The sequence below is a fragment of the Pseudorca crassidens genome, chromosome 3 (genome assembly GCF_039906515.1).
Source record: "Pseudorca crassidens isolate mPseCra1 chromosome 3, mPseCra1.hap1, whole genome shotgun sequence".
NCBI classification, from domain to species: Eukaryota; Metazoa; Chordata; class Mammalia; order Artiodactyla; family Delphinidae; genus Pseudorca; species Pseudorca crassidens.
The window spans coordinates 98,413,336-98,520,244 of record NC_090298.1 but is presented as its reverse complement, the minus strand read 5'-3'; the positions used below and the strand labels follow the sequence as shown (position 1 = coordinate 98,520,244).

The following is a 106,909-nucleotide window of genomic DNA, read 5'->3' as shown; positions in this document are numbered from 1 at the left end:
ATTGTATATATGGATTGTATATATATATGTACCACATCTTTATCCATTCGTCTGTCAATGGGCATTTAGGTTGCTTCCATGACCTGGCTATTGTAAATAGAGCTGCAATGAACATTGTGAACATTGTGGTACATGACTCTTTTTGAATTATGGTTTTCTCAGGGTATATGCCCAGTAGTGGGGTTGCTGGGTCACATGGTAATTCTATTTTTAGTTTTTTGAGGAAGCTCCATACTGTTCTCCATAGTGGATGTATCAATTTACATTCCCACCAACAGTGCAAGAGGCTTCCCTTTTCTCCACACCCTCTGCAGCATTTATTGTTTGTAGATTTTCTGATGATGCTCATTCTAACCGGTGTGAGGGGATACCTCATTGTAGTTTTGATTTGCATTTCTCTAATGATTAGTGATGTTGAGCATCTTTTCATGCATTTGTTGGCCATCTGTATGTCTTCATTGGAGAAATGTCTATTTAGGTCTTCTGCCCATTTTTGGATTGGGTTGTTTGTTTTTTTGATATTGAGCTGCATGAGCTGTTTGTATATTTTGGAGATTAATCCCTTGTCGGTCACTTAGTTAGCAAATATTTTCTCCCATTCTGAGGGCTGTCTTTTTGTCTTGTTTATGGTTTCCTTTGCTGTGCAAAAGCTTTTAAGTTTCATCGAGTCGCATTTGTTTATTTTTGTTTTTATTTCCATTACTCTAGGGGGTGGGTCAAAAACATCTTGCTGTGATTTATGTCAAAGAGTGTTCTTCCTGTTTTCCTCTAAGAGTTTTACAGCATCCGGTTTTACATTTAGGTCTTTAATCCATTTTGAGTTTACTTTTGTGTATGGTGTTAGGGAGTGTTCTAATTTCATTCTTTTACATGTAGCTGTCCAGTTTTCCCAGCACCACTTATTGAAGAGCCTGCAGAGACCATATTTTGAAAACCACAGGTCTAAGACATACTGTCTCAGAAGTTTAGAAAACAGAGGCATGTTTGGGAAATGGTTTGGCATTAGGTGAATCCAATCCGAGACACAGAAGATACGGTTGAGACAACTAGCTAGCAATGATAGAAAGCAGATGGGTAATGGGTGAGTCCCAGAAATCTGCCGCATAAGGGCAGGCCCTTCACCATCAGATGAGGAGTAAAGTCTCACCCTAGGAAAAGTGAACAGAGCTGGGTGGGGTCCCATAGCCATGAGCAACCTGCTGAAATCAGATCAGGACCTCAGCCCTCAAGGAAACCAGCCAATACGTTGTAGGAGGTCCCCAGGGGCTGATGGAATGAATCTGGGACAGAGAGCTTCAGGGAAGGGAAGCTGGGAGCATCTCCTACCCGAAAGAAAGATCTGACCCGTCTGCAGGTAGACTGGAACACATGCTCCCTCTCCTGGCATCAGATCTTTGACAACCAGGACCCACCCCACACCCCACACAGACAAACTCTTGCCTGCAAGTGCTCCAGGCCCTGACAACCCCTGTATAAGTAAGCAAAGCGCCTGCATCACTGAACTCTACACTCATCTGACTACATTTAGAGCACTGTCTCTCCCAATTTAATGACTCATAAAGCACAGAACTATAAAGTGGTCTTATTAAAACATTTCACAGTTAGCTAGTGGGAAGCAGCAGCATAGCATAGGGAGATCAGCTCGGTGCTTTGCGATGACCTAGATGGGTGGGATAGGGAGGGTGGGAGGGAGGCTCCAGAGGGAGGGGATATGGGGACATATGTATCCATATGGCTGATTCACTTTGTTGTACAACAGGAACTAACACATTATTGTGAAGCAATTATACTCCAATAAAGATCTATTTTAAAAACACATATTTCATATTCATTTTCATCTAACTCTTAAAACAACCCCAAGAGATGCACCACGAAAACAGCCAGGAGGAGGGATGCTCAGGAATCACAGGACTGGCTCTCAGACCCACCACTGTGTGAAGCTGGGATTGGCCTCCTGACTCCAAGGTTAACATTGTTCCCCTTAGTTCATATTCCCTCCCTTTTGAAAAGGATTTGTTTGTGGGGTTTTTTTTGGGGTGGGGGAGTGGCTTGATTTTGTGTATTTATGTATGTATTTATTTTTATTAGTTCTTGTGAAATTTTTAATTTTTTAATTTTTATACACTTTTTAAAGGTTACTTTCTATTTACAGTTACTACAAAATACTGGCTGTATTCTCTGCGTTGTACAATGTATCTTTTTTTTCAACTGAAATATAGTTAATTTACAATGTCGTATTGGTTTCAGGTGTACAGCACAGTGATTCAGTTATACATACATATATATCTATTTTTTTCAGATTCTTTTTCCCTTATTGGTTATTACAAAATATTGAGTATATTCCCTGTGCTATTCAGTAGGTCCTTGTTGGTTATCTATTTTATATATAGTGGTGTGTATATGTTCATCCCAACCTCCTAATTTATCTCTCTCCCCTACCCCCCTTTCCCATTCAGTAACCATAAGTTTGTTGAAAACAATTTGAACCAACTCTACAGGAGAAATTTAATCTCTCCTGCTTCATTAAGCAAAAACAAAAATCAAGAGATTATACCAGAAAACATATTACATCATTACACTCAATTATGTAACACTTAGCACAGCCTGTTTTCCTAAGGAAGTCCCTCCCTGCCTTAGGAAAAACAGAGTTCTCTATCACTAGAGGTAACCAAGAAAAGGCTGCACAAATACCCACCAGGTACATCAAAAAAGGAATTCAAGCATCCAGTGGGATGGATATTGACAGATGTTTCATTTTATTGATTTTAAATTCTCTTAATTTCTCTATTAAGCTCATTTTTAAAAACAGACTCAACATCTCTATTACCACTTCCATAATTTTTATGTGTAAAATGTTTCTGTGGGCACAGTAACTTTATTTAGACAATGAAAATTCAGTATTTTCACTGCAATGTTTAACATAAATGACAATGCATATTTTCATACTTGCCAGTCCGTTTATTTTTGACAAGTTGAAGTACCCGGCAAAATGTTTCTTACCAGAATCCATGGGTTTGGAATTCCCAAATTAGAACAATACCCATACCTCACAATCCTAAATGTGTGTATTTCTTGCCCAATGGTATTTTTACTATCTGAAAGTGTTTTCTTTAATCTTCTTTGATGCACTTTCTCCTATTCTTTCTATTGCTCACACTGTAAACTTTGAAAATAAATGTCCTTAGGCATCAACTCTGTGATGTTTACTAAAAAACCTGGCAAATTTTTAATGGAATCATTACAAATTCTGCTTGTTAAACCCAAGGAAAAGTATAGGTATATCAATATTTTAAATGGAAAGCCCATCAAGGCAACATGCCACACAGACTTAGGAGATTAGTGATGTGAGCTGGGTTTGATTCCTGGCGCCACTACATCCTAACTCTGTGACTTTGGGAAAGTTTACTCTTTGGAAAAAATGATGAAAATTGCACATAACTCACAGGAATAGAATGCAATCATGTACGTGGGGTGCTGGCAAAATGGATAAGGCAGCAGCATTTCACGGTGATTTACAAAGATTGCCTGTATCCAAATCCCAGATCTGCCACTTAGCTGTATACTGTTGAGCAAGTTATTGAACCTCCCCAAACCTGTCTCCTTGTCTTTATAATAGGGATGATGGTATTATCTACTTCGTAGGCTTGTCGTGATGATTAGCTGGGATAATACTTGTAAAACCCTTGGCACTGGGTCCTGCAGCTGGTGGGCAACTCACGGATGCTAGTTCCCTTTCCCAGCATCCTCTTCCCAAGCTGTCTCCAAGTTTCCCTACTCACTTCTCCCTAACTTGCCATCCTACTTTGCCCCAAAGGAAAAAATACTTGTAAGGGAGAGGCAGAATTCCTTTTAGAGAAAGAATTATCTTTGTTTAGGCATATACACGGAAATCCTCCCTAGCTGTGAAAAGAGCTCCAGTGGACTGGTTGAGAAACAGAGCTAAACTGTTAGGTATATTTGCTTTATTAAGCATGGAGACGTGGGAGGTAAGGAAGGCAGATGTGAGAGGAGTCAGCCTATTTGGGGCTTTTCAACAGTGGGAGTGGCAAAGGCACTACTAAGAACCAGAGAATCTAGTATATTCCACAAGTAGCCTACTGGGCTAAGCTGTGAGGTAAACCCTCTGTGTTAATCCTAATGCTTCAGTCCTGGTCTAGTACACATAACTACCTTGTGTAAATGGTTTGGGATAAAATATGAGCAAAAATGAATGCTGTTCCGCATTTAGATTCAATGCAATGATAAAAGAAGGGAATAACTGAATAAGGAGAGATGAGAGACTGCTAATTCAATGGAGTCAGAAAATTGTATCAAAAGATGAATAGAACAACTATTAACCACTGCTCCCCTCCCCAAGAATACGTGGACATGTTGGTAGGGACATGGGAGTTCGTATTGTAAGCAGGACGGAGACTCTTTGAATTATATATTAAATGAAAGGTGACCAAAGAGACTGAAAAACCTGGGCCCCCCCCCCACCTTCTTTCCACCAAGACTGTTGACATCTTGACTATGCCAGTTCTCTTTTTTCATCACTGGTTTTCATTAGACATCTATATACAGTATTATTCCTACTTGATAAAGTGAAATAATTGGTTTCAAACGAAGATTAGAACTTTAATGTTTATAGACTCCTAAAATCTTGAAACCAGAAGACCTTCTGGTGATGACCTACCTAGTTCAAGCTCTTAACAACTAGGAGACCAGCCTAGAGAATGCTTGCCCGGTTTTCATGCAAGTTACCAGCAGCAAATGGACTTGAGTTTTCAGCCAAGGGCAACTATTCCCTTCCTTATCATTGGCTGTTTCAAGTCAGAAAGGGAATAAAATTAAGCCTAGGTATGTAAGGGGGCTCATAAAACTAGGGAGCTATTACTAGTTGCCTGCATATATTCCTGAGTTGTGATGTTAGTTAACCCATTTTAGCAACAGATAATCTCTTTATTTCAACTACACCAATCAATGCATTATTATATCAGATAACTTTCTAACGTTCTCCTTAGAATAAAATATCATGATGAAACTCAATCTTTGACATATAAAAGTGAAATTGAGTATGAAAGCAGACCCATTTGATTATCATAATTTCTGAAGTTTTTCATAGAGAACAGACTTGTGGTAGCCAAGGGGAAGGTGGGGCAGGGAGGGATAGATTGGGAGTTTGGGATTAGTAGATGCAAGCTAGTATATATGGGATGGATAAACAACAAAGTCCTATTGTGTAGCACGGGGAACGATATTCAGTACCCTGTGATAAACCATAATGGGAAAGAATATGAAAAAGAACGTATATATATGAATAACTGAATCACTTTGCGCTACGGCAGAAATTAACACAACATTGTAAATCAACTATACTTCAATAAAGTAAATTTTTTAAAACTTCTGAAGTTTTCATTCGCTTTCCTATGTCTCGAACTGATTTTCAGGTGAGTTAAAGTGAACACAATTTACAAAATTCAATGCCTTTACAAAGAATATGAAATTTCAATAGTTTCTCTTGCAGTCTAATTATTGAATAAGCAATTAAGCTAATTTTCACTGAATTTATGAAATGAAAATCAACTAAACACTTTAACCTAATTTTGGAGATTTGTAACGGGATTAGTTTTTAAATGGCTGTGTGATAAAGTCATAGTTCTACGGCAATTCAATATGTTTACAATAGTAATAATTTTACTTTTAGGATATAAAAAGAAGATAAAGATGAGCTACTGTATGGAAATTGGAGTTAACAGACCATGTCTTAGGCCTCTAAGTATCATTCTTTTATAATAGTTATAGTTATAAGCCTAATTAATTCAAGAAAGAACTTGATTTTGTCAACTACAAGATTTTATCAGAAAAATACAAAGAATATTGGTTTGGATATTGGAGGAGGGGTGGAGGTCCCAAAGAGATGAGTCCCTAAGGTTTTGTAAAAAGGCACTTAGGGAATGAAACTTTAATACATAAAGAAAGGAGGTATAAGGTATAAGTGAGAAGCGTATTTTCAATTCTGTAAGAATTAGAAATAAAAAATGCCAAAGATTGGCCTCTCTGGTCCAATTAATTATACAATACCCAGACTTCCTTATTTCACCTTTAGTTAGAGAATTTTCTATAATTCCAAAGTTACAGAGCAAAGTACTGCTAGCTTTATAGACACAGCACTTCTCAGAGCCCCAATCTCCTTAATTAAGGAGTCTATTTTAAGACAAATCATATTACCTTAAAAGACAGGGATGGAAAGATATGTTTAGAGATACTGCTTGGAATGCATAGTAGAACAAACACAAACTAGGAGATGGTGAGTATGTTTCTTGGTCTGACTCTTACACCTCTCCCAGTATGACCTGGGACAACTCATCAACTTCTCGGAGTTTCACTGCCATCTGTCAAATTTTTTTTTTTTTTTTCCGATTGTCAACTCTAAATAATAGAAACTGACAATTCACACGTGGAGAAATACACACTCCTTAAACAACTGATGGGAAAACGTTCATTCTCTAATTTTAAAATGCAATTTAAATCAAACCAGAGAAACCACTGAACATCTGCTAAAGAGTAAGAATTCCTTTTAATGATAATCCTTAAGAAGTAATGATAAAATTGGATTCACTCATGCAGTGAGCTGCTTAAGATCAGATATTCTCTCTTCCTCATTCCATCTAAATCTTTAATGCCTGGTGCACATTAGGAGTTCAATAAACAGTCATTAACTGACTATCCATTGGTGGGCTTGAAAATTGTTATTTGGGAATCAGTACGGTTACATGTAGCAAAAACCATGTATCTGGAATAGCTCACACATTAGGCTGAAAGGTGAAGAGTGAGGGGAAATGGTTTATTCCAATCTGTCCTAACTCACCTCCACAGGCCAATAAACTTGAGTACTCTTTACCAGGCAGAGGAAAAAGAGGACACGTCTATTTTTACAGGGGACAGTGGGCCAGAAGGTAGTGGTACCAAAAGCCCCTCTCTCTAATCTCCCAATCTGAAATCTAAGGTGAAATACTCTTACTGCCCAGGTGTCCTCCCTCGGGACATGGGCCAAAGTGATGGCTCACTCTAGACTGAGGTTTGGTTGCCACAGAACCCCAACTTCAGTTGACTATTCAGAAAGGCAAAAGAGTCAGATCGTTGAAACACACAGTACTACCCACCTTCTTGTGATACAGTCTGCGAACAGGACTGTATCTTCGGATGATGACGGGTTCCCAGTCAGACGCGGGGGCCTGCTTCTCCTGGTCCTGCACCTGCACACAGCAGTACGCACTTCCTGCCTACTTTACTTCCAGAGACACCTCATTTGAATCAGAGGTCTAAGTCATATTGCTTCAATTGCTTTCTCTTGCTTGGCGATACAAGATTTAGTCACATTGGGAACTAAGGGACTGTTGCAGTCCGTAGGCATTGACTTGTATAAGGCTTTTTGTATAAGACTTTTGTTTTTTATGACAGAACTCGCCATTCATAAACGTGCTGACATGTTTGCTCTCCTCTCCTCACCTCCCAAAGTGGGATAAGCACAAATGAAACTTCTTGGCTGCATAGGACTGTCACAAGCTGCTCTCACCCTTTGACCCAATAATCCTACCCCTAAAAGCTTTGTCTAAGAAAACAGTTCAGAAGAATTGAAATGTCTAAAACAGTAGTGTTTAAGTAGAGGGTAGTGATTCGTGAATGTTGATGGCGATGAAAAGGGAAGATCAAGGGGATACTGGAGTTGCTGGTTTGGAAAACTGAGTGGATGTTGGTGCCACTCGCCGACACAGGGAATGCATCACGTGGCTGGTAGGGGCACAGCCAGTGTGTGTGCCGTGTGGTTTTACCTGCCTGGGTGTGGGAGTGGGAGAGGGCCTTTCACACTTTCATAATTCATATGAATTCATATTTTCGTAACTGTTCAAAGCAAATAAAGGTGACAGTTCAATATTTTGTTTTCTAAACTGGCACTCTCAGCACCTATGCCTGAAGGCCATATCCACCGCCACCACCCCCTGCAACCCTGGCCTGTTTTGGATGGGTTTTTACATTTTTTTTACAAAGCTGTTTTAAGAAAAAGAAGATGCTACAGAGACCATATGTGGCCTACAAAGCCTAGAATGCTACTCTCTAGCCCTTTACAGAAAATGTTTGCTGACGGCTGATTTAACCCATCATTGTTCTTTACTGACATGCTTCCAACTTCAAAAGAGACTAAGCAAGACAGAGCTGTTCAATCTCCCTTCACATGAAACTCACTTGAAGTGATACTTTTTAGACATCATTTTATGTCTTCTTCCACGCTGCCTTCAAAAACTTCCCTGGCCAACACTGCCCCAACTCGCGGCGCTTTCTACTTCTCTGTTTTCTGACTCTTATCAGCTGTGGACTCAAAAGTTATGCAACCAAACTGTCTACAAGACGGATTCTGGATGAGGCCATCAACAGCTCTCCCATGAGCAAATTTTGAATTTTAGTGCCTCAATATTTTACCTCCTCAGATATCTTTTTATTTTTTAAGCTACGATAACCCTGATAGCTGGATGTCACTTACTAGGCAACTTCAGCCAATATACTGCAGACACATGTAATATAAATCTAGATTTTCAGTCGACACTTGCAGTTTTTCTATTTTGCCTATCTATGGGTTTTTAAGTGGGTTATTGTCTTTCCTCTCCCCACTTAAACAGCTTAGTTCACACCGACCTAAAACCTTCTGCTCTTCAGAAAATCAGTTTCCTTAACTTTCACCTTTTGAGGTTTCTCAACTTCAGAATTTCTCCATGGCATTGGATTATCGTTCAGTTTTGCTGCAATAGTTGTTGACTTAAAGGATAAAGTTAATGTTGGGGTAGTATTCTTATTAAATAGATTATTACTCAAATCTATTTCTCTCCAACATAGAATTCAGCTTTCTCAGATGGTTTGCTTTAAAATACACACACAGAGTCCTGTGAGGAGCAAACAGAGGCTGTTCTACCAGTGTGGGTTACAAAGAGCTTCGCACAGGGAACACGCGGGGGAGGCATAAGGATACGGAGGACTCTGCCAGGTGATGGGGTGAAAAGGCAAAGAAACCTTAGGGTAGACTGTTGCGATTAGGCTCTCCATACTCTAAATTTCCTCTGGTATCATACCTGATTCACCCTCAGGCCTTGTGGTCTGGCTGGGGCTGATCCTATCAGTGCAGAAGAGTTACCATGTCAGGCCTGAGACGGCTGTCCTTAGAAAGGTTCGCCTGCAAGGTTGGCCCTTCGCTGACATGTGGGAACTTAAAAGTTTGAGAAGTTTCCCGATGTTCCCTCACTGAGGAGAGCGGTTCCCTGCGCACAAACTGCCCAATGTGGTTGATGCTAAGTGCCCGCATTCCTTTTAGGAGGCTGGAATTCTGGTGCGCCCTCTGGCGGAGGACGCCTATGTGACCAGCCTCCTGATGGAAACCTCAGACACTGGGTCTTGGTAGACAGTTCACACGCCGTCACGCTAGGAAAATGAAGCATGTCCTGGATGACTCCACAGGGAAAGACTCTTGGAAGCTTTTACCTGATTTCCTCTGGACTTATTCATGCACGCTTTTCCCTTTTCTGATTTTGCTTTGTATATTCTGATATAATAAATCAAAGTCATAAGTATGACTATATGGTGAGTTCTGTGGTCCTCCTGACAAATCACCAAATCTGGGGAAAGCCTTGGGGCTCCCCAACACACTATCCTTTGCTGCATGTACGGACCCTGATAGATGCAGGCCAATCAGCATACCCACCAATCTCTAGCTACAGTGATGAGTTCAGGGATTGGCTTATGATCAATGACAGCTAGTGAGAGCAGGTAAGGTCTTCCCTGGGGCTTTTGGTAGAACCCAGTGGTCTCTCTTCTGCTGGTTGATTTGAGATGCAACCACGAGACTGTACCTCTTGGCTGCCATCTTGTGACCACAATGAGAATAACTTGGAGCTGCCAGGGTTGTTACCACATGGAGCCTGTGGATAAAGCGGGCAGAGAGACGGCCTGGGTAACACTGACTCATTCAATGATCCCCCTTCAAAAATCTACCCATCTAGATTTTTTTCTGTTATGTGAAAAAGTTTTATGCCAATTTGAATTGGTTTTATTACTTGCCACTGAAAGAGTCCCAAATGATGCAAACTTGAACCATGCTAAACAGTCTGACAGTAAGATGACCAAGTAGGAATCATCGCAGGTTTCTAAGTTGGGAAGTCACATGCTCAGATGTGTTAACCTCTGGAGGCTGCAGGGAAGTGGGTGGCAAGACGGTGGTAATGAAAGACTGGAAAGCAGTTGGAAAGCCATTAAAATGAGCTATCAAGTACGAGGTACTAGGGTACAAGTACTTGGGTAGGAGTGGCATAGAGTAAAATCCTTAAATATTCAGGAAATAGAAGTGATAAGAGTTGGTGAAGGACTGGATATGGGGTGTGAGGAAGAGAAAAGTCAAGGATAACTCTGGTTTCTTAGTTTAACTCAGCAAAAGGTGATGTTCTTAACTAAGACAAAATAAGAAAGGATGCACATTTAGGAGTGGAGAGGAAGATCACATGTTTATTTTGAACATGTATCTGCAGTAACTACACTTGACCCTTGAACAATGGGAATAAGGGGGTTAAGGGCACCAACCCTCCATGCATTCGAAAATTCGTATATAACTTTACAGTGGGCCCTCAGCCCACCATATCTGTGGTTCCATATCTGTGGATTCAACCAACTATACAAATGGAATAGTACTGTAGTATGCATTTATTGAAAAAAAACCCGAGTATAGGTAGAGCCATGCAGTTCAAACCCACATTGTTCAAGGGTCAACTATATATGACAACAGTCTAGTAGTCATTTGGCACTGTGGGTGGAACTATGGAATTATGGCAAGATCAGAGTTGAAGATAATAGACTCAGAGTTATGAATACTCAGGTGATGGTTGAAGATAAGGCAGTAAATGAAATCACTCAGGAAGAAAACACCTACCAAAAAGTGGAGAGGGCTGAAACCTCAATCAAAAATTCTGTAAAGACAGGTAGACAGAGGAAATTACCAAAGAGACAAGCAGAAGTCAGGGAGATTAACTCATAGGTTCATTTAAGAAGGTAAAATATTTCCCACCAGAGAATAAAAGGGAAATAAAGAATTAAAAAGGATGGTGCGGGCTTCCCTGGTGGCGCAGTGGTTGAGAGTCCGCCTGCCGATGCAGGGGACACGGGTTCATGCCCTGGTCCGGGAAGATCCCACATGCCGCGAAGCGGCTGGGCCCGTGAGCCATGGCTGCTGAGCCTGCGCGTCCGGAGCCTGTGCTCCGCAACGGGAGAGGCCACAGCAGTGAGAGGCCTGCGTACCGCAAAGAAAAAAAAAAGATGGTGCACTCAACATGATGGTACACAACATGGTATAATATTAAATATTACAAAAAGGTTAAGGAGCATGAGGACTAATAGGAAGCTACTGAATCTGGATACCAGTAGCTCTCTGACCATTAAGATTGACAGAGATGGGTTAGTAAGGTAATTAAAAGATCACTTTCTTAATATGCTTTAAGCATCTAGGGTATATATTCAACAATTTCATTCATTAATATGTAGTGGCATTTGATTAACTTTACTATGCTATTTCTATTTGGAAGGACACTAAGCTGTTCCAAGCGCAACTATAAAAGACAAACATTAAAAGACTGCCATTTGGTTTTTTTAAATACAACTGGCATAACAATGAATCACCCTAAATTAAATTTATGTGATGCAGTAAAAGTAGTTCTTAAAGGGACATTCATAGAAATAAATGCCTATCTTAAGAAACAAGAAAAGTCTCAAACAACATAATTTCACACCTCGAGGAACTAGAAAAAGAAGAACAAATGAAGCCCAAAGTTAGTAGAAGAGAGAAAATAGCAAATGTTAGCACAGAGATAAAGGAAACAGAGACTAAAAAAATCTACAGAAAAGATCAATGAAACTAAGAGCTGGTTCTTTAAAAAGACAAACTAAATTGAGAAACCTTTACCTAGATTGACCAAGAAAACAAAGAGAGAAAACACAAACAAAATCTGAAATGAAAGAGGAAATGTTACAATTGATATCACAGAAATTAAAAGGATCACAAGAGACTACTATGAATACCACCAATAAATAGGATAACCTAGAAGAAATGAATAAATTCCTAGAAATGCACAATGTCCCCAGACTGAATAATGAAGAAATAGAAAACCTGAACAGACCAATTACTGGTAAGGAGACTGAATTAGTAATATCCCAACAAACAAAAGTCTAGGACCAGACAGCTTCACAGGTGAATTCTACCAAACATTCAAAGAAGAATTACTACCAATCCTTCTCAAACTCTTCCAAAATTAGAAGAGGAGAAAACTTTTCCAAACTCATTTTACAAGGCCAGTATTACACTGATACCAAAACTAGACAAGAATGGCACAGGAAAATTACAGGCCAATATCACTGATGAACACAGATGCAAAAATCCTCAACAAAACATTAGCAAACCAAATTCAACAATACATAAAAGGATTATAACCATGACTGAGTGGCATTTATCCCAGGGATTCAAGGATGGTTCAACATCTGCAGATCAGTCAACGTGACTCACCATACATTAACAAAATGTATGGATAAAAATCATATGATCATTTCAATAGATGCAGAAAAGCATTTGACAAAATTCAACATCCATTTATGATAAAAGCTCCATTTATGATAAAAGCAAAAAAAAACAAATGGGACCTAATCAAACTTACAAGCTTTTGCACAGCAAAGGAAACCATAAACAAAATGAAAAGACAACCTACAGACTGTGAGAAAATATTTGCAAATGATGTGACCGACAAGGGCTTAATTTCCAAAATATACAAACAGCTCATACAACTCAACAACAACAACAACAAAAAACCAATCGAAAAATGGGCAGAAGACCTAAAGAGACAGCTCTCCAAAGAAGAAATACAGATGGGCAATAAGCACATGAAAAGATGCTCAACATCACTAGTTATTAGAGAAATGCAAATCAAAACTACAATGAGGTATCACTTCACACCAGTCAGAATGGCCATCATCAAAAAGTCTACAAATAATAAATGCTGGAGAGGATGTGGAGAAAAGGGAACCCTTGTAAACTGTTGGTTGGAATGTAAATTGGTGTAGCCACTATGGAAAACAGTATGGAGGTTCCTTATAAAGCTAAAAACAGAGTTACCATATGATCCAGCAATCCCATTCCTGGGTATATATCTAGAAAAGACAAAAACTCAAACTGGAAAAGATACATGCACCCCAATGTTCATAGCAGCACTATTCACAATAACCAAGACATGGAAACAACCCAAATGTCCGTCGACAGATCAATGGACAAAGAAGATGTGAATATATATATACAATGGAATACTACTCAGCCATAAAAAGGAATAAAATATTGCCATTTGCAGCAACATGGATGGACCTAGCGATTATCGTACCGAGAGAAGTAAGTCAGACAGAGAAAGACAATATTATATAATATCACTTATATGCAGAATCTAAAAAAATAATACAAATCAACTTATTTATAAAACAGAAACAGACTCACAGACATAGAAAATAAACTTATGGTTACCAAAGGGGAAAGGAGAGAGAGAGGGATAAATTAGGAGCACAGGGTTAACATATACATATCACTATATATGAAACAGATAAACAACAAGGATTTACTGTATAGCACAGGGAACTATATTCAATATCTTATAATAACCTGTAAGGGAAAAGAATCTGAAGCTGTATGCCTGAAACTAACATAATATTGTAACTCAACTACAGTTAAATTTTGAAAAACAGAAAGTTATATATTTGGTAGATTTCCAAGCATTATATGAAAGTAAAGAATTTCCAGCAAAAGGGAAGGGAGAAGAAAGAAAACTATTTGAAAACACAAAGACCTTTATCTTGCCTTAAAGCAGAACACTATCTATCATAGCAAAGTATGAAAATGAATAAATATACGAAAATTCATATTAAAATTGGGATATCAATAAAGAGAAGAGAAAACAACAAAACAAACTGTAAAAGGCATCAAAGTGGCCTCTACTCATTTCATTTTCCTTACAACTTATAAATGCCATCACAATTCTGAAGAGACTGGACTTGAGTGAAAGTTTTTTATTATGAAGACATAGGTCTAAGAACAGAAGGATAATCATGTGCCAGCTTACAGTTCCTTGTAAAAGTAATAACATGAAAAATTAGTAGAAAATGAACATCTGAAAAGTTATCTGTAATCTGAAAAGGTTAAGCAATTTCCCCTGTATCTTAATTTTGACCATTTTTGCTGAATCACTTTTGCATATTTAGTTGAAGACAGTATTTAAATTTTCTATTGTAATTAGTAACGTAGTATGTCCTTCAGAGCTTGGCATATTCTTTAAGAATCATCTGAAGCTTCTGGCTCAACATGATGTTCCCTCTGGCCTTCAGTCTGCCACTAAAGAATGCCTGGAAAGGAGAGAGGGAAAGACAGAACCAACCTTTACCATGTCACATTGTATTTCTTTTTTAAAAAGATCATTGCTTAGACTGAATACAATTGAGTTAATAACTCTGGACAACAAAGGCAACTTTTATCTAGCAATGACAGTTCAATGATTATAGATAACACCCATATTTTTAGATATCTAAGAAAAAATAAAGACTCCTTGTGTATTTTAGAAAACCATAGAATAATTTATCTGAATTGACAGATCTGGGAATTCTGCTTCAACCTATGCTTCTGGCTTTAGCCTATATTCTTAAATGTGAATTTAAGACCATATGAATAAAAGGCTTTACTGTATTACTAACAATAAAAACACTGAGTTCAGAACTTTCAAAAGTAGATTTAAAATATTTATTATATCTTCATGAAACAGAAGGCCATATAATGGCAAAATAAGATAGTGTAACAAAGTAGTGAATAGATCCTGGGCTGTAGCATCAGAATGCCTGGGTTAAAATCTAGGCTCTGCCACTAAATGCAAGGTGAGCTTGGACAAATTACTTAACCTCTCTGAGCTCTGGCCTCCTTATCTATAAAGGGCATGACAACAGCACCTAAATAGCAGCTTTGTTGTATGAGTTAAATGAAACAGTGTGAAAAGTGCTTAGCTTAGCATTCGACATGTGGAAGGAGCTATTAAGCTCATTATTACCAAGCAAAAGACTATAATGTCAAAACACTAAGAGCTCCTGTATCACTTTTTTTCTGACCTGACAATAGAAACTTGCGCAAGTTCTCCCCCCGGTGTCAAGTTCCCTATCAGTAAGATTAAAATGATAAAACACAATATAGCTTATTGAGAAAATAACATACGGAATATGAAGTGAAAAAGAAGTCTCTAGATTTTTAGCTAGATGTACATGTACATCTACATGTACATGTAACATTACAAAGCAGCCTCACAAATAAAATATCACTTGAGAAGCACAGCCATCAACCTGAAGTGGGCATATCAGCAAAAGAGAAATTCAAAAGCTTAAAAACCTACTCAAGGCCACAGAGCCAACAAAAAGTGGGCCAGGACTAAACACGGGTGTTCTCTGCTTAATAATATCTCCTGCTTATTAACTAGCAACAATTTAATTTCTGAAGCAAATCCTTACCAACTGGAGGAAAAGCAAAAACTGCTTAAACTTTTTATCCCAAAAATACTGCAGGAGAATTTCATTCAATCAGGTTCAAGTGCTAAGCATTCAAACTAGAGACTGGAATTTTAAAACTAAGACAGCTTTCACTGTGCAGTTACAGAAATGATGGTCTGCAACTCCTGCAGAGTCAGTTCGTAGACGGGCTTGCCAGGTGCTACAGTCTGAGAGGGACTTACAACCTAAAATAAAAACACCAACTTCCGGGCTTCCCTGGTGGCGCAGTGGTTGAGAGTCCGCCTGCCGATGCAGGGGACACGGGTTCGTGCCCCGGTCTGGGAGGATCCCACATGCCGCGGAGTGGCTGGGCCCGTGAGCCATGGCCACTGATCCTGTGCGTCCGGAGCCTATGCTCCGCAACAGGAGAGGCCACAACAGTGAGAGGTCCGCGTACAGCAAAACAAAACAAAACAAAACACCAACTTCCTTGAAGTAAATATACCAATATTTGATGGTTGTTATTTGAGCGGAAGAATTTTGTACATAAATCTTTGTTCCTATCTAACTGCTTTCTTAGGATAGATTCCTAGAAGAATTACTAAATCATGGCATTTCTTAAATAAGTTTCTTGACCATGCTTCCATATCACCACAGTTTTCAAACTGTGCACCTCAGTGCACTGGGGCACCACACCAAACTCCAACAGACACTACAAAATATTTTAAATTTTTGAAGGAAATACAGTGACATTGGTCAAACACAACATGAAAACTACCCTTGTTTGGATCTAACTACTTAATAAACTGAACCATTAGGTATTTCTTTTGGCCTAGGAGTGCCACGCAAAAAGTGCTGAGACAGTAAGTGGCCATAAAGGAAGAAAGTCAGTGAAACTCTGCCATAGTGCTTTCCAGAAAGACTGTTAAATTAATATTCCTTCTAGCTACGTGTGAATCCCCTTATCCCAACCTTAATAATACTGCTTTCTTAATCTTTGAAAATCTGAGGCAAAAATGACATGCTTTAATTTGCATGTTTTAGATACTGGGAAAAATTAATAGTTTTTCTCATGTATGTTAGTCATACCTATTTCTTTCATTAATTACTGGTTCATGTTGTTTGCCCATTTTTTATATTGACGTCTTTGTGTTGTCCAGAATTTTTATAAGTTATTAACACCAATATACTATGTATCATCATTTTATTTTTCCCCAGGTTTATGGCATATCTTATGGAGTCTGACATGCAGAAGTTTTTAATTTCTACATAGCCTAAACTACTGCTATTGAGCTTATGTTCCTTATTTCTATCCTTGCTTTAATCTACTCAAGTATTAATTGAGCATCTACATTACACTAGGCAATATTCTATGCTAGGAAAGAGACATCTCTCCCTGTTCTCATGGAGCCAACATTACAGTAGGGGAGTCAAAAAGTAAAATGCAAACAAGTAATTAAAGCCTGTTATAAATGCTATGAAGGAGGCTACTTAGATAATATAATAGGAGGGAACTACTTTGGATGAAACAAAGCCAGCCATGCAAAAAGATGGGAATAGAAATTCCAGAAAAGGCAAATAAATAGACATTGAAGGGGTAAAAATTGATGGGAAGGAACTAAGAGGAGAGGCAACGTAAATTGAATTAGCATTGTAAGTGATGAGGCAAGCAGTGCAGGATGAAGCTGGGAAGATAAGCAAGGGAAACTTCACATACAATATAATAATATGTAACCTGGATTTTATCCAAGTGCAAAAGTAAATCTTGGAGGTTTTTATCAGGTGGAATGACCCATAATCTGATTCACAGTTTTAAAAGATTACTCCAGCTCCTGTATGGAGAACAGATTGGTGGAAAAGCAAGAATAAAAGCACTAAGACCAGTCAGGAAGCCAAGTGAGAGATGATGGAGGCTTGGATCAGGATGATAACCCTAGTGATGAGGAGAAGAAAATGAACTCAAGATATGTTCTGGAGAAAGAACAAGCAGGATTAAGGATAGAAAGGATACAGAGGTGAAGAAGGAAGCCAAGACAATTCTTACATTACTGAGCATACTAACTTGGGTAGATAGATCATGGTGCCATTTCCTGAAAACAAAAAGAATGGGGGAAAAAACTCAATCACAAGTTCTAAGTTGGACATAGTAAGATGTGCCATCAGAGACACAAGTGAAGAGCTGGTTACACCACTATGGAACTCAGAGAAGATGCTGAGTGAGACATTTTAATCTGCAAGTTGTCAACATGTAGATGGCTCTAAATACCACAGGATGGATGGACTCATTTAAGAAGAGTGTTAGTTAGAGAAGAGCCCTGAAATGAGCCCTGAGAAACACCAAAACTCAACAGTTGGGGGTAAAAGAGGAAGACACCAAAGGAGATTAGGAAGAGCCAAAGGTGCAGAAAGCAAAACAGGAGAATAAGGTATCATGAAAGCCAAGGGATAAGATTATTTCAAGAAGTTGGTGGTTAACTGAGTTGAATGCTACTGAAAGGCTGAGAAAGATGTAGATAGAGAAATATTTACTGGATTTAGCAATATAGGTCATCACAAGAACTTCACAAAAACATTATCAGTGGAGTAACAGATGTAGAAGTCAGATAAGAGAAGGCAGAAGAGCAGTCAAGACAGGATTTTTAAACCTTTGCTGCCCACTAAAGTAGCCACTAGCCCATGCGGCTATTGAGTGCTTGAAATATGATTAGCCCTGGCTGAGATGTATTGTAAGTATAAAATACACACTGGATTTTAAAGATTTTTTTTTAAAGAAGGATATAAAATATCCCATTAATATTTAATATTGATTACACGTTAAAATATTTGAATGTATTGGGTTAAATAAAATATATTAAAATTAATTTTACCTGTTTCTTTTTAAGCTTTTTTAATTTATTTTGATTTTTTTATTAAAGTAAAGTTGATTTACTGTGTTGTGTTAATTTCTGCTGTACAGCAAAGTGATTCAGTTATACATATATATACATTCTTTTTTTTATATATTCTTTTCCATTATGGTTTATCATAGGCTATTGAATAGAGTTCTCTGTGTTATATAGTAGGACCTTGTTGTTTATACATTCTATATATAATGGCTTACATCTGCTCACCCCAACCTCCCACTCCATCCCTCCCCCAACCCCCTCCCCCTTGGCAACCATCAGTCTGTTCTCTATGTCCATGATTCTGTTTCTATTTCATAGGTAGGTTCATTTGTGTCATATTTTAGATTCCATATATAAGTGACATCATATGGTATTTTTCTTTCTCTTTCTGACTTACTTCACTTAGTATGATAATCTCTAGTTGCATCCATGTTGCTGCAAATGCATTATTTCATTCTTTTTTATGGCTGAGTAGTATTGCATTGTATACACCACATCTTCTTTATCCATTCATTTGTCAATGGACATTTAGGTTGTTTCCATGTCTTGGCTATTGTAAACAGTGCTGCTATGAACATAAGGGTGCATGAATCTTTTTGAATTATAGTTTTGTTAGGATATATGCCCAGCAGCACGATTGCTGGATCATATGGTAATTCTATTTTTAGTTTTATAAGGAACTTCCATACTGTTTTCCACGTGGCTGCACCAACTTACATTCCCACCAACAGTGTAGGAGGGTTCCATTTTCTCCACACCCTCTCCAGCATTTGTTATTTATAGACTTTTTAATGATGACCATTCTGACCAGGGTGAGGTGATACCTCACTGTAGTTTTGATTTACATTTCTCTAATAGTTAGCAATGTGGAGCACCTTTTCATGTGCCTGTTGGACATCTGTATTTCTTCTTTGAAGAACTGTCTATTTAGGTCTCTGCTCATTTTTCCATTGGGTTGTTTGTTTTTTTGTTGTTGAGTTGTATGAGCTGTTTGCATATTTTGGAAATTAAGTCCTTGTCGTTTGCACCATTTGCAAATATTTTCTCCCATTCTGTAGGTTGTCTTTTCATTTTGTTTATGGTTTCCTTTGCTGTGCAAAAGTTGTAAGTTTGATTAGGTCCCATTTGTTTTTATTTCTATTGTCTTGGGAGACTGACCTAAGAAAACATTGGAACAATTTATGTCCGAGAATGTTTTGCCCATGATCTCTTCTAGGAGTTTTATGGTGTCACATCTTATGTTCAAGTCTTTAAGCCATTTTGAGTTTATTCTTAACCTTTTTTTTAATGTGGCTACTAGAAAATTTTTAATTACTTATGTGGCTCACATTCTATGTCTATTCAACAGTGCTGGTTTAGACAATTCTTTTGTGAAAAGGAACAGAGAAATGATATGGTATGCTGGATGGGGATCTGATATCAAGACAGAGTGTTTGCTTTAAAATCAAGATGTTAGCTTGCCTCTATGCTGTAGGACAATTATGTAGTAGAATGGGAGAGAATGATGCAGAAAAAAGTGGAAAGGAGAAGAAGCAATGACTTTGAGTAGATACTTGGATGAGAAGTGAAGAAGTCTTTGACAGGAAGAGGGAGACTTCCTTCAGTGTAATGTATAGGAAGAGAAGAAGACAGGTGCAGATGCTGACGAAATAGATCTGGTGATGGGAAAGTGAATATTTTCATTTGAAAGTCTTTTTTTTCTCCCAAAGAACATGAGAAAGATCATCCGCTGAAAATGAAAGAGAGGTAGGCATGGGGGTGTTTTGAGAAGACAGGTATGAAATACTCATCTCAGACAACAGGAATGGAGGCTTAGTGGAAAATCACAGTAAGATTGCTAGACAGTGTGTAGAGACTATTTGAGACTTCTGATCAAAATTTTAAAGGGAAGCCAATTTGTCTAGTTGTATGGCTTTTCTCCTGGCGTCTTCATCTATTCAGGTACAGGTGCAAAGATGGCAGAGAGTAGGGTTAAAATAGAGTGGAGTTTTCCAGGCAAATAAGATGAGAGAGGTACAAGGGAGATGAGGGTATTTTCAAGGGAGATACTCCGATGGACCATGGGATCTAAGCTGAACAAGAAGAGAAGACAGAAGGGAGCTGATGAATAGAAAGTGGTATTGTCAACAAACCGGAGGTCTCTGTGAAGCTCAACAGCAGTAGCAGGAATAACAAAACAAGTTAATGAAACTGTAGGTGATGGTGTTGGAAAATGGTGATGTTTTGTAACAGATACTGGAAGTTGTACATATTATGTTCCCAATAAAGACAAAAGCTGATGTAGAATGGAGTAAAATTAGAAATAATATCAATAAACTAAGAGTCATCTGTTAGAGAAGTCACTTTTACAAATCCTGAAGGAAGCCATCAAGGTTGACAAGAGTTGAGGCAGAGAGAGAGACAGAGAGAGAGACAGAGAGAGACTGTACACTGAGATATAAGGTCTTTGATAACTGAAGAATAGTGATGACAGATAGCACTGAGGTGAGGCAGAACGTAATTGAGCCAAATGAGTTTAGAAAACCCCTAATATTAAATTAGACTCTAAGGACTGTCACCAAGAATAATGAACACCTAGGTTTTCATCAAGTTTTGCTTCTGCTTTAATTTTTTTACATTTAATTCCATCCTGTATGGTACTGACTAAGGTATATGGAATGACATAAAGCACTACCATTTCCTATGCAACTGCCCAGTACCATTCACTGAATAATTCATTCCCCCCAAAGGTCTGATATTCCTAGCAATTATACAAATGTTTCTGTAAATCCTACATTTAATCTTTATGTATAAGCACCTCAAATATATCTTTAAAAAGAACTCTTAATTAGCCACTCAGCAGCCACAATGACCTTTAAAAATCAGATGTCACTCCACAGCTCAATAGCTTCCTATCACACAAGATCTAAACTGTCTTGCCAACATCTACAAGGTCCTGTGTGACCTATGCCATGCCTACCTCTCCCTGTTCGCCTCCTGCCTCTCTCCCCACTGGCCTCCTCACAGTTATAGTATCCAATAAGCTGAGCTACCGGTGCCTCCAGCCTTGGTGCTAGTTGTTTCTTTAGCCTTATGGCTCCTTCCCTCACTTTGTTCAGGTCTCTATCAAGCCTTTTTGGACAATCCGATCTAAAATAGTTCCTCTATCCTGTCACACTCTAATCCAGGGGTTGGCAAACTACAGCCTACGGGCCAAAACCAGTCTGCTGCCTGTTTTTGTAAACAAAGTTTTACTGGAACTCAGCCACATCCATTTGTTTACATATTATCCGTGGCTACTTTAACTCTACAATGGCAGAACTCAGTAGGTGCAACAGAGACCACCTGACCTGCAAAGTTTAGAATACATTTACTAGGGGACCCTGTACAGAAAAAGTCTGCCAACCACTGCTATAACCCATTACTCTTATTTTTCTTCATACCTGAAATTATACTTCTTTTCCATTTCCCTCTAGAACTAAGCTCTACCCAGAAGGGGCACTGTCTTGTTCAGCCACATCTAGCACCTGAATAAAAGGAGGTACTAAATTCATTCCTGGGAAGGAATTAACTGCGGGCTCACTCAGTACCATGCATTATTCTAAGCTCTTCATGTATATTATTGGATTTAGTTATCATAACAATCCTATGATATTATCACAATTCATTTTACAATGAGAAAATTAAGGCTTAGAGAGTAGGTGGCAGAGCTAAGATTCAAACTTAGATTTATCTGATGCCAAAGAACGTATTTTTAACCACTATACTACTTTACAATTCTTTTAAAATTAGTCTTTTTATCCAGGAAAATTGAACATTTTCTCCCTTATTCAAATTGCTCCATTCCTTGTAAAATTGCATAGTTTTCTGCAAATAAGCCCTGTGCTTTCTCTTGTTAGGGTACTCATTGGTACTTTGTAGTCTGGGTAGTGATTACAAACAAATTTTTTAAATTATATCCTCTAGTTGGTTTTGTTGCTATGTGAAAGCTATTTTTAAATAATTATTGTGCATTCAACCACTTGTTTGAACTCTTCTGGTCTAAGAATCAATCAGTTGATTCTTGTGGGATTTCTAGCTACATAATCATTAATATTTTCTACTCCATTCTAATTGCTACATCTAATTTTGTGTGTTTGTGGACTAGCCATAGGTTTCAGAACAATATTACCTCATAATGGCCAGCAAAGGCACTCTTGTTTCAATCATGATTTTCCACTGAAATGTCTCTAAATGTTTTACCTTCAGTAAGACACTGGCTATTATGTTCCATCCTTTTATTTCCAGTTTTCAATGACGATTAAGACAAGTTCTTAATTTTATATATCAGGAAAGAATGTCTAATTTTATGAAATATCATATGGTTTTTCAACTCTGAACTAACAATATATTAAAAGGTCTAGATGTGGGTTTTACATTGTTTATCTGCTAAAGAATTCCATCCAAAAATTTAATTTTAAAAAGTATCAGTTGAAAACTCCATTAGAAAAATATATGAGCTGTCAATTTGAATACCGCTATCACTCTGTCTTTCCTCAGAGTTGCAAGATATCTGTCTTATAAATCAGAATTTTGGAGTCAGCCAAAAAACTGCAATTGTCAAATAGGAAGCAATAATGACAAATAAATGAACATTTTAAGAACTTTACCTTCTGAGGATCAAGCTTGCCCAAGACTACTTTCATGAAATCTTCATCTGAAAGCGTGATGGTTACATCAGCAGAATCTTTTGCAGGGCCTTGATACACTTTTCCAGAACCATTTTTTAGGTCAATAGCTGGGAAAAATAGGAAGAAACAAATGTCTGTCATTTTTTTCTTCACAAACCAAATAAATGCAGACATTTTTATAGTTTCCAAGTTACTGTGGTACTTATTCTATTGGGTTGGCCAAAACCTCGTTTGGGTTTTTCTGTAAGATATGGAAGACCCGAACGAACTTCACATTATATATTACCTATCACTTAGAAAAAAATTTTAAATCCTTGATTTTTTGAGATGTCCTCTTTATAAAGAATATGATCTTCAAAATAGTCAAATCAATAATAGTTTTTCTTCATTGAGGAAGTTTACACAACAGATATTTGAAATGTGAATCAATGTAGAATAATATAAGGAAGTTAAGTGGTTGGAAGTTATATGATTAAGGCCTTTAGATTAAAATAAAGACTCTGTAGTCAACAAAGGAAGAAAACTGAATTTTAAAACAATGGCATATTGGTTGGGGTGGGGGAAGGGAACGCACACTCTAATTACCTTTCAAAAACCTGAATTCATCAAAGGTTCTGTCATATGAATTAAACGACAAATTAAATTTTTAAAAGTATTCTAATTAGTTTGCTATAATTTATTTATAAAATGTTTATTGCCCTAATTGTTGTGAAGAAACGTTAAAATTAAAATCTTTTCCCTTAAATGTTTTTGACAGAAGGATTAAGTCTCCCAGAAACAGGCTGGGTAACTGGAAAAACTATTAGATTTGCCTTCATTGCTCTCTATACAACATTTACAGAGCTTTATGTTAAAGTTACATTTTAGAAAGTTTTAATTGTCTCATATATGACTGAGACCAGTCATCCAGGAAGGTAATTCCACTCATCCAGCTTCAGCCTCTTGAATGTGCTTTCTCTGCTACTGCGAAAGCTATGATTGCATCACTCTCCCTAAGAGTGTCAGGAAACTCCCAATTTAGGATCAAGGAAAAGCTACACACACGTAAGCAAAACCATGCATTCTGCTTAGCCAAGCCCTACTCCAAAGAGAAAATTAAGTCACTCCCATTGTCAACAGAAGAGAATCTTGCCAACTAAACTAAAAAATAATAACATGACTATGACGGTTACCTGGGAAGGAGTAAGAGTGAGAAGGAGACCTTTTTGCTTTTTATGCTTCATTCACTCACTTCATTGTTAAGTTTCTTCTATGGGTGTCAGACAATGTACAAGGTACTAAAAGTAAGGCATGAAGAACAAAGGCTCTGTTCTTATTGGTACACACATATTACAAATGTGTTTTTATGTATTATTTGTATAGTTAAAAAGAAAGGTAGAAAAAGAGAGGGAGGAAGGCAGGCAGGGAGGGAGCAGGGAGAGAATAACGGGCAGGGGTCAGAGGGCAGAAAGGAAAGACTAAAGAAAAGCAAACCTCTGGCATTCAACAGACATGATTTTAATTCTTCACAAGTAAGTGTAAGGACCACTGTATGTACTAGTCTTGCTCAGGAATAAAACTGGACTCACGCATCTTAATACTTCAGTGTGGAATAAGTCTGTTAGCTAATGAAGGCCCTTCTAATGAAGGGCTGTCTACGTGCCCTCTCACTCACTTGGTTTTACGTGCTGCTTCACAGCCATGACTCTTATGAAGCAATAAAATATTTTTTTCTGTGGAAAGCTAATAACTAATGCTGGTAAAAGAAAAGAGGGCTAAAAAGGGGGAAGTTCTTAGCAAGAATACAGAAACTTGGGGTAAAGGAGTGAAACTCCCCATTCCACAGTGGCTCAAGTCATGGTTACAAATGGCTCCTGCGGGAGGATCGTCATCTACCACCAACACCTTAGGTTTACAGATACCTGTCAGGTCATGGGTAATCTAACTGAAATGAAGAACAAGCTATATGTATTTTCTTTTTGTGTCAGAATGTATTTTAAAAGCTTTATGAATTATTTTAGCTCAGTATTTATATAATCATTAATGCACTGAAAAAGTCCAAAAAATTTCAGTTATACTTTACAGAATTTAATGGGGGAGGGAAAGGTGTTAGATGAGAACATATATTTGGACTTAGAGACCTTTGAAGGTTTTAGAATATATACCTTACAAATTACAACACTCTTACCAAAGTGGGTGTACAAGGAACATACCTCAACTTAATAAAAGCTATTTATGACAAACCCACAGCCAACATAATATTCAATGGTGAAAAGCTGAAAACCTTCCTGCTAAAATCTGGAACAAGACAAGGATGACCACTCCTATTCAACATAGTACTGGAAGTCTATTCAGCATTCAGACAAGAAAAAGAAATAAAAGGTATCCACATTAGAAGGAAAGAGGTAAAATTGTCATTATATGTAGATGACATGATACTAAATACAGAAAACCCTAAAAATTCCACACAAAAACTACTAGAACTGATAAACAAATTCAGCAAGGTAGCAGGATACAAGATTAACATACGGTTGCATTTCTTTACACTAACAATGAAATATCAGAAAGGGAAAGTAAAAAAAAAAAAAAACAATCCTTTTTAAAATCATATCAAAAAAATACAAAACTTAGGAATAAACCTGACCAAGGAGGTGAAAGGCTCATATGCTGAGAACTGTAAAACACTGAAAGGAAATGGAAGATGATTTAAAGAAATGGAAAGATATCCCATGCTCTTGGAAGAATTAATATTGTTAAAATGGCCATACTACCCAAAGCAATTTACAGATTTAATACAATCCCTATCAAATTACCCATGACATTTTTCACAGAACTAGAACAAATAATTCTAAAATTTATATGGAACCACGGAAGACCCAGAATTGCCAAAGCAATCCTGAGGAAAAAGAACAAAGCAGGAGGCATAACCCTCCCAGACTTCAGACAATACTAAAAAGCTACAGTAATCAAAATGGCATGGTACTGGTACGAAAACAGATATATGGATCAGTGGAACAGAAGAGAGACCAGAAATAAACCCACACATCTATGGTCAATTAATCTTTGACAAAGGAGGCAAAAATATACAATGGAGAAAAGACAGTCTCTTCAGCAAGTGGTGTTGGGAAAGCTGGACAGCTGCATGTAAATTAATGAAGTTAGAACACACCCTCACACCATACACAAAAATCAACTCAAAATGGCTTAAAGACTTAAGTATATGACATGACACCAGAAAACTCTTAGAAAAGAGCATAGGCAAAACATTTATCTGACATAAATTGTACCAATGTTTTCTTAGGTCAGTTTTCCAAATCAAAAGAAATAAAAGGAAAAATAAATAAATGGAACCTAATCAAACTTATAAGCTTTTGTACAGCAAAGAAAACCATAAACAAAATGAAAAGATAACCTCCACACTGGGAGAAAATATTTGCAAACAATGTGATAGACAGGGCTTAATTTCCAAAATATACAAACAGCTCATACAATTCAATATCAAAAAAAAAATCCAAAAAATGGGCATAAAACCCAAATAGAAATTTCTCCAAAGAAGACATACAGATGGCCAATAAGCACATGAAAAGTTGCTCAACACTGCTAATTATTAGAGAAATGCAAATCAAAACTACAGTGAGGTATCACCTCACACCAGTCAGAATGGCAATCATCAAAAAGTCTACAAATAATAAATGCTGGAAAGGGTGTGGAGAAAAAGGAAGCCTTCTATATTGTTGGTGGGAATGTAAAATGGTGCAGCCACTACGGAGAACAGTATGGAGGCTCCTTAAAAACCAAAAATAGAGTTGCCATATGATCCAGCAATCCCACTCCTGGGCATAATTCCGGAGAAAATTCTAACTGGAAAAGATACATGCACCCCAATATTCATAGCAGCACTATTTACAATAGCCAAGACATGGAAGCAACCTAAATGTCCATCAACAGATGAATGGATAAAGAAGATGTGGTGTGTGTATACACACACACAATAGACTACTACTCAGCCATAAGAATGAAATAATGCCATTTGCAGCAACATAGATGGACCTAGAGAATATCATACTAATTGAAGTAAGTCAAACAGAGAAAGACAAATATCATATGATATCATTTATATGTGGAATCCAAAATATGAACTTATTTACAAAACAAAAACAGACTCACAGACAGAAAACAAACTTACAGTTACCAAAGGAGGAAGAGGGGAGGGGATAAATTAGGAGCTTGGGATTACCAGATACAAACTAATATATAAAAAATATGTAAACAGCAAGTCCTACTCTTTCTCACAGGGAACTGTATTCTGTATCTTGTAATAAGCTATAATGAAAAAGAATATGAAAAGAATATATATATATGTATATACATATGTATATGTGTATATATATATAACTGAATCACTTTGCTGTACACCAGAAACTAACACAACATTGTAAATTAACTGTATGTCAATTAAAAAAAAAAGTATAGATCCAGTAAACAAACTAACCCAGCGATGTCATGTATTAAATAAATAAATAGATAGATAAGCTTTATATCTATTGTATACATTGTACAACACAGGAAATATATTTTATAATAAGTATAAATGAAATATAACCTTTAAAAATTGTGAATCACTATGTGGTATACCTGAAATTTATACAATATTATATATCAACTATACCTCAATAAAAAAATTTTATTTTATAATAAATAATAGATAGTGTTACAGATTTTACTCAACAGGACGACCTTGCTACAATGTTCTGATTTCAGCTCCCAAAACAGCTGAAGAAGTCTACAATGTCTCTCTTTCTGATTCTTTTTTATTTCATTAATATTTTGCACATCAGTATGGATAAGAAGGTGCAAGTGAGCATTCCAAGATCTGGGCCTCCTTCCCAAAAGCACCTCACTGAGGCCCACCCTCTGGTTTCTTATGCATGTCAAGGGGCTACATCTCTCCATTACACACTCTTGTTCCCCAGAAAAGAGGAAGGGTCCTCGCCCAGGCAGCCCTCCTGCTCCTAGATGATCAAGCACGACAGGCCTCAGAGAGGCCTAACCTCAAAAGACACAGCTAAGACTCCTCCTCCACAGCCAAAACCAACACTGACACCAGAACTCTCTCCATTCTCTCTAGACTCACACTAATTTGGTTTTTAAAAATCCCGACACAGACACACATTCTGCCCAGAGATTCATTGTTGGTGTTGTTTGGATGGCAAGATAGGGGAAGGAGCAGGGAAGATGGGCACGGTCCAGGATCTTTGGGTTTGACATGCATCTTCCAGGCCACTGAGCCCAAACCCCTTGGTTCCTAGACTTGCTCAAGGCCTGTCACTTGTGTAACTCCAGTTCCATAGGTGAACTAAGGAGCTGAGCCTGTTCTCTGTAAACAGGTTTGGATCTGCCATAATGCAAACATGACTGGGACAACTAACAGCAATTTAAAATACCAAGAATTTGGTGATTAACTGTTTAGCAAAACATTTTTAAAACTGCTTGTAAAAAAAAAAAAAAATTAGGTATTCCCTAAGTCAGAGCATTCAATCATCTATTTTATGTCATTAAGCACCAAGATGCAAAAGAGAGATACCAACATGGAATCATCTTCTAAAATATCATAAGCCAAAACACCTAGATAATTTCTACTGCTGCCAGCTACTCTGATTTAGCTCAGTGACACAAAGATGGTGAGAAAACAACCAGAACTGAAAAAAGTTACACAGCTGAGAATCAGATCAAATAAAAGACAGGCAGATAACCAAAGATAATGATGAACCCTTTCTGAGAAAGCTTCAAGATCTAATTTGATTGTTAGCTTTGATAAATTTGGACCTGAAGAAGAGATGATAAAACAAACAAAAGCCACAAGCATCAATTACAAGTAGTTATTAACAGGTTTCTAATATTCCCATTTTTCTGGTGAAAATACAAGAAACAACCTTTTGCCTAGGTTAATTGAAGGTAATTATTAAATGTAAGCACATTTTCTAATACTTTCTACAAGGAAAGTGATACTAAGATAAGGAGAAAATCTTAGTTGGTTATTGACACTATATTGAAAGAAATTACGCTATTTGCCAGAGTGAATCACTTGTATACTTTACAAATCTCTACAGAGTTCTTTTCTGCCAACTGTGAGATACATAATTCCAGCACGTTTTCTCTCTTACAGATCGCATTCCTTTCCTTCACCGGTGTCCTCAAAAATCCTGTGTTTTATATTTATAACTCAACTTCTAATATAGTTTCATCTATAGGGGAAAAGGTTTTATTCCATCATGAATAAACAGAAAGAAGGAAGGACAGAAAATAGAAAGAAAGTGATGATACCTACATATCACTGTTATCTATGAAGTTTTTTAGAAAAAAAAAAAGACACTTTGAACTTTGGGTAACTAAATACATATTTCATGTTTTGGCTTCCTTTACCCCCTTCTGAATTAACCTCCTATAAGCAAAAATGTCCTCCAGAAGGACAAACATCAAAATGTTAACTGTAGGTAGTGGGATTATGCATCATTATTTTCTGCTCTATACTTTTATATACCAAATTTTATATAATGAAAATATACTCCCTAAAAGGAATAGCAATTGTTATGTTAAAAAGAAACTTACGTTAAACCAAAATCAATTGAACAAAACTTTAAAATGTTTCCTAGGAATATGTAATAGAAGATGGTCTCAAAAAGTTTTAGTTGATTTAGAAATACATTTTAATTTTTTTGGTCTCAGTGAGCATTTACAGTGATCTTTAATTGTAATGAGAAATAAAACAGTCTGATTTACAAGGTATTTAGGCACTCTAAAATAGTCATCTCAGAATAAAAATAATGAAAATCTACAAAACAGTAGTTTCTACTGTGCAAGTAAAATCCCAAACCTAAAGATTCTTTCCTTTAAAAAAAAGTCTGTATAGACAGATTATCTGCATGATATGTGGTATACAAATAATGAAGGAAGATGGTTCATACCATCAGTTGTGGGACTTGCAGAAGCACAGCCTATAATCCTTGCTTTCAGGTACCACCATAGTATACTACATCTCATACACTAGCCTACAGTCCCCAGAGAAGGATTACAACCAGGTTTGAGATGGGCCTGAAAGTTAACATGGTCCTGGAGTGTAAGCCAATCACAGGTCACTTCCAGGAGTCCCTCAGCATTCCAGGGGCTCTTGGCCAACCTTAACTACACAGGATCCCATTGTACTTCACAGTTATGAAGGATGGGGAAAATCCTTGAGCTAAAAAGTATTCTGGATGCTCCTTGTACCACATCAGTAGACAGATTCAAGGGACCACAGCTGCTTGACTACAAATGAAAGGATCCTGTCCCTTGGGACCTCAAGACAAAAAACACGAGAAATCAAGAAGTTTCAGTGAACATTCACTGATACACCATTTTTCTCCAACAACTCTAGAGATCAGAATACTCTATAACATAACCCTAAGGCTAGAATACTCTATGAAGAAAGAATATTCTACCAATCAAAGTAAGGCTAGAACACTTTATAATATAAAGGTAAAGAAATGATGGTCAGCGTTCATTAATAGCATGCTTCATGATTCAAAATATGAATAGCAGTCAGCTATGGAATAAATGTTTGTGTTTCTCCAAAATCCATATGTTGAAGCCCTAATCTCCAAATAATGATGGTATTTGGAAATGGAGCCTTTGGGAGGTAATTAGGTTTAGGTGAGATCATGAGAGTAGAGCCTCCATAATGGGGTTAGTGTCCTTAGAAGAACAGACATGAGAGAGATGATCTTTCTCTCTGCCTTGTGGGGAAACAGTAAGGAGGCGGCCATCTGCAAACCAGAAAGAGGGTTCTCACTACAGCCCAAACATGTTGACACCCTCACACTGCACCTTCCAGCCTCCACACTATGAGAAAATAAATTTCTGTTGTTGAACCTACCCAGTCTATAGTATATTTGTTATAGCAAACTGAACAAAGACACTCTCATTGTTAGAAGCAGTGGCCTCGCAATCTATAATTGACTGATGCTGAAGAAAGAGAATGGATATATACTCGCTTCCCTTAACCTATATAGAAACAGCACAGTGAAATCGGATAAAGCCACATATTTTTCTGTCATGATATATAGACACTGGATACTTAAAAACTTGCTAACAGATCTGGCTGATTAGCAAAGTGAGCCCACAAAAGTGCTAGTGCTTTTATTATGCAGACAGAAAAAGAAGAAAATTCTCTGATCTAGAAAATTTTTTTTACTCATCTTCAGTAATTTCATCTTACCTTCCCCAATTTCACTTTAAGAATTAAACTAAAACTGGACACTGCAATCTTTTAAGAGACCACAGCACAGAAAAGTTTGTGCCATGATTAAGAATGTAGTTACACAACAGATACAAAAGACATGGTAGAATTTTTTTTACCCCTTTCCCTTTTTATCTTCTCTTTCTTCTTAAAATGGTACCAGAGTCCTTTTGGAGCTCCACAGAAGTGAATGGAAATGTGACTGCTTTCTCTCTGCAGCAACTTGGCTTATATTGGATGCCTTGCCAGGTTGCTAACATGGCACTCTAGTAGATAACTTCCCTAGATTAGATAAAATTAGTACCTTTGATTGCCATCTGTATAGACGAAGAAAATAATTATGATTATATACTGATAGTTAAGGTGATAATCCAAAATGTTAATTTGGGGGGAATGAAGAAAATATTTTTAAAGCTGTTAAAATATAATGAGAATTACTCAAAACTTTAAAATATTTCATTTAACCCGATGTACTTTCTTCACATTTAAGAGGAATTTGAAGATTAGTTAAAGAAGCATACAGCTAAGGTGACTGTTTAAAGTACTAATTTCAGGTGTTACAATGAAATCTTTAAAACAGATATTTTCATTTTAATTGATTCCCTTCATCTCTAAAAAACATGCATGGCTTTGGGTGCCACGAAACCCGTTATTTCCCATAAAAAAACAACTTACCGAAGAAGGTTAAGATTTACCTACCTTCAAAGAGACGGGCTTTAGTTATAACAAGGATACTTTATCTCTATTGACTAAGAGTTATCTTAAAATATAGAGCCAGGGACATGACTTACTCCACTTAGCTGCAGTATTTTCACCTTTAGTGATATGCCACTCAAACACAGCATTTACTTTCTTCACCACCTCTCCCCCCATATGCTGAAGGCGGCGACCTATTTCCTCAAACACAAGGGTACTCTGAAGCTCCCTACCCTAGCAAAAAGAGAAAAGTTAATTTAATTTTAGAAGTTCTGTAAAAATGACTCAAGGGGATAAAACTATTACAAAATAAAAGTGCAACAATGTGATTTTTTTTGAAAAACCTGCACATAAATAAGGGAAACTAGTTTTTTCTCACTAGGTTTCTTTCACACCTTTCCTTATATTAATTTATGTCATCCAGAACCTCACTCCTCTTAATAAAAGAATTTTACTTTTATCAAAATTCAGAAATAATATTTTACAAGTAGACTAGGAACTAACTGGATAACTTATATCCTAACTAACTTCAGCAGGAAGATACTGTGCAAATCAGTCAATTACTGTGGTCTCATTTCTCTGTTTGTAAAATAGGACTAGATTACACGAAGCCTGAATTTCTGTCTAGCTCTAAAATGTCTTAAGTTTTTGATCTTAGATTCTCTTTAAAGAGATTTTAATTTTCATTCAGTTATATGATAATATGGCAAATGAAAGACAAAGATCATGGGTTTGAAAACCTCGACATTACAAAGTTAATATTTTGGAGACAGAAAATATAAATATTTTTATTAAAAGTCTCAGCATGTTAATACAGAATAACACAAATGTTTTAATAAATAATACATGCTACTGTTTTTATATCTGCACTCAAAGCATTATACAAATCTTTAAATCAAGAAAAAGGTACAGGATATTTAAATTTTTAATATATTTTTCTCCCAAATACTATTTAAGATTTCTCATTAAACAACTGATTTACTTACTCTAAAACTAAAAAATTACTTATATTCTCTTGAAAGATACCCTAGTATCCACACAAAAAAGTTTTTTTAAAAATTCATAAGTTGTCAAAATATTCCTTTTTCTCCAAGCAGTTTTAAATTAATGTTCTCCAGTTCGAGTTAAGAATCTTTCATAGCTCTTAATTTACTAAAGTAGACTGAATATTCTTAAAGTGATCTTAATTGAAATTCATAAGTCAGGGTATGACTTGGATGTCAGTGGCTATAACCCACCTCAGATGGTGTCTTAGCTAAAACATCAGCTGTTGGCACAAGATCCACATATGCATTTGAAATGACGATGTCTCCAGTTCCTTGGACCTTATAAAGGTACAAGAGGAAAAAGAAAAACAACCAGTTCACTCCGATGATTCCAAAGAAAATACAATTTCATTGTGAAACAGTATAAAATCTTTTAAGAGAAATTTACATTTTTCTTCATATGAAAAAGAAAATAATCCAAATTAAATAAACAGTTCATAACTTAAATATCAAGAGAAATAACATGAAAGCTTACTGATTTAATACAAGTGTTAATTAACCCTAACTGTAGAATCAACTGGAGCCCTTTCAAAAAATATTTATGACCAGGTCCCATCTCCAAATATTCCAATTTAAATGGTCTGGGGTGGACCCTGAGCATTGGTATTTGGGGGATTTTTTTTTCCCCAATATAAGTATGTCTAATGGGGAGCCAGGGTGAGAACTGCTTAATTCTTATAAATAGTAAAAGGCATGGCACAAAATCCACATGAGGTAGGGGTACGTAAAGTGTATTTGTTCGGTTAACATAGAATGAAATTGGGTAGGAACAGACCACAGTCTTTGTAAAGAAATAATTCTAGCTCTTATTTCAAAAAGGAAGTGTACACAGTATAAAGTAATACTTAAATAGCCTTTTTATAAAATATTAAAGGAATTATAATTCCTAATATATCAGCTAAAATTATTCCAGTGGTATTCTTTCATAAAAGTATGGTATTGCTACAAATGTATAGGACAATGTCTAAAACTTAAGGCAGCATTTATTAAAACTGACTTTTAACAATCAGGAAGATCATTCTCCCTTGACTACTCCCCATTATACTTCAGAAAAAAAGATCTTCCAAACAATCGTACCTCAAGAAACAAGAAAGATCTCATATAAATAGGCTAACATTACACCTGAAGCACTTAGAAGAAGAAGAACAAAAAAAACCCCAAGTTAGCAGAAGGAAAGAAATCATAAAGATCAGATCATAAATAAATGAAAAAGAAATGAAGGAAACAATAGCAAAGATCAATAAAACTAAAAGCCAGTTCTTTGACAAGAGAAACAAAGTTGATAAACCACGAGCCAAGACTCATCAAGAAAAAAAGGGAGAAGACTCAAATCAATAGAATTAGAAATAAAAAAGGAGAAGTAACAACTGACACTGCAGAAATACAAAGGATCATGAGAGATTACTACAAGCAACTATATGCCAATGAAATGGACAACCTGGAAGAAATGGACAAATTCTTAGAAAAGCACAACCTCCTGAGACTGAACCAGGAAGGAATAGAAAATATAAACAGACCATTCACAAGCACTGAAATTGAAACTGTGACTAAAAATCTTCCAACAAACAAAAGTCCAGGACCAGATGGATTCACAGGCGAATTCTATCAAACATTTAGAGAAGAGCTAATACCTATCCTTCACAAACTCTTCCAAACTATAGCAGAGGTAGGGACATTCCCAAACTCATTCTATGAGGCCACCATCACCCTGATACCAAAACCAGACAAAGATGTCACAAAGAAAGAAAACTACAGGCCAATATCACTGATGAACACAGATGCAAAAATCCTCAACAAAATACTAGCAAACAGAACCCAACAGCACATTAAAAGGATAATACACCATGATCAAGTGGTGTTTATCCCAGTAATGCAAGGATTTTTCAATATACACAAATCAATCAATGTGATAAACCATATTAACAAATTGAAGGAGAAAAACCATATGATCATCTAAATAGATGCAGAAAAAGCTTTCGACAAAATTCAACACCGATTTATGAAAAAAGCTCTCCAGAAACAAGGCATAGAGGGAACTTACCTCAACATAATAAAGGCCATATATGACAAACCCACAGCCAACATCATCCTCAATGGTGAAAAACTGAAACCATTTCCACTAAGATCAGGAATAAGACAAGGCTGCCCACTCTCACCACTCTTATTCAACATAGTTTTGGAAGTTTTAGCCACAGCAATCAGAGAAGAAAAAGAAATAAAAAGAATACAAATCGGAAAAAAAGAAGTAAAACTGTCACTGTTTGCAGATGACATGATACTATACACAGAAAAGATGCTACCAGAAAACTACTAGAGCTAATCAATGGATTTCGTAAAATAGCAGGATACAAAATTAATGCACAGAAATCTCTTGCATTCCTATACACGAATGATGAAAAATCTGAAAGAGAAATTAAGGAAACACTCCCATTTACCACTGCATCAAAAAGAATAGAATACCTAGGAATAAACCTACCTAAGGAGACAAAAGACCTGTATGCAGAAAACTACAGGAGACTGATGAAAGAAATTAAAGATAATATAAACAGATGGAGAGATATAACATGTTTTTGGATTGGAAGAATCAATATAGTGAAAATGACTATACTACCCAAAACAATCTACAGATTCAATGCAATCACTATCAAACTGCCAATGGCATTTTTCACATAACTAGAACAAAAAATTTCACAATTTATATGGAAACACAAAAGACCCCGAATAGCCAAAGCAATCTTGAGAAAGAGAAACGGAGCTGGAGGAATCAGGCTCCCTGACTTCAGACTATACTACAAAGCTACAGTAATCAAGACAGTATGGTACTGACACAAAAACAGAAATATAGATCAATGGAACAGGATAAAAAGCCCAGAGACAAGCCCACACACATATGGTCACCTTATCTTTGATAAAGGAGGCAAGAGTATACAATGGAGAAAAGATAGCCTCTTCAGTAAGTGGTGCTGGGAAAACTGGACAGTTACATGTAAAAGAATGAAATTAGAACACTCCCTAACACCATACACAAAAATAAACTCAAAATGGATTAAAGACCTAAAGGTAAGGCCAGACACTATAAAACTCTTAAGAGGAAAACATAGGCAGAACACTCTACGACATAAATCACAGCAAGGTCCTTTTTGACCCACCTCCTAGAGTTATGGAAATAAAAACAAAAATAAATGGGACCTAATGAAACTTAAAAGCTTTTGCACAGCAAAGGAAACCATAAACAAGATGAAAAGACAACCCTCAGAATGGGAGAAAATATTTGCAAATGAAGCAACTGACAAAGGATTAATCTCCAAAATACACAGGCAGCTCATGCAGCTCAATACCAAAAAAACAAACAACCCAATCCAAGAATGGGCAGAAGACCTAAATAGACATTTCTCCAAAGAAGATATACAAATTTCCAACAAACACATGAAAGGATGCTCAACATCACTAATTATTAGAGAGATGCAAATCAAAACTACAATGAGGTATCCCCTCACACTGGTCAGAATGGTTATCATCAAAAAATTTAAAAACAATAAATGCTGGAGAGGGTGTGGAGAAAAGGGACCCCTCTTGCACTGCTGGTGGGAATGTGAATTGGTACAGCCACTATGGAGAACAGTATGGAGGTTCCTTAACAAACTAAAAACAGAACTACCATACAACCCAGCGATTCCACTACTGAGCATATACCCTGAGAAAACCATAATTCGAAAAGAGTCATGTACCACAATGTTCACTGCAGCACTATTTAGAATAGCCAGGACATGGAAGCAACCTAAGTGTCCACCGACAGATAAATGGATAAAGAAGATGTGCCACATATATACAATGAAATATAAACTGTTATTACTGTTGGTGGTGGTATTTAAACTGCTCAACACAAACCATCAATGTAGTACAAATGATCAGGCCAAAAAGTATCACCCTGGTCAATTGTATTAACAAAAATAATCTGTAAAAAACTTATAAAAGGCTGATTGCACGTCCTTTTAGTATTTTACTGGAGCACTGCTAACAGCCTCACCCCAAAATTACTTAACTCTATAGGGAGATATACTGTCTTGTTACTTACTATTAATTAAGCCCAGACTCTGTGACCTAAGACGTTAATTTGTGGGTTTTTGTGTGATCAAAATGCACACTATTTCTGTCCAGTAGGAAATATAACCGTAACAGATATGGTTTTACTGTTTTATAGGACAATTGACTAGTTTTGTCTCTAACTCAGCAAAATTATTTTAGAATGCTTTCCCTGTTGGACCACATAAACCCTGTTGTTCTAGTTCTCCTTTGAACCAGTTTTATCATCTTGCTAGCTCCCTCGTTAAGGAATTAAATAAATTTTCATCACATTTTCATTTTATATCTGTCTGAGAGTCATGCCTTTAATTTTCTGAAGATTATATTCTGACAACAACTTGAATGATGGGTTGAGCCAAAAAGATATGGTTGGTTGGGTTTTCAGAAATGCTATGTAGACAGGCACCAATTTAGCTGAGAATAAAAAACAGAAAATAGCTTCTTTTCGGCCAGAACAGCCATCTTCCAGTAATTCACCAAAATGACCAACACAAAGGGAAAGAGGAGGGGCACCCGCTACATTTAGAAAACATGGAGCTGCTCCTTTGGCTGCATACATGCGAATCTACAAGAAAGGTGATATTGCAGATATCAAGGGAACGGGCACTGTTCAAAACGGAATGCCCCACAAATGTTACCATGGCAAAACTGGGAGAGTCTACAATGTTACCCAGCATGCTGTTGGCATCATTGTAAACAAACAAGTTAAGGGCAAGATTCTTGCCAAGAGAATTAATGTGCGTATCGAGCATGTTAAGCACTCTAAGAGCCAAGATAGCTTCCTGAAACTAGTGAAGGAAAATGATCAGAAAAAGAAGGAAGCCAAAGAGAAAGGTACTTGGGTTCAGCTGAAGTGCCAGCCTGCTCCACCCAGGGAAGCACACTTCATGAGAACCAATGGAAAAGAGCCTGAACTGCTGGAGCCCATTCCCTATGAATTCATGGCATGATGGGGGTAAAGAAAATAAAAAACCTGGACTGTAAAAAAAAAAAAAAAACAGAAAATAAAAAACAAGGTACAGAAGCATCTTATTTTCAATTAAAAGTTACCACTGATTTTTTTTTAAAAACTTTCTAAGTTTTATATCATATCCATAGTAATAACCAAAAGTATGCTAGGATGGAACATAATTATAGGATACAGTGAAGAGGGTAACAAAACAATGTACCTCTAACTACATTATTCATACCTTGGTTTGGAAATGGATTCTACTTCCTTCCTTCCACATCTCAGTTTGTAGAGTTTGTCCTGGATATACTGGTTTTGCAAAACGAACCTTTAAAAAAAATGTGTTTTAGGGTTAAAAATGTTTTAATATGAAACTTTTCCACTTTGCAGGGGGGGTGGAATTTGAGGGGAAGGTTGGAGAGCATAAAAGGAAGAAACAGAGACTGGACTATACTTAAATTCATAAAAATAGTAATATGATACAATTAGTAGAGAAAGGATATAGTTAGTAAAAGTTAATTCTTTGTCTTTCAAAGTATAGAATCAATAAATAGTTTAATCTTGACAAATCAAAACACAGAAGAATAATCATATTAAGTAGAGTTATATAGGTAACCACCAGAACAACTTAACAGAAGCAGTTAAAAGTGGCACTAATTAAGTCTGAGGAATAAGACCTGGGGTTGTTGTATAGGACAGAATAATTACACTTTTTATTTCCTAATTTTCTATACTATTTTATTTGCTCTGTATACATATTATTGGCTGATTTTTTAAATAATTATAATAATAACTATAAAATAGTTATAATAATGAGAATAACCAGTGTTATCAAAGGCAAGACATCAGAAAATAAATTTCCACTGCTGCATGGATCACAAACTGATAAAAGCTTTTGGAGCTATTTGACACTGCCTTAAAATTTTGTTTCTTTTTTTTTTAAGTATATGTCTTTCGATTTATGCAAAATTGTGCAGAGTCAGTTTTCTTTGTAATTTATAATGGATGAAAACTTGAATCCAACTTAAAAGTGCAAAACTAGGGCTTCCCTGGTGGTACAGTGGTTAAGAATCCGCCTGCCAATGCAGGGGACACGGGTTCAAGCCCTGGTCCAGGAAGATCCCACATGCCGCAGAGCAACTAAGCCCGTGTGCCACAACTACTGAGCCTGTGCTCTAGAGCCCGTGAGCCACAACTATTGAGCCCACGTGCTATAACTACTGAAGCCCGCACACCTAGAGCCTGTGCTCCGCAGCAAGAGAAGCCACCGCAATGAGAAGCCCATGCACTGCAACGAAGAGTAGCCCCTGCTCACCGCAACTAGAGAAAGCCCGCACACAGCAAGGAAGACCCAATGCAGTCAAAAATAAATAAACTTAAAGTGACCACAAAAAAAAAAGTGCAAAACTAAAATCAATATGCAGCCAACATACTGATATAGGTGCATGTTTATTACAGTTCAAATGCAGCCACTTAACATTTTCAATTAAATTAAGGCAAATTATAAAACAGTAAAAAATGAATAAATAAATTTTTAAAGGTAAATCTCGAGTTTTTGTTAAGGCATATAAGCTGCTATATGTATGTCCCTAACTATTTATAAAACAATCAAATTAATCTGTTAAAAGTATAACTGTATATAATATCCTTCATGATGCATGTGTAATAGAGGCATTTATAGCTACAAAAAGAAAACTTGCTGATTGCCAAGTCAATGAAATAATAAAAATAATAACTTCAGTATAGTACCTATTTTTAAGTGAAGTCACTAAGACTCCTCTAAAACTAAAAAGGAACAAGTAGTTAAATTATTACTAATTTACACACACCTTAATTGCTTTGAATCTTGACACGTCATTATCTGCAAACTGCTGTAAAACATGCCTGGCAGAAAATCCAAATGTACATAATCCATGTAATATGGGCTTGTCAAAACCTAAAAATGAGAGAGAGAATTTAGTTAGATAAAGGCACATTTCATGTTTAAAAACCAAGAACAGTTCATTCAGGACTTGAAAAATACATTTTTAAACTGCATTAGCCTGAATCATACCATCTATTTTAACACATTATTGACTGGGGGGATTTTTGCAGAAACTAACGCCTATGGCGTTAATACGTCTCTGGTCAATAATGTGTTAAGAAACATGGAAAATATTTTATAAATAATACTTCCTGGGCAAAAAATTATGAAATAAACAAAAAAAGAAAAAAAAAGAAAGGAATGTCAGAAATCTGGGGACACAAATAATTATTTTGTTTAGCTTTGGTTGTAACCATGAAATCATCCACAGTGATTTCAATATCCATGTATGTAGATGATCCTTCTTCAACCTTTCAGTTCTTTGCTCTCCCCTCCAACGGCCTCGACCTTCACGATAACTCAGACACCCATCCCCATGGTCCTATCCTAGACCTTGCACTAGCAGGAGCTACCTTCCACCATAATCTGAATTTCACGTACACCAATTTCTGAACACTACTTCCCACCTTTCCATGTCCTTTGCATAAACATATTAGGAGAGGGCTATTTTTTAAATGTTACTCAAACTTCCAGTCATAAGTAGCGACATCTTTAAGTATTATTTAGATAACTGAGCTAATATTTTCATTGGCTTACATTACTAGCAACTCACCTGCTAAGTTAGCAAAGTCAGGATCAATGTGTAAGGGATTCCAGTCTCCACTGAGGCGGTACAAAGCAGCCTGTGGAGAAAGAATTATAAAATAAACTAGCACCCAGTGCCTTCTTAGAATACATTAAACTAAAAACAGGAAATATGGCTGGTTATTGCATAAGAAATGCATTATAATGTACCTAATAGTAGCTCTGATTAAAAAATAACTATTTCTAACAAAAAAAGATTAAGTGTAAATCAAATGCTTTTTGTAACACCTGCCACTGAAATCAGAAGGGGTGAGGACTGTCAAATAATAGGAAGGGGAACCAAGAACTACATCTGGGAACAACACTGGTTACCACTGCCTAAGGAGAAATTCACAAAAAGGAATCCATCAATCTACTCTCATTAAAACACAATGAAGGGCTTCCCTAGTGGTGCACTGGTTAAGAATCCACCTGCCAATGCAGGGGACACAGATTTGATCCCTTATCTGGGAAGATCCCACATGCCACAGAGCAACTAAGCCCGTGTGCCACAACTACTGAGCCTGCGCTCTAGAGCCTGCGAGCCACAACTACTGAAGCCCAAGCACCCCAACTACTGAAGCCCACATGCCCTAGAGCCCGCGCTCCGCAACAAAGAGAAGCCACCATAATGAGAAGCCCGTGCACCACAACGAAGAGTAGCCCCCACTCGCCGCAACTAGAGAAAGCCCGCGCACAGCAACGAAGACCCAATGCAGCCAAAAATTAATTAATTAATTTTTTAAAAAAGAAAAGAGGGCTTCCTTGGTGGCGCAGTGGTTGAGAGTCCGCCTGACGATGCAGGGGACGCGGGTTCGTGCTCCGATCCGGGAGGATCCCACATGCCACGCAGCGGCTAGGCCCGTGAGCCATGGCCACTGAGCCTGTGTGTCCGGAGCCTGTGCTCCGCCACGGGAGAGGCCACGGCAGTGAGAGGCCCACATACCACAAAAAAAAAAAAAAAAAAAAAAGGCTAAAAAAGAAAAGAAAGAAACATTAAAAAAAAAACACAGTGAAGATAAGGTGTAAATGTTTATGGCCTCTTCTAACCAAGCAAAATTTATGCCAACTTTCTTAATGGGGTGTTTTAAATTGAAGCCTGTAACCCAATACTAGACATATAAACATCACACACTCCTCACAAACTTTCATTCTACTGGGTACACTAAATCCTGAAATCAGCTCATCCTGCAAAACAACAGACTAATAACTTGCCATTAAGATTATATTCCTGCTTACTCCAGATCCTCACATCACTTCTGTACTTAGACAAGGCAGAATTAGCAGAAAGATATAGATAACAATAGGAAAAAAGTCACCACACTTCCCAGCATTTAAATTGTGCATTGGTCAAATGAGAGAGTACTTTTCAGTACTGAAGGGAAGAAATTCATAAAAGAGCTAACAGTAAGTATTTAATGTACCTGTATATTAACTATGGGGCTGCCTCCAGACTTCTCTTTCTTATCAACTGCTAGGTCAAGCTTTCCAAGACTATTAAAATGTTGTGTAGAGACTAGCCATGTCAGCATACCTGACTTTCTTAATGAGTTTTTGTTGTTTTTAATTATTGATTATTCTTTTTTAACAAATTTTATTTACAGAAAATAACATCTCCTCTAATTCATAGGAAAATGTTGTTTACTTTTTAATGTTTTGTACAATTTTAATAAGCTCTTTCTCTTTCCCATCACTCTATATGATAGTTTTCTAAATTATTCACTTTTTTAATGACTCAGTATTTTTTCCCTTTATATGACTTCTAAAAATAATTAAATCAAATCAACAATTATCAAATAGATGTGACTTAAGATTCTGTATAAGATGGTAGAGGATTAAATGATAAATTTTAGAAAGCACTTTAAAAAAAATGAAACACTAGGCAAATATACATCATCACGTTGCATACAAATGGAAAAAAAAAATGACGAATTTCAGGGTCCAAAGGGGAAGGTGTCAAACACATAATAGATCATGGGCTTTGGCACCAGACAGACCTAGGTTCAAATCCAGCTCTGCCATTAGTGGGCAATTTTCTTTATCACCCTAAGCCTCAATCTTCTCATTTAAAAAACTGAGAGGCTAATCAAACTCTTACAGAGCATTATCCTTGATAAATATTAATACCTCAATAAATGTGAACTATTATGATTATTTTAAAAGATTTCAGCAACAGTATAAGACAATCAAGTTTTTAAGATTAGTGCCAGTGTTCTTACCCCACAGATATTATTCCTATAAATGAAAAGAAACAACTCTTCTAAAGAAATCATATTAAAGGAATATGAAAATTTTCATATTATTTCAATGACAGCATTGCTTCCAACAGAAGGCAGAATTAGCAAAGATATAAAAGATCTATCATGAGAAATGACTAAAGTCAACTGATTGGATGTTTAACTAAATTCAATCATAATGCAAAATAACCGTTCTCCAAACAATAAAGAACACTATCAAGGTTTATTTTCTGAATATCTTGAAGGACTTTCATATTTCAGAAGAAAAGCAAAAAGCTTCGTGTTTTGTTCTGTTTCATTTCTGCCTAGATGTAAAAATCACTAAAATTCACACATACAAACTAAGAAAAATAGCTCTATATTGTCTTACTTGAGTATTAAATGTAAGTGGGAGGATCTTCCATATATGAGTAAATTAGTTCTTAGTTTTATTTATTTAAAGTGTACCAGTAGGGACTTCCCTAGTGGTCCAGTGGTTAAGAATCCACCTTCCAGTGCAGGGGACATGGGTTTGATCCCTGGTCAGGGAACTAACACTCCACATGCCAAGGGGCAACTAGGCCCTTGTGCCACAACTACTGAGCGCACGCCCTCTAGAGCCCGCGCACCCCAACTAGAAAGCCCACACGCCACAACTACTGAACCCACACACTCTGGAGCCTGCGCACCACTAGAGAGCCTGCGTGCCACAACTACCGAGCCCACGCGCCACAACTAGAGAGCCCACATGCCACAGTGAAAGATTCCGCATGCCGCAACGAAGACCCTGCGTGCCACAACTAAGACCCAATGCAGCCAAATAAATAAGTAATTTTTTTAAGTGTACCATTAAGTTAAACTAAATGCTAAATTAAAAGGGTCAGGAATTAGTTCTTCCCAAATCCTCACATCCCCTAAAAAAGCAAACAGATCAACAAGAACAAGTAAAACTACACAGATCTCAGGCCTACAGTGTAACTAGAAGAGAAAAACCACAAACTTCAAATTCCTCTAAGTAGAAAAATAAACACCTATATCCAGCAGCATTGTCTTCTGAGCACACTCTCAAAACTACTAGAGAGAGCGGTAGGGGTGGGGCGGGGGAGTATAGCAGAAGCTCATGGAAGAGAAAAAAAGGAAACAAAGAAAAATCACTTCGAGACACAGACAGCCTACCTCGAGGACAAAAATACTGAGAAGAATCCTGGAAGATTAGAATACTGACTACTGAGCAAAGAATTAAAAGTGCATGCACCTCCAAATGGCAGTCCTAGAAAGGCAATACTTCTGAGGGAGAAGAGGATAAAACAAAGATGTCTCCTTTGAAGACTGAATGGTGAAGAAAAAGAATCAAGAGGGGAAATTTATGATCCTGCAGGATAAAGAGAACTAAAAAAAATTTAATAAAACACTTCCCCACTATGCCCTACTCCAAAAAGCCATCCATTAAAGAAAAGGCACTTTGCTATACTGACAGAAGATGACAATCTTGAATTTCTTTAAGAAAGAATCTTGTAAACCATCCCAAACTACTAACTTTACCTACAAAATGCATACAGGTAAGTAATCTCCATCTGTGCAAAGCTACAATAAGACTAAAAAAGAAAATAAGAACCAAAACATTATTATAAATAAAATTTTCCCAGAAAGAACAACTAGCAAACAGAAGAAAACGATAACACAATACTCAAGCATTTGGGGATAGGAAATAAACATCTTGAATCTGAAATTCAAAAACCAAGAATATAAATGGACAAAAAACATGAAGAAATGAAGTAAGAGATGATTAAACTTGGGAAAGAAATAAAAGAAAAATCAAAATCATATTAGAAATTGAAGACTAAATTATAATGTTCTCAAAGGAGAACATATTCAAACAAAATTTTAAAAAGGCGCATAGAAGAAAAAAAAGAAAAAAACCAAGAGGATGGAAATGAAATAAAGAACTAAAAAAGGACAGAGAGAAAATGGTTGGAAGAAAGATAGAAAAAGATCCAATGTACATAAAGAGTACCTGAAGAAATAAAAATAAAACAATGAATAAGAACTAATATTTAAAATTATCACCCTAGAAAACTTTTTGAAAATAAAAGATCTGAACACACATATTAAAAAGGCCCACCAGGTACATGGGAAAACTGACTTGGAATGAGCAACACTGAGATTTATCCTAGTAAAACTATTAGATTTTTAAAGATAAAGGAAAAAAAAATCCTAAAGCCCTCAAGGATAAAGATCAAGTAACTTAGAGGAAGATAATGACTGGCATCAGACTTCTAAACAGCAATATAGAAAGCCAGGCAACAATGGAACACCATTTTAAGAAACTCAAGATTTCATATCCAGCCAAGCTGTCCTTCAAGTATCCAGGGTATAGAAAAATAGTTTTAAATACATAGGAACCAGACTTCCCTGGTGGCGCAGTGGTTAAGAATCCGCCTGCCAATGCAGGGGACATGGGTTCAAGCCCTGGTCCAGGAAGATCCCACATGCCACGGAGCAACTAAGCCCAGGCGCCATAACTACTGAGCTTGTGCTCTAGAGCCCGTGAGCTACAACTACTTAGCCCATGTGCCACAACTACTGAAGCCCACACGCCTAGAGCCCGTGCTCCGAAACAAAGAGAAACCACCACAATGAGAAGCCCACGCACCACAACGAAGAGGAGCCCCCGCTAGCTGCAACTAGAGAAAGTCCGCACATAGCGATGAAGAAGACCCAATGCAGCCAAAAATAAATAAATAAATTTATTTTAAAAATAATAATAAGATAAATAAATACATAGGAACCAAAGGAATACTATACACGAGGCCTTCTTGGGGAACCTACCACAGGAGGAGCTTTATCCAACCAGGAGATATGGGAGAAACTTTGGCAAAAGGATTGATATATATTCAATTGCAAATCTAAGACTAAAACAAAGGTGGGGAAGAGGCAAGAATAATATATAAATGTTAAACTGTTCTGAAAAAGTAAAATTAATGCATTCCCCAAAATGTGAACTATAAGGGAAAGAGAAACAAGAAAATAAAATAGGCTCTTTAATTGTTAGAAACAAGTAGGAAACAAAGCACAGCAATAAAAACTGAAAAAACAAATAGTAATAAATGAGAAAATTGGGCACTATGGGCATATAAAAAGGTATAGAATTTCCACTTCCGGCCTAGATGGAATAAGTGGAATGAACTTACTCTTCCACAGTAAACAATTAGGAAAAAAAATTTTTTTAAGTGGGCGAGGGGGATACTGTTCTTAGATACTGGACAGGAGGCAGAACAGGATTATGATTCTTGATAGAAAAGAAACAAAAAAGATGGACTCTACAATGGCCACAGTGCTCTGCCTGACAGCACTTTCTAGACTGCAGTGCAAAAAGGGAAACAGAAACATAGCAAAACAGTCTCAAAGAGTTAAAGAGATAAAGATCAGAGTTCTGGGGAGAATGGGCAGTTAGAATGTAGATGTACTGAAAAGGAGGAAGCTACACAGGAAACAGTTCCAGAAATTTAAATAGAAGTCCCCTTGAGGGCCACAGAGAAAGGCCCTGGAAGATGAGACACCACGTGAAGAAGCAGCCAGGTGGAGATTAGAGGCACGCCAGCCAACAGGGAGCACTAAGACCCTGCACTTGTGAAAGAGCCATCCTGGACTTTCCTGCCCCACCCAGACGCCATCTCAGAACAGCTACATGAGTGACAGCCAACACCATTTGTAGCACAAGGACCGCCCAGGCAACCCAGAGTCATGCAAAATAATAAATCATTGTTTCAAAACAAAATTTTAAAAGTACTTATAATACACATGGTAATATAATAAAGAATTATATTTTAATGGAGTATAACCAATATTCCAAAGATTAACTTTATTTAACAATGATGGTAGCTAAAATCCTAATTGTTAGAATAAGTAGTATGAGATATGTATCTGGGGAAAATAAAGATACTTGTTTTCATCCTCCTCAAATACAAAGCCTAACACCTGTTACCTATTTATTCTTTGGTCTTTCTAGATTATTGGGGATGAATTTTCTCTTTATTAATTATGAAAAACCATGAAGTATACATGTAATATCATACCAGTTTGAAGATGAAGAAATTCTCCTAAAGACATGAAAAACAAAATATTCCAGAAGTGATATTGGTAGAGCGATGGTTGCTAGTTTCCCTACTGATTGAGAAGTTACTTATTTAATTTAAATAGCTGGCACAAAGTTTATGCTATAACAACATAATCTGTTCCATTTCCACTTCTCCTTAAAGGTCTGTTCATCCACAATCATCTCCCACCACTCTCCGGTGTGAATGCTCTAATTCTTACTCCTTGTACATACATCATGCTCTTTTCTGCTATCATTACTAAGTTCTTATCCCCTTCCAGGCCATACGGCAAGCCTTATATCCCTGGTAAGAGAGAATATCTATACACCATTTTAGTTCAGAAGTCCCATCTTTCCTACCAAACTCTTCTGTATGTCATTCTCTAATAAGTAGCCCATCTCAGAATGTCTACAGCACTTACTCTACAATTCAAAGCCTTGTATTTAATCATTCGTTGCTTAGAATAGGTGCCCCAGAAATTAAGACATCTACACCTTATATCTAAGTATCCTTTCAGTTCCTTGTCAATAGATCACACTTCTTCTACTTGATTTGTATCTCCTATAGCACAGATCCAATTTAAAACAGCCCACAAATCCCCTGAAATTTAAGCTAATTTTTATGCAAAATGTTTCTGAAGAAACAGTCGGTAGTTTTTATCATATTCTCAAGTGACCATATGATACAAATGGTCAGGAACCTCTGTCAAATGATGGGTGTCCATTATTTATACAAAAAATATTTGTTAATTTATAAACTGTCCTTTGTCACACAGCAAAATACTCAAGTCTGTTAAAAGCTAACAAAAAGTTCTATTCATCTGAAAAAAGAAAAAAAAATCTTTCTGCTTACTGTATAAAGCAATTCAAGCCATGGAAACTATTCAGCTTTTCTTATCTACAGCAGATACATTTTATTATTTCAGTAACACAAGAATAATAATGGAGCATTTCTGGGTTTTCTGAACCATGAAACCATGAAGTCTTCTGTTCTTTAGTGTGCTAATAAAATTAATTTCACTATGAAGCTTTAATTAAACATAAATATGAGTGCTCTCTTAAGAAACTGATAAGAAATAGGGATAGGAAGAACATTTAAAGGCAAAAACTAATCTGAGGTAGAAAGTATTGTTCTATCACCCAATTACATAGTGTATAAAAAAATACAATTAATATATTCCAAACTTAATTCTTTCTGGCTCATGAAATTATATTCCTATTTGCCAGCACACATAAATCCTGCAGTTCTCATATCAAGTATATCAAAATTAGTATCAAAAAATAAGTGAATTTTACAAATAATGTGCTGTCATTACCTGCTTATTCACAGCATAACTTCAGAGCTTTACATATTCTGTTCTATGTCTGCATGGTTAGTATTCTGGCCATCATAGGGAAGAATCTTCAGGTCTCTCAAAAACAAAGTTGCTTTTCTCATCTTTATGGTCACCTTTTGTTTCTTAGATAAATCTTTGCATGCTTACAGAATTTGTTAACTGACAGGGCATTTTAACTCCTCCATCAGAAAACATATTATTTATGCCAAACAAAAGAGATTAAATCATCTACTCCTTCTCCGATGCTTTACTGTACCTGTCCACTAAAGTTAGCATAAAATAATCTCTCTCGAAGCAATGTAGCTCAGTTTTCTTTTCCAATAGAAGAAAGGATAAATGAAATTTGCCTTTTATTTTATCCTGCTCTCTAAGGCTTTAATGAAATTCTTCACTACTAAGCTAGGCAGTCTCCTTAAGGCAAGCAATCCACTGCCAACAAAGCATAACGCTTTTTCAATTGACTAATGAAAAGCCATTTTACATTTTTTTTGATACCTAGTGGATAAAAAAACTGCTAAGTAAAAATTCAGAAAGAACGAATGTCAGCTACAGAAATATGCCGTTATTTTTATTACGTAGAACACAGCCACTACTTTTGGACTCACAAAATTACAGGGTATCAGAGTTATAAATCAAAAAGTGTCAGGAGTCAGGTGGCTTTATCACTTTTCAAAAATACATTCTTGAGGCTTCTGGGAAGATGGCGGAAGAGTAAGACGCGGAAATCACCTTCCTCCCCACAGATACACCAAAAATACAGCTACACGTGGAACAACTCCTACAGAACACCTACTGAACGCTGACAGAAGACCTCAGACCTCCCAAAAGGCAAGAAACCCCCCCACGTACCTGGGTAGGGCAAAAGAAAAAATAAACAGAGACAAAAGGATAGGGACGGGACCTGCACCAGTGGGAGGGAGCTGTGAAGGAGGAAAGGTTTCCACACACTAGGAAGCTCCTTCACGGGCGGAGACTGTGGATGGCGGAGGGGGAAGCTTCGGAGCCGCGGAGGAGAGCACAGCAACAGGGGTGCGGGGGGCAAAGCGGAGAGATTCCCACACAGAGGATCAGGGCCGACTGGCACTCACCAGCCCGAGAGGCTTGGATGCTCACCCGCCGGGGCAAGCGGGGCTGGGAGCTGAGGCTCGGGCTTCGGTCGGAGCGCCAGGAAAGGACTGGGGTTGGCGGCGTGAACACAGCCTGCAGGGGGTTAGTGCACCACGGCTGGCCGGGAGGGAGTCCGGGAAAAGTCTGGACCTGCCGAAGAGGCAAGAGACTTTTTCTTCCCTCTTTGTTTCCTGGTGCTCGAGGAGAGGGGATTAAGAACGCTGCTTAAAGGAGCTCCAGAGACGGGCGCGAGCCGCAGCTAAAAGCGCGGACCCCAGAGACGGGCATGAGACGCTAAGGCTGCTGCTACCGCCACCAAGAAGCCTGTGTGCGAGCACAGGTCACTATCCACACCCCGCTTCCGGGGAGCCTGTGCAGCCCGCCAGTGCCAGGATCCCGTGATCCAGGGACAACTTCCCCGGGAGAACGCACGGCGCGCCTCAGGCTAGTACAACGTCAGGCAGGCCTGTGCCACCCGCCGCAGGCTCGCCACGCACTCCGTGCCCCTCCCTCCCCCTGGCCTGAGTGAGCCAGAGCCCCCGAATCAGCGGCTCCTTTAACTCGGTCCTGTCTGAGCGAAGAACAGACGCCCTCCGGCGACCTACATGCAGAGGCAGGGCCAACTCCAAAGCTGAGCCCCTGGGAGCTGTGAGAACAAAGAAGAGAAAGGGAAATCTCTCCCAGCAGCCTCAGAAGCAGCGGATTAAAGCTCCACAATCAACTTGATGTCTGTGGAATACATGAATAGACAAGGAATCATCCCAAATTAAGGAGGTGAACTTTGAGAGCAAGATTTAGTATTTTTTCCCCTTTTCCTCTTTTTGTGTGTATGTGTATGCTTCTGTGTGAGATTTTGTCTTTATAGCTTTGCTTCCACCATTTGTCCGAGGGTTCTATCCGTCCGTTTTTTGTTCTTAATAATTACTTTTTATTTTAATAACTTTCTTTTATTTTACTTTATCTTCGTTCTTTCTTTCCTTCCTTATCTCCTTTAGAAAACGAATCATCCAAATTGAGAAGGTGGACTTTGAGAGCAAGATTTATGATTTTTTTCCCTTTTCCTCTTTTTGTGAGTGTGTATGTGTATGCTTCTGTGTGAGATTTTGTCTGTATAGCTTTGCTTCCACCATTTGTCCTAGCGTTCTATCCGTCCATTTTTTTTTGTTTTTTCTCTTAATAATTATATTTTTATTTTAATAACTTTATTATATTTTATCTTACTTTATTTTATTTACTTTATCTTCTTTCTTTCTTTTTTTCCTTCCTTCCCTCCTTCCTTCCTTCCTCCCTCCCTCCCTCCCTTCTTTCTTTCTTTCTTTCTACCTCTACTAATTCTTTCTTTCTACTTTTTCTCCCTTTTATTCTGAGCCATGTGGATGAAAGGCTCTTGGTGCTGCAGCCAGGAGTCAGTGCTGTGCCTCTGAGGTGGGAGAGCCAACTTCAGGACACTGGTCCACAAGAGACCTCCCGGCTCCACATAATATCAAATGGCGAAAATCTACCAGAGATCTCCATCTCAACACCAGCACCCAGCTTCACTCAACGACCATCAAGCTACAGTGCTGGGCATCCTGTGCCAAACAACTAGCATCACAGGAACACAACCCCACCCATTAGCAGAGAGGCTGACTAAAATCATAATAAGGCCACAGACACCCCAAAACACACCACCAGACATGGACCTACCAACCAGAAAGACAAGATCCAGCCTCATGCACCAGAACACAGGCACTAGTCCCCTCTACCAGGAAGCCTACACAACCCACTGAACCAACCTTAGCCACTGGGGACAGACACCAAAAACAACGGGAACTACGAACATGCAGCCTGCAAAAAGGAGACCCCAAACACAGTAAGATAAGAAAAATGAGAAGACAGAAAATCACACAGCAGATGAAGGAGCAAGATAAAAACCCACCAGACCTAACAAATGAAGAGGAAATAGGCAGTCTACCTGAAAAAGAATTCAGAATAATGATAGTAAAGATGATCCAAAATCTTGGAAATAGAATGGACAAAATGCAAGAAACATTTAACAAGGACCTAGAAGAAATAAAGATGAAACAAACAACAATGAACAACACAATAAATGAAATTAAAAATACTCTAGATGGGATCAATAGCAGAATAACTGAGGCAGAAGAATGGATAAGTGACCTGGAAGATAAAATAGTGGAAATAACTACTGCAGAGCAGAATAAAGAAAAAAGAATGAAAAGAACTGAGGACAGTCTCAGAGACCTCTGGGACAACATTAAACGCACCAACATTCGAATTATAGGGGTTCCAGAAGAAGAAGAGAAAAAGAAAGGGATTGAGAAAATATTTGAAGAGATTATAGTTGAAAACTTCCCTAATATGGGAAAGGAAATAGTAAATCAAGTCCAGGAAGCACAGAGAGTCCCATACAGGATAAATCCAAGGAGAAATGGAAATCCAAAGAGAAATGCAAATCAAAACTACAATGAGATATCATCTCACACCAGTCAGAATGGCCATCATCAAAAAATCTAGAAACAATAAATGCTGGAGAGGGTGTGGAGAAAAGGGAACACTCTTGCACTGCTGGTGAGAATGTGAATGGTACATCCACTATGGAGAACAGTATGGAGGTTCCTTAAAAAACTACAAATAGAACTACCATATGACCCAGCAATCCCACTACTGGGCATATACCCTGAGAAAACCATAATTCAAAAAGAGTCATGTACCAAAATGTTCATTGCAGCTCTATTTACAATAGCCCGGAGATGGAAACAACCTAAGTGCCCATCATCAGATGAATGGATAAAGAAGATGTAGCACATATATACAATGGAATATCAGCCATAAAAAGAAACGAAATTGAGCTATTTGTAATGAGATGGATGGACCTAGAGTCTGTCATATAGAGTGAAGTAAGTGAGAAAGAGAGAGACAAATACCGTATGCTAACACATATATATGGAATTTAAGAAAAAAAAAATGTCATGAAGAACCTAGGGGTAAGACAGTAATAAAGACACAGACCTACTAGAGAATGGACTTGAGGATATGGGGAGGGGGAAAGGTAAGCTGTGACAAAGTGAGAGAGTGGCATGGACATATATACACTACCAAACGTAAGGTAGATAGCTAGTGGGAAGCAGCCGCATACCACAGGGAGATCAGCTCGGTGCTTTGTGACCGCCTGGAGGGGTGGGATAGGGAGGGTGGGAGGGAGGGAGATGCAAGAGGGAAGAGATATGGGAACATATGTATATATATAACTGATTCATTTTGTTGTAAAGCAGAAACTAACACACCATTGTAAAGCAATTATACTCCAATAAAGATGTTAAAAAAAAAAATTCTTACCTGATTAAGTGAGGTGGTATCTGTAAGTACAGCATCAGGAGGTCTATTAGGTATGGCTACAGCTACCTGAGATCAAAAAACATTACACGTTAAATAATAACAAAATAATTGTTATTCTCTTTACCCAAACTGATATTTGATAAACAACCATGTTTCAATATACAGTCATCCCTCAGTTTCCAAGGGTGATTGGTTCCAGGACCCCTTCATGGATACCAAGATCTGCAGATGCTCAAATCCCTTATATAAAAGCGGTGTAGTATTTGCATATAATCTATGCACATCCTCCCATATACTTGGGAGGATGTGCATAGATTACTTATAATACCTAATACAATGTAAATGCTGTGTAAATAGTTTGGGAACTTTCTGGAATTTTTTTTTCTGAATATTTTTGATCCACAGTTGATTCAATCTGCAGATGCCAAACATGTGGATACAGAACCCACAGATATGGAGGGCTGACTGTAACAAAATCTGCAAACTGGATAAAAAGTTTATTTTAATATTTTATTTTCAGCACATAATGACATTTAAAATTTCATAACTGCTAGCTTCATCTACATTAAGATCCCTGAAATGACCTTGTTTAATGAAAGGAATTATATAAGCAGATCCATTCTCTAGGCCACAAAGGAGAAAAAGGTAAAGACTCTTTTCCCAATGCAAAAGATGACAGTAACTGTAAGAATTAGACAAACAATTCACATCTATATTGATTTAATCTTTAAATGCACTTTACCAAGATTGTGGATCTCTTTGCATTTATTTTCTTTTTAATTTTTATTGCAGTATAGTTGATTTACAATATTGTGTTAATTTCAGGTGTACAGCAAAGTGAATCAGTTTTTTATATATATATATACATATACACACATATATCTCCACTCTTTTTTAGATTCTTTTCCCACATAGGTCCTTACAGAGTATTGAGTAGAGTTCCCTGTGCTATATAGTTAAGTCCTTATTAGTTATCTGTTTTATATATAGTAGTATGTATATGTCAATCCCAATCTCCCAAATTATCACTCCCCCACCATTTCCCCCCTGGTAACTATAAGTTTGTTTTCTACATCTGTGGCTCTATTTCTGTTTTGTAAAGAAGTTCATTTGTATCGTTTTTTTTTCAGATTCTGCATATAAGTGATATCATATGATATTTGTCTTCATCTGACTTACTTCACTCAGTATGGCAGTCTCTAGGTCCATCCATGTTCCTGCAAATGGCATTATTTCATTCTTCTTTATGGCTGAGTAATATTCCATTGTATATATGTACCACATCTTCTTTATCCATTCCTCTTTTCTTTTTTAAGTGCATAAATCTTTTTTTTAAATAAATTTATTTATTTTATTTATTTTTTTTGGCTGTGTTGGATCTTTGTTGCTGTGTGCAGGCTTTCTCTAGTTGCAGGGAGCGGGGGCTACTCTTCATTGCAGTGCGCAGGCTTCTCATTGCGGTGTCTTTTCTTGTTGCGGAGCACAGGCTCTAGGCATGCAGGCTTCAGTAGTTGTGGCACGCAGGCTCAGTAGTTGTGGCTCGTGGGTGCTAGAGCACAGACTCAGTAGTTGTGCCGCATGGGCTTAGTTGCTTCACGGCATGTGGGATCTTCCCAGACCAGGACTTGAACCTGTGTCCCCTGAATTGGCAGGCGGATTCTTAACCACTGCACCACCAGGGAAGCCCCCATTCCTCTGCTGATGGACATTTAGGTTGCCTCCATGTCCTGGCTATCGTAAACAGTGCTGCTATGAACATTGGGGTGCATGGTTTTCTCCAGATGTATGCCCAGTAGTGGGACTGCTGGATCATATGCTAACTCTATTTTTAGTTTCTTAAGGAACGTCCATACTGTTCTTCGTAGTGGCTGTATCAATTTACATTCCCACCAACAGTGCAAAAGGGTTCCCTTTTCTCCACACCCTCTCCAGCATTCATTGTTTGTAGATTTTTTGATGATGGCCATTCTAACCAGTGTGAGGTGATACTCATAGTTTTGATTTGCATTTCTCTAATAATTAGTGATGTTGAGCATGTTTTCATGTGCTCTTTGGCCATCTATATGTCTTCTTTGGAGAAATGTCTATTTAGATCTTCCTCTTTGCATTTATATCCTAATTGGAGCAGTTGAGCTTCTTGGATGTGTAGATCAACGTTTTTCATCAATGCCATTGTTCCTTCAATTATTTTTTCTGCTTCTTTCTCTCTCCTCTCTTTCTGGTATGCCCATTACATAAAAGCTGGTGTACTTAATGGTATTTCACATTTCTCTGAGCCTCTTCATTCTTTTTCTTCACCTTTTTTCTTTCTGTTCTTCAGACAGAGATAGATTGATCGATCTTCAAGTTTTTTTATTTTAATTCTGCCACTTCAAATTTACCATTGAGACCCTCTAGTAAATTCTTCATTTCAGTTATTGTACTTTCAGTTCCAGAACTATTTCTATTTGGTTCTTTTTTTATATAATTTCTATTTATTGATTTCTTTCTCTCTTTTTTTTTTTTCTGAGCCACAACACGCAGCTTGCAGAATCTTAGTTCCCCGACCAGGGACTGAACCCGTGCCCCCTGCAGTGGAAGTGCGGAGTGCTAACCACTGGACCACTGGGGAATTCCCCAATTTTTCTCTATTTGATGAGACATTGTCATCATACTTTACTTCTTTATACACTTTACTTCTTTAAGCATGGTTTCCTTTAGTTCTTCGACTATATTTACAATAAATGCTTTGAAGTCTTTTCCTATTAAGTCTTCTCAAAAGCAATCTCTGTTGCCTGTTTTGTTTTGTTTTTTCATATATATGGGTCATACTCTTTTATTTCTTTCAGATCTTGTAATTTTTGTTGGTAACTGGATACTTTAGATAACATATTGCAGCAACTCTGGATACTGAGACCCCTTTCCCCTTCCAGGGCTTGTTGTTATTGTTAACTTGTTTATTTGTTTAGTGACTTGGCTAGACTATTTAAGTACATTTCCCCCACAGTGTGCAGACTCTGATGTTGCTCCTCAGAGGGTACAGCCTTGGGCAAGCACAGTCAGCCTGGGATGGATGACAGTGGTTTTAGCAGGGCTCTGTGTGACTGTCTCTCCCTGATCTCTCTGTTAAACTGTCTGTCCAGCTGTTCAGCTTCACAAATTGACAGATGACTGTTCTATTATTTTCAACAGTGCCCTGGGGCATAAATTGTTCCACAATCTGATCCAATTAAAGTCAGGCCTTTTTGGAGGTGTAGTCTTTGAGGCCAGTCTTTGAGGTTTGTTATGATCCCATGATGACTCTTCTTAGCTGTCTTTCCATGGTTCTCTCTGGCAAATTTCTAGTTGGACTAGTTTAGTTTACTGCTTTCATGGAGCTACCAGCCTCCTCTTGATTATCACTAAAGTAACACTGTTTTTGAAACCATCCTTACTTTTGAGCTTCCAAATACTTGGTACCAAAATGAGTCAGTTTCCGTGGGAAGAGCTTCAGAGCTCTCTAAATTATTACAGCCTGCCTTGCCCCCCAGGCCAAACCTCTGCACCACTGCAACGGACATGAGGGCAAGCATCGTGGCCCACTTCTCTCCAAGTGACATCCTCACTTTACAAGAAGAGTCCTAGGCAAGGGAGGAGCTTCTGGTCTTCTCAGCCTGCCTCTAGTAGCAGGGGACCACCACCCTATGAGCAGGCTGGGCAAGAGTTATCAGGGCCCTAGTGTTCTCAGCCTGCCACGGTGGAACACAGTCTCCACCCTACAAGTAGGGGCGGGGTGGAGGAAGACAGCCCCGTAACTCTCAGCCACTTTTACCTGGAATTGAGCTTCTGCAACACAAGCTGGGGCTGGGGAGTGGTGTGGAGGTAATAGGAAAAATGAGTGGGCTGGTCCTCCTAGGAAGACAGTGCGGCCCTATTCTGGGAACTGAGGGCAGAGGTAAAAGCTAGGTTAAATTGATGTAAAATCCAATTTACAAAATATTTTTAGGAAAAAAAATATGTTTTTGGATAGAATTTGAGAACTAAAGAGTAACTAGAATTGTTTTATACAAGAGAAATGCTCAAGTCATTTAATGAATGATGATTTGCATTTATACAAGGATCACTTGTATGTGTTAGGTTTTTCTAAAGAGGTTTGGATGCAGGCAAAGTTTGCATAAGAAAGCAAAGATATTCCCATAGTTACCTCAGCTACATGACACTTACGTCAGCCAGAGTTTTCTATATATAACATATGTTATATATTAAAATATACAAATATAAACAGCATTTCAAATCCAAGGAACACATTCTGATTCAAAGAAGTGTGGACTACTGAAGCCCTACTGTATGAAATTACACATATGGTAAGTTCAAAATACAGATAAGGATCCTTAACGACACATGTATCTCGCTTATGAAGTCATAGCCTACCTTAGCTTTGTCTGACATCCGTTTGCCACCAAAGCCTCCAGAGCCAACAACAAAGATGGAGAACTGATTATAACATATAAGTTCCTCCCCAGAATAAGAGTAGACTGAAAAGTAAATGAAAGAAAAAAAGAAAAGAGGTTATTACCAAAAGACACAACTAGTTACCCAATATATGATCAACAATCCTTTGAAAAGTTTCAGAAACAAAATCCAATTACTAAAAGGCTTTGCAATTTAAAGACACCCAAGTTTGGAATACAGAGCACTCATTTTAATCACTCACTACCAGTCTCTAGAAGGCAAAGAGAAGAGGATCTTGACAAATCCTTTCTTGACTATGAAACAGCAGTTCATCTCACCTCTTCTTAAAGTTCCCCAACTGCCTTTCGTATTTCAATTCTCTCCTTCTCAAACCTTTCAAACAATTCCTCTATAAAATGCAGACTAACGCACATGAAAAGATGCTCATCATCGCTAATTATTACAGGAATGCAAATCAAAACTACAATGAAGTACCACCTCATACTGGTCAGAATGACCAACATTAAAAAGTCTACAAATAACAAATGCTGGAGAGGGTGTGGAGAAAAGGGAACTCTCCTACACTGTTGGTAGGAATGTAAATCGGTACAGCCACTATGGAGGTTCCTCAAAAAACTAAAAATAGAATTGCCATATGATCCAGCAATCCCACTCCTAGGCATATATCCAGACAAAACTATAATTCAAAAAGATGCATGCACCCCTATGTTCATAGCAACACTATTTACAATAGCCAAGACATGGAAACAACCTAAAAGTCCATCAACAGATGAACGGATAAAGAAGATGTGATATACACACACACACACACACACACACACACACACACACACATACACACACACACACTGGAATATTACTCAGCCATAAAAAAGACTGAAATAATGCCATTTGCAGCAACACGGATGCACCTAGAGATTATCATACCAAGAGAAGTCAGAAAGAGAAAAATACCATATATCAGTTATATGTGGAATCTAAAATATGACACAAATGAACATATCTACAAAACAGGAATAGACTCAGAGATATAGAGAACAGACTTGTGGTTGCCTAGGGGAAAGGAAGGTGGTGGAGGGATGGATTGGGAGTTTGGGATTAGCAGATGGAAACTATTATATATAGGATGGATAAACAACAAGGTCCTACTGTATTGCACATGGAACTATATTCAATATCCTGTGATAAGCCATAATGGAAAAGAATATGAAAAAGAATGTATATATGTATAACTAAATCACTTTGCTGTACAGCAGAATTTAACACAACATTGTAAATCCACTAAAATTCAATAAAATTTAAAAATTAAAATAAAATACAGATAACCACACTCCCAAATTTTCAAACATTCTGCTGAATTCCTCAATAGAGCCTGGAATGTAAAAGAAGAAATAAGTGAGAATGAAGGTATAAGCTTCAGGAGGGCAGGATCATGGCTTTTTTGCTCACCATCATATTCCCAGCAATTAGAACAGTAACTGGGACAGAAAAGGCACCTAATAAATAGGTATTAAATTAATTAGTAAATCAATGAACAAACGATGTGACTGAGCAAGTTAGTGAATAAGTAAGCAAGTAATGAATGAAAGACAGCTGTCCCTCTTTCTACTGACTACTTTCCTGGTGACAGTTTGAGCATCACCTAAATCACCAGCACTATAAAACTAGGAATATGATTTTGAATTGTATTATAAGGAAAACTATAATTATAACAAAAAATAATGGAAGTCATGGTGATTTGTATTTAAAATAAGACTTTTACCCTTATTACACAGAAAATTGGATATCTAATTCCATCTATATTCTATCTACAAATTCTAATACATTATTATCCATTACCAAGCTATAGCTAAATAAATGGAGTAGATCAAGAAAGAAGAGTAAAAATTAAAGCTAAGGTTACTGCAGAACTTTTTTGTGGTAGACATTTGGTAGAATGGTGAGAAGACTAAAAGAAAACTGGGTGAGTTGCAGCCAAATGTTAGCCAATATTTGAAATGGTTAGAAAATACAAAAATCTTAAAAAGAAAGAAGAGGGAAAGAGAGAGAACAGACACATGTTCTACGTGTCTATGATGAAATACATAGTTTACTTTGTAAACTATGAGTTAACAAAAACAATGTAGTAGAAAAATATTTAAGAGCATTAAAAATGTTCTCGATATATTATTAAGTAAAAACAAGGCAAGTTCCAAAACAACATATTCAGTATAACCTCCTGTATATTTAGAACAAAAATGATAAAGCCTATATTCCAAATACCAGACAATATTAAACTTTCCACTGCTATTTCCAAAATTTTTTATAATGCTTATCTATTTCTATTGTTCTTAAACTTTAAAACAAATAAATTCTAAGCAATGTATCTTTAGCTTATGTTTAAATACTAGTATTTCAACATTCATTAAACTACTATAATCTTTTTTTCCACTGCAAATAAAATGTGGCTATGGTGTTTAAACCACATTATAAGTTCAACAGGTTTGAATGTGCAAGGTTAAGAACCTAACTACAATTTATAAGAATGATTCAGGGGTCAAATATGTTCCAAGTTCCAAAGAGCTAACATAGAAAAGAGTATCTACAACATAGCCTAATTATCAACTGAGGGCAGTCTATGTATTCATTCCTGCCAAAAACATAATCTAGGAAGCATAATTCTCCTCTATGCTTGCTATACCAGCCACATTTCTCACCTCTGTGCTTTGGTTATGTTGTTACAAATCCCCTGAAATGTCCCACACTCTCTGGACCACCCCCTCCTCCCTTATTTTCTAAAAAAGCTTGTGAATTTTTAGAACACTAATCTTGCTTTCTCACAATTGGAAGATAAATAAAAACTTATTCATCAACTTCTGTGATAAAGTATTGTATTACATACAAAGTCTATGAATCTAACAATATTATTATAAGAACTAGAAATGAGTTACCATCCATAAGAATTATTAAACCGGATCCTTTATCCAGGACATCAGCAACAACTGCTTCACATTTTACTTTTCCTAAAATGTAAAGTAAAATAATAAATAAATAGTAAATAAATAAATAAGGAGACTGTTTTAAAGACCGTAAGTTATATGAGGACATGAGAGAAATTAACATAACTTCCACTGTAAGTTCAGCAAAACTAAAAAATCATGATTTAGAATAATTTTCAATATAATGTTGAATCATAAACATTAAAAGCAATCAGAATACCTGAATCACCAAATTTGAAACATCAATAATTCTGATAAATTAGGTTGTAAAAAGTAACAATTTTCAATCATTCAATGAACACTTGTTAAGCATACAGCCAACACCATCTACCCCATTCCTTCTCAAATCTCTACTCTACGGGCTTCAATTAGACAGTGTTTCTTTCTAACTACCCTGTTCTTTTAGGGACTGTTCCATTATTTAACTGGTAATGTTAAATCTTGATGGATTAACAATTGTTTGGGAGTGAACTCATAATCTTTTTCTCCAAGCTGTTTTTCTCTTTTGTTCCCTATACGAATGAATGGTACTATCCACCCAATTGCCAAGCCAGAAACTTCAGCATGACCCCTGCCTCATAAAATAGTGTCTAAGTATGTGGCAAGACTTGAGTATGCAGAGACTGGGAGAAGCTAGATTATATGAAAAGTTTCTGATTTCATCCTGAAGTCTATGAACAGCCATCTGGGGTTTTTAATAGAGAAGTGACAAATACACTTGCATTTTGGAAATAATATTCTGGCTACAGTGAGAAGAGCAGACCTGAAGGGAGCAAGAATGGAGGCAGAGAGAACACTTAGAAAGTGAGAGATGACGGTGGTTGAAGTGAGGTGGACAGAAATAGGATTCTAAATGTATTGAAGGGAGAGAATCAAAGAATTTGGTACCTGCCTGGGTGTGAAAGATGGTAAAAGAAACGCTAAGGATAACTAGATTGCTGTCACTTTCACCTCCTAAATCTCTCTCTGCTTCTCCCACTTCTCTCCATCTCTCCACCACCACCTTAGCCTAAGCTACCATCATTTCATTTGAACTACCACAACAGACTTCTAACGAGGTACCTGCATGTCCACTCTGACCAACTTTAAAACCTGCTCTCCTATTATGTCTGAAGTTATTTTTTCCCAAAGTCAACCTGATTACCAACCTGATTATGCCAAATCCTTCCATTTTAAGTTCTAATGGTATCATGTATGTTTCATCTGTAATGTTTAGCACATACAGTTGCAAGTGTACATTTATTTGTGTGGCTTTTTGATTATTGGCTGCCCTCCCCACCAACTAGGTTATATGCTCCATGAGGACAGAGTCCAGATTTGCTTCCATTCTCCATTTAATCACAACCCTAGCAGAAAGCCTAGAAGTTAGGAAGTAATCAATAAATAATTGTCAAATTGCTGATGATCTCTTCAGGTGATCAACTCCACATCCAATGAAACACCAACCCCACTCCCTACATATCGCTATAATTTCTCCACTTATATCCATCCTCATGACCACAATCCTATTCAATCAACCACGGTCTCTAACCTAGATTATTACAACAGTCTCTTACAAAATCTCCTTCTCTCTATCTCATTCCCTTAGAATCCAAGCATTACAAACATGAGCCAGAGTTGATGCTTTCTAAAATCCACGTTTGATCATATAATTCTCTCCTTTCAGTCCTTCAGTGGTTATCTATTGTCTTTAAAATAAAAGCCAGACTTCTTCACCTGACCACACACTGCACACTGCCTCAGATAAAAAAGGGCTGCGTGAAAACTTAGGCTGTAACACTAAACGGAAGACTCAAACTGAGATGGTGGAGCAGGAGAACACGGAACTCACCTCCCCCCCGACAAACACATCAAAAATACATCTACATGTGGAATAATTCTCCCTAAAAATTAAGTGGAGACTACCAGAAAGACCTGTACAACCAAGGCTGTAAGAAAGACCCACAGGTAACTGGGTAGAAAGGGAAGAAAAGCGAGCGGGTCAGGACCTGTGCCCCTGAGAGGGGACTCAGAGGAAAAAGGAGATTACACAGGAAGAGACCTTCCCTGGGGAGTGAGCACTTCAAGCCACATATTGGGCACCCCAGCCCTGGCGTCCAACAGAGGGAACACGAGTCCCCTTGGCTGGCTGGAGGGCCAGTGGGATTAACAGGAGGGCTGTGGGAAGCCTGGACTCCGGGAGCATGTGAACACACGTGCTCCCGAGGCAGGGCAGAGAGGGCAGACTGAAACCACTTGGGTAGCTGACTGGTTGCCTACAACTGCCCTGGTCCCCAGCCTGAGCTGAGAGAACACGCCAGCACCATTTGCCTCGTGTTGCAGCTTCACTCTCTGGGCTGCCGTGATTGAGGAAAAGGCTCAGCCATGAGACCCTGAGGAGGTTCAAACCCTAAGTGGCAACTGAGTGGCGAGGGGGCAGCCATTACTGGTGACTGCACTGGGGCTCCAGATCTCTGATGGTGGCCATGCCAAACAAAATCCATGCTCCGACCCTCACTGACTACCCACCCCAGCCCCTCTCGCTCCACCACTGCTCCCCTCTAGGGTAAGGGTGCCAGCGCTGGGAGGGGGGGAAAGCACACACTTAAAGGAAACTTAGCCAGCTCAGACCCGACCCTCAGGGCTTCTGCTCCAGCAACTTGGGACCTGCCCCCGCACCAAATAGTGGGGTAACAGCCACTAAGCAGAGGGGAAGCTCTACCTAACACCTAGCTTGGCCCTACTCCTCCATCTCCAGCCCCACCCCCTACCAAGATGACAGCTGCCAGCACACCTTGAGAAAAGACATAAATTGTGCTCACATCAAATCCAGCTCTCCCATCAATGCCACTGGGAACACGCAGACTGTATAGGGACACGCCCACAAAAGAACACCCCTTCAAGACCACCATAGGTAACTATTTCACCAAATTTCAATAGATAAAGAAATAGATAAGCAAAATGAAAAGACAGAGGAATCTGTTTCCACTGAAAGAGCAAGAGAAAACTCCTGAAAAAAACAACTAATGAAATAGAAATAAACAATTTACCAGATAAAGAATTCAAAGCATTAGTAATAAGAATGCTAACTGAATTAGGGAAAAGAATAGCTGAATACAGTGAGAGTTTTAACAAGGAACTAGAAAATTCTAAAAAGAACCAATCAGAACTGAAGAATACAACAATTGAAAAGAAAAACACACTAAAAAGAATTAACAGCACACTAGGTGATACAGAAGAACACATAAGTGATCTGGAATATAGAAAATGGAAATCACCCAATCAGAACAGCAGAAAGAAAAAAGATGAGAACATTTTAAGGGATCTTTGGGGTAACATCATGCATACCAACATTCCATTATAGGGGTCCCAGAAGGAGAAGAAAGGGAAAAGGGGTAAAAATATATTTAATGAAATTATGGCTGAAAATTTCCCAAGTCTGAAGAAGAAAACAGATATCCAGGTACAGGAAACACAGAGGGTCGCAAACAAGATGAATCCAAACAGACCCACACCAAGACATAGCATAATAAAAATGGCAAAACTTAAAGAGAGAATTCTAGAGGCAGCAAAAGAAAAACAAAGAGCATATACAAGGGAATGCCCATAAGGCTATCAGCTGATTGTTCTGCAGAAACTTTGCAGGCCAGAAGGGAGTGGCATGGTATATTTAAAGTGCTGAAAGGGAAAACCCTACAACTTAGGATACTCTATCCAGCAAGATTATCCTTCAGAACTGAAGGGGAGATAAAGAACTTCTCGGATAAGCATCAATACTAAACCAACGCTAAAACAAATGTTAAAGGGTCTTCTCTAACTGGAAAAGAAAAAGCTATAACAAGAATTAAGTATCTATAGAAAAGGAAAAATCCCATTAGTAAAGGCAAATATATAGGGAAGGTTGAGGCTCAACCACTTAAATAAACTAGTACAAAGATTAAAAAACAAAAAATTGTAAAATCACATATAACTACAATAATCAGTAAAGGGATAAACACGAAGAGGTAAATATGACATCAAAAACACAGATGGGGGAAGCGAGTAAAAAAATATAGAGCTTTTAAAATGTGTTTGAACTTAAGGGACTACCTGGTTTAAAACAAATAAATAGAATCATAGATCAACATCTATGAGCCCCATGGTAACCACAAATCAAAAATCTACAACAGATACCCAAAAACAAAAGAGAAAGGAACATAAGCAAAAGAAAAGCGTGAAACCACAGAGGAAAAAACTAAAAGAAGAAGAAAAAAACAAGGAAGAACTACAAAAACAACCAGAAACAAGTAACACTAACACTGAAACAGAACTATTCAGCATTAAGCAATACGAATTTTTTTTAATTAAAATCTCAAAAAAAATTAAAGTACAATTCTAGCTATTTGCTGACCTCTACCATTATATAATGTGAAATGAAAAAGACTTTTTTTTATTTTACCACCTTACATGGTCAGTATATAATTAATATTCTGACATCAGAGTAGCAACATAAATATATCGAAGTAAAGTGAAAAAATAATGAGAAGATTTACTGAACAAGTAAGATATTATTGAGAAAAATAAATTGATTATTAAGACAGCCTTGGTTTTACTTACTCTTAAAGAAAATAGAAAAAAGTTAATTACAAGACATTGTATCTTTTAACATTGTTTGCTTTATGAAAATCAGTACCAACACAAATACCTGAGAAAAGAATGAAGAATCATATTCATGGGAATCATAACTGATTATACACAATCACTAAGTTTAGGACACAGACAGAAAATGCTCCTTTCAATTGCTGACCAGATGTTTAGTATTTTGAAGTTATTTCTTAAATAAGACTATTCAAATAGGACAAAGTTTAAGGGAACCAAAATAGGTACTAGTTAACATCAATCTACTCTAACGCCTGACATGCACGTAAATAACTTAGTTTATTTAGGTTGCTCTATGCCAGTTTAACACATTGACACAGTTTGGAAGGTTAGTCAGAAAATAAAACGATCAAGAACTCACCTGCTCTGGGAAGTGGTTTATATAACTCCAGGTACTGTTCCCCATGAAGAACCTGCATTAGGGTAAGCAAAATTTTATTAGTAGACTTTCTTCTTCCACAGCTTCTTCTGTGGATACCGCTAATCACAAGTGGCATTTCACTGTCCACACGTTCATGTGACTACTTCCCCCAAATTATCTGTCTCAATTTGGCTCCCACTTCTTAATTATATGATTCAGAAATAATCAGTACCCCAATCTAAAGACTGTCAGCTCTCTAGAATAGAAGAGATACATTTGTGTTCTTTCTTGACATTCATAAATTTTTGTTGACTGATAACTGTGGATTATTTGCTAATGGAGACACTAAACTAGGCGTATTTCCAGTGTTCATCACTGTGCCTGGAACATAGCAGGTATCCAGTAAATATCTACTGAATAAAAATGAACAAATAGGTCAGTACTAGAAAAGTAATTTCAGGTCACACCTGCCACATACAAATGACACAACCAAAACATTAATATAAATCTTATAACCACATTCAAGTAAAAGCAATGTCAACATTTTCTTAGTGTAAGAGTAAATACTAAAGACTCTGTGCAACTTCATAGCCACTTAACCTCAATGTATCAAAGCAAGAATATAAAAATATATGTAGGAATACTATAGGACAGTAAAAACAAAACCTGACCCATATATCCGAATGACCACACTCAACTGCTATGGGACAGTTTAATTCCCAGTCTTCCTCAGAACCCAGAAGGGAAAAAGAAAAGGGGTGAGGGTAGTGATGGGAGGACAAATGAAGGACTGCCTCACTATCATACGACCTGGAAGCTCAAGGTTAGGAAGACTGGGATTCAAATCCCAAGACGGCTATCATTCCCAGGGACAGATTTTGAACACTATTCATGATTTCCAACTCCTTCCAACTCTGAGGAAGAATTCTGAAACATTTACTTTAATTGTTTGTACTGACATTACCCAAACAGAAGAACTGTATGCAACAAATACCATGGGAGAGTGACTAAAACAACAAACTGCCTGGCATCTATTTCTTGCGTCCTTCCCTACTTCATCGAATACTTTAATAAAATAACCGTAGATTCTCATAGATTCAGAGCAGCAATGAGCTAATCGATCCTCCAGTAAATGGGTTCTCCAATCAGTCAAAATCACAGAAATCAGTTCAAAAGTCTACGATTCAACAGTTATCAACTGGACTCATGGCCTGACCCTTACTTCAAGAAATAAAATAACCCCAAAGGCTTCTCACAATTGTTTGCTCCTTCTTGGAACAATTTATTCACTTTGCTTCTCAAATACCACATTCTCCTGATACGCCTCATACCTCACTGGCCACTCCTTCCCAGTCTCTCTTGCTAACTCCTTCTCATCTCTTCAAACTCTCACCAAACTCAGGCTTTTTTTCTCTGCTTACATTCTCACACATTGGTGATTTCACCCAGTCTCATGTCTTTAAATCTCACTTAAATGCTACAAATCCCAGTAGGGCCTCCCCCGCAAACTCTAAACTCACACATTTAACTGCCCACTTTATATCTCCACTTGAATGTATAATAGGCATCTCAGATCTGTCCAAAACCAACTCCTGATCATCCCCACCTTAAAGTGATTGTATATATCTATTTTATTATACATAGTAATATGTCATATGTAACTACTATACATATTAAATACATTGTACATAATTATGAATATACGGGTATATATGCATATATATCATCCCAGTTAACCTGACCAAAAACCTTCATCCTTGACTCCTCTTTCTTTCCATGCATATCCAGACTAGTGCTGGAATTACCATAATAAACTCCAAACTGGTTTCCCTGCTTCCATGCTTGGCTCCCATAAATCTATTCTCCACAGAGGAGCAAAACTGAGCCTGTGAGTGAACACAGCCAGATCATACCACTCCTCAGTTCAAAGCACTACAAATGGCCTCCCATGTTAATCAGAGTATGAGTTGAAATTCTTATGATGGCTACAAGGCCCTCTTCTCCTACCGCTGCCCCCTTGCTCATTCTATAGCTGTATCAACCAAAAGCAAGGTAAGTATGCACCTGCCTCGGGGCCCTTTACACCTACCTGTTCTCTCTGTTTCAAATATTCTTCTCTCTTGCTCCTTCATCACTATCGTCAGGTAAGGATTATCATACCCATTTTATAGATAAGGAAACTGAAGCTTAGAGAAGTTATTAACCCTTGGTCAAATAGCATGTAATGGCAGAGAGAGAATTAATAACATTATGCCAGGGTTACGGACTGTACATAATTACTGTTGCCTTCTTTTTGCTTGCCTTTTCAACGAACTCTCTACCCTTTTTTTCTTTTTAAGAAAAATTAAAAGACATGCTAAATCTTTATTCTTGAATCAACCACTATAAACTATTGTATTAAGACACCACACACACACACACACACACACACACACACACACAGTATGTGACATTTACCAATCATATTTAAAGGAACAGAAGAAGAGCAAAATAAAGGTTTCTTATTATGCATACCTTTGCCAAGTTGACTGAAAGCCCAGGAATCTCTGCTAATCCTCCACCCATTATAGATTTCTGAGCTAGAATAACTCCAAAGGTAGGCAAACAGGAGAAATCAGAACTCCCTTCATAAATAAACCTCAAATCTTTCGGCTCCTTGATTGATGCTCCCACTCCAAGGGCATACATAATAGTGTCCAGTTCCGTATAAGAAGAAGAAAATGGAGGAAATTTATGGCCAATAGCTCCAGCCTATGGAACAATTGTAGAAAATTATTTTTTCACTGATATTCTTGTCAAATCTTTAAATTTCTGACTTTTCAAAACTATTAACTGCTACATACTTAGCTTTGTGAATAGAATGTCATTTTAGTGAATCTGATAGGGTATCATAATTGTTTCACTATATTTTTTTAATAAAATCAATTGTATGGAAAAAGACTTCATTTACAAATAAGTACTTTTTTCTTGCCCACTTCTTGTTAACACATAGTATATCTCATTTTCAACTTTCCTGTCTCTGATGATGGAAAAGCCTATTAATACAGTGACTGTTAGCTACTCAAAATTACAAAAAATAAAAAAATTATTATAAACAGGGATAATGAATGGCTCTATAAGATCTATTTTATAAAAGTCAGTATAAACAGATGAGCAAAACACTGCTTAATGCTTGTAAATCAGACTCCCTCATAATGGTTTTGGTTATAATTAGATTTTACCGTAAGCTCCTACCTAGGACTGTCCTTTATCTAACTGGATATTGTATTTTTCTATTTAGTGATGACATGCCTAGCTAATTTGTGAAGCATATGTTAGGTTATAAAAGAATCATGTCCAATTTTTGATCACTTTCATTCTAAAGCAAGAGTCAGCAAACAACAGCTGAGAATTAAAAATGGTTTTTACATTTTTTTAAGAGTGGTCTAAAAAAAGAAAAAGAAGATTATGTGTCAGAAACAGTACGTGGTCCATAAAGCCTAAAATATTTACCATCTGGCCCTTTACCAAAAAAGTTTGCCAACCCCTACTCTAAAGTAAAATCACATTTATAAACTGATCATATTCTCAGGGTTACAATTAGATTGTTTATTTCATCACTATGTCTCCCCTGAGTCACAAAACACCATAACTGAATGTGTCAAATGACTTATTTCTTATTATTTATGCACTATAATTTTTTTTTTAAAAAAGAAGTACTGGAGATAGGTAATCAGCAAACTTCACAAGAGCTATAACCACAGCTCTACTTGAATTTCTGACACAATGGGAGACTTTTTACTTTGCAGCCATGTTGAAATATTTCCAAAATACAATCTATCAATGCTTTTCCTTAAAAGAAATGACTCAAAAGAGGCACTAAGTTAAATATCCTTTTCTAAAGAGTTAGAAAGTGACTGAAGGACGATTTTCAAAAATGCTCCAAAAAACAAAAAAGACACTTGTTTATTACACTGAAGAAGAGAAAGTAAAAGTTACATTTAATATTTTAGCCTTATGTTCATTCAAATTTTATAAACATTCAGTACATGTTCTATAAAGTTTTATGGTCACTCACCTTTCCTATTTAACAATAAATTAATAGCTTGGAAAAGTATTTTTTGCATAAAAGAAAAGGAAAGAAAAGAAAAAAGTCTCCAGAGAAGGCAAAGCGTTAGCCTTTCTCTTCCACTTACAAATCCTGATGTAGCTGTTGATGTCACACTACTGGTATGATTTGCCGAAACTCCTCCATCTGAATCTATTTTATTTAGAGCTTCAATTACACTGCCAATTGATTCTAAAAAAAGGAATAAATAACAATAATAATGCTTTTTCCATCAACAGATGAATGGATAAAGATGTGGTGAATATTACTCAGCCATAAAAAAAGAATGAAATAATGCCATTTGCAGTGACATGGATGGACCTAGAGATTGTCATACTGAGTGAAGTTAAGTCAGAAGGAGAAAGACAAATATCTATGATATCACTTATATGTGGAATCTAAAAAAAATGGTACAAATGAGCTTATTTACATAACAGAAAGAGAGTTATAGATGTAGAAAACAAACTTATGGTTACCAAGTGGGGAGGGAGACAGGGAGGGATAAATTGGGAGACTGGGATTGACATATACATACTACTATATATAAAATAGATAACTAGTAAGAACCTCCTATATAGCACAGGGAACTCTACTCAATACTCTATAATGACCTATATGGGAAAAGAATCTAAAAATCAGTGGATATATGTATACGTATAACTGATTCACTTTGCTATACAGCAGGAACTAACACAACATTGTAAATCAACTATACTCCAATAAAAATTAATTTAAAAACAATCAAAAAAAAAAAAATCAGTCCCACTATGGAGTGGGAAGAGCAATTTGCATATGTGAAATATCTAGCCAGTTATTTTACAGTGCTATTTAAATAGTGACCTACAGGACAAACTTCCAGATTTTTCCTATACAGTTGAACTATATTTCATTTGTACTGAAAAAAAATTTAAATCATTAATGATTCAAGTCAATCAACTTCAGGATAAATAAGGATGAACGAATTGAATTTTCTCTTTAGGATCACTGGAATTTAAATAAGACAGAGTGCTTTGGTAAACCTATTACATAAAGATCATAAAAGCATCATCTTCAAATATCCTAAAGAGCTAATATTCCCCTGGTGAAATCCAAATAAATGTAAGCTATTTTCAAAAAAAAAAAAAAAAAAAAAAAAGCTTTTGTTACAGACGTGACTAAGAAAAGCTACAATGCTTTAGACAATCATTCCTATATCATCCAGCAAGCCTGCTGCAGAACCTTCACTGGCATTCATGAACTGACTGCGTGATGTCAGGCTATTGCAGGAAAAAATCGTGAAAGACTCTGAATAGACCAAAGATAACTGGGTGTTTCCAACATACTCTCCCCACGTTATGATTCCAAAGAGGCTCTAAGCCTGCAAAGTCTTTGAGTGATTTTACAACTCTGTAAAGTCGGATCCTTGTCCACAGATGTGCAATTTCCATCTGGTGGAGGGACAACTAATTTTCCTTCTCTCCCCACCATCACCCCTCCTCCAGGATGCAACAATGTCAAGATTACCCCCCAGGTCTCTGTACAGGTAACTGCTCAGAAAACATTACTAAAAATTCTTCCAGAGAAAACCACCGTTACGAGCAGTGACTACGGACAGAATTCAGAAGCTGCTATTCTGGGGTCTAAAAGGTTAATAAAGGAGATTCACAGAGTATCCACATATGCCATAAGGTTCCAAAAGCTCTGGGACCTTTCTAACAAACCTTAGATATATGGGCCTCCTTCTAAACTCAGACAAAAACTATAACTAAACTACAGAATGTGAGATGACCAGGGCTCTCTTCCATTCCTGGTGACACTAGGTAGGTTTCTTGCCTACCAACCCTCCTCTTACCACCCCATTTAGGCTGCTGCCTAGATGGGAGGCTATTTAACTGAAGTAACCTCGGTACAGGCTGGCGGTACTGCACTCAAAGACAGACCACCTGAGTTAACTCTTGGCTCAAACACTGAGAAAGCTTGGGCCACTTACTCAGCTTTTCTGGGATTTAGTTCCATCATCTGTAAAATGAAAATGATGAAATGGGTGCTCGGAAAGTCGTGATTCTACAGAAAGTGTAAGATTTTTTTTCTAACTGTACTTCAAATACTAGGGTTATCTTTTCATTTGTAACTATATAATTCATCATTAGCTTTTTCTTTATATTAGTCTAATACTTTTAAGGCAATAAAATGGAATTCTGACCTCAGAGAAGAGTTTTTAAGATCCTTTTTCCTTTTCCTAATTTTCACTGATAGGTGACTGCTGTTCGTAGACTAAATTTACCTCATATATCAAAAAAAAAGAATACAGAAAATGCTACCGCTAATGACATAACAATCATGTTATCCTCTGATTGAGAAAAGTATAATGAAAATTTCAGTGAGTGTACCAGCAGACAAGAAAGTAACATTGGGATTAAAAAAAAAAAAAAAGAACAGTCATTTTTCAGATATATTCTTCTATCAAACACTAAATATAATACTAGGAAGGGAAAAAAAAAGATTTTTCTGTAAAATAATCCTGATTCATGATCCTTCCCAGAAAGGTCCTTTAAATTTCATATACTATATACATATGTGAGTTATACTAGAAAAAATAATGTGACTTTTATTGGCCGTCTCTTCCTGTGGCATATCATAGATGATTCAATAATTCAAGGTAACAAGCATTTACTAAATCCTTTCTATGAGTTCAGCACTATGCTAGCACCAAATACAAAAGGACATACAAGATACATTCTCTGCCTCCAAAGGAACTTATTATGCAGTTAAGAAACCACACACTTATGAAACAAAAGCAGTGGAAAGCAGTCATGATTAGACGCTCAAGTGGTAAGAGTTCAGCTAAGAAAGAGCTGAAGCCCAGAATATGAAGCCCAGAATATCTGGGGAGGTTTTGTTGAACATCTGGGGCTTGAGTTTTTCTAAAGAAGCACCGAGATTAGCAGAGGTGATAAAAGGAATGAGAGGCATCTTAGAAAGGCAGAGAAACAGTAGCAAAGACAAAGTGCTAAAACAAAGCAAAATCTATTCACTAGAGAGAAAAGACCTAAGCCTAAATAATATAAGACTTAAATAAACTTTTGGGGAAATAAAGAAAAATCAGGTCAGATTAAGGAACATGTGATTAGATATGGCAAGACTTTGAAACCAACCACCAGATGGGGAATAGATGCATTGAGCACAAATGGGTAAACACCTCCTTACGTCCCCTCAATCACACATATACCAAAAAATCAGGATCATAAGAAAACTGAAAAACTGACAGTGGGAGTAACATACATACTTTAAATTGGAGAGTTCTAATACCTACTGGAGCAGAAAATGTGCTCTTGATGATCTGAGCATCTAAGTTATCACAATTAAGAAGACAATTCCATAAGAGAAGAGAATGCTTTGTTGCCTCTGATTACCCAACCAGGACTAAACTGACTTGGGACTCTTTACCTTGAATTCTCTGAGGCTTGGTGGCATTATCAAAGTCACAGATCTTCGTCCAGTTAGCTTTCACCGCCTCAGGAGTCATTGGCTGAGTCCTCTGTCTTACAATGGCTCCAAGGGTCCGCTCCCATCGTACTGGTTATAGAAATAAAACCAAGATACTGAACACATAGTTTAAGAGGGAGACAGAAAGTAGAATTCATGAGTCCCCTGAATTTTTTTTTTAACATCAAGAAAAATGGAATTTGGAAAAAAAGATTCTAACTTCTAAAGATTTTTACTACAAATTTAAAAAAAATAACAAACCCATTAGGATGTCAAATTTCTTTTTCTAATATTTGAAGCTGAAGGGAAAACCTCTCCCTCCTCTGACTATGCCAGATACTACTAAAGGTAGGATGAAATGCTGAATCAGAAAGTTAAATTATATATAATCACACCAAAAGACTGTCTTCATCACCAAAGATCACTTAGATAATACACTTCAAGGTAACAGAACAGAATAGAGCTCTGTTGAATAGCAAACTGAAAACTAGTGGTGATAACAGGTCAAAGACTCCAGATAATCAAATTAATATATCACACAACCCCACATAATTCTCCCTTTTCCTCCCTTTGCTCTTCCTCCTTTTCCATGGGAAGTCAACTAGATTGCCCACCCAGATTCACAAAAATCATCATTGCTGCATAAGTTCCATAAAGATAATTTTTAACATTTTAAAAGCCTGAGGAATAAATAGAACCTTATTTAAACAGAATGGTCAGACTTTGATGATTACTAAATTGAAGGTTTGTCCTGGGAAATGACAGAAGCTTCTAGAGATTTCCTATTGATAAAGTCCCATATACAGCTTTTATTGCAACAACTGATCTTCCTTTCTTAAAAGATGTCATAAGACACTTAAAAATGTTTGAATAAGTTACTTCATAACTTAGAGAACAGTCATTAATAATACACTACAATATGTTGTAATAATGTCATCCAGTAATGGCAGCCTTTTAAATAATTCAATTAATTTTGATACCAGCATCCAACTGAAAACTTGAATTGGGATATTGGAATGTTCACAATTTTTTTTAAACACCATACAGTAATTATCCAATTTGGAGCTCACAAGGTTTAAGAACTGGGGGAAGAGAGGATTTAAGCCAGATGAATTTACTATTGGGCTGAAGGAGAATAATTTCTATAGATCAGCTGCAATTTCTCTTCTAGAAAGCTGTCCAGTGTGATTCCCCACTGTCTCCTTCTGATGTCTCATGCTCCAAGGAAGAAAAGAATCACTGAGAGAACTGGAGAACTTGCCTAGGACAGAGCTCTTCCCATCTTGAAAAAACGCCCTCCCTGCCACTCACTACTCTGCTAAACAGGCATGTGGGGTGTCGGAGACATGGGAATACAAACATCAATATAAAGAGAGACTGTGCTGTCTGAAGAAACAGCCAGTTCTGAATAGGACAGAACAAATATTGAATAAGCACCGCTAATAGGAAAAAAATTGAAAAGATCCTTGAAAATACCACAGGCCTGCAGGGCAATTTCCATGTTTTAGAAGACCTGTTGCTATAACAATGTTTGAGTTTGATTATGCGTGCACTAAATCCAGTGGTTCGGCATTTGACAAGGTCTTTACCCAGCTCTACCTGGATATGCAGTTTTAAAGATATGGAAATAATGTATGGCAAACCAAAAACCAAAAGAGACTTACATTTTCCAATCCATCCTGCTCCGACCTACCAAAAAGAGGAGGAAGAAGTTATACCATCTAATGTGAAATTACTAATAAAATTTTTATGAAATTAACAAAACAGGCAGCTATCTTTTTGCAAGTATCAGAATGCTAGATGACAATGGATGAAAATAATGCAGCTCTACAAAAGTCTGTTGGCCCGCATGACTTTGCACTATTCATGTTATCAGAGTAGAAAAATAAAGCAACACAATATAGCAGAAATGCATGTAGCAGAAAAGCATGACTTTGCACAGAAACCAAGGTGTGATACCAGTTCTTCTACAGACTAGCTGTCTGATCCTGGTTAAATAATTTGACTTCCCTAAACTCAAGATTCCCCTTATGTAAAATCAGGATAATAATACACTCTTCATGAAGTAACCATGAAGGTTAAACAATATAAATACCAAATTTGCCCAGCACATCACTTGAAATACATGTCCTTCTGGAAAGACTTAATGAATAAAAAAAATAAAAAGCAAAGAAAAATAAAGCCAGGATTTGACTTAATGAACTACATATACTCATTTTAATGAAACACCTTTATATAGAAATAAGGCAAATGACCAAATACATTAATCACCGTACAGAAAGATGATATTTTTTCTAGAAGCCATTCAAGGAAATTCTCAGAAGAAAATGTCTGATGTAAGAAAATCTGTTTGTCATATCTTCAAACACCACAACTACAGTGTTCCACATGCATATAACAGAAGCAGACAGCACACTTTTCAGTGGCTCTAATCACTCATTCCTTTACGTATATTAACAGGACAATCGGCCTTGATGCTGTCAGAGTAGTTAAAGTGGCAGTGGTACTGATAACAGGCAAGAAAAATATCATCTTTTACGATACTTGGGGAGTGAAGCAACAAGCTGCAAACTCCTCACAGGTGCTAGAAACAACAGCTCCAGTCGATCCAAAAAATCTCTATCTGCCACTCTAGATATCTATCAAAACTTGGCAAACAAAGTGTCAATTTACATTCAAGGTTTAAGTCAGGATATTACACACCTCTCTTACTGTATTTTGTACTCAATCTCACACAGCAAATGTCCCTTACTAAAAATGTTCACAATATAGTAAAATAAAAGAACAACATACAAAACTTCATCTACAGCATTATCCTAGTTATCTGTGTATGTTTGGGTGTGTGTGTAAACTGTATACCTAAAAAAAAAAAGCCTATTCGTGTAAAATGCACATCTAATAAAAGACTGGAAAAGAATATCCACAAAAATATTAATAGGAGTTATCTCTCGATAGTGGTAATGTGGGTGATTTTTATTTTCCTCTATATACTCCCCTATATATTTGAAGTTTTCTACAAAAGCATATATTATTTTTGTTCACAGAATTAATAACAAACATAAATGTAAAAGACAAAGAATTTTTTAAAAATTCCTTAATGAGATAAAAAGACAGGCAGACCAAATTTTGAGCTCCACAGGGCTTGATATTATTAAATTTCTCTTCTGTAAATCTAGAGTTGTAAAGTTCTTTCCACCTCTAATTTTCCACAATTCACAATCAACGACTGTGATTAAGAAAGCAGAGGCACCTATCTCTGCATAGACTGTTTTTCATTTACTAAACAGCTTTTTATTCAAATAAATCAGGCTAATATATATCATTCACTTCAAACTGAGCCAGGTAATTTTGCTACCAAGAAATATCTTTGGATGTCATGTATTCCACATGCAACAGGTTTATTATTATACAACCACAGAGAATCAAATAAAGGGGGGTGGTCTAAAATATAACAGTTCATGCTAGAAAAGAAAAAAGAGATCAAACTCAAATGAGGACTAAAAAATATATAAATCAGCATAAGGAGATCTAAAGGGACTTTGATTATACAGTGAAAACTGAACCTCATTGGATGGTAGGATTATGTGTGGTTTTTATTTTTATAGCAAACATGTAAAGCTTTGCAACAGGGAAACATAGCAAAGTTTATTTTTAAAGTTAATACAAATAATAAGTTGTGTTTACTGATCTATCATACCCAGACTGAATTCCTGCTATACTGATATAATAGTTAAAATCGAGGGGTGACTGCTCTGTATGCTAAGAGTTTAAAAATATGATCTCCAGTTCTCACAACAAAACCCCAAGAAAACGAAAACTCAGGGAGGTTAATTTGTACAATATTCCAGCGAGCCAGCAATTACCAGAGCAAGAAATCAAAACCTGGCCTGGCTGGCTTTAAACCATCACCTCTGTCCTTTCACTTAACTTACTACTCAGCATCTCTAACCAAATGAGACTTTCTGTATCTGACTAAACACATCAAACCAGTCAGTCACATTTTCATTTGACAAGAATATCAGAAATGAAGAACTAGGGAAGAACAATTTACAAAGTTGCTGTTACTTTCTCAAAAAAGTACATTAGTCATACTTGTTCCTTAATTATAACATATACATAATATTAAAAAATATACAAGTGATACCAACTGCTGCAGATTTTTACAAATGTGAACAATTGGAAAATACTAATTTTTGAATCATTTTTTTATATTTAGTTACACAAATATTGCTTTGGGAGAAAGTGCAAAGGTGCAGAATACCTCAAACAAGCCACCATTTTCCTCACAACTCTCATGGCAAAGCCAAAGGACCAGGGGTGCTACGTAATCTGGCTTCAGAGCTTCCAGAAGATCTGAAATAAATAGCCAAAAAAAAAAAAAACTATCAACAAGAATATATACATATTCAATCAATCATTTTACTTTCTGAAAATTCCTCACTTATAAAATTAAAGGTTCAGAGACTTTTTAAATAAACAAGAAAAAAATTAGATATACATAATTAATTAGTATTAACATCCAAGGCTTTTAGAAGAATCTTTTCATCCCAATGGAGACATTCAGGCTTCTAACATAGAAGGCATCAGATATACCTTTCCAAGATGGGTAACGTACTGTTTAGAAGACAAGTTAAAGCTGCCTTGGCAAAGACTGGTGAGCAAAGGCATACATAGCATAATGAACTTAGGTACCATTCATTCCCAAAACTATTTTGCTCTCCCAGAAGCTAGAACACTACAAAACAGCCTTGACAACTGTAACGACAGTAAGATGATGTAAAATGGACCTTGCAACCATTACTGATGAGTCACAAAGTGTAAGAAATATTTTCCTGTTATATACCTTCTGTGAGCAACTTAACAGAGCAGAAAGGTACTACACAAGGAGCATGAACACCTAGATTTTACTGCTGGCCCTGCCATGTAGGCAATTTAGGGCACTGAGCACAGCACTCAACTCTCTTGGACGTGTGTCTGTATCTGTAAGATGGTAATTAAAATGCATTACCTGCCTATTCTACTAAGTTGCTGCAAGGCTCAAATGAGACACGATTTGTAAATACATCTTATAATCTTTAAAGAATCAAATAAATGTAAATTTTAACTGTGAAGGGACAAAATATAGTTTTATATTTTAAAGTGACAAAGATGACATTTACAGTCCCTGTAAATTAAAGAGCAGCTCTAAAAACCTTTCACTTTACAGTATTCCTGACCCCAGAAACTGTGAGATAATATATACTTGTTGTTTTAATCCACAAAATTTGAAGTAATTTATTACACAGCAGTAAATAACTAATACAGCTTGGGAAGTTAGTTCATGAGTATTCATCCTAAGATTATGTTTCATTTCATGTAAGAAACATGTAAGTCACATATATGACTTTCCATTTTTCAAATATATTTCAAAGGGGGAAAAGAAATTGCAAATGTCTCCACACATTACTCTTAACACCTGGTTCTTTAACAAATAATTCCTTTGACAGCCTGTAAGTTAGTATTTCAGAGGAAAAGAGGAAAAACGCTGAGGCAAAATAAATTTTCAGCTTTTTCTAAACTATAAAAAAGTAATAAATACCAAAATTTAAAATAACACAAATTCAGAATCTGAAGGGCTTTTAAAAATGATCTGTAACAACTCTCTTCTTTTACAGAAGAGAAAGCGGGTCCAGAAAGATTAAATTATTTGTCTAAAGTACATCTTATTCTCCAAACATCTTTCACTAGGGTTTGGTGGGCATAAAAGATACTACATTAAACCGTGACTTAACATCTCTAGAGGTCAAAATTAATGGAAGCTACATTCTCAAAGGAAAGCAAATTTAAAAGCTAAAGTTTTGTTTCTTTGTTTGTTTGTTTGTTTTGCAATACACGGGCCTCTCACTGTTGTGGCCTCTCCCATTGCGGAGCACAGGCTCCGGACGCGCAGGCTCAGCGGCCATGGCTCACGGGCCCAGCCGCTCCGCGGCATGTGGGATCCTCCCAGGCCGGGGCACGAACCCGCATCCCCTGCATCAGCAGGCGGACTCTCAACCACTGCGCCACCAGGGAAGCCCTAAAAGCTAAAGTTTTCAATATTTTCTTGAAAACTTGCTGCTTCCCCAAGAAAGTCTACAGCCCATGGCAAAAAGTGACTTAGGTAGGAGTCTAGCACAGAAATGATAAGCATAAAATTCTAAATAGTGGTTGTCTCTTGGCATGAAGCAGAGGAATAGAATAGAAGGTATAAAGTTAGATGCAAGTAATGTTCCAATTCTTGGGTTGCGCAGTGAGTTCATGACTATGCATTACATTTTTTTTTTTTTTGCGGTACACGGGCCTCTCACTGCTGTGGCCTCTCCCGTTGCGGAGCACAGGCTCTGGATGCACAGGCTCAGTGGCCATGGCTCACGGGCCCAGCCGCTCCGCGACATGTGGGATCCTCCCGGACCAGGGCACTAACTCGCGTCCCCTGCATCGGCAGGCAGACTCTCAACCACTGCGCCGCCAGGGAAGCCCCTATGCATTACATTTTGATGCCTTACTTCTTGCCAGTAACCTACACTGTTGTGCATATATATGTAGTATTATACTTAAATAATCCAGTTCTTTAACAAGAATTCCTTCAATAAGATATGAGAGTATAAAGAGTTTTTAAAATAAGGGACTTTTTAAAATGGCCCTGTTGACAAAAGAAAAGGAAAAAAAATTAGATCTCAGGTACAAATAGCTCTTCTACACTAAAGCAAACTGGTTAGGCACAGCTCTTAGGAAAAGCTAGCAAGTACATACTTGTTTGGTATTACAAATTCCAAGTTCTAAAATGAACGTTAGCTCAAACGTGGAAAGTAAAATGGTACTGTGAAAAAGCATTTGTATGCCATGAAGCAGCTAATTCTAAAGTAATTTCACTCATCAATTGTTTTCTACTGTTTCACAGAAACTACTTTTAAAGTATTATAGATATTTTCTTTTTAGAAATATGTTAAAACCAGGAGTATCAAAAACCATACACAGTTTTTCACCAGTCAAGTATTCTATTTATTATATAACTAAATAAATAAGCATTGGCTCTCAATCATACATTTAAATTTTTAAATTTAAAACTTTGTATTTCATGTTTTCAAAGAACAAAGTTGGAAGACTCACATTACCTGATTTCAAGACTTACTGTAAAACTATAGTAATTAAAACATCATGGTATTGGTAAAAGGACAGGCCCATAGATCAATACAACAGAACAGACAATCCAGAAATAGACCCACACATACATACATGGTCAATTGATTTTCCACAAAAGTGCAAAGGCAATCCAAATCAAGAATGAGGAATAGTCTTCAGGACAAATGAACTCGCAGTTTCTTCCACAAATAATTGGCACTTTTTTAAAAAGGAGAATGAGCTATTATATGTTAAATAAAACTTAAGAGATACAGTAACAAAACGACTGTGAACCTTGTTTAGATCACTGTGGAATAAACTAACTCTAAAAAGATACTTTTTAGATAATGAGGAAGTTTTCATATAAATTTGGTATTAGACAATGTTAATGAATTATTTTATTTGGTGTGATATTGGCATTGTGGTTACAATGTCCATATCTGTTAGAGACACATTTCCAAGTATTTATTAGGTGAGACGCAACATCTAAGATTTGCTTTGAAATGTTACAGAGAAAAAGGGAGAGGGTAACAAAATAAATAAATCAATAAAACAAAATCATTTTGAAATATGCCCAGAGCATTCTGTTCTCCTTAACAAAGGCCTATCCTCAAGGGAAGCTACCAGAGCCTTATCTGACTTAAGGGAAGAACAATTAGACTAGTGGAACCCGTCTAGCCTTCCTGTCTCAAATAAGGGGAGAAAAAGAAAAAAGGCTAAAAAACTCTACTGAAGGTGAGAGTCCAGAGACTTTGACCTGCTAAAAAACATGGGGATTTAATCATAAGATTATAGAACACTTCCCCTCACCATAATTTACAGCCACTTCAACAGGGCTCCAGTATAACAACAGTGGATTACAACTGAGAAAGCTGCAAACACAGAGTACCTAGGGAAACCCAAAGACAACAGGGGGCACAAAAACAATGACAAAGAGGAAAATGTAGCCTCTGACACCAACAGCTACAGCAACCAATAAATGCAACCTAACTCCTAGCTAGATAAACATGAAACCTCATAATAAAGCTCTGAATACCACACTTTCTACTACCCCAATACATCATGTTCTGTTTTCAACAAAAATTTCAAGGCATGCTAAAAGGCAAGAAAAGTACAGGCTGAAGAGACAAAGCAAGCCTCAGAACCAGCTTGAAATATAGCAGAGATTTTGGAATTATCCAACTAGGAATTTAAAGTAACTGTGATTAACATGCTAAGGGCTCTAATGGAGAAAAGTGGACAACTTACAAGAACAGATGACTACTGTAAGCAGACAGAAGTAAATGCTAAAAAAATCAAAAGGAAATGCTCAAAAACAAAAACAGGGCTTCCCTGGTGGAGCAGTGGTGGGGAGTCCGCCTGCCGATGCAGGGGACACAGGTTCATGCCCCGGTCCAGGAAGATCCCACGTGCCATGAAGTGGCTGGGCCCATGAGCCATGGCCGCTGGGCCTGCGTGTCCAGAGCCTGTGCTCTGCAGCGGGAGAGGCCCGCGTACCACAGGAAAAAAAAAAAAATATATATATATATATATATATATATATATAAAACTTTGAAATGAAAAAAGAAAAATCAGTAAGCTTGATTTGAATATATGTCAATAGAAACTTCCCAAACTGAAATGAAATGCAAAGAGAAAAAAGGACAAAAAAATAAAAGGGAATAGAATATCTAAGAACTGTGGTATAATTACAAAAGATATATTGGGACTTCCCTGGTGGCACAGCGGTGAAGACTCCACGCTCCCAACGCAGGGGGCCCAGGTTCAATCCCTGGCCAGGGAACTAGATCTCGCAACTAAGAGTCTGCATGCCACAACTAAGAGTTTGCATGCCACAACTAAGGAGTCCACGTGCTGCAACTAAGGAGCCTGCAAGCCACCACTAAGGAGCCCACGAGCTACAACTAAAGGAGCCCACCTGCTGCAACTAAGACCCGGCCCAACCAAATAAATTAATCGATTAATTAATTAAAATAAAAAGAACAGGCACATAATGGTAACACCAGAAGTAGAAGAAAAAAAGAAAACAACGGAAGAAATATTTTAAGTAGTGATGGCTGAGAATTTTCCAAAGTTAATCACAGATCCAGGAAGCTCAGAAGACATCAAGTAGAATATTGCCAAAAATCTACACCTATTGTTATGCATACTATATTCAAACTGCAGAAAAAACAAGGAGAAAATCTTGGAGGAACACAGAGAGAAAAATACCTTATGCATAAAGAAACAAGGGAAGAATTATGTCAGACTCTCCTTCAGAAACCATGTAAGCAAAAGAAGAGTGGAGTGAAAGATTTCAGGTGCTGAAAGAAAAAAATTACCAACCCAGAATTCTGTACCCAGTGAAATTATCCTTCAAAAGTGAAAGAGACTAAATTATATCTCAATAAACCTGGGTGGGGGGGGGCGAAAAAAAGTGAAAGAGACTAAAGAGAATAAAAAAACAAGCTAAAGACTGGGAAAAAATATTTGCAAAACACATATCTGATAAAGAACTTGTTTCCAAAATATTCATGGAACTCTTAAAACTCAACAACAAGAAAACAAAGAACCCCCCCCAAAAAAAGAAGAAGAAAACAAAGAACCCAATTTAAAAATGAGCAAAAAATAAGAACAGAAACATCAAGGAAGACAAATAAATGGCAAATAAGCACAGGAAAAAAATGCACAACATCATAAGTCATTAAGGAACTGCAAATTAAAACAATGAAATACCCTATACACCTATTAAAAGAACTAAAATGCGAAAGACTAACAATAATAAATGCTGGCAAAGATGTGGAGCAACAAGAACTCTCACTCACTGCTAGTGGGAATGAAAAACGATACAGCCATTTTGGAAGACAGTTTGGAAATTTTTACAAAGCTAAAGATAGCCTTACCACACAATCCAGCAATTATCCTCTTTAATATTTACCCATATGAGTTGAAAATTTACGTCCACACAAAAACCTGCACATGAATGTTTATAGCAGCTTCACTCACAATTGTCAAAAACTGGAAACAATCAAAATGTTCCACAATAGGTGAATGAAAAACAATTGTAGCACCTACATACCATGTAATATTATGTAGTGATAAAAAGAAATGAGTTTCAATCCTCCCAGACATTTGTGAAAAAGAAGAGAGGATGAAGAGATGGAACACAGAGGATTTTTAGAATGAAACCATTCTGTATGATCTATAATCGTGCATACATACCATCATGCATTTGTGAAAACACATATAATCGTACAACCTAAAGAGCGAGCCCTAAAGTAAACTATTAACTATAGTTAATAATAATCAATCAGGGACTTCTCTGGTGGTCCAGTGGTAAAGAATCTGCCTTCCAATGCAGGGATGCGGGTTCGATCCCTGGTCAGGGAACTACAATCCCACATGCTGAGGGTCAACTAAGCCCGGGTGCCACAACTACTGAGCTCACATGCCTCAACAAGAGAGACAGTGTGCCACAAAATATAGAGCCCACGCACCCTGGAGCCCATGTGCCACAACTAGAGAGAGAAAATCCACATGCCACAACTTGAGAAAAGCCCGCACACCACAACGAAAGATGCCACATGCCTCAACGACCCGATGCAGCCAAATAAATAAATAAATAAATAAAAATTGGTCAATACTGGTTCATCAATTGTAATAAATGTAGCACACTGATGTAAAACTGTGTGGGAGGAGGAGTATATGGGCACTCTCTTTACTACCTGCTCAATTCTTCTATAAACCTAAAACTGCCCTAAAAAACATAATCTATTAATTGTTTAAAATAATTATTATTATAAAACAGTAAGAATGCTATTACCTCATTCTGTAAAGAAAAAATGTATGTATGTCTACCTACACAAAGAGAAAGTTTATCTCAGTGTGGTAGAATTATGGGTCAGATTTTGTTTGTGCTGTCCTAAATTTTCTATAATGAACATAAACTACATATAATGCTTTTTTAAATTGTAAGGAAATTTTTTTAGCTACTCAAAAAATTAAATACTTTTACAAAGCTCACACCACACAGGTATGTGAGGAACAGCATTAAAAAAATCTAAACTACTTACCATCAGGCAAAATGTTCTGGGTCAACCGTGATCCAGCAGTAGGGGCGATAGTGTTACAATGAATGTTGCTTTTCTCGCCTTCAACTGCAAGACAATTTGAAAGGCCCAGAAGACCCAGCTTTGCAGCACAATAATTTGCCTGGCCAAAGTTGCCATATATTCCTGAAGCCGATGAAGTCATGATGATCCTAAAAGGAAAATCAATCTCTCAACATCATCTTTTCTATATTTTGATAATGTTGCAACTCTAAGCATTTTTTTTTCTTTTTCATTACTATTATATCTGTCAAAAGCAACTCTGTATACTGCCATTAGGTCCTTAAAGTCATGATTCATATATTTTAATTATATAAAAATAATCTCTCAAAATTCAACTGCGAGATTTTATTGTTTTAGAAAGAATCCCTGGTCAGTATCAAATGAATTCAAGTGTAAGAATGTATATTCATTATCTACTGAAAACAATAAGTATTTATAAACATAAAATAAACTGCCAATTTACAAGTTAAAATTTTAGTAAGAAATATTAGATCATGAAGTTCTAATTCTTTAGTCCTCATCACTTTGCTCCTTTCCCTTTCTGGATAATATTAAATGCCTCATATTAAAACAATACCATCTCATAATCTGACCTAATCTCACTTACCCTACTTAGTAGAACAAGTAAATCCTATCATTTACTTTCAGAAACTGCTAGTATCACGATATACTAGAACTCTCCAATAAGAACAGATATCACATGCAATTTACTTCTAGTAGATGTGTGTGAACACTAAGTTAACAGGAATAACTTTTACATTAGAGCGCATGGGTCCACTTACTAGGTCTGCCACGTCTGAGTCACACAGATGCAACTATAAGAGTCTTACCGTTCCTAGTTTACAAAGACTAACTCATGTCTGACCAGTGCCAGCTAGTAGAAAACATCCACTCATCTCTCCCCAGTTGGTCACTGGACACAAAAAATGATATTTTGGTTAGAGAATAAAGTACTGCTGAATCCTCAATGTTTGTACTGCTAAAATATCAGAGAATAGCAGGAGAATCATTAATAATGAAAAGTAGGAGGTGAAAAGAAATACTAAGTTGTCCAGCTCGTTAATCTATGACTGACACCAGTGTAACGGGGAGGCATCTGCCAAAACTACATTTAAAAAGCCTGTGCATATCTGAAGGTGTATTTTTCAACATCAAAGCAATTCTTTTCCTCTGTACATAAGAACCCACACACGCCATCTCCAATCCCCCTTGACAGCCACATACAACTCTACCTTCCAAATTTCTGTTTCTTCATGTGATCCCACGCTGCCCGGGTCACCAGGAATGAGCCCCGCAAATGAACTCTCTGGATGATATCTAAAACAAGAAATTTTTATCATGAATATTGTCAAATCTAGACAGAGCTATCTCAGAATCAACATAAGCAATGACTTACTTATACAAAGATGTTCATTTTATACCTAGCATTCAAAATCAACTATTGTCACATTGCACTCAGAGTAATCATTTTAGCTTTAGTTCCAGTTACATAACCAATCAATAATTCATACCCATTTTGCCTATAATTTATGATTAGATTATTATCTAATATAGCTAACTTTATCATAAATACAATGCCACCTAAATACGATGCCTATGCACATCTAAGTACAATGCCATCTTTAATTTTTGCCTATTTTATATAAAAATTCATTAATACAAATAACCAAGAATTTTACATATATAATTGGGACTCAACACAAACATTAGTTAAAGCATAATCAAAACCACTCAGTTCTTCATCAAGAAATGTTTATAAAATGTTCAGTATATCCCTAAATCCCTATTTTTAACAGGATTTGCAAATGAGTTAGAGAGAGCTGGGGGTCGGGGCATGGAGGTGTAGGAAAGAGAGGGAGGGGAAGAGGGAAAAAGAGAGACAGAGAAGCCTGCTTTCTGAAATGTCAATCTAATGAACAGACAACTTGGAGGATGATTCAGATAAACAAACAACTCTAGATTTAATCTTACTCTGATGAAACCAGAAGAGGACACACTCCAGCCCCATGAGAGCTCAAAGCAAAGCACCAGCTTAAGTCTCCTCTGCCAACAAATTCTATCTTTCTCAGCTCCTTTTTTTCTTCAGTTCTTATAAGGGAATTGGAAACTAAAAGCCTGTCTTTGCTTACTTCTAAGTCAGAAAGATATCTTGCTTCCTCCAAAAGAACTTCTGGCAATATTTCCCAGAAACACACTCTATAAACAATGATGTCATTCATCTCAGTTACCATGCCTGCCACCATCTCAGCCACCAGTGCTTGTTTTAGTTCTGATAGCCAGTGAAAGTAAGGGCAAAAAAGAGCAAACAGGATAAAAAAAATTTTATAACTGTGATTGTTCATCATCTAAACTCAATCTTTCCAACATGACATTCCTAATGGAAATTTTTCCTACTTATTAGAAGTTTCAAAATTATGTCTAGGTTTTTCCCACCCACTTCTCCGATCTCCATCATTTTTAGTGCCTCAGACTCTCTTTCATAGCCTGCTCTTGCTCTTGAAATAAGAATCATACAGCCGGACAAGCATGCAAAAGGCTGTTAGAAACAGCTAATACTGCAAGAAAATGCTGACAATCTCTCAAAGAGAAAAAGGGAAACGGACGGAAGTCACAAAAGCCTTTTCTGCCAACTGTTCATTTTCAGTTTTAAAGCTTATTCATCACTTATATTAGCAGAAGCAAAAATAGGTAGAAGCAAGTTTTTCCTTAAGTGTATAAATGTATCAAATATTAGAAGGCTAAATGGATAAGTATGTTCCAGAGAACATATATTTAAAATAACTTACCCCAGTCTTCATCACTTATTCTACCAAAGGAACGGTCCCTCAAAATTCTAAAAAATTGATATTACATATGTTGAGAAGAGAAAGTCAACACTTAAAAAAAAAAAGTTTGCATGTACATAACTTTATTGGAAATTTAAAAAGAAATACTCACCCAGCATTGTTGATCACAACATCTACAATATAAAAATATTCAAGTCACAAATATAAAAGCAAGCATATTAATTTGCCTTTGCTTACAACTCACATTTCTTTCAAAAGTGTTCCCTGCCTCCCCCCCGCTCATGGAAAAGTAGATATAATAGGTAACAAGTGCTAGCAGAACAAAATTTTATACCTATAGCAAAACAAAATCTGGTTCACAAAAGCACAATAAATACCCCATTATATCAGTGCTTTCCTCTCAAGTCTACATACCTAAATGTTTCCACCTCTACCTTCTGCCAAAATTCTGTGAGCTTATTTACAGAATTAGCAGTCACACAACTCTTAGGTTCTTAGAACTCAGTGGTAATCGTAAGGCATCCCTCAATTAACTTCAAAATTCACTGGGAAAATTAAAAGTTTAAAAGATTTTTCCTTGCCACTCAAAAGTCAAAAGCCCAGAAAGGAAACCATTAGAGTTAGAAACTGATGGCCTATCTTAATACATAATTGCATTCTCACTATAAAAAAAAAGGGATTACTTCTTAAGGTTCAACCACCATCTTGTGGCTATTTTCACCTTATGACTTCAAAACTTTGTGGTCGCTATCCCTGTGTCAGACACTATGTGAACACGTCTCTCATAAGCTCAACCAAATATAGCTAGAAACATATATACGCTAGACCAAAAAAAAGGGGGGGGGGACACATTCAAACTACAAAAATTAACATTTTTCAGATTATAAACATGTTGGGCTTCTCTGCAATAGTTTCCCTCTAGTAATTCAATAACCTTTTACTAACAATGTATGGGACTAAGTCAGGAAAATTAAACAATATATTTGAAATGCTTCTTAAAAATTAAGATTTTTATTTTATATAATTCATCTTAATTAATTTGCAAGATACTGAATCATTTTAATCTGAATCATTATAATTATCTAAAATATTCCACTGGGTCCTCTATTGCCAAAATACTGATTTATTTTTTATTTTCTAAATATATTTGGGGTATGATTAAATTATTATAAAAAGGAAACTTAGAAAATACTTACAAGTTTTTTTTTTTTACAAGTTTTTTTAAAGGTTCTTAAAGTACAAAAAAAATATAAAACAAACTCAACACATACATGCATAAAAACTGTCACCTCAAGCCCTTTGTGGAATAAGATTAGGGTATGTAAAAAAAAAAAATTGGGGGCTTCCCTGGTGGCACAGTGGTTGAGAGTCCGCCTGCCGATGCAGGGGACACAGGTTCATGCCCTGGTCCGGGAAGATCCCACATGCCGCAGAGCGGCTGGGCCCGTGAGCCATGGCCGCTGAGCCTGCGCGTCCGGAGCCTGTGCTCCACAATGGGAGAGGCCACAACAGTGAAAGGCCCACGTACCGCAAAAAAAAAAAAAAAAAAAAAAATTAAAATTTAAAACAAATCTAAAAATTTGATTACCAAAAACGAGTTTTTAATAAACAAAAGGGAAATAAAAAATATTTCATTAGAAAGGTAGAAGCTGATCTGTTAGTACCATAAATGCAAAGAAACATTACCTATTCTTCCAAAAGCATCCAGTGCTGTCTTCACAACCTTCTCTCCTGCTTCCACTGAATCTGAGGGAAAGGGAAATTAGGACAAAACTTCAGTAATATCCCTTACAAATGACTTCTAAATTCTGTGGCTCACAGCACATGACAGATACTATTCATTCAACAGAACCTGTTTCCAAGGAAAATACATACATATTGCAGGCACGTGACAAACTAAAATATAAATGATACATGTTACAAAAGAAATTTAGTCCCTAAGACAATCCTTTAACCTACAAAAAAAAAAAAAAAAGGAGAGGGGGTAAATGAGAAGTATTTGACAAATAATATACAAGATACCACGGTCCAACAGAACTTTCTGTGAAGATGGAAATGCCCTATTTCTGCACTAATAACGGTAACCACGAACCACATGTGGCTACTGAAATGTGGCCTGGAATGTGGCTAGTATGACAAATGGAATATTCTATTTTATTTCATTTCTATTGAATTTTAAATAGCCACATAAGCACTTCCCCTTAAGGATGCAAATGGGACTTTGAGAGAGAGGGAAGGAGGAGCGTGTTTAATTTGAAAAAGCATGTTCAATTCTGCATCACTACATTTGGAAAACAAACCTACTGTTTTTGTAATACTAACTACAAAAAGTAAAGCTCAATGAAATATTATGGATTTGTTATTTTCTGCTAATCAGCCCAGGAGAAGGGCTCGTATCCCCAGAGCTGTGTGTCAAATGGTCAGCTGTCAACTCAACATCACCACTGCCTCTTTCTACTTCCTCTGCAATCACAGGGGGAGCCAAGTCCCTTCCCTGGAACCCATAAGGTCCTGAGTTAGATCTGCCAAAAAGAGATACTCGCTTAAAGGGAGAAAAAGTAGGAGGAGACTGTAAATTCAGGCAATCTTGTGAGCAGGCTGCAGATGTGAGACTGACAGCACATCTAGGTGAGCTCTTGAAAGCCACCTGCCACAGGCTGAGACGGTCATCGACAGTTTCCCTGACATGCACCTGCCCAGACCTTCCAATGGTAAGTCTCTAATTCGTTGTATAAAACCCTTCACACTTGGAAAACCTAGAGGGGCTTCTGTTTTCTTGACTGAATCCTGATTGATACAGGTTGAATATCAAAAGTGAGGGGCAGGGAAGAGAATCCGAAATCTTTATCTTTACAAAATAGGTTTTAAAACCCCAGAAATTTTTTTTAAGTTGAAAACTTAAATGTCTGTCTCATTATTCCCTTGAACTCTCAAAACAAATCATATCCTATTTCCTTTCCTCTAAAATTTCAGAATAAAGTCATTGGCAATCTAATTTTCTCCCTGGCCCATAAAAACAAACTAATTTTCAGAAAAGTCAGTAAGCACTATCTTTTTAAAGTAAATCTACTCAAGAAGATTCCTTACAAATACTATTAGAATCAATACATCAAACATAAAGGTTGTATTTGCTGTTGTTATTTTTTCTTTATTTTTAATGCCTAACTTTGACTCTTACATTTTCATAAAGATAAGAAAGTTACATACAGCAATGATTACCTGTGCAGAATGGAATATGAAGGCTGGGTACAGAAGGGGGCCACTTCACTTCTTACACTATATTACTTAAAGAAATTTTTTTTTAAAGCAATTTTAAAAAGAAGAACTCTGAAGAAATACATAAGACCTTTTAGCTAAGACAGGTCTTTTAAGAAGAGAGCATATTCATATTCACATCTACAGTAATGTACTGATTATATCATGTGCTCATTATTAAAAATATTAAAAAAACAACTGAATAAAAGTTAGACTCATAAAATAATCTACATCAAAAGTTTAAAAAATACGTCACTAAACATCTTTGGCAGACTTAGATAAAATCTAATCTCATAATTATACTAGAATGCCAAGATATTTGCTCAATAATTATTAACATGAGAAACAGCATTAGTTGAGGAAATATAAAAGAAGCAGTATAGTTCTCTCAAATACTGTACCATAGTTGGCCACTGCTTTTCCACCTTTCCTTCTTATTTCTTCAACAACCTTATCAGCAGCTAAGGAGCCTTTACCAACTCCCTTGAAGTCCCCTCCTAGATCATTCACTGCAATGCAAAAATAAACAAATAAGAATTCAGTTCTAGACCTTAAAAATATGAGTTGGAACTGAAATTATATTATTAGTATATTTCTTCAGTCATCTTCCTAATTCCCTATTACCATATTCCCATCTTACTGAACACACCGTGAGATACGTACTTTCAAAACATGCCTCTTTGTTTTTAAATACAGATATGAAGCAGCAAAAATATTTAAACACAGGTTCATGTCATGAAATTTTTAACTGTGCAATGCTTCTCCTTTTTTGGAAAGAAAAAGACCATGATTCAACCCACTTTTAGCAAAAAGAAAGAAAAGAAAAAAACCTAAAGATCACTTTTAAGATTAAATACACAGGAAAACAGTATGGACATTCTTCAAAAAATTAAAAATAGAACTGCCACACGATCCAGCAATCCCACTTCCAGGTATTTATTCAAAAGAATTGAAATCAGGAACCAAAGAGATAACAGCACTCCAAATGTTCAATGCAGCACTATTCACAACAGCCAAGATGTAGAAATAATCTAAATATCAACTGACAGATAAAAATGGATAATGAAAATGTGGTACATAAATACAATGCACTATTATTCAGCCTTTAAAAAAAGAAGGAAATTTTGCAATATGTAACGACATGGATGAGCCTTGCAGATAATATGGTAACCCAGTCACAGAAGGCCAAATGCTGCATGATTCCACTTACATCAAAGTACGTAAAATAGTCAAACTCATAGAATCAGAGAGTAGAATGGCGGTTGCAGAGGTTAGGGGAAGGAGAAAATGGGGAGTTGCTAATCGGTGGGCATAAAGTTTCAATAATGCAAGATGAATAAGTTCTAGAGATCTTATCTGTCATACAACATAGTGCTTGTAGTTCATAATACTGTATTGTACACTTAAAAATTTGTTAAATGTTCATATTAAATGTTCTTACCATAATTAAAAAAAAAAAAGAAACAAAGAAAGGTCAAATACACAATGTGAAATATCTTCTCCATGTCAAGAAAGAGTTTGTTTACAGGAATGGTGATAAAGAACAAGCACAGTATTAAACTCTTGGAGAAGCACACGTGAATTTTTATAAAACATAGTGTGTCATGGTCTACCAAAAAAAGAGGTCAAAAATTACATACACAACTAATATGTGTTCAGTCACTAATTTATACCATATATGTAATTTATATGTTTAACAACTGACCACACTTACCACATAACATCTCCCTATATCCAATTATATAGATACAAACATTAATTGCACATTTACTATTTGCAAGGAAATCTACAGAAATCTACAGATGTATAAGAATGGTGCCTATCCTCAGAGTTTATAATCTACTGAAAGTTAAGTATGTGGTAACTACACTAATGCACTAATTGCATCATAAAGTTTATAAAAGCCAACATAACTAAATAATATAACAAAGGTAATTTATACAATAATTTAATTATTTACAAAATAACATGCAAAAACAAATGAAAAGATAAATAGATCAATGCCAAATAACTTGGAAAAAACAGAATTTAAAACAAATACCTGGGACAAAGAATTAATTTGCATTGCAAAGTGATCATTTTTGTAGGGTTATTGCACATACTGCGCGGAATTTAAAAATTACTAATTAATAAATGGCATAGAGGTATATACTAAAATTTAAAGTCTCTTAATATTACCAAATTGATAATTACCATAACTGGGGAAAAAAGAAAGCCCACAAGATTTTATTTTTCTTTTCAAGAATGGTTCTCTTTTGGGGGGGCTGGGGTGAGGGCTGCAAGTGGGGTTGGGTGGTAAAGGGAGATACAGGGATGATACCGAGCAAAGCTCGCCTAATGTGCTTTTACGCTTAAAGGAAATGAGTTTTTCCAAATGTGGACTGGGATATATTTTTTCTAACAATATAGTCTTAACAGCCTTACTGTAAATAAAAAATGCCACAAAGACACAAAATAATGGGGAAAAGGTTTACGTTATCCCTCAGACATTAAAAAAAAAAGTGTTAAGATTCTCAAGACTAAATTCCTCTTAATTATTCATTTCTGTACAATTACTCAAATGACAGGAAACAATTTTAAAAAATCAAGATCTTAAAACATGCTGCTAACAGTCTTTTAAGACCCTTTTTAACTAAGCAAGGGAAAGTTCAAGAGCAAACTGGCAAAGGCCATACTTAAGAAAGAATTGTTCAATTGTGAAATGAAACACTACCCCCAAGTGGAAACTGTTCAAAGTGCAACCAAGTGCAGTCAAAGGTTAAGAACTGAAGACTGGATAAATAATTATTGAGATCAATGATGTGTAGTGAAACAGTTTCAGAATAGATTTATTCAAGACAAGTCTCTACCTTAGAGAGTACAAACTTCACACTGACCCCACTCAGTTATCCTGCTATCACCAGAGCTAAATCACAGGGATTACAGGCTTAAGTAGAAAAGCACTGGTTACACACTGAAGGGCTTGGACAGCAACAGTGTTAACAGATTGTATACAAAGAGAAATGTATCCACACTATGTGACACTGTTCCGCTTAAATATATCACTAAAATTCTAATCACAATAATATTTTAAAATACCATTACCGCCTTATACTGGTACGTATATACTTTGCATTTTCAAAGACCCATCTATATACATTGCTTCATTTGATCTCCATACATCTTTTTAGGAGTTTGGCAGAAACAGTTGTTCCTATTTTCACAGAAGAGGAAAGTTGAGGAAAGGTTATGTAACTTGTTCCAGGCTCCAAAGCTTGTCCAGGCTCCAAGGCTGTATGAAATGGCAAAATTCAGACTAGAACCTTGACCTACCACAATACCATTCTGCTCCTCTAATGCTGTAAACAAGTTTCTTTTATCCCAATTATTTCCACTAAAAAAATAAAATAAAATAAATCACATGTGCTTGGGGAGAATACAGAAGGAACAGTAAATCAGGCACCCCAGTCAAACAAATAGCTTTAAAATAGGGAGTAAAAATGGTTAAGATTATGATAGTTAAGGACAGAGTCTTCTCAGCTAAAACCATCAAAATATCCCCAAAAGTGATATATTTGTAAATCCTCCATATAAAATCCAGTTTATAGCTCTGAAGAGTTTTGGGTTTTTTTAAGATGTAAAATCTTTTTCCTATTTCTGTCATTTTAAATAAATCAATGACTTGGATAGTCTATTAAAGACTACATAAGGTTTTTTACTAAAAATCCACCCCAAGATTTTACTAAATACCTGCAATATGCTAACCACTAGAGCAGGGATATAAGAATCCAGAGAATTCTAAAACACACTTGGAGCCTGTAAAAGTACTCTACTAATAGGTAAATGGATACCTAAATACAAAGTACCAAGTTATCAGCTATCGAAGCCTGAAAACAGAACCATGTTTGTGACAATGCCTGTTTCCCCATATCCTCCCAACACTGGACATCATTCTTTTCAGTATAACAATTAAATGATTACAAGTTGTAGCTCATTATTTTAATTTACATTTCTTTGAGCACTAGTAAGGTAACATTATTTTCATGGGCTTATTGGTCATTTATACTTATTGTTTTGCCTGCTTAAATCACATTTCATTTGGGGTGCTTTTCTTTCTTACAGATGTGTACGTGTCCCTTACTTATAAAAGATTTTAATTCTATATCGTATGTGTTGCAAATCATAAGTTCCTTTATTGAAATGTTGAAAGAGAAACAGAGGTAACACTGGAGCATTAATATTATTTGATGAGCATTACGTACATTGTTTTTCAGTGTTTTGTTACATAAACCAGATTGAGAAATCTGGATTTGTCTTTAGTAATCCTATTTGTGTACAGGACTTTGCTCTCAGAAGTTGGTTTTCTTGTTCATTCTTGCTATCCTTCAGCCCTGACTATTGGCTCCAAAGACTAGAGCAAGAAACATGCTTTGGGTCTCCTGATATCAGGGCTGCTAAACCATCTGAGGGAATATATGTCACTTTTAGTTTGACAGAAAAAAAAAAATGCAAATCAAACTGATTATCATCTTCCTCAAACTGTCCCACCTTCTCAACATCACTTTGCTGGGTGAGATATTTCCCAGGTACTCTTTCCTTTCTCCCGTTTCTGAACAGCACATGTCACTAGCCATCAAGGCTTGACATCAATTTCATTATGATTCTTCAAATGTTCACTCTGTTCCCACTCTGTATCCAGCACTGTGCTAGGTGCTTTGAGCTCTCAAGGTAGTTTGTGCACTGAGGAGTTTCCAGTTCTTTCGAAGAATCGTTTACTGCCATTTCTTTCCTATTCTATAATTTCATGCCCAGATTACTACAGTTGCCTTCCCAGTGGTCTTCTGCCTCAAATCTTAATCTTCCCAGGCAATCAGCAGACTGTTGCTGGGTGATAGTCCAAAGGCAGCCTTTATACTAAGTCATCCCCTTGCTCAAAATCTGCAGTGGAACCCTATTATTCACTGCCTAACTTTCAAGATCCCTTAAAGTCTGCCCTCACTTTACTGCTTCACTTTACTATAAGTAGTTCGTCCTTTTTGCTGTAGCTTAGTGAGGGAAATTGCTTATATAGCAGTTTCTAACTTGCCACTTACTTATCAAGAGTAATAATGTTATAATGCTTTGTATTTGAAGAGTGCTTTATAACTGTGCTTACACATATTCACGTTCATATATTTATTCAATCCAAGGGTTTGACACCAGCTGAGTCATATCCACTACCAATGACATATCTATAAAAGACTTTTATTTCCAAAGTAAAATGGTGCTTCCAAAGCTACAAAATCAAAATAACTTTCATATGTATTGATTCTGTGACATCCTTTACAATGAGTAATCTGAGAAGCATATAAAAAGATGACACGGGGACTTCCCTGGTGGCGCAGTGGTTGAGAGTCCACCTGCCCATGCAGGGGACACAGGTTCGTGCCCCAGTCCGGGAAGATCCCACATGCCGCGGAGCGGCTGGGCCCGTGAGCCATGGCCACTGAGCCTGTGCATCCGGAGCCTGTGCTCCGCAACGGGAGAGGCCACAACAGTGAGAGGCCTGCATACCGCAAAAAATATATATATATATATATATGACACGGGCAATATTGTACTACAAGTGTACTTATTTTTTGGAGAGGTTATTTACTTTTTCTTTTTTAATGCTTTCAAGAAATTCAAACCGCGCAGATTCAAAAAGTCTTTTTAATCCTTGTCTTATCCCAGAGGTAACTGCTATTAACCATCTCTTGGATGTTCTTCCAGACATTTCTGTTTTCTATGCTTGATGCCTTTCCTCCTATTCTGATAAAGTTTCCGACAGCAAACAATAGCACTAAGAATCATTTCATTGATTTTAGAGCTGTGGGCCCAATGGGGATTTCTTCCTGTATTCTGTTCATGTCCTGACTGCTACCAAAAAGTATTTAAGGTGCCTTAAAAATGTGCAAGGACTATTAAAAAATGGAAAAATTAAGAAAACGTTACATCAGAGAAAGAGAAGCCTACTCAAAGCATATGCTAATGGTAGTTACTCTATTTAGGGACAGTGCCAGGTTTACCCTTAAGCTTCTTGACAGCCAAAGAAAAGGTGGAAAACACAGAGCTGCCATACTATTTTCACTGTTTGGTAGAAAGACACAATCACCCTAGTTCATCAGAGTCTTTTCCAGGATGGCCATAAATGTATCTAAATATTTGAAGGCCTCCAAAATGTTATGATAGTTTAGAAAGCAACGTCTTAAATTAGGTCCCTTTAATTTAAGGGACTTAACCTGTCTCAACAACAAGAAGGCATCAAAGGTCTCCTTAAAGGGAGAAGAAGCTGAAAATGAAAGACTGAGTCCCCTCCAGAGTTCAGTCCTGGGATCCCATCTCCTGTTTATCTGCACTCACCACCCGGGTAATCTAATCCAGTCTCCTGGCTTTGAATACCACCTAGAAACTGAAAATAGATCTATATAGCTTCAACCTGTCCCCCCAACTACAGAGTCCTATGTCCCACTGCCTACCTACTATCCCCATCTGAAAGTCTACTGGGAATGTCCCCTCTCTGCGAATCCGGCCCTCCTCCAGTCTTTCCTATCTCGGTAAACCACCACTTTATCCTTCTCTCTCCCTTTCAACCCACATCAGCAAATAAGCAAATCCTGCCATACCGACCCTCAAAATATTTCCAGAATTTAACTTCTTTGCACCACCTCCATCCCTACCACCTGTCTGAATCACCCCCATCTCTGATGCAGATTATTGCGATAACTTGACAGATCTCTCTGCTTCCACTTCTTTTTTTTAATGAAAAATTACAAGTGTGGACAAGAAGGATAATAAACTCCAATATGCCCAACATACTTCTCCACTTCCACTCTTGCTCCCCTAGAACCTATTCCTCACACAGCACTCAGAATGAGCCATTTAAACCTTAAATGAGGTCACGTTGCTCCTCCACACTCTCCAATGGCTTCCCATCTCAATCAGGGTAAAAGCCAGTCCTTACTCTGAACTAAATGGTCCTACATGACCTGACCTCCTGTGATCTCTCATCTCTCACTCTGTTCCCCTAGATAACTTCACTCCAGCCTGGGATGCCCCCTAAGCTCACTTTGACATAATCTTGAGCACAGTGCCCAGCACACAGTCACTATTATTGGCTTTTTACCCCCTTTACAAAAGGTTTTAATTCTTGATGTCATTTAATCCCCATCATAATCCTGGAAGTTATTAGGTAAGGTGGCTACTAATATTCAGAGAGGTCATGTAATTAGACAGCAGAAACAGGATTTATAGCCTGACCTAACTTCAAAGACAATTCACTTTCCCCACTACAGTTCACCTTCTGGCTGTCAGGATCACACAGCCGTTAAAAACACAGGCTCTGGCATCAGACCACAGGAACTTGTAACTCATCTTTACCAGTTATTATGCAACTGCAGTACAGAAAAGAAATCATGTCAATCTTACTTCAAAAGATTGCAGTTTCAATTACCCAAAAGTGCTACTCCTCCAGTTCAAGAATAGAAAGCATTCTGCCTTTCTTACTGTCCAAAAAAGAGGTTCTCCTTGCTGGAACACTTCGATATTCTTTGTGTTCACGCCCTCAAGACAAAACTTAATATTCAGAGAACTCGATACAGCTTACCTACTGAGGAAACCTCAAACCTATTCCATTCCCAACATTTCCTTCAGATATGTGCGAACATTTCTTGAAAGATGTAATGTGTACGAAACCAAATGCCCCTTGTTGTAATTATCAGCCAAAGGCTTAGCAGTTCTTATATCCAGATTTAAATCTCCCATAATGCTTTATATTATGGAATATAAAACAGAGCAATCATATTTACATGAAGAGAGTATCTTAAGTGATACCCTTAACTTTGCGCTTGGCCAGGTGATTTCCTTTGGCCAATGAAAGGTGAGTAGAAGTGACATGCCACTACTAAACAAAAGCTTTATGAGACACCAAGGGGATCCATTTTTATTTTCCCTCTGCCGGAAGAACAGCCATGATGAAAGTTGCTCCTTCAGCTGGGATCCTGAAATTAGTAAGACACATAAAGCAGAGACACAGCTGCCCAGAAGCTGAAAGGTCAGGTAGGTATGAAATTACCCTTTTTTAATAAATTTATTTTATTTATTTATTTTTATTTTTGGCTGTGTTGGGTCTTCCCTCCTGTGCGTGGGCTTTCTCTAGTTGTGGCGAGCGGGGGCTACTCTTCGTTGCGGTGCATGGGCTTCTCATTGCAGTGGCTTCTCTTGTTGCGGAGCATGGGCTCTAGGCACGTGGGCTTCAGTAGTTGCGGCACACAGGCTCAGTAGTTGTGACTCATGGGCTCTAGAGCGTAGGCTCAGTAGTTGTGGCACACAGGCTCAGTTGCTCCGCGGCATGTGGGATCTTCCCAGACCAGGGCTCAAACCTGTGACCCCTGCATTGGCAGGTGGATTCTTAACCTCTGCACCACCAGGGAAGTCCTGAAATTATCCTTTATTATTATAAACCATTGAGATTTGTCTGTTAACTCAGCATAACCTAGCAAAAGTTGACTTATATGAGAAACAAGGTACTCCATTTCTTAAGGTCTTGCTTCTTACTGGCCTCTGAGCTAGTCATAGGATTAACTGATTAGTAATTTTTCCACAAACAAGATACTCCGATGTTATAAATCCTAGGTTTGCTTACTCCTCTTTACTATTTTTTGCTTACTCAGGTAAAAATATGCTGAGCAGAACAAAATTAACGCAGGAGAAATGTTAGTGCACATGATAAAACCTGGACTCAGGGCATCTGTGTTTTAAAAAAGTTAAAGCAGAGGGTAGTGGTAGTTACGGAAGAACAAAACCCATTGGTAGCCTAGAAAGTTCACAGCTAGGTCACAGGCTAAAAAGTGGTAGAAAATATCAGTGAAAAGTTCTACATTTTCACATAAACTAAACTAAACTAAATCTGGCTCTCCAGCCAAGTTTGGCAAATATTTTTCCCAAAACACTAATTTTCTGCCTTTTGGGACTTTCACAAGCACTTGCTGCAATACCATCCCTGAGGCAATGACAAAATAAACAGATACACTGTCCCTGTTTACCTTTTTCTTAGAACTGAAAAACTCCAATCTGAGTTCAACAAATTCAAAGGTAATAAATAAATACAGGAAAACTGATCCACATAAACACATATTGCTGCAAAAGGTTTTACAAAACAAGTTTATAAACTAAGATTATAAGTTAGTCACAACAAAAACAGCAGGAATTTATTCAACCAATCTCAAAGACACACCAACCACTCCCCAGCCCACCCCCCCCCCCAAAAAGGGCTACATCAAACAATAAAGGAACGAATGAACAAAGTCCCTTCTTTACAAAAGGCAATATTCTAGGTCCCTTAGGAGATACAAAAGATAAAATGAGATACTTGCACTTACGGAACTGAGTGGAAAAGATGTAAATAAATAAAAAGTTGTAAGTATTAATAAATAAATAGCAATATATTTTTTTAAAGGAAAAAAAAAAGTTACAACATGTGCCTTTAGGCCCTGACATGAAATATTTTGGGGAAAATCTGGCAAAAAAGGCCTGAACTATACACCCCCTGACCAAATACCACAATATCAAAATTTGTCCTTGCCCCAAGAAGTAGATTGGATTAACAGAGAATGGCTATGACCTTAAACAAGGAATATCCAAAGTCTCTGTGTCCCTTCCATAAAGATATATGCTAGGTCTGGACAGCCGAAGAGTGTGGTTAGCAAGATGAACAAAGATGCGCAGAGAGCAGCAACTAACCAAAAGTTGATAGAAACTGGAGAAAGAGAACGCCTCAAGGAGTTGCTGAGAGCTAAATTAATTGAACGTGGCTGGAAGGATCAGTTGAAGGCACACTGTAAAGGTAATTAAAGAAAAAGGACTAGAACACGTTGCTGTTGATGACTTGGTGGCTGAAATCACACCAAAAGGCAGGGCCCTGGTACCTGACGGTGTAAAGAGAGAGCTCCTACAAAGAATAAGAACATTCCTTGCTCAGCATGCCAGCCTTTAAGACTGAATTAGATTGTGTTGTTTTGTGGTTTTATTTCTGAAAGTAAAATCTGCCATAAATTAGGAATTGATTTCCCAAAATAAAATCCTTTTTTGTATGATGGTATACAGTTTTCAGTAATGATGTATACAATTGTATTGATTTTTTTCCCTAAATGTGTTATTTTAATAAATATCTCATGAATGAAAAAAAAAAAGATATATGCTGAGGAAGAAAAGTATATCCAATATCCTGCTTAGGTCTTCTTTGTTTAGAAAACCTGGCTGCTTGTTCAGTATTTTATTACACATCTCTGTAAACAAATTGGGAGAAATTTGTCTCTCTGTATTCCCTGATAAGATGTAGGAAAACTGGGATTGGGAGGTCAATGTGGGCCAACAATTTTAGCCCAGGAAAGATATTAATAAATATTGGGCCATACATCTGCCCTACGTACCTACCCGGCACTCATTTAGATATTCCCCACAAAGACTTGGCTGTACACAAATCCACTCCTATGTCCATACCAACTGCCAAGTACATCAGGCAAACCACTGAGATTACTAAAACCTCCCACTTTTGGTGTATTCCTCAATACACCATCTTCCAACTGATCCCCCCACAATAAAACTCATGCAAGTGCCCCTTTAATTAAAAAAATTTTTAACTGTTATAAAAGCTTCCTTTTAAAAAATTTTTATGAAAGAGATTTTAAAAAAAATACTTTGGATTCCCCGATTCCAAACATTTAGTTATGAAAATGCACTTATTTCTTACCTTATCAATATATTTACACTTAAAAGGATTCATCTTGCACCAGTCTTCTACATCGAAAAATTACAGCCCACAATATACCAAATTCAAGAATTTCCTTTTATATAATGAATGTTGGCTCATCTCTCTCAGTTCTATTAAGTTGCAAATTCTATGAAACTAGTTTACTTTAAAAAGTAAGTTACAAAGTTAGCCACAACAGGGAAAAAAATTTTGTTGGCAGAAGAAAATATTAGTGATGAAATTTGACCTTGACAAATTATTTGATGTGAATACAAAGGCCTCTGGCTTGTGAAAACATGGGCTCGAACCTGTGACCTGTGTATTTTAGTTCCTAGCTACTGAATGAAAAGAAAAATATATCAACTTACCAACAACTGATGCACCTCTTTCTGCAAAAGCCAGGGCATAGGCTCGGCCCAATCCTATTGAAAAAAAAAGAAAAAAATCAGAAGGTTGAGCAAATGTTAGCATAATTTTTCTGGTCCACTCAACTCAATCCCTATTGCAAAGTAACTGGTGAACAATTAATTACATTACAAGGGTAGAGCCTTCATTGGTACTCTCAGCCTCTACTTCACCTACTTCTACTTTCAGGGGTTGGAAAGCTTAACACTGTATTTTCCACCGATTCTACCTACCATTTCCTATCATTCTACCTAGCTTCTAGGATGGATGCTAGATGTGAATTGGGTTCCACCATTAAACGCATTTGCATGAAATGTGGAAGGAGGAAATGAGGCAGAAGCCACCTTACTGTGACTTTTGGATGTTACTGTTGGTTAAGAAGCTGATTTCTTGAGGCTTCCTAGGTATTAAGCAGATATAGTGGCAGCTTCTAGATCTAGCTCGCTAATTTCTGGATGGCAGCTTCCATTCTCTAGATCCCTGGGGCCAGTGGCTATTTGGGCTGTGGCAGTTCCAATGGTAGCCTCAGAGGTAATGGCTCCACTAATGGACCAGTTTTATACTGTTCCACAAGGAATTCCAAGAGGAACTGCCTAAAACCCAACTGCCTAAATTAAGTCCTTTCCTGTTTCAAATATCTAGTGGTTTCTATATCCTGCTCTGAACCTTGACTACATAATCACCAAACACAGGAAATATTTAATTCAGACTCAAAGGTATGAGGTGTAAATTTATACATCCAAAAATGGATACGTGCCTATATAAATTTTATAGGCAGAGAATATCTCAGGAAGACTATATAAGAGACTGGCAATTAGTGGTTACCTCTGGGGAACAGAATTGTGTAACTAGCAACAAGGGGTGGAAAGCTTACTTCTGTATTGTTTAAATCATTTTAACATGCACACGTTTTTTAAAATGTAATTGATAAATTTAATTTGAATTGATAAACAAGTAAACAAATATTGAGATGGCTAAATTATCAGGCTCTTCTAAAAAGAACCCAAACTATAAAGTTTTCCAAAACTAAAAGATCACCAAATAATTTATTTTAAAATTTAATCCACTCTGAATGGATGAGAGAGAACCCACTCAATATAATAACTCCAGTCTCCTCATATTTTATCAGATCTAGGCTGAAGCACTTGCTCTAAACATGAGGTTTTCAGAGAAATCAAATACTCATAACCAGAACGCAAAAAAAAAAAAAAAGAAATGGTAACAAAGTGGAAAATCATCAGATGAAAGAAATGGGGTATGTCTCTAGTACAGATTGATCTAAGTTAATCAGAGAATTATCTCAAAACCAAGCTATACAATACTCTGAAAAGATATGTAAGTAATCTACTTTTACCATAAAGGCCCATGCAAACTGTACACAAATCTGTATATAAAGTTAAAAGTGACATTCTCCTCCCTGTTTCCCTGTAACACCACTCGTCCATTAACAGGTTCGCTAAGTGTCCTCCCACGTTTTTGTATCTGTGCTTACATAAACATTATTTAAATACTTTATGTGTCTTAGTCTGTCTCCCCAAGTAAACTAGAAGGTCCTTGTAGGTTGAGATTATGTCATTCTTTTACATTTCCCACAATGCCCAGCACATCTTTACAGTCAAAACGCACAAAAAGTTAAAGCCAAGAGCCTCTATTTTCTCTTAATCCTCTTTTAAATCCTGCCTTAACTTTCTCCCACACCTAAGTTCATTGTCAACTGTCCTCTCTTCCCCATTTCTCTTCAGACCTTAACTTCTTTAGCACTGTCTAATATCAGTTGATTCTTTTCTCACAGTGCTTGTTCAGTGCTCTCTTCAGTGGGTTAGACTTTTCTCTGCTTCAAGTTGACAGAGCCTCTGAGATTAGCTTCCTGGACTATTTCACCTTCTAGCTTTACCAATCAAAGGAAGTCAAATGACTCCGAAACCTCTCCTGACTCCAGAATCTCCAACTACTCACACACTTCTCACTTCACTATCTCCAGATCTACAGCTTGCTATTTTATAACCATGTCAAATTCACAATGGCCAGACTCCCTTCTTCCACGGCCCACCTCCACCACTCTCACAACTACATCCCCAGCAACTACTACAATCAGCTAATAAATACGAATTCCCATTATCCCACCCATCATGGCAAAATTGTTTACCTTAATCCTAGACAATTCTAAACCTCTCCTTCCAGGTCTCCCATTAAACTATTCAATATTCCAAGCTAAACAACAGCACCTGAATAGTGCAAAGATATTTCTATTCATCTCTAGAACATGCATGGGTTGGAGTCAGACTAATTCCCAGACACAGGCCTGGCAGGCATTCACGGACACCCTCCTGGGATGTTTAGCAGTGCCTCAATTCTACAGATATGTATCCTTAAATGAGAACCCCAAGACCTCAAGGACAACAGTCTTCACGATAGGACTGGAATTAGATCTCAATCTCTCTTTCATAATGATGGCCCACTGTAGACCTAATGACAGTCTCAACTTTACCACAAAATTATATCTGCCCCAGATCAGTATTCAAATCTAATGGCTAGTAATTGTATCATAATCCAGGCTCTGTAAAATATGAATCAGTTCATGAACAGGAGGTGCTAAATTCAGAACTGTCTAGTCACAACCCATTAATACTTCACAAAATCAACTTAGTGGGTTGTAATCTGCATTTACTTAATGAAAAAGAATAGAAAAGTTCAAAGTGCACTGCATTTACTATGTACCATGTCATGAGCTTGTTTCAAATATAGTGTGTGTGTGTATACCAGGTCTTGGTATAAAATGTATTTCATACTGTGAATCACTCACTGTCAAAAGAGGTTTAAAACATGAGTGCATTACTTAATTATTTCCATCAAAAGCAAAGTGTAAACAAAATGTTTTCCCCAAAACATAATCATTCTAGAATAAATATAGCTATGGATATAAAACATTTGGTCACCAATTAATACTAAAGATATTTTCTGAAAGGAAGCATGCGAATCCATTTTATAAATGGAGACATGAAAATACGTATGAATTAACTGTCAGAATTCCACTGTTTGTGACTTTCAATATATAATTCAAATTAATTCTGCATTAACTCCATTCTAGGTATAAGGCACTACCAGTGGGTAATCAAAGGCCCATAAAGTCAAGGTCCCTGCACTTGGAGATTACAGAGATCATGGACAGGTGGGAAATAGTGTAAAACCTCACTGCAAAGCATCCGTGTGGGTATGAGTGGTTTGTCTTAAATTTTGTCCTTTAAAAATAGGGTTACTTTGGGACTTCCCTGGTGGTGCAGTGGTTAAGAATCCACCTGCCAATGCAGGGGACACGGGTTCAAGCCCTGGTCCGGGAAGATCCCACATGCCGTGGAGCAACTAAGCCTAAGCGCCTAGAGCCCGGCTCTGCGACAAGAGAAGCCACCGCAAAGAGAGGTCCGCGCACCGCAACAAAGACCTGATGCAGCCATAAACAAATAAATAAATAGAAATAAAAATAGGGTTATTTCACATAACCAATCTCCACTTGGCTTCTGAAATACAGGAAGATCTGGTCCACTTCAGAAAGGCCTCTGCTCTCCAGTTCCTACTGCCCCCACCCCACTCTTATTTTATTCCTCCACCGCCTGCCTGAGTCCTGCAGGCATTGGAGTTTGCAATCCGCTTGATAAACACACAAAGTCCAAAACGGAGGACTCTTATCAGATGCCTTTTTTTAAAGAAGGCCCTCTCAAGAACTTAAAATCATCCGACAGAGGGAAAGATGACTGACTTTTCAAAGGCAAGGGGCTGACATTTCTACTCCTGCGGGGGTGATTCCAGCCCCCAGACGGCTTTTCAGCCACGTTTAAAACACCTGACAGAGGCCTAGGGAGTCTATTAACAGGAAGAGTCGCAATCGATACGCACAGACGGGCGTCGGGATGAATTTTACCTAGTTTTGCAACCCGCAACCGAGCCCGGCCTCTCTCCACTCAAGACCTGAAGCCTTGAGAAGCTCCCACAGGGTTGGGGGGGGTGGAGAAGTGGGCTGCACCAGGAGTTTCTGGCTCCCCACTCAAGGCTGGCCAGCCCCTCTTCTCCATCCTCAGCCGATTAGGCGCCCGGAGAACAATCGTTGTCCGTCCTCCCACCCTCAACCCCACCGAGTCCAGTCGCTCGCTCCCCAAGCCGCCCCGCCACCGCTGCCCGCAGCCCAGATGCTAAGATCGCAACTACGGCTGCGTGCGGATTCCAGACCAAAAAAGGGGGACTCCCAGCACGAGAGCGAGCTGGAGGACGCCGGCCCTCTAGCCTTCGCGTACTCACCTCCCCCCGCGCCGGTGACCAGTACCACCCGCCCGTCGAACCTCAACGGCACGGCCATAAGTCCAGCCTGCAGCGACACACATACACTAGCAGAACTACTGGAGTTCAGACTGCGGGACAAGGAGGACAGGAGGAAAGGCTGGGTCAGGACGGCAATGACCTGCCAGTTTCTGCGGAGGAGAGAAACGCCGTAGTTTTCCAAGTGCGCCTGCGCAGCGATCCCTTGGCACTCTGGGAAATGTAGTCCAGCATGCCTCCAGTCGCGGCGAGAGCCTGCCCAAGAGGCTTGGCTTGAAAGGGCCAGTTCTGCGGCCGGAAGTAATGGGAGCTGCTGGGACCTGTGTAGTAAAATGATTGACTCCCCAACTTCATTCATACTTTCATCCATCGTTTTGTCGTTCACTCAACAAGAGTTTTTCTGGATTTAGGCGAGGATGCAGCCCCTATTCTTAAGTAGCTTTCAGAAATAGCAAGGGATGAGCTTCCCTGGTGGCGCGGTGGTTGAGCGTCCGCCTGCCGATTCAGGGGACACGGGTTCGTGCCCCGGTCCGGAAAGATCCCACATGCTGCGGAAAGGCTGGGCCCGTAAACCATGGCCGCTGAGCCTGCGCGTCCGGAGCCTGTGCTCCACAACGCGAGAGGCCGCAACAGTGAGAGGCCCGCGTACCGCGGGAAAAATATATATATATATAGCAAGGGGTAAAAAGGATTTCTTAGAATGTAATCCTTGGACATCTTGGAAACCATCTGGAAAGACGCACAGTCCTGGGCCCCCAGGCTGACCTCCCAAATGGAACTGTTACCAATGGACCCTCACTAAATTCCTAGCCAGGCGCCGACACCCAGGGAGGTTCTTTTTCCGCTCAGATTCGCACAGCCAATCATGAAACCTATGCTGAGACTGGAACAGCAGAAGCGTTAATTAATGGCCAAAGAATGGAGAAGCACAAATTTAGTTCGCAAATCAACTTCACAACCTAATTGGGACAGAGACACCATATGTTTAGGAGGGCCGAGGTAAAAGGGAGGGATTTGGAAAGAGTGGGAGGCATACTCACGTCTTATCTGAGAACAGCGTTGTGGTTTGGACACAGAACTGATGCAACACTCTTTTTCAGTCCTTGTATGGGCTTTTCCAGATGTTGTCAAGACGATCGTCACCTGTCATGGTGCTGGTGGATGGGCCCTTTAGCATGCTAACGGTATTACGATAAGCATATAATGAGGATCAAGGTCTACTGGAAGTCAAATCTTCTGTCATCTTGGGTCTAGTTGTTCTAACCAGTCCTTGCTTTTCTCTTTGCATCTTCCTCCTGAACTTAGATAAGAACAACTGGTTTCCATTCGAGGGAGGGGCAGGGATATGATTCCGGGGCAACAGCCTTGGTAAC

At 37.3% G+C, this 106,909-nt stretch overlaps 1 protein-coding gene and 2 pseudogenes across 2 annotated transcripts; 2 read left to right on the top strand and 1 right to left on the bottom strand.

Annotated features, from left to right (window-relative positions):
- Positions 1-14,094: 14,094 nt before the first annotated feature.
- On the bottom strand, positions 14,095-106,599 carry HSD17B4 (hydroxysteroid 17-beta dehydrogenase 4). Of its 2 annotated transcripts, none has more exons than XM_067731519.1 (24): positions 106,577-106,599; positions 101,192-101,245; positions 90,478-90,585; positions 88,508-88,567; positions 86,973-86,994; positions 86,822-86,868; positions 85,268-85,352; positions 83,997-84,184; positions 77,066-77,157; positions 74,469-74,493; positions 72,766-72,894; positions 69,428-69,531; positions 67,767-68,003; positions 65,253-65,304; positions 60,227-60,298; positions 57,255-57,358; positions 52,866-52,931; positions 40,763-40,832; positions 39,956-40,062; positions 38,368-38,454; positions 33,287-33,373; positions 32,144-32,282; positions 23,078-23,205; positions 14,095-14,442 (listed from the first exon to the last, which is right to left on the bottom strand). In XM_067731519.1, exons 7-24 carry the CDS (start codon positions 85,288-85,290, stop codon positions 14,353-14,355), a joined length of 1,800 nt encoding a protein of 599 aa, XP_067587620.1. In that variant the 5' UTR covers positions 85,291-85,352; positions 86,822-86,868; positions 86,973-86,994; positions 88,508-88,567; positions 90,478-90,585; positions 101,192-101,245; positions 106,577-106,599; the 3' UTR covers positions 14,095-14,352. The 2 variants fall into 2 exon arrangements, with proteins under 2 accessions (XP_067587620.1, XP_067587619.1); XM_067731518.1 differs by lacking the exon at positions 106,577-106,599 and adding an exon at positions 105,519-105,734.
- LOC137220775 (large ribosomal subunit protein eL21-like) lies at positions 37,659-38,141 on the top strand (annotated as a pseudogene).
- Positions 99,753-100,263, top strand: LOC137221596 (transcription and mRNA export factor ENY2 pseudogene; annotated as a pseudogene).
- Positions 106,600-106,909: the final 310 nt, after the last annotated feature.

Excerpts from the sequence above, each read along its gene's own strand:
- HSD17B4 (XM_067731518.1), bottom strand. The coding sequence starts at position 105,576 with ATGGCCGTGCCGTTGAGGTTCGACGGGCGGGTGGTACTGGTCACCGGC. Across the intron at positions 65,305-67,766 it reads TTTCAGTCAACTTGGCAAAG|GTTCTTCATGGGGAACAGTA; the intron begins GTATGCATAATA and ends ACCCTAATGCAG. Across the intron at positions 14,443-23,077 it reads GCAAGCTTGATCCTCAGAAG|GCATTCTTTAGTGGCAGACT; the intron begins GTAAAGTTCTTA and ends TCTCCTTTCCAG.